The 122,368-nt window shown below is 54.3% G+C and overlaps 2 protein-coding genes across 17 annotated transcripts; both read left to right on the forward strand.

Annotated features, from left to right (window-relative positions):
* The first annotated feature begins 4,733 nt into the window (after nucleotides 1-4,733).
* ANK1 (ankyrin 1) lies at nucleotides 4,734-101,643 on the forward strand. 16 transcript variants are annotated; one of them, XM_060136517.1, is made up of 44 exons: nucleotides 4,803-5,257; nucleotides 10,904-11,005; nucleotides 30,567-30,665; nucleotides 34,579-34,677; nucleotides 35,222-35,320; nucleotides 36,320-36,505; nucleotides 37,538-37,636; nucleotides 38,015-38,113; nucleotides 38,389-38,487; nucleotides 40,703-40,900; nucleotides 42,304-42,402; nucleotides 42,831-42,929; nucleotides 43,434-43,532; nucleotides 44,946-45,143; nucleotides 45,686-45,784; nucleotides 46,723-46,821; nucleotides 50,667-50,864; nucleotides 53,256-53,354; nucleotides 55,152-55,250; nucleotides 55,470-55,568; nucleotides 56,555-56,647; nucleotides 57,117-57,189; nucleotides 57,937-57,960; nucleotides 58,813-58,909; nucleotides 60,115-60,193; nucleotides 61,554-61,651; nucleotides 61,732-61,956; nucleotides 62,916-63,070; nucleotides 63,382-63,593; nucleotides 64,090-64,294; nucleotides 64,582-64,678; nucleotides 64,889-65,120; nucleotides 66,772-66,897; nucleotides 67,024-67,143; nucleotides 68,165-68,243; nucleotides 68,505-68,579; nucleotides 70,286-70,417; nucleotides 71,698-71,844; nucleotides 85,254-85,812; nucleotides 88,764-89,022; nucleotides 93,175-93,258; nucleotides 94,204-94,344; nucleotides 94,575-94,712; nucleotides 100,586-101,643. In XM_060136517.1, exons 1-43 carry the CDS (start codon nucleotides 5,219-5,221, stop codon nucleotides 94,674-94,676), a joined length of 5,721 nt encoding a protein of 1,906 aa, XP_059992500.1. In that variant the 5' UTR covers nucleotides 4,803-5,218; the 3' UTR covers nucleotides 94,677-94,712; nucleotides 100,586-101,643. The 16 variants fall into 16 exon arrangements, 14 of the variants coding, with proteins under 14 accessions (XP_059992509.1, XP_059992510.1, XP_059992505.1 ...); XM_060136519.1 differs by having other exon boundaries at nucleotides 4,908-5,257; nucleotides 94,204-94,269; XR_009538277.1 differs by lacking the exons at nucleotides 94,575-94,712; nucleotides 100,586-101,643 and having other exon boundaries at nucleotides 4,735-5,257; nucleotides 85,254-85,650; nucleotides 85,740-85,812; nucleotides 94,204-94,269.
* A 3,886-nt stretch (nucleotides 101,644-105,529) lies between these two features.
* NKX6-3 (NK6 homeobox 3) lies at nucleotides 105,530-109,627 on the forward strand. Its single transcript, XM_060136579.1, has 3 exons — nucleotides 105,530-105,911; nucleotides 107,714-107,883; nucleotides 109,406-109,627. The coding sequence occupies exons 1-3, from the start codon at nucleotides 105,530-105,532 to the stop codon at nucleotides 109,625-109,627; spliced, it is 774 nt and encodes a 257-aa protein (XP_059992562.1).
* The last annotated feature ends 12,741 nt before the right edge of the window (nucleotides 109,628-122,368 follow it).

The raw sequence follows: 122,368 nt of genomic DNA on the forward strand, positions 1-122,368 counted from the left end.
TGTCACTGATGAGGAAGCCCATGCTCAGAAAAGTTACTTCCCTTTATCAGAAGTTACACAGCTCGACTGTTGGCGGCCCGCTAATTGTGAGTATTTTAAGGATGCCCGGAAAAGCAAATGATGACGTTGCAATTCAGTGAGGCCCAAGTCTGACTTGACTGCAGAGGATTAAAATGAGAGAAGCAGGAGGCCCTCTGCCCTCCAGTGACCTGCAGGGGGAGAGACGTGGTCACTGCTCGGGGCTCATGAGGTGCCAGGTGGCCCGTCTCTGGAATCCCGGGTCTGCCCTGAATCTCAGCTTTGACGTCGCTATAGAGAGGAGCCAGCCTGGGTGCAGGCTGGCTGCCGCCTGAAGCTCTGTTCCCCCAAAGCATCCTGGGGTTCATCTGAGAGCCCCGCACACCTGGGATCCTTTGCTTCAGGCTTTTGAGCAAGAAGCATCATCCTCCCAGTTTCTGGAAGAGCCAGAGATTCACGGGGGAGTTCGTGGCAGGGGGGCCCCGGAGCCGTGCCAGGCTCCCACTCCATCCGGGGGTTCTGCATGCTGCATCCCTTTCTTCTCCCCACACTGTCTCCTCCTGATGTAGCTGATATAGCCTGGAGGAAAGAACTCCACGGCCATAGCCTCCAGCACCTCATTACGCTTGTCTGTGAGGAACTGCAGAGACAGCTGGTAAAATATTTAGCACGATGGAAAAAAACTGCACACGCCATGAACCTGGAAGATAGAACAAGGGGTCCTTACCAAGCACCCCTGGTCTTTTCCTTTAGCCCATCAATTCCTTTCTGGTCCTTTGCCTTGGTTGTTTGCTTTGGTTTCAGTGATTCTCACAGGCAATCTCCCGGGTACACTAAATACCTGTAATAAAAGCGCAGCCCTAAGGTACGAAAAAAATTAGGAAACAGGCAAGGAGCAGTTGTCGAAGGGTATGGGAGTGATGGAGGGTTGAGGAGGGACAGTCAATTAATGGTAAAAAAAAAAAGTAAGGGCTTATCTTTCTGAATCCCTAGAGCCCAAAGAAACCCTTCCAAGTCATCTAGTTTATCCTGCGCTTCTCTACACCATATCAAATGATGAGTTACGTTTCTCTGCTACCCCGAAGATCCCCAGCAAAGATTCAGCTCTTTCTGAATAATGAGCTCTGTTAAGTCACATCCCTTACCACTGGAAAAAATTCTTTCTTTCTGATCTAAACCTTCTCCACATCAATTTAACCCCATGATTTACAGTTTCCTTATGACCTGAGGAAATGTTCATACAGCAGTCAGCACCACTGCCCAGGTCTGTGCTAGTCACATAGGGGAGCAGGTGGGAAAAGTGAAGCAGAGGGACTGGGAATACAGGACACGTGAACCAAGCTGCCTCTACCTGTAGGAAGCTTATAATTGAATCATGGTGGTTATGGCACCTGGAAAGGGGTACCATAGAAGTAGTCCCAATCTGAGACCCAGACTCTAGTGCTGGAGGGGTTTACATCTTAAGGGCTATCTCCTTGAGCCTTCTCTTCTTTAATGTCGATCATCCCAGGTCCTTTAACCTCAGGCCTTATTGGGTAACGTGCCTGAAGTTGTTTCCTTCTTCTCCTCTTGGGCTTTGTCCGACTCTGCGTATCTAAGTTGCAAAACCTCAACCCTACTGAGGTCACAACCAGAGTCAAGAATTCTTGGCAGTCCTTGCGGAGCAACTGAGCCCTTGCACCACAACTAGTGAGCCTGCACTCTAGAGCCTGCGAGCCACAACTACTGAGCCCACGTGTCACAACTACTGAAGCACGCTTGCCTAGAGCTCGTGCTCCGCAACAAGAGAAACCACTGCAATGAGAAGCCCGCGCACCACAACGAAGAGTAGCCCCCACTCGCCGCAACTAGAGAAAACCCGCGGGCAGCAACCAAGACCCAGCACGGCCAAAAAAAAACAAACAGAATTTTGGGCAGTCCTGAGTACTCAAGTCCTCTGATAATACCTCAGTCCCTCTCCCATTCTCTCAACAGTACCATGGGCTGTATTCAGCTTCTGGTCCACTATGACTAGTTCATCCTTTTTCTTTGTGATTTTATATAACCCATAGCAATTATGGTATAAAGAACCCGGGGCTTAGGAGTTATACTACCTGGGTATCAGAATTGGGCTGGGAATTTTTGCTATTTAACTTTGAACATTTCACTTTACGTGTAAGATCTCAGTTCATCTCACCTTTAAAATAGATGTGCTGTCTAGAAAGAATCCTCAAAATTCAGTAATCAGAAAACAAACAACCCAATTTAAAAATCGGCAAAAGATTTGAACAGATACATCACCAAAGAAGTCATGTGAATGGCAAGTCGGCCCCTGAAAAGATGTTCAGCCTCATTAGTTATGAGGCAATGCAAATCAAAACCACAATGAAATACTCCTACACATCTATTAGAATGTCTAAACTAAGGCTAACTGTACCAAGTGCTGGTAAGGGTAGGGACCAACGGGAGGGGCTACAAAGGGGCAGAAGGAAACTTTTGGAGGTGATTTTGGAGGTACATTGTCTTGATTGTAGAGATGGTTTTATATATATATATATGTATATATATATATATATAAACTTACTAAATGGTACATTTTAAATATGCAGTTTACAGTGTGTTGGTTACACTTCAACACGGCTGTTAAAAATGGTCTATTTTTCAGTCCATCGTGTGAGTCAATTGAATTGGTGCTTTTGAAACTGTTATATTGTTCATATTGTTCATCTGCCATTTGAGTAGGGCATTTCTCTCTCTCTAAATATTAATGTTGGAACAGTGCTTTGGAATCCCTTGAGATACTGCACTGGGCTATGATCAGGGCTGTTCCAGTAACCATAATTTATTAATTGAAGCTCTCTATGTAGAGGCTTTTAGCAAATCTGAGAAGCAGTTTTAAGAAGCACAGAGCAAGAGACCTGGAGGGTGACCCGTGTCTTTAAAATGTGTGCATTTTTGTGCTTGGAGAAGGGGCCGTGGTGACTCCCCCAGCCAGACACCTGCCTTTGGTACAGGGGTGTGGCGTTTTCCACCTTGCAGAGGTTGCCTGTCCTCTGATGGTGTTGAGGGTCTCAGGCCTGGAAAATTCTGATGCCGCTGTCTTCAAATTCCAGTGTTTTCATCCACATGGGAGAGGTTAGTTGCATTATACGCTTCAGATCACTCTTTTTCGGCAACATCCTGTCCTTCTCTCTTGATCTTTATTTATTCCATTTATTTGGGACGTTCCCCTAATTGTCGAATGGATTTGAAGAGCACCTTACTTTTTTTCTTTTACTTGAAGTAGAGATAGTTTATAATATTATACTAGTTTTTAGTTTCAGGTGTACAGCATAGTGATTTAATATTTTTATAGATTATACTCCATTTAAAGTTATCACAAAATATCGGCTATATTCCCTGTGCTGTACATTACATCCTCATATCTTATTTATATTATACCCAGTAGTTTGTACCTCTTAATTCCCTTCCCCTATCTTGCCCTTCCCTCACCCCTCTCCCCACTGGTAAGCACTAGTTTTCTGTATCTGTAAATCTATTTCTGTTCTGTTAATATTCATTTGTTTTACGGTTCCGTTTCCACATATAAGTGAAAAAGCATAGTGTTTGTCCTTCTCTGTCTGACTCAGTTTCACTAAACATAATACCCTCCAGGTCCATTCATGTTGTTGCCAATGGTAAAATTTCATTCTTTTTCATGGCTGAGTAATATTCCATTGTATCTATGTACCACATCTTCTGTATCCATTCCTCTTTTGATGGACACTTAGGTTGCTTCCACGTCTTGGCTATTGTAAATAGTGCTGCTATGAACACTGAGGTGCATGCAAATTGGTGTTTTTGTTTCTTTGGATAAACAGCCAGGAGTGAAATTGCTGGATCATATGGTAGTCCTATTTTTAGTTTTCTGAGGAACCTCCATACTGTTTTCCACAGTGGCTCCACCAATTTACAAGAGCACCTTACCATGGAAAACACTCAGTTTTTTCTAACCTCAGGGTATCCCGCGCGTTGTCCCCTCCTGGCACTGGGCACACTTGGGCTGGGGATCTTGTCAGTGTTGCTAATGGAAGGGCTTTGGGTCAGCTGGCCCCTCTGTTTACTGGTAGTAACCTTGGTCCTGACCTTAACCTCCCTGGGCTCAGCTTCTCCATCCACACAACTACAATAGCATCTTCTACCTCAAGAGGCGCCTGCGACGGTTAAATGAGGTAACGCAATATGTCCTTCACCTAATAGGTACTCAGTGGGTTCATTCTTCCCAAACACACAGCTGTCCGGTGCCCCCCATGCTTCGGGGCAGGAGGGGTGGGAAAAGAGCATTTGGTGTCGTGTCTAAACTGCTATTTGAAGAGAGCATGAAGCTGGGCTCATGATACAGAACATCCAGGTTGGGACAAGCAGTATCGCCAGCGGCTGTGACAATCTCTGTCACTGCTTCTGCTGGCCATTGCTCATCACTCAGCGTAATCCCTGGTGTCACCGCCCCCCCCCAACACACACATGCTCTTGACATCTGTCCCCGAAATGACCACACGAAAAGGTGAGGGTGGTCCCGGAGCAGAATCTGGGACTTCCTCCGGCCTTGGGTGACATTCCCTAAAACAGCGTCAGACTGGGGGGATGAGGGAGACGTAGTAACAGATCCGCGTCTCAGCTTCACTCCGCCTCGCGGCTCCCGGCAGCAGCTGGAAGAGGCTGATGAGCTGGCATCTCAGGACACGCTGCAAGAGCTGGAAACATGCAGATCGGTGATGGGGCATAAATAGCCTCTGCTGAGCTCGTCCTGGCCGTCTCCGCCGGCCCCGGGGCCCACTCACCCGGGCGGTCGGGGAGACAAGAGGCAGGGCGGGAGCGCCATGCAGCGTGGAGCTCCTCACCTCGCCTGGACGTGTGCGCCTCCCGCCTGCCGCCGCAGGACGCGGCCCTCCACGCGCCCGCGCCGCGGGGCTCGGCCGCAGGGGCCTCGTCTCCGGAGATCGCTCCGCGTTACCTTTCGCGTCAGACGCGAGGATGAGGAGGAAATGAAGAGGCCCCACTAGCGGCTGGCGGGCGGGCGCCAGGGTACGCGCGCCGGAGCCCAGCCGAGCCGAGGCGAGCGGCGGGCGCCTGTATTTTTAGCCTGATGCCGCTTAACTTGCGGGCGCTCCGCGCGCAGCCGAGCAGATAACGGGGGAGGGGAGCCGGCCGCGGCCTCGGATTTCCGCGCCGGCGCCGGACGATGGCAGCGCGACCGCGCAGGTCGGGTCCAGACGCCGCGGTGAGTGCCAGGCCGGCCCGCGCCGGGCGGGGTCCCTGCCGCCGCGCCCCCTGCCGCGGGCTCGTCGGGCGCCGGCCACCAACTTTCCCGGCGCGGGCGCGGGCGAGGACGCGCGCCAGCCGCCCTACTGTTGCCTCACGTCCGCGGGCGCCGAGGCTTCTAGCGGGATCCAGAGGAAAATTCCTCTGGCCTGGAGGCCGCCGCCGCGGAGGGGCTGGTGCCGGGAGGCGGCCGGACCCGTGGCCGGGCGGCCGGGCGGGCGCGCGGAGGTGCCTGGAGGACAGTCCCGCGGGGCTGACTCTGCGGTGCGGGGCGACCGGCCGCCCCTCGCGGGGACCAACTCGGACCTGCGGGGATGCCCCGGCCTTGGCCTTGGCCGGAGAAGGGCCGCCTCGGGCGCCCGCGGCACGCCTGAGCCCTAGACCTTAGAAACACGAGCGCCCAGAGGTCCAGAGTCAGCGGGAAATGAATGGGGGTGAGAGGGAGCCGGGGGACCCCCCGGCGAGCTGTGCACTGTCCCCATTTTATTAATGGAATTGAGGTCTGGGAACTTGTGCGAGGCACAGCATCAAGTGGCGGAGCGGGGCTTCACGCCAGGCCTGTCCAACGTCAGGGTCCACTGTGGCTTTTCTCACATCCTGCATCACCCAGCCTCCCAGCATGAGGCTGGAAGAGCGCAGGAACGGACGGGGTTTTCCCCAAGGCCTTGTACTTGTGCGGAGAGGTCATAAGAGGACCTGGGACTCTGGCTTACACATCTCGTTTCCTCAGTGACACCTTTAATAGCACAACTTTCTGGAAAGAAAAATGAAAGAAACCTAATGAAAGCGCACACTGGGGCCCAGGGTTCACTTCTGTTTCTCTGTCGTCAGTAGCCTAATGCAGGGGCCGCACAGGTGTGTGCGGGCGGGCACTGCCTGTTCTTTCTTGGAGGCCCGACCTGGGCTCCAAGGAGCACCCGGGCGCTGAGTATGAAGACACTCTCAGATGTGAAGGGCACCTCCCATATACAGGCCAAACGCCGCCTGCTGTACTTGGTCTTCCGGATGTGCTGCAGCCCCTCAGGAAAAGGTCCAGAACCTCTACTGGGAGTTCTGACAGTGACTCTGCCTTTTGCCCAAGCAAGACCCTTTGGGAAGGAGATACTGTCTTATCACTGTTTACAGAAATTAATGAGAGCTCAGTTTCCATTCATCTTTTGAGATGAGATTTTGCACTGGGAGACCTTGAAAAAGTCAGTCGTGATTTGTTCTGGGAAAACTGAGGCCATCTCAAGCCCCAGAGAAGGCGTGAGGAGGCCCTGGGTTCTCCCACCTGGTCTAAACCTAGACTCCACCTGGCTCCGGTGTTTCGGCAGCCTCCCCTGCCCCTGGGTGCAGACTTGCTGACATTGAGCTCCCTGCTTCCGGCGCTCCCTCCCCGGACACTGGAGTCCCCTCTGCTACTTATCTATTGCTATATTCGTATCTGCCCCCCTCAGGAAGTGCAAGTTTAATAATAGTCGGGCGTCTCAGGTAACCAAGGGTTCACCTCCCTTTTCTGACGAGCAGCCCCGATGAGAACTTGAGTCCCAAGAGGAATTCCATTCCCTTCCTTTCCCCTCTGCTTCCTTCCTCCTGAAGCGAGGGCTGAAGTGGGCACAGCCTCTGAGTGCTGAGAGGCGGAAGGCTCTCTCCAGCCAGAGCTGAACTGGAGTGGAATCTCTGGGCACTAGAACATGGCTAGTGAGGAAGCACTACTTAGATTCCTGCCCAGCCAGGATTCGCTGTGTGACCTCGGACAAGATGCTTAACGTCTCTGTGACCCATTTACCTCATCTGTGAAGAGGAGACAATGAAAGTACCTGCCTCTGGGGATTATTGGGAGGAGCCAGTGAAGTCGTTGGTGCAGAGGGCTTAACACACAGGAAGGGCTTTATAAAGGTGACTTGTTTCATTGTGAAAAGAAGTTCGGGGACATCACGTGGGTTAATCTGTAGGGATGTGGGCCGGGTATGCAATGAGATGTGTGTGACCCCTCCTCCCCTCAGTGCCGGCAGTTTCCTCAAGGGTAAAATTAGGTTAAAATAAAGCTCAAGATGAGGAAGGGGCAAAGGCGCAAGTGGGCAGCCTTGGTGTGGGTGCTCAGAGGGGTGACAGCTCTCGGTGGTGGTACAGGGTTCAGGGCCATCGTGGACTGATTTTTCTGGACGCAACGAGCGGCTTTCTTTAGCTCCTCTGGTCTCTCCGCACAGAGAGGCCTCTCTGAGGCTGCCCTGCAGGGACGGGGCGCTCAGGGAGGGCCGGGGACTCTGCTCCAATTTATCCTAGCGCTGAGCTAGTCTGGTTCGTATTTTGTCATTATTGTTGTTTTTCTGGTTGGTATGTACTCAGGTAAATATTCTGAATGGAGCATATTGGATTCTTTTGACTCTCTTTCTGCCCTACTGGGTTACAGGCTGTTCCTAGACGCACCAGGAAACGGCACCTAGGACAGGTCATTAAGTTGCAGGAAACTGAGTTAGAGATTCAGCAGAACAAGATGGCAAGAGTGGGTCTCATATTCCAAAGAGGGCCATTTGCCCTGCAGCTGAAGTATTCTCTGGCACCCAGGAGGTGCCCACTGCATGCCTGTGGAATAGATCACTTTCTAACTCTATCACTTTGCTTGTCAAGTCACGAGGGCAGAGACCTATATTCAGGATTTTTACTCTCTCTCTTTGCCCTAGCAGGATTCTGGACTTGAAACAGGACCTCAGGAAATAAGTTGTAGAATTAAAACTGGGGGGTACACAGTGGAATGACACCGTTATTACCTATAATCCACCTGTAAGATACCCTGAGGATCCTACCTGGGTCCTGACGACTCTATGCCCAGAGAAGACTGAAAAGAAAATGAAAAAGCCTTAGCAATTGAACTTCACCTCTAACTATCTAGGTGACCTTAGCCGGTCACTTTATTTTTACCATCAGTTTTATCATCAGGGAACGGAAGGCCTGGGACTGGATGATTCCTTCCTAGAGGCCTGTCTTGGCCTCAACGCAGCAGGTCAGGGTCAGAGCCGGGACCTGCCAGGGACCCTTTCTCTGCCATAGATTCACAGTTTAATTGGGAAAGGCATGGGGGCCCTCCCAGCCCCTACACCTGTCATGGGTTTCCGGTCACCCTCAGGTTTGAAATCGCTGAGAATGCACCTCGGGGTCAAGGGCAGTAGGCAGGTTTTGGCTTGATTCAGGGAGTCCTGGGCTGAATCCCTGAGTGTTAACTAACACAGAACTTGGGCATGTTATTAACCTCTCCAGACCTCAGTTTTGGCACCTCTAAAATGGACATAATAATTATACCTGCCTCACAGGTTGTGATCAGGATTGAAAGATAGAATTGATTGATATTAGTATTATAATTTCATGGTTCAATTAGACACACAACAGAAACTATTGAGCCTTCTTCACCTCATCCAGATTGGGCTTCCCCAGCCCTCCGTGTATCTGCTTGTCTGTCTGTCATAAATATTCTCCTTTGCTTCCTAGATTCAATGCTTTGAATAGTGACAGTGTCCTTAGTTGGTGTTACCTCTATTTGTATCCACCATGCTTAGGTTTTCATCCCACATCCTATGATTGTGGTTTGGACAAGTGGGAGATGTGTCTCTCTCTAATACTCTCATTTTGGGGAAATAATGTACTATATTTTTTTCCAGACAGCTGAGTCCAGACAGGCTTTCTGAACCAGCAGGCACAGACAGACATTTTCAGAGGGACTGAACCTTAGCCTGATTTTTCTGGGAATCCAGCTCATGAGGAACCAACAGATTAATCCTCGCCTGAGGTGGCAGGGACGGGGGCACGGGGCAGCCCTCCGGTGTGAAGATCTGTAAGGCTGGAGAATCTTTCCTGCCCTGGATTAACTGTTTAATTGGTGAAGGTGTGCAGGCCTGCTTTGGTTTCATTGTAGGACGCTGAGATTGTCGGCTGTAGACTTTGAATCTAACATGTTTAGGGACCGTCATCCCTGTGACTGCTCTAACAGAGTACCACAAACCTGGTGGCTTAAAACGGGAGAAGTATCTTCTCTCACAGTCCGGAGGGCAGAGGTCTGAATCAGGGTGTTAGCAGAGCCACGCTCCCTCCGGAGGCTCCAGGGCAGACTGCTCTTGACCGCTTCTAGCTTCTAGCTTCTGCTGCTTGCCAGCTTCCTTGGCTCGTGGCCGCTTCACTCTGACCTCTCGTGTGTGTGCGTGTGTGTGTGTGTGTGTGTGTGTGTGACTGTGTTCTTCTGTCTTTTGTAAGGACACTTATCACTGGATTTAGGGCCAACCTAGGTAATCTAGGACAATCTCATCTCAAGACCCATAACATAATTACATCTGCGAAGACGCTTTTTGCAAGTAAGGTCACATTCAGAGGCTCCAGGGGTTAGGGTGCAGGCGTATCTTGGGGGGCCACGGTTCAGCCCACTACAGCACGTTCTTGGAGGAGGGGAGCGTGGAAGCAGACAGAGCACCCCTGGGTGGATCTTCTGGAGGAACGGCATAAGCCCCCCAACCTCCCCCCACTTCACACGTGGCTTGTCACCTGACAGTTCTCACCTGTTAAACTCACCCAGAGTGCACACCGTGTGCGAGCACCGTGCTCTGCGCTTGTGCTGATGTAATAATTATAGTCATGTATAATATTTCCTTTCAGCTTCACAGCCAGGCCTTGTCCCCCTCCCTCCCTGGCTTACAGATAAGAATACAGGAGCAGAGGTACCTGCAGACTGTAGGGCCCCCCTAGACGCAGGGGAGCTGCTCGGAGCCCCTGCAGTTGTCTTCCATTCCCCCAGCTCTCATTCATCTCTAATACAAACCAATGTCCTGGGCAGGGTCTGGATGTGCCTGTAGGTGTCTGAGCCTCAGCATACAGACCCCAAGTGCTTTACTGTCATTCAGGAAAACTGGAGAGGGGCACCTGCCGGCTCAGGTGGCAGAGCCAGACCGCCTGCTGTGCCTCTTCCCTGCTGTGTGAACCTGCACAAGTCACTTGGGCTCTCTGGGCCTCCGTTCCCTCATCTGTAAAATAGGGACGGCAATAGTACTTACCTCTTGGGGATATTTTAAATGACGAAATGCATCTGTGTGTGTGTGTGTTGATACGTATTATATGTCAAGTGCCGATAATGGTTCTGGGCACGTAGTAAGGGCTACGCGCTGTTTACTTAAAAACAAAACCACAGAATAGCACCGAAGAGCTTGCGTGTGGTTCCTGTGGTCCCTCCAGCTGTGACTCAGTGGGTGGGGCCGGGCAGTGAGCTTTGGGCTCCTCAGGAGGAGGGCGGAGCCCGTGGAGGCATGGAGGCAGTGAGACGCCAGGCCTGCTGAGCGGTCACTGGTGGAATGGGAACCCTCTCGAAGGCCGGCCCCTCCCGGGTCCTAGCCAAGATCGCTTGCTCATAAAAACACCAACAGGAAGGGAGGCTGAGCTCTAAAGGCTGCCCCGCACGTGGGCGGAGAGCAGTCTGTCCAGGGGCTCCAGGCCCGTACGCGCCTGGGGACCATGGTGGGCACCTGAACAGGAGGGTGTGCTGGCTGCCGCCGTGACCTTGGCCCTTTTTCACAGCTCTGGGCTTGAATGGATCGTGAGATCTTTGTCACACAGACCCACTCACAGCTTCTCTTTCTCCTCACAGGCCGATGCTGCTACCAGCTTTCTGAGGGCAGCAAGATCAGGTAACTTGGACAAAGCTTTGGATCACCTGCGGAATGGGGTAGACATTAACACCTGTAATCAGGTAAGTGAGATGCAGGGTGCAGGCAGGCATGTAGTCTCTGAAGAGCGACTCTTGCCTGGTGCCCTTTCCTGAAGGCTTGAATCTGCCTCTGTTCACCTTTTCCCAGTGGCCTCAAACATCCCTCGGGGCTCCCGCCCGCTGAAGGCCCTAACCTTCAGCAGTGCGGGAGTTTGTGGCCCTGCAGCGGCCCAGGGCCCCATAGAGAAGCGCTGGTGCCTGAACAGTGTGGGCTGCACCCGGCTCCATCCCCTGCGGCCTCTCCCCTTAGAAGTCTCCGGCTGGTCCCTGCTCAGTCTTAAAATTTGTGGCCTTTGAAAGTGGGCTGGAGGAAGGGCCTTTGAAGGATGCTGTGTCAGTGGTGACATTCATCTCCTTTGTCCACCAGCGGGCTTTGTGGGTGTGCTGCTGGGCTGAGAAGGAAACAGTGCTGAGGACTTGCTCTGTCCTATGCTGACAGAGACTGAGAACTAGTGCGGCTGAAAGGGCTTCTCTGGATGTTTCTGGTGCTGAGTGACAGGGCTTGGTTTGGAGAGGGGGAGGGGACTGAAAGTGTGCGGGATGGATCGGAAGACAGAGAGTCAGGTTTGGGGCCAGAAATCTAGGCACTGACTGAATAGAGAGCATCTTACTCCCAAGGAGGAGGACAGGGGTGTGGCGAGGGCCCTGGATGGATGACTTTTGTTGTGTTTGTTTGTTTCTGCCAGTTGTTCACGTACACAGCTGATTCCGTTTCTGATTGAGAAGAAAGTTACCAATTGTGACTTCTTAAAAAATCATCTTAACCATTAAAAAAATTGTTCTTAATTGTGGTGAAAAGCACATAACATGGAATCGACCATCTTAAGCGTTTGTAAGTGTACAGTTCAGTGGCCTTAAGTACGTCCATGGATGTCACCACACTCCATCCCCAGGGCTCTTTTCATCTCATAAAACTGAGACTCTGCACCCATTAAACAGCAGCTCGCCCTTCCCTCCTCTCCAGCCCCTGGAGACCACCAACCTCCTGTCTGCCTCTAGGAATCTGATTGCTCCAGGTACCTCACGCATAACAGTGGACTCATGCAGTGTATGTCTTTTGTAACTGGCTTATTTCACGGAGCACGGTGTCCTCAGGGTCCATCCGTGTTGTGCTGGACTGGATGACTTTTACAAGCCAGCAGGGGAAATACCAGGAATGCAGCTTAAGTTTTCCGCTGGCGGCGTGCCTCTGGCCCCGGCCCCTCAGCCTCACTTTCCTGGCCCTCATCCTACTTAAGGTGTACAATACCCTGTGCCAAGACTCCTTTTGGATCCAGTTGGTCTTCTGTGGTCTAAATCCACAGCTGGAAGATCAGAGAGGATGGGGCGGGGGTGGTGGTGTGATGGGGAACAAGTAGGTGTGTGATACGAAGGAGCAGCCATGGCCGTGAACTTCAGAGGGGAGACAGGCGTGTGGACAGACTTGGGGGTGCAAACTAGATGGGGAGAAGCAAAGCCCCCTTCTGTCATCCCTCCACCCAAATATCCCAGCCTGCGCGCGTCCACAGGCCTGAGGACATTCGAGGTGATTCTAAGTAAACGTACAGCCCTAAAGGTCGCCTTTGGAGAGGTTGACACTCTGGACCCGTTGCTTTCATGGGGAGAGACAGTAGGAGCGAAGTCTGGGGGCCACGGGAGAGTCCTGAGGTCAGAGGGCTCAGGAGAGGGGCTGTGTGAGTTGTCCTTGCGGTGTCGCCAACCACCCCCCAGCCCCGTGGGGACACCCGCGGATGCATCTCTGGGCGGCAGGGATGCGAGTTCTGGCTTCCTTTGTTCAGGCCCAGAAACCCAGCTGAGTGTCCGCAGTGCACCCACTTGAGACGCACCAGCCCCTCAGAGGCCTTCCAAGGGTTAAGACGCCAGCTCTCAAAGGAGCCACTTAGCAGAAGTGGGGGCAACCGCATGTCCCTAAGCGCTGAGCCAGAGCTGATTTTCCGTGTGAAATTGGAAGATTCTGATGACACCGGGAGGGGCTCGGTCCTGATCGGGCTGCTGGTGGTGAGGCCCCGGCGTGTGGGTGGCCTGTCCCTCTGCCGTTGCTCCTCTAAGGCACCTCCTCGGTTCATCTCAGGCTCCACGAGCATGAGGCAATATTTGCACTTCATGGACACGCTTTACGATGGGCTTAGCGCCAGAGGAAACTGCTAACTGCTGCAGGCGAGGAAATGATGTGGGGGGCGGGTGTGCGAAAGGAGGGCTCCCGTGGTGCACAGCCCCTCCTACTGGTTTAGCCCCGCGGCTCCTTCACGCCCTCCGCCAGATCTGGGCCCCGCTGCTCTTTGTCTTGTGCTGCCGCAGGGGCAGAGCTGCAGACCCGCCCAGGAGTGCCAGCGTCGCTGGAACCTCCTTCTGTTGTTGACGGTGATTCGGCTTTTGCTCTGAGTGGAGTGTGTTGGGCGGGGGAGGGGGGAGAGGACTGAACGGTGGGGCGCAGCGGGGCCAGAACTTGAACCTCGGTGAACCTCAGCACACCATCCAGGCAACGCCCTTGCCCTGTGATGCGCACAGACCCGTCCTCCTTATGGGATGAGAGCTGCTTCTTTTTAAAGCGGGCGTTCACTGTTTTGAGAAGATAAAAACAGGCTCTTGTCCTGGGGTCGTGGCTCGAGAATTTGCTTTTGCTTGACTCTTTGGAGCCAGCGGGCCATGATAGCAGTAATATGGCAAATGCTGATGCTTATATAAGCAACACGCTTTCAAAGAGTGTGTCTCGTGGAAAGAATGGGAGTTGTTTGCCATCCTCAGAAATAATAACGCTAAGCAGTGTGAAAAGAGGCTTATTTAAGAGACATCTGAATATTCAGGGCAGCTTTCTTATTGCATAGATTATGTCTACTGATTTTGATCACCATGATTATAGTTATAGAAAAGAACAAGTCCACACGCAAGGACACATGTCTACATGTGCCTACGCCAGTATCTTTCCATGAATACCCGCGTCTTTCATTGATCCAAGCATTTTTCCGCCTTCAGACCCGGGTAGCCAGTGTCTCCCTGGATACCTCCTCACGTGTAGAGCTGGGCTTTAGGAAATTAGTGGTTAAAAGAAGAAAAAAGCCATCATCCTCATCGTCTCTGAACTATAGTCTACTGGCTGTGAGAGCCGTTAAATCAAATAATCACGCAAATGGGTCTGCAGACCAAACTATGTTAGGAGCCATGAGGAAAGGCAGGGGGTGTTAGGAGAATGTGTAAGAAAGATGTGGGGAAAAAAAAAAAAAAAAGAAAGATGTGGGGTAGGGCTGGAGGTCAGAGAAGACTCCTAGAACAGGAGATACTGAGCTGAGGGGTGAGATGGGGTTAATGAGGGAGGGGAGGGAAGAACATTCCAGAGGCAGAGAAAAGCCTGGAGAGTTTAGTGGCAGCCAGAACGGCTGCAGGCGGAGAGAACAGGGACCCGATGAGGCCGGAGAGGTGACCTCAGGGCTGTGCTGGACCCGAGAGGCAGGGGCAATGGTCAACAGCGGCCAACAACTGGGTCAGCGTGCCCCAGGGCCCGAGCCCTGTGTGTGTGCATCACGAGTGTGGGCACGTGTGCGCCACCGTTTCCTGCCGAGCCCCACGTTGACCCTCTCGTTGCCGAGTGAGGAGAAGGGTCTTGGGGAGGGACAAGAACGGCAGGAGTGGGGGACTGACCGAGAAGGATGGAGGGATTTCAGCCTTTGCACGCCGGCACAGCTGCATCCGTGTGTCCTGGTAGAGCATCTGGTTAAGGATTCTGCTCTTTATCCTAAGAGCCGAGGGGAGCGACCACAGATTCAAGCACAGGAGTGACAAGGCCGCAGGTGGCCACTGTGAGCACGACAGGTGGAAGGGCCCACAGGTGGATACAAGGAAGCCAGTTATAACAGCGGTCCCCAACCTTTTTGGCACCAGGGACCGGTTTTGTGGAAGACAGTTTTTCCACGGATGGCGGTTCAGGTGGTAATGCGAGCGACAGGGAGCGTCTGTGCAGCCCAGTTCCTAATAGGCCGTGAACCAGTAGTGCTCCGCGCCCGGGGGTGGGGGACCCCTGGGTTATAAGATGACAGCAGTAGTGCAGGAGAGACACGTCGGGGGCCTGGGTCAGGGTCGTGGCCATGGGGATGGGTGAGTTGGAAGGGGCTGGGAGAGGGGAAGGAGGCTTCCAGGGACCCTGCTGAAGGGTGTCTGGCTTGTGCGGGCCGTGGAGGCTGGCACTGCTCACGGACAGCAGAAGCGGGAGCAGCCTCGGTGTGTGCAGGGCTGGGCGGGCATCCTCTTAGGGAGTCTTTGAGGAATCCAGTGAAATATGCAGTAAGCAATTGCTGTATTTGAGCCTGGGACTCAGATAAGAGGTCCAACCCAGAGAGATATTTGGAAGCCACTCAGCACTCATGGAAGCGGGCGTCGGCGCATGGGAACAGGGCCGAGAGGTGTGTTGAATCTAATCCCCCAGTGTCGTCGTGGGGCTCATTTCACACGTATTTATTAAACACCTTGTTTGTGCCAGGTATCAGGCACTGAGCAAGATAGACAAAAGAGACAAAGTCTGTGCCCTTGTGACATTTATCGCTGGTGAAGGAGACAGAGAGTTAGCAAGAAAAGGAACATACATAACATCAGCTAATGAGACATCCCATGAAGGAGGGAGGGAAAGGGGCCTCATCTAGAGGGTAGTTAAGGCAGGCCTCTCTAAGGGGATGATTTAAAAAGAAGTAAGGGAGAACCATGTGCTTTCTGGAGGTGAGTGTTCCTGGAGGAGGGGATGAGCTAAGGTCCTGGGGCAGGGGTGAGCTTGGTTTGTTTGGGGAAGAACAAGAACAGTGTGGCTGCAGTGGAAGGATGGAAGGGAGGCATGGTAGGCGGGGAGGTGGGAGAAATTGCCGGCGCGGAATCTTGAAGGGCTTTCGGGCCTCGGTGAGGATTTGGATTTTGCTTCAAGGGTGATGGGACGCCTCTGGAAGGTACTCCATCTAACTTAGGTATTTAAGAGATCGCCCTGGCTGCTGTGTGGAGAATCGACTTGGGGCACAGGGACAGAAGCGGGGAGACTTGGGGGGGAAGCTGAGGCAGGGGACCAGGCAGAATCCCGAGGGGGCTCTGAATAAGGGGGGAGAAGGTTGGGAGCGAAGCCCAGGGACTTGCCCCCGCCAGGCTCACAGGGTTGTCACCCTGGCTGTGGTGGTCTCAGCACACACGGCACAGGGCATCTGGGGGCCAGGGGCCCTGACTCAGCCTGGGACCGTGTCATTCTCGCACATGGCGGTGGGCTGGTTGGGTCATGTCTCAGCTCAAAAGCCATTGTGAAGACACAGTTGTCCCCAGGGCCTGAAGCAATGTCCACTGTCGTCACCCCGATCCCCTCACAGCTCAGCCGTGTCCGACCGTAGAGCATAGCAAAGTCGTCTTATCTGTCGTAGTAGATGCTAAGCGACCTGGTGGCGAAGCCCATGGCTGCCTCTGCCCCTCAACACCCAGCACACGACGTGTCATATGGTCGATACTGGCTTGAATAAATGGCTCCGTAATTAGACACATACTAACAGCAGCCTCGTGTGTCCAATTTCCAGAATTATTGCTAGATTACTTACATCAAATTAAAATATTTTATTATGGCGGCCATAGCAAGAAAAAAACATACTTTCTGGGATGCACTCATCGACCTTACGTGCTTAGCAGTTAGCCCAATAAAAAGAGAACGAGAGGCCCGCAAGTCAAGAGCCTCTGTTCTCCCGAATTCCTAGAATTGCCCGGTCTACATGGGGCTCCACTGGGAACGGCCAGCTCTAACTCCAGGGGCGAAAAGCCTCACTACTTTAGGTTTCTGCTGTTCTTATGACGCTCACAAACCCTGGCTCATTGGCCTTCCTGATAGGAATAAAGGAAATTTCACTCCTACAGGAGAAGCCTTGTCTGCAGTGCTGGCATAAGGCAAAGAGTTAGAAGAAAGGTTTTCTGGAGCATCCCAGGCAGCCTCCATCCCCTTAGCCTGTCTTATTCTTCTCCATGGTACTTACTGTTGCCTGACTTGCTATGCGTCTGTGTCTTACTGTCTGTCTTCCCTGCTACAGTGGAGGCACCTCGAAGGGAGAGGACTTTGCTTTATTCAGCACTCCTTGTCAGGATTCTGCCTTGCACGTAGTAGGTGCTCATAAAATCAGTCAGTAGCTCTCCAGTCTGCTGTAACCACTAATGATGAAGCCTTATTTATTTGACGCTTAGCCCATGTAGGAACTCCATCTAAGCACTGCCACTTTTTCTTTTTGAGTTTAAAAAATTTATTTATTTATTTATTTATAAGTTTTTATTGAAATATAGTTGATTTACAATGTTGTGTTTGTTTCAGGTGTACAGCAAAGTGATTTAGTTATACATATATATATTCTTTTTTTACACTCTCTCCCATGATAGTTTATTATAAGATATTGAGTATAGTTCCCTGTGCTATACAGTAGGTCCTTGGTGGTTAGCTCTTTTGTATACAGTAGTGTGTATATTTTAATCCCAAACTCCTAATTTATCCCTCCCTCCCTTCTGCTTTGGTAACCATAAGTTTGTCTTCTATATCTGTGAGCCTATTTCTATTTTGTAAGTGAGTTCATTTGTATCTTTTTTTTTTTTTTTTTAGATTCCACATATAAGTGATATCATATGGTATTTGTCTTTCTCTGTCTGGCTTACTTCACTTAGTATGAGAATCTCTAGGTCCATCCACGTCGTCGTAAGCAGTGCCACTTCTAAGAGCAGCGTGAAATAGTCCCTCTTAGGATAATGACTCTCCTGCATGATGGTACTTCTGGCACCAGCCACACTCATCAAATGCGTGGCAGTGTTTGCTGCCGTATCCAGAAGCTCGACCATCTGAGCAATCACAAAAACATAAACAATTTCCGACACAGCCCACGAGAGCATGAGAAACCATGCTAGTTCCACTGATGTTCCCTAAATTTCCACATGTGCCTTCCACATGCACCCAGCATTGCTGGGTACTTGTTTATCTTGAAGGTGAAGGGTTTTCAGCATTTCAAATAAATGGTGCACCTGAACAAGAGCTACAGAATAATCTCTTCTACAGCAGCCAAATGCCAAGTCTTTTGATCAGGATTTGTGATAATTGCTACCTTTCCAAATTATAGTCTTAGAACTTAGAGGAGATCTTGACATTCAACTCTGTGTCACTTTATAGCTCAGAGAGCTGAGGTCTAGAGGTTACTTCTGAATATCTTCTGAGCTTTATAACTTTGGATTTGGAGAGATGGGCTGGCAAAGACCCCCTGAAGTTTCTCTGCTCATTCAGGTACTCAACAAACATGTATCTTTACATTTTTCTTTTAATTCATTTTTTTCCTTTTTCAGAATGCGTTTTATTTTATTGAAGTGGAGTTGGTTTACAATGTTCTGTTAATTTCTGCCGTCCAGCCAAGTGACTCAGTTATGCACATATATATATTCTTTTTCAGATTCGTTTCCATTCTGGTTCATCACAGGATATTGAGTATAGTTCCCTGTGCTACACAGCAGGACCTTGTTGCTTACCCGTTCTCTATACCATAGTCTATAAACATGTATTGAGCACTTAGAACACCCCCAGGACCTTGGGAAACACTAAATTCAACCATGCCCTGCTCTCAAAGAACTTGGAGGCCAGTGAAGAAGTCCAGCTTGTAAATAGAAGGTTACAAATCCAGCGCCATCCAGAATGAGGCTGTCCTCATTCACTTATTCATTCACTCAACACATTTCTTGAGCTGCTCTACTAAGCCACGTGCGAGCCACTCACAGTGAGTGCTCCGCTATCACTTCTAGTCTGGGGGTGGTGGCTGCGGTGAGTCAGAGAAAGCCCTGGAAGGAAGAGTGGGAGTTTGCCAGGGAAATTGGGAACGGGGAACTGCAGCGGGAAGGAGCAGACTGTGCAGAGGCAGGGGTGGCCAAGGGCACAGGCAGCGGGGAGGTCGGTGAGCTTGGGGTACATGAAATGTAAGAGGGGAGGATGGGGCGATCAGGCTAAGCAGGGTGCATCTGGATCAGGGCCAGTATGGAGGCTGTTAGTCTTCTCTGGCATCATCTTTTTTTTTTTTTCGGCCGCACTGCTCAGCACGCGGGATCTTCGTTCCCCGACCAGGGATCGAACCCAGGCCCCCCTGCAGTGGAAGTGCGGAGTCTTAACCACTGGACCACCAGGGAAGTCCCCTCTGGCATCATCTTTTGCTTAGGAACTGCTGACAGGCGTAGAGATCATGTTCAACTACATTGTTCCCTAATTCTACCTGCACCCCCCAACTCACACAGAAAGCCTCTCGATACGTGGTATACCATACGATCACATGGTAACGTTAAGGCTTCTGGAAATGTGCTGTTTGTCGCAGCTCTGGAATAGTGAAGAAGCAAGGGGAAGGGTGTGTGATTGCAGCCCTCCCATGTGGGAGAGTGGTGGTCCGGGGTGTGCAGGTGTACAAGGGGAACACTAGACGCCCCAGAGCCTGGTTCCAGGGACTCTTCTGGAGCTCCGGTTCCTGCTAGAAAAGGTACTAGTGAAAAAGACAGAACCTGAAAACCTCCTTCCCCTGAATTATTTTAAATAGGTAAATGCCTTCTGCATCGTGGCAGAAATGAGCTGCTTGGTGTTCCTCTTGCTAATTACAGTGGCTAATTTATAGTTGGAAAGGAAGTTGATTGCCTGACATGAATCAGAGTGACCCACGGTGTTTTAAGAATCACAGATTTCAGTTCTCTGGTGTCTCTGCTTTCCCAAGCCCTTCCAGGCATGGCCGCTTTGAAGGCTCACATCACCCCTGTGGAGTGGATAGAGCAGGTGCTTGATAAGTGAGGTCGGTGAAGAGGCAAAGAGTCTTCCTGAGCTGGAGCCAGGGCCTCCCAACCCCCTAGCCTGGCCTCTGTGCACCGAACCCCGCTGACAGGCTGACCGGTTTTGTTTTCATTTCCCTTCCCTCTTGGTGAAGGGAGAGTTAACTGACTGCTTCAGGTGTATAAAAATGTCCACTTGTAGCAACAACGGGGACATCTCTGGGGTCCGAGGGACTAGAAAGGGTGATAGCATCGTCAGGAAGGATCTGGAACATATTACAAGGAAAGCACACCCTCCAAAGTCCACTTTATGGTTTGATTGCTGTGAATTTACGACGTGAAGACTAGATGTGGCATTCTTAGTCTCGAGAGACTAAGAAGAAAGATAGCTCTGTGTGTGTGTCAGGTTGCATGTGTGTGAATTCAGTTCCGTCAACTCTTAGGGAATACACGGTGTGTGCCAGGCCCGTTTTTGTCATTTGTGACAACCATGTCCCTGAGTGTGTTTTGAGATTTTTCATTTAACAGCAAAACGAATGCAGGGTAGTTGTTGAAAAATTCACACTTTACAGAAATACAGAAAGTCAGTCTTCTGTTAGTCTCCCCTTCTGCTCCCAACCCCCCCAAATTACTGTGAACAGTTTGGCAGGAGTCTTGTCTTATGTGTTTCTGCATCTCTATGTGCAAAAACACATATGTTTTTTTTTATTGCAGTAAAATTGCTTTACAATGTTGTTAGTTTCTGCTGTACAGTGAAGCGACTCAGCTATATGTATACCTATATCCCCTCCCTCTTGGACCTCTCTCCCATCCCCCATCCCACCCATCTAGGTCATCACAGAGCACCGAGCTGAGCTGCCTGTGCTATACAGCAGGTTCCGACTAGCTATCTGTTTTACATATGGTAGAGTATTTGTGTCAAACCTCATCTCCCAATTCGTCCCACCCTCCCCTATTTTAGTTGTCTTCTGAGAGTGCGTACACTGATTCTGGAATTATGGAATTAAGAGAAGCAGGCCTGTCATTTTGAAGATTCACAGGCTGAGGCCTGGCAGGTGAAGTGACATGTCTAGACATCGGGAGGACAGTTTAGAGGCCCTCGTCCCGTGTCCGACGTTCTTGCCTCTAAACCCCACTGCCCTGCTTCTGAAGAGCTGGTTCTTTTTATCCTGTTAAAGGAATGCTGAGATCTCGGACGTGGATTCTCTTTCTAGTCCACAGGAGATATTCTTAGCTGCTGAGCTGAATTTTAGAGTCCCGTTAGTCCCGTTGTCTCATTAACCTGAGCTCACACTTTCCTCTGTGTCCCCAAGGGCCTCCAGCCCCTGCGGCCGCTGGGCTGCTGAGTACAAGGAAGCTGCCCAGGTGTGTACGGAGGGGAGAGGGAAGGGGACCGGGTCGAGGCATCTCCTTCCGGAGCTCCCAAAGAGGTGTGGGTTTCTGGTTTTTTTCTTTCTTTTCTTTTTTTCTTAAGATAATGAAAGCACTCAAGTGTTTTTCTCCTTGTGAATACCCAGTAACCTCTAAATCATAAGCGCTGCCTGGGTAAGGAGGTAAACTTCGATTGTAATAGAGCAGAGCAGGGGCACGTGCAGAGCTGGTCCTGCCTTTCCCTCTGACTGTACGCCTTCCTCTCCGTTTCTGAGCTGCCTCTACCTTCCCCGGCCCTGGACCGGAGACAGGATGGCAAAGGAGACGAGGGCTGATTTCCCGCCAGGGTGACAGCAATCGCTTCAGCTCTTTCTGGCTTCCGATGTGTTAGACCCAGGGTCATATATTTTTAGCAGACCTTTCCCACCAAGCGGTCTCCAGGGAGCCACGTGGATAGCTGGGTCAGAAGGAGGCTGCGGTGAGGTGTGTGGGGGCCCTGCCCTGCCCTCCTGTCCGCTGGTTCCCACGTGGGGCTTCGGCTGCTCTCCGGGGTTTCCAGCCTAGAACGGGCTTCTCAACTCCGGTAAAGGTCGCCCCTCGCGGGGCCTGTAAAACAGGAGGGATGTGCGTGCTCAGCCTCTCACTCTGGCTTTGATCCTTACACGCGCGGGAACCACAACGGGCTGCCCATCCTCTCCCACCAGAGCCAGAGCCCAGAGTAACGCAGAGCTCTGCGTCCGCTTCTCTGACAACCTCTTCTACCCCTCCCACATGGCTCCTTCCTACCCCCCACTTTCTTTTTTAAAATTGTAACATTTCAAACCTATAGAAAATTTGCAAGAACTGTACAAAGAATCCCCACATCTCCCTCACCCAGTTTCTCTGTGACCTTTCCTCTCTATTGATCTGTAATATGTACTACAGATGATGGAGTTCCCCGTCACCCCTAAACAGCCGGTGCGCACCACCCAGTAGTCAGGACACAGAGTCTCTCCAAGAAGCCCCTCTGGGATCACTTGTCATGTCTTATCGGCCTCCTTCAACCTGGAATGCTTCCTCAGCCTTGGCCTGTTTCTACTCTTTCTGACCGTCTTCCGTTCTGTAGTTTGCACCTCAGCTGCGTCTGCTGATGTTTCCTGGTGACCAGGCAGAGGCAGGGCATTCCTAGCAGGATCCCATAGAAATCATGCTCCCTTTCCACTCCAAGGATGTTAGCCTTGATCACCTGCTGAAGTTGGTGTCTGCCAAGTTTTTCTACTGTGAAATCATCCATTTTTCCTTCTGTAGTTGATCAGTATTTTCTTGGGGAGGAATATTCCAATATAATGCCAATATCCTGTCCCTCATCAAACTCCCAGCCACCATTCCTGGCACATACACGGATGACCTCTGCCTGCATCACCACCACTATGGTGGTTCCAAGGAGTGATTCTCCATCTCCATCATTTCTTCTACGTTTATTAGCTGGCATTCCACTGAAGGATAAGCTTTCCCTTCTCCCTCATTGATTTGTTTTTATTCATTATTTACTTATAATGAGTCTCTTCAGACTCATGGTTCCTGTTTTATTTGATGGGCTGTAATCTGATACTCTCATGACTTATTTTGATGTTCAGATCTAAACCAGGCCACTGGGAGCCCTTTCAATAAGCGGGCTTCTGTGTTATGTGACGTGTTTGCATCATTCTTGACTTCCTTACTTTCTGGCATAAGTTATCCCAGTGGCATTTTGTACTTGCCCTGTCCCAGCCCTGGATCAGCCACTTTTCCAAGGCCCCTGTTTCCTTTTAGTGGAGGCTGGTATGTAGACACCAAAATCTGATCACTCGGTGTGCCCACTGCTACTGCTAGTCGTGTGTGTACACACATCTGTAACTGTTTCTACATCTGTCTGTGTATGTGTATTTTTAAAAACCCATGAGATCAAGCCAATACTTGTAATCCTGGTCCAAGACCTCAGGGTTCTTCCCAGCCTTTCCTCTTTCCATGTTTTAAATCCCTTCAGACAGTGAGAAATCTGACTTCCACGGATTCGCATCATCCTTAACATGTTTGTTTATTCACTCGATGTGCCAACCTCCCAAGCACTCCAGAGCGGCCCTCCCCTCCCTCTCAGATGCCTCTGCAGGGCACCCCTCCAGTTCACTGTCCTGCTTCCTCAGATGCCAGCATCTTCCAGCTGGGAGGTGAGGGACGGGAACAAGAAGAGAAGGGAAGATGGGAAAACCCCTGTTCCCTTTTGATTTCATTTCTGTTTGGGCTGAAAATTTAATGCAGGCAATTTGAGGAGAGGACCCAAGATTTATATTGTTGTAGCAGTTTCTTTGCCAGCAGCTTCATTCATGCCCTCATGTCGTTGAGCCCAGAGTGACAGTCGCTCCGTCTTTCCTTTCCCGTCACCTTTGTTGCTCATCTTTCCCTCTGTCTTTGGTTTCCATGGTCTCTGCCTTTCCTTCTTCCCTCCCTCTTTCTCTCTTTCTCATCAATTTCAGGATTTGGAGTCGGGATGGCAACCATTTCAGTCCTTTTCTCTCTCCATAGCCCTGTTTAGATTTTTATTTCCTACTCTGTTTCAGGGCTGCAGACCTGGAAATATGTAATGTCAGTGATCGTGCCCCACAGATAGGAACTAATAATAGAGCAAAGCTAGAGGTCACGAATGTACAGGCGGGTTGTTACTCGGGGAATTAAGCTTCTGTAACGTAGAGTATAATACTCATCTTCCCTGGACAGATACAACAAGCTACTAGAGGACTGGATGGGAAAGTAGCGTATAAAATATAAGAACTAGGCGTATGATCCTCTGTGTATACATCCTTGTCCTTTATGGGCGAGACCTTCACTCCTGGCTGACTGCCTGGGTAAAGTGGGTGTGGCCTGAAGGCAAGTTACCTAGAAACCCCTCCCCCACTGCATCTTGTTCCCCTCTGGGGCCCTCGGCTTCTTGGCCTTCTCTGCCGCTGCTGCTCTGGCTTATTCTTCCAGGACTCCACTCCTTTCCTTCCCCATCGAAGCCTCCCCTGCCCAAGGCTCCATAGCCTCTGTTAATAGGGCGGCCAATTAATCTGCTAAGCGCAGCCAATAACAGGGTAGTAGGTGCTTATGAATAAAAAGGCCATGCTTCCCAGCTGCTACAGGAACACACACTGCTTAGCTCAAAGAAAGGGTGTAGGGGCTGGAATCATGAGGTTCAGGGGCTGTGGGGTGGCAGGGGCAGGTGGGCAGGAGGGTCCTCAGGACACAACCTGAGGCTGCTCCAGGGCCACCTGTGTGTGTGTGCGTGAAATCACCGGGTGTGAGAAAAGGAGTGGAATGGGGCGTGTCCACACGAGAACGCCAGCAGCAGCCTCGGAGGTGTTCTTGGAGTTTTCAAAGAGGCAGAGGATCTCCGGACACCAAGGCCTCTCGGTTTGAAATCGTCCTCTGCTCTGGACAGGATGAGAGTTTAATCTCCTGTGACACGTCTACTGGATTTGTACATTGAGAAATCAATTAGTGTAATTGGGGCAATCGGAGACGTGAAACAGAGGGATCATTTACTGAGAACAAATGTCTGGAATTGTCTATTTTGCCAGTGGAATTTCTCACAGTTGGTACAAGAAAATACTCCAAATTAAATCATTCAGGCTGAATGAGACTTTATTTTTCTTCTTCTTCTTCTTAAAAATGTTAAAAGAAACACGGCCTGGCTGAGATCTCCTCCCCTCCCATCAGACAAAGGATCCTCTAGACTGACATTTCACCTGAAAAAAACAGAGCAAAGGCAGATGAGAAACTCCAGGTGTGCATGTTTGGCATGAACATTTTTGCCCCAAAGATCTTAAAATGGTTGTCTGCCGTGTTAAGACCATGTGGGACGAGATCATATGGGACCAGGTGGCCTCAGGGGCTCAGGATAGGGAGTCTCTAGGATGTAAAAAGCTTCGAAGAACATTACTCCCACCCTAACAGAGAGAGAAGAGCTTGGATAATCTACAGAATGACAGTTTTCCCTGAGCCCATCAGAGGGCTGAGGCCACAAGGCAATGGACGTTTAGCTGAATTCCAGAAAGCGCTGAGCCCTCCGGGGAGAGGGCCACCATTTCAGCTTTGGCAGAAGCAGGAGAGAAAAGCAGTTACCGTCCAAGCCGAAGTCGTCACAGACTCCTGCAGGTGTGGCTTGAGTGTGTCTGGAGCCCCAGGCCTCCACCAGGTGCTCCTGAGAAATAGTGGGGTAAACCAGGAGGCCAGAGGACACCCACGGGCAGCACAGGAGAGCAGGTGGTGCCTGTGGCTGTGGGGTTGGGGCATGGCCCCAGACCCTTCCCTTGTGCGAAGCCAAAACAGACCCTCTCCCCTTCAGACCTCAGGCAAAATCCCTTCTCCAGAGGGGGAGTAGTGGCAAACTCCCTCTGCCCCTGGGGAGGGTAGGAAACCTTCCAGCCCCAGGACAGGCAGAGACCCAGTGCTGCTTCAGGAAAGGGGGAGGCACACCCCCTGTACGCCCAGGGAGGGCGGGAAGCCATTTGGGACAAATAACTGCCTTATACCAATAAAAAGCAGAGGTCTGCTGCCACTGGGGGAGGAGCAGGGGAATCTCACTCAGCACCAAGTATAGAGACAAGGCAGGCTTTGCTGCTGCAGAGAAGAGGGGAAAAATGATGAAAAAAAAAATCCCCCCTTTGAGGCCCAGGAGCAAAGCCTGCCTAAGACTGAAGCTGGAGCAGGACAAAAGAGAAGCTCTGCTCCTACCTTGAAACAAGGAAGAGCATAGGACTGCTGGCAGGGGGCAAGAGCGTGGAGAAAGACCCCAACTGAGGCACAGGCAACATAAGGATGGCTGGAAGCTGAGCGGCAATCAGGATCACAGAACAACCCTCTGGCACCTTAGCTCCTACTCTGAGCTCCGGGTGACAGCAGCCTACCTCTGGAATAATCTGAAGGCTGTGTGCACCAGTGGTAACAACAAAACCCAGACGCAGGTCAACTCCTGACTAGATTGACTCAGCCCCCATCCCCAGCCCTGTGCTAACAGCTTCACAGAAGCAGAGGCATGTCCATTTCCAGGCACAAATTATTTCAGTCTCTACTGCTCTTCTATATATAGTGTCTGGCATTCAATTAAAAATTACAATACACACAGTAAGAAAAAAACAACAACAAAGAATTGTCAATAGACAAAGCAATCAACAGAACCAGACGTAGAGATGACCTGGATTTTGGAACTATCAGATGGACTTTGAAATAACTATGCTTAATATGTTAAAGGATCTAGTAGGAAAAGTGGACACTGTTCATGGACAGATAGGGGATTTCAGCAGAGAGATGGCAACTGTAAGAAAGAGCCCAATGAAATGCTAGAAATTTTTAAAAACTTTCATGGCAATGAGGAATTTCTTCAACAGGCTCCAGAGTAGACTGGACACAGCTGAGGAAAGAATCAAAGAACTTGAAGACATGTCAGTAGAAATGATCAAAATTGAAACAAAAAATAGAAAAAGAGTGATGAAAGAAAAACCGAAAAGAGCAGTCAAGGGCTGTGGAACAAAATCAGTTAGTCTAACATGCGCGTAACTGGAGACGCAGAAGCAGGTGTCTTCGGGAAGAAGAATGTGGCAAGCTGGCATTTTCCTGAGAAAAGCGTGTGGTTAAAAAAAATGCCCACAAGTAGCTACTGCTTTGCTCCCTAGCTTCTAATTTAGCTGAAGAAGTTCCTCTAATATCCCTCCACTTCCTTCTTGTTTATCTTCTACACCCAGTTATTTGGGGGAGGAAATATGTGATTTCTCCCCATAATCCCCCTCAGTATTCTGTCTGCCATTCAGCGTGGAGTGGAGTGGCTGTCAGGTTAGTGGGACTAGCTGCAAAGGTGCGAGGAAGATTCAGCGGCCTGCCTTTTACTCTTAGCCAATAACTTAAACTGGATTTGACTCAAACACACCACACGGATCCTGATTTTAAAGAGGTGGTAGATTGCAGTTCGTCTCTGTCCATAGTTTTAGTTAAGAACGAGCAGCTCCCAGAATTTGCACCCCTCCCCCCTTCAGATCTGAGCAATAACAAGTCTGCTTAAAGAAAAAGAAAGTATGAAATGTAGTATTTATCCATGAAACGCTCTTTTGAAATACTGGAAGTGGTCTCCTGCCTAGACTAGTTATGCCTCTAATAAGACAGTTGTACAAGCTCCTTTGGGTACATATGCCCTAAACTTGCTTTCAGGGTTTCAGCAACTTCAGCTGCTGGATGTGGCCATCCATCCATCTGCTGAGGCCAGTTGCTGGCGAAAACTTGCTGCAGTGGGTCTGGATGTTTGTACGGTCCTGGAATCCAGATGCTTCGTGGAAGAAAGAGGAGGGCCCTTGATGAGAAGGGCCAGGAGCATAGTTTCTAAAACCTGAGCTCATGGGTTTAGAATTTAAACTCAGACATGTTTAAACTCACGTTGCCATTGTTAATGGACCTGCACCCCTGGCTGTGTGCAGACTGCCCCGAAAAGCCCTCTGCGAAGCTTTCCTGACCCCTTAACCAAGCAGCTCCTTTCTCCTCTGTGCTACTTTCAGTCTTCTACCTGCATTTTGGGCGTTTTTCACGTGATTTTGCATTTATTATATGCATCTCCTTTCTGTCTTAGACTGAGTTCTTTGAGGGTCAGGGTTTGTGTTTCAGGCATCCCTAGCGTAGGGCCAGGCACAGAACAGCTTCTCAGTAAACGTTTGCTGAAGCGGATTTAGTGCATGCTCGGCGTGAGGTAACCGTAGTTGGGACAAGAGTTTGTCATAGCCATGCCCCTGTGTGATTTTGTTCTGCACTAGATTCCTGGGTCTTCTTGCACACCCGTCATAGCTGCGCCACATGGGCTTCTTCTGTGGCCCTGGTGAGGGAGTTGGATTCAGATCATCACAGTAATGGACTTGGAAGTAACTTAGTGTGACTATGTTGGAAACAAATCAAAGATAAAGTAAGAAAAGTAAAGTCATAAAGAAGAAAGAGATCTTTGAACCAGGATCCGAGGTGGAGGCTGAGTAAAACTATTAGAGACACAGATCTATGGATATTTAGACGGTCCCTTGCCTTCTGCCGGAGTTCAGCTTTGGGAGGGGGGTACGTGACCCAGGGAGGGAAGCAGAGGGGCTTCCTAGGGACCAGGGCAGCGAGTAAAATCCTGGGGACCACCTACAGCGGTCGTGACCAGTCCCACACGGATGGTTATGGTGACGGAGCAGTCCCTCTAAGCTGCCTGGTAATCACAAAGGGAACCTGTGCTTTCATCAGCTGATGGAAAGAAACATACCATTTCCTCGGGTTAAAAAAAAGCCCCAAACTCTTTCTTCCTGGGGCATCCAGGTTGGTTCTATATGTGGCTGTGACCTAGAAAGGCTGTGTGACCTGAACCAATCATTTGACTTCTCTGGGCCTTGGTTTCCTCAGCATTCAGGGATCTCCAATAACCCTTTGGACGCCAGCATCCTCTGGGCAGACTGTGTGTCTAGAATCCCTGTGGATTGAGATCCTGACTCTGGCTCCAAAGAGCAGGGACAGCCACCCCTGGGGTGTTAGCAGCAAACATTAGTGTTTTCCTTGTAGACTGGCCACTTTCCCAGCTTTGAGGCATTCAGGACCAACGACTGCTCCTGGAAAGTGACTGCACCCCCCGGGAGCGCTGAAAGCCCCGCGGTCAGCACACGCACGCTCAAAGCCCCAGCCGAGTCCCCTGCAGTGAGCAGACTGTGACTCCCACAGTGGTATGCCCACCCCGGATTCCCACATGACCACAGGGTGCCTGCGCTCAGCGCCCAGAACCTTCCAGACAAGGCGCTGCTGGGTGTGAAGAGGGGATTGCAGATGGCAGCGCTGGGGAAGGAGGGGCTCCCTCCGGTGCAGACCCTTCCCCGGGGTACAGTCAGGACGCAAAGCTGGAGAGAGTGGCTCCAGGCCCCCCGAGCGGGTCACCTGACAAAGGCTTTTCTGCAAGTTTGTATTTTGCAGAATGATTTGAGGGGAACTGGCTTCAGCCCCGAGCTCCTCCCCTCCCTCAGATTCCTGCAGTCACAGACCTGCTGTCTTGCCTTCAACCACTTTCTCCCTTTCTGTTATCAAAACGGGCTCTGACCTCGCCTTTATCTGATAAACTCATTCACACTGGGGTGTGGATTACTCACACCGCTTTGGACCCTACATTTTCACGGTGTCCAAAGTCTACAAGAGGAAGAAATCTAACGGAGATTTTCAGGCATTGGCAAGAGGAAATATTGCAGCGGGCTCTCCCATCCCCTCCACATACACCCACCCTGGCAAGGCTGGCTGTGCTGACGGGCGAAGATTTGGCCAGCTGTACTCTGTGGGTTTGGGGCGCAGGGCGGGTCCGATCTAAATAGGAAGTAGGTAAAGTTCCCTTCAAGCCTACTCTGGGCTGTTCTCTGACACCCAAGGCACCAGTTATATTTGCCCCGTCCAAGGCCCCCGACGTAAAGAGGGTCTTATACGTGTTCCATTCTCCCATCATGAGGCACCTGTGTCGCGTTACAGCAGTAATCACTCAGTACTTTCCAGTGCTGGTTTTAGCAAAGCAATAGGGCTAATCTGTTAATGGGTTAATGCACTAGAACTCCCAGGCAGAATATTTGTGTTTTAATTGGAGTCTCCTGAAAATGATGCCCTGATACAAAGGGAGAGTGGGAGTTTCAGGACCCCATGGTGGGGCTGCAGAGATATTGGGTGAGCCAGGGACCCCTCCATTCACACCATCAGGAACCAAACCCTCCATCTTGGTGATGAGGGTCTTTCTTATCAGCCAGAGCCCACGGTGGCCCTGGGGCCCGCCCCTGAAAGGGGACGTGGGAGAACAGAGTTGACCAGCAGAGGAGACAGGAAGGAGGAGATGGGAAGAGGGGAGATTGCTGGTGGAGAGGGAGGGGGGTGGAGATCACTGACTGATGAAAATCATTCTCTGTGCGGAGCCGAGATCTACTTCTCCATTGGAACTGAAAGCTAGTTCCATCGTGTAGTCAGTTATTTGTGTTCTGAGTAGCTCTCTTTGAAGGCGGCTTTTGCCAGAAAGTTTCAAGACATCTAAGTGCAAGGGTCAGAAGGGTCTGAAGCAGGAGGGGACCAGTGAGCTTGCGCTGGCTGCTTTCTTTAGAGCCTGGGCGGCTGGAACTTTAACTACCCAGTGAGAGTTCTGCTTTTGTGGACTTGATGGTTGGCCCTGGAAAATGTTTGCTTGGTTTTTTTCCCCTAAAATTTAACTGTCAGACAAGCTTTGGTCACAGGCTGGCTCTGCCCTGCGCCTATGTCGACACCACTTGGGGTCTCCCCTTCGGGCCCCTTGCACGGCCCCTCACGGTCAGGGACCTCGGTCCAGCCGCCTGGACCAGCAGGACGCACGGACCCTCTAACCCCGCCGTCCCTGCCTCTCTGCTCTTCACAGAATGGGCTGAACGGCTTGCATCTCGCCTCTAAAGAAGGCCACGTGAAGATGGTGGTGGAACTTCTGCACAAAGAGATCATCCTGGAAACGACAACCAAGGTACGTCTCTTGGTGGCGGGGGGTGGGGGGTGGGGCGGGAGGTTTCCATCAAAATTCACATATCGTACCAAACCCTAAAGACATAGAAACCAGCCCTTCATGACAGAGACCCAAGCCTGCTTCTGAACTCCTCTCATCCTTCCAGTCACTTCCTAGCCCTGTGAGCCCCTGAAGTCACCTGAAAAACACAGGACCCCATTTCCACAAGGATTCAGGGGGCCTTTATCCTCATCACTCGACTGTAAATCTAAAAATAAAACCCTTTGCCCCATGGCTTCATGCTTTCCCAAGCTAAGAGGTCCACAGGCAGGTGCCTTGGGTCCAAATCCTCGCTGAGATGTTTCATACTCTGTGACCTGAAGCAAGTCACTCAGCCAGTGAGAAGCCTCAGTTTACTCACTTTAAAATGGAGATTATAATATGTAGTTGCAGGATTGGTATGAAAATCAAATGTGGTAGTGAATATATAATGCCTATATAGGAAGAAATCAATAAATATTGGTGACTATGTCGTTCATGAGGGCTGTGGAAGAGCCCACACCCTTCTCATTCATCCTTCTCCAACCTCTCCTTACTGGGTCCCTTGAACAGTGAACAGTGTTCTGTTTACTCCAAGCATTTGTGTGATGTCACACCTCTCACAGCAGGACGGTTCTCCCCAAAGCAGTAGATTATAAACACCAGTGACTTAAGTCCAGAAACTGCAGTCATGAAATTGATGCACCTACATGTTGCAAAATCAGTTTCATTTCTTCTGCATCTTATTTGTTTACTAAGCAACAAGCAGCCAGCATTTAAAAACAAACAAAATGAAACCAAAAGAATCACCTCTGTTTACCGTGTCAAGTACTGTTTCCTCGTCTCCCCTTCCTCTGTTACATCCCATGGTTTTCTTCCTGGGCTGGTCCCTGCAGCCTCTTATTTTCCGTTTGCTGTTTATTCAGCGTGGTCTCACGCACAGCCCCGATCTCAGTTCCACGCAGTTACCACCTCGTGAGCAGAGAACCAGAAGAACAACAGGTAGAGAACAGATATAATTTATTGTTATGAAGTGAACTTCCAAAATATTATGAAGGTAGACTCATCTCTCGAGGGAAAATTCTGTAATTTTCATGTCATTTCCCAAAGGTGAAAAGATCTCACGGATGAAATAGACTGATTTGCTCTTTCTGAACGTGTACAGAGCATTTTTTTTCTAACCCTGTGACAAATACCAATTGTTTCCACCCGGCTTCTTCTGCGGATGAAAGGGACGTGGTTATTTCTCATCCGATGCTGTCAGCTGCCTGGCCGCAAGCATGGTACCATCTGACGGGCTGTGGTGGCCAGAGTGGCTGTCCTCCCCCTGGCATCCCCACAAGAGCTGCAGAAACACTACGCTTCAGCGCGTTTACTCTCTCCGAATTTCCCCCTTGGATCGGTATTCTGCAAGCGAACGCTTGGTGTGTCTCTGTTATTTATGGAAATTGTATAAGCCAACGTGGTTTCTGAGGGCCCAACAGAGGGAGGAAAAAAAGGGTGAAGCTGAAACCGTGGGCAAAGCAAGAGCCACAACAGATTGGGGAATTGTAACGGGTCTCGCAGCAGGAGCGAGATTAAAAAAAGACAAGACTAAAAAGCCAAAACCAATATAGGTTCCTAAACTGTGCTTAGAACATTTAAAAGCGTGAAACAAATGTATTCTTTGCCTCCCCCTGCACCCCCTCCCCAGCCCGGGCACTCACTCAGCACCCACTGCAGCCACCCTCCCTGCCGTGAGCTCTGGGACTCTCTGGAAATGGAGAAATTGGGTCTTTGTGGATCCAAATATAGCTAAGTACTTTTTCCTGCTTCTTTGAGGGCACGTTCCTTCATGCTGCGGGAGGAGCAGGAAAAAACCATCTCCCTGTGACTCCGGACCTGAGGCTGGGGGTCTTCTTGAGCCTTGCGGCGCGTGCATGTGTGTGTGGAGGGGGGCATACGTTCCTCACCAGGGCTGCTCTCAGCCCAGGTTCTGAAGACGTCACGGGCTGAGTCCCACGGCCAGGCCTCCACATCTCTCCCTGGCCAGCTTCCCTCCACGTGGGTTTATACGGGGTGAGTCCTGTCGTCGTGGGATTTCAGGCAGGAAGGATCAGATGGAAGGAAATGTTTGAAATTTCCTTCTCGAGCTGGCCCAGTGCCTGACACACACATGCTCAGCGTGTGGTGAGTGGATGGATGGACACAGCATGCCTCCTTCTAGGTGGGGAGGTGTGGAGGTCTGAGTCCTGATTCCTAGAGAAGGTTCTGGTGCCAGCAGCCCTGCTCCACTTGGTACAGCGAGTGAGTTGGACCCAGGTGCCAAGGTGTCTAAGTGGAGGCTCTTCGGACTTCGAAGGAAAAAAGATCACTTAGCGTCTTTATACTCATTTCTGACACTTATTCTCTGATGGATATTTGAGGAAGAACCCTTCTGCTTATCAAGTGGGACTTAAGGAGAAATCAGAAAGACACATTTGGGAGGTAACGAGAGGACCCTCCTGCTTTAAACAGGCCACACTTTAGAGACAGAAACATGAGCCCTGGGGCACCGGGTGGCCCTGTGATGCTCAGACCCTGTGATGCTCAGACCCCCTGGGGGAGGCACTTGGCTCCCAGTGGCCGGTGGCCCCAGCGCACAGACTAGATTTGAAGTCCCTGTTTGGTGGGTTTCCTGAGATGGATTGGCAAGTGTTCATGTAGTTTAGATAAAAACTATATGCCGTCTGAACTAGAACACGTGAGGTCGTGTGAGATCTGTGCGCCTTAAGTAGCAGAGGGACAGATGGGTCCAGCTGTGGTCCCTGTTTGATGGACGTTGTCAGGTGGGCCTGCCCCGCCTGCCCCTCCCGGAGCAGGGATGCCCGTGGGATCACGTCGGGGAGAGGGACTTGGGAGGGAGGCAGGAAGGAGCCTGGCAGGAGCCTGGCAGGAGCCTGGCAAGGAGGCGCATCCCGGAAACGGAAGCCACCTGCCGGACCTGAGCCCGCCCATCCAGGAAGTGCTGTTAAATGCCCAGGATGGACCTAAACAAGAAACCTCACACGTCCCCGTCACTACCACCACCTTCAGAGCCTGCCTGGTGTCTTAGTCTCTGTTACCAGTTCTCAGCTTCTGAAAAGTTTACCTTAAAACAGCTGTGAATTTCATTTGCTTCTAATGTTTCTTCTCTCCGGCCTTCCTCTCTCTCCGACTTGGTGAACTCTGACTCACTGTATTTTACTTATTCATATTCTTCCTTTGTGTTTTCCTCTGCCAGGTTCTATTCTATTTATTTTCCGCACTTGGTTTTATATTTTTCTTTTCTTCTACGTACATTATATAGTTCCTTTTACTAACCCTCCCCCCAACTCCTTTACCTATTTCTGCCCTTCCCGCTTCTATCTGATGCTTGACTGCCCCTCACCCCGTGCCCGCTTTGGTCCAGCCTTTGGCCGGTGCGTGTTGCTGTAATGGCGCGAGGGAGCTGGGCCCGCGGGATCCGTGGCCTCCTTTTCCCTGGAGCTCGGGGCCTCCACCCCGTCCTGCAGGGTCACAGCCCGGGAGGAGCCGGACGTCCAAGGAGTCAGCTGGCCTGGCAGCCCTTCCGCAGGTGTCCTGGGGGATCCTGACGGCCCGTCGGCCGATGTCGGGACGCCGAGCCCAAGAGCAGCAGATCCGTGCTGAGAAGTTGGCGCTCTTGTTCTGGGGCATTCTTTTTTCAGGAGAACGGGAAGAACTTCCCTCCCTGGGTTTCCAGGGCTGTTCATGATATCTGATGGGTCAGGCACACAAGTGTGTGTGGTCCACCCCTTGGGGCCATAAAGGAAGCCCGCTGCCTCCCCGCAGACGACACCCTTATCCCACACCTGTGACAGCCCTGTACCTGTGATGGGCCCCTGGGAACCTCCTGTCTTCCCTCCCCGTGTTTCAGAAGGGGAACACGGCGCTGCACATCGCCGCCCTGGCGGGTCAGGACCAGGTGGTGCGGGAGCTCGTCAACTATGGCGCCAACGTCAACGCCCAGTCACAGGTGATGCTCAGGGCCCCGGGCGGTGGGGCTGCCCGTACCCTTCACCCGGGTGGACACGCTGTGTGGCCGAGTCCAAGTGTATTCAAATGTCCCCAAGCACCTTCTTGCTTTTTCCTGCTTCACGGTGGACGTTCTAAGCACGATGGGGTGGGTCATTGTGGACCCCGTCTCTGTTCCTTTAGCTGAATAATGTATTTAGTTGTGGCTCATCTGTGCATGGGGGGGACGTGAGGGGGGATGAGGAAAGGAGTGAAATTAGCGGGGGCTGGGTGTGCAGAAGAGGCTGACCATTCTGGGAGGGGCAGGAGCAGACTTCTGGAGAGGATCACCCCCACCTGGTGGCCTTCTGAAGTAACCCCGCTCCGCCACTGCAGAGTGTCCGTGTGTTTTTATAGCTGGAGACACAGGTGGGGATGTTGCCACAAGGACTGGGTGGAAACAGGTTGCAGGGAGAGCTGTCTGCGAGTTTGGAGGATCCTGCATTGGTTTTAGCTTCTGTCACTAACGTGGGTGAATGCCAATGGCTTTTTCTCTTGACCTACAGAAAGGCTTTACACCCCTGTACATGGCAGCACAAGAGAATCACTTGGAGGTGGTTAAGTTTTTGCTGGAAAACGGAGCTAATCAGAATGTAGCCACAGAAGTAAGTACCTTGGGGACGCGGCCTCACGGCTGAATGTCTCTTGGGGGGAGGACACGGTCCCAGGGGAGTGTGTTCCTGGGACATGGCTTGGGATGCATTCTCTGCCATGATCAATGTCCTGGGTGCTGTTGGACCCTGCAAGGGGGCAAGAGACAAAGTTATGGCCGTTGAGGGATGCCCAGACACGTGCCAGAGAAGTGACAGCAGGGGTGAGCCTGTCATTCCCACTGTGACAAACACTGGAGGCCGGGCTGGGGTGGGAGGCGTGCGCGCACGTGTGTGTGTGTGTGTGTGTGTGTGTGTGTGTGCGCCTGCGCGCGCACGTGTGGGTGACAGGTCTGCCTAGGACCTTAATGAGAAAGGCTCTTGCCGGGAACCCACGTACACTCTTGGACAAGTCACTCGACCCTGAGTTTTGTCACTGGTGAAATGATGAAATCGGACTAGATGGAACCAAAGCTTCTCTTGACTCTTAGCATCAGATGACATCTACTTTGCCAGTTCAGGGGGCCCTGTGCCCCTAGCGCACACCGAGGAGATTAATAACAGTAGCTCACAACTGAAACCTCGGTGCCTGGTGTGGTTTCCAGCGTTTGGTAGGCGTTCAATAATACTTGTGAGATGAATGAAGGAATGTTGGTCGGCCGTCAGTTCACGGCACTGTCCTGACACCGGGTGATGGGGTGAGAGGGAGGCAAAGAGACAGGACGGTAAAACTCTCATCAACGCTCCGACTAGGAGCACGTCCTAAAGGAAGAGTTCAACACGTGCCAAAGGGAAATTCCTGGAGGTGCTGTGAGACGGCAAGGCACGAAAGCAGGGCCAGGAGCGGCGTCAGGGAGGAGGTGGCATCTCAGCCGAGCTCGCAGGCTGTGGAGGAGGGAGGTCTTCTCGGGCACAGGGCAAGAGCCCTGAGCTTGAAAGCGCGTGTCCTGCCCTGAGGACCGAGTGGTCAGGACGGTCAGAGCAAACGGTCTCCCTCTCCCCCTCCCCGGTCAGGACGGCTTCACCCCTCTGGCCGTGGCCCTGCAGCAGGGCCACGAGAACGTGGTGGCGCACCTCATCAACTACGGGACGAAGGGGAAGGTGCGCCTGCCGGCCCTGCACATCGCGGCCCGCAACGATGACACGCGGACGGCCGCGGTGCTGCTGCAGAACGACCCCAACCCCGACGTGCTTTCCAAGGTGAGGCGGCCGGCGGGGCCGGGATCATGCCGGGGCCCCGACCCGGGGCCCTCGGGGTCTCCACCGATTCCGGCAGTTACCTGGAACCAGCCAGACCACAGAAGCTCCAGCGTGCACCCCAAGCACCCGCCCCGCTCCGCCCGCCGTTCCACCAGCCAGCTGAGAGCCACAGGGGACACCGCCCTTTAAACCCCCGGGCAATGCTGAAGGACGTGTGCTCGCTGTGGCTCCAGGTCACCCAGAACAGCGTCCGGGCGGGGCAGGAGGGGCCTCTGGCCAGAGGAGGACTTGGCAGTCCACCCCCCACCCAGGTGGTGTTCTAGAAGTTTATTCCAGATCTTTCCCCAGCTCCCCCCCGGTTGGAGGGAGGGAGGGAAGGGTCCCCACATGGAGATGGGACCGGAGAGGGGCCTCCCAGGGGCCTGGACAGCCCGCCATCTGCACACGCTGTCTGATGTTTTCACTACCTGTAAGTTTAGACTTAACGTCTAAACTTAACGTCTCCCTCCCGCTGCGAATGCACTTGCACTGAGTCAGTCACACAGGCCCCTGCCCCATGGTCACGGGGTTCCGCCAGGAAAGCTGCTGCCTGGACTGTTAGGCGTGGTCAGGGGTTAGGAACAGAAGGATGACAAGGGACCCACCGAGGGTCAAAGGACCACCCAGCTGGCCACCCAGGGGCCACCGCACCCCTATGGGGGCTGGAACCGTCCCGAGGATTAAGGTCATGGACCCCATAACACTTCTCACTCATTCATTAAAGCCTCTTCAGAAGTAACCGTTCAGAGGAACGGGCCCTGCCTGCCGGGTGGGAGGTGACCCTGGTCCATGGTTTGTCCATGTGAACCACGGAGACTGGGTGTCCCCAGAGGTAGCACCTCCCTTTTGGATGTAATTGCCGTGGGACATCTGTTGACCCCTTCCTTCTGAATCTGCCTGCTGTGTGAGGTCCTCTGGTCCTGCAGGCTGATTCTGAGGTAGAAATGACAGTATGTGGCTTGTGACGCCTTGTCCCCCTCTGTTGTGTGCCAGACGGGATTCACCCCCCTCCACATCGCAGCTCATTACGAGAACCTCAACGTGGCCCAGCTGCTCCTCAACCGGGGAGCCAGTGTCAACTTCACGCCCCAGGTGAGGCCCTTTGGTGAGGCCGCCCATGCATGCGGGGACTGGGCGTGAAGAGCCCAGTGCCCGCCTCTTGCGGCACCAAGGACATGCCCGCACTGCAGACATGCCTGCGGGTGAAGCAGCCCTGGGTGGGTTTCTAAGAAACTGCAGCCTGTGTTTTTGATTCTCGGGGACCTGGGCTCAGCCAGCTTGCTGTGATGAACCAAGAGGCTGGCGTGTCCTTAGAGGCTTTGAAGTCTATCTTAGGCGAGAAGAGTCCTGACAGTGGGCTCTGATGGCCGCTTGCCTTGGGCTGGGGCAGGGCCACAGGGGAGCAGGGCGCAGAGCAGCTGCCTCCCAGACAAGGACACACGCCCTGACCAGTCCCTTCCTCCCTTCCAGAACGGCATCACGCCGCTGCACATCGCTTCCCGCAGGGGGAACGTGATCATGGTGCGGCTTCTGCTGGACCGCGGGGCCCAGATAGAAACAAGGACCAAGGTGGGTGCCAGCCAGCTGCCCGGCAAGGCCAGGGGAGCGAGTGCTGCCTTCCAGGGCTCCACCCAGGTAGTGGGCTCCCCGTGACCAGCTAGGGAAGGGCGTCCAGCCTCTAGAACAGCCCACAGGGGCAGCTGGAGACCAGACTGCTCCATCGGGCTGGTCCTTAAGGAAGCCTTCTCGTGCCTCTCCGGCTGGAATGATGCCACAGGTGCCTTCTCTCCAGCGACCTCTGATGGGTGCCTCTGGGGCTTTCTCTTTTTGACTGTCTTTTAAAGGATGAATTGACACCTCTCCACTGTGCAGCTCGGAATGGGCACCTGCGAATCTCAGAGATCCTGCTGGACCACGGGGCGCCCATCCAAGCCAAAACCAAGGTGCGAGCTTCCTTTCTGCAAGGAGCATCTCTTAGGCGGGGCTCCAGCTCTGGCCGACCCGGGTCGAATCCCATTTCTGAGAAACAGAGATGCTAATTCTACTAACTCAGCAGTGTGTGTGACGTTGACCCTGATGTCTGTCACACAGGAGGCACTCGGCTCTAATTATTATCTAGATCAAGGTTGGCACCTTTCTCTCTAAAGGGCCAGAGAGTAAATATTTTTAGGCTTTGCAGGCCCTGGTCAATGTCACAACAATTCAAATCTACCACTGTAGTGGGGAAGCAGCCGTGGATAACGTGCAAACTAGCAGCCCTGTTCTAGTAAAACTTTCTTGCCAAGCACAGGCAGCAGGCTGGATTTGTCCCATGGGCTGTCATGTGTCTGTACAGCTCGAGATCAGGCCTCATCTCTTTTACCCTGGCTCCAGAAAAGACAGGAACTAAGCACTCGGGGAGTCTTCAGGGCCTGGGCCGGACTGGATGATGTTGAAAAGAAAACAAAACGGTTCTTCTCGAGGTCCTTTCGGGGCCAGAGCAAAAGCCCAGCCCTCAGTTCTAACATGAGGTCTTGAGTCTTACTGGGGCCGAAGCTGTCAGACTACCTGGTGTTGCCTGCACCGCCTCCAGGCCTACTGCCTCGTTCTTGGGGTGAATTTAGAAGGTGGTCAGAGCAGAGCAAGGCAGAAACCAGACCCACCCATGGCCACTCCCGAGGTTTTCTGTGCGCAGCTCCCTGTCATAAGATTCTACACCATAGGAGCAGTTTATTCCCTGACCGAGGGTTATGTGAGTGTTCAGTGGAGCTCGCTGAAATCTGGGTCATGTTCACGGCCCAGGCTGTCGTGTGTGTGTGTGTGTGTGTGTGTGTGTGTACATTTCCCCTTTTTATAAGGACAGCAGTCATATTGGATTAAGGTCTACACCAGTGACCTCATCTTAACTAACTACATCTGCAATGATCCTGTTTCCAAATGAGGCCACATCACGAGGTCCTGGGCTTTAGGACTTCAACATGTGAATTTGAGGGACACAGTTCAATTCAGTCACTAACGATAGCCGTCATGCCGCTTGATTGTGTTCCTCCCTCGCTGAAAATCCTGCTTTCAGTTGTCTCTTGCTAAAACCTAACGTCCCAGTTTCCTCGCTCAGGGGTTTCATGATGCAGCTCCCGCCTGCCCCTGGAGTCCAGCTCTATGCCCTTGGCCTCCCGCGTGTTTACCTGCATGGAGCTCCCTGGGTCCCAGGGCGGCTGCCTCTGTGGCACTGCACACGCCATTCCCTTCTCGGGGATGCTCTTCCTGTGTCGTCTTCCTGGCAAGGTCCTAGCTCAGGGATCACCTCCCTGGGAAGCCTTCTCTCCCCATGTCCCCCCGACCCCATCATGACTCCACACTCCCCTGCTCCTCTGTGCTTTATCAGGCCTTCCTGATGTCACCACACGGAGTGGCAACAATGTATCTCTTTTCCCATCTTTAACCTACTAGTCTGCCAGCTTCCTTGGCCTGGAATTCTGTCTGTTCTGTTTCCCCAGAGCTTATCCCATACCTGATGTACTTTAATCACTTAATATTTGCTGAATTTATGTCTGAATGAATGAGAGTGAGTCTTCTCTGTCTTTAATTGTTTGAAATAAATTGCTATTTAAGAAACAGTGAGGATCCTTAACAGTTTTTTAAAGTGATGTGCACTTGTCAAGGACAAAGAACGGAGGGTTTTAGATCCAAATTCCATTTTAGCATCATTCATTCATTCAAGACCACACTGATTAAGGACCACTGTGTGTGTTACATGCATGCGTGGAGCGTGTAAGAGATACCAGGCACAGTCACTGATCTTAAGAAGCTTCTAAGGAAGGAGAGAAGATACATACACCTGAAAAGTTAATTATGAAAACAATTCGGCAAGTATATAAGTACGGTCCGAGTGAGGGGTACCGATGAGAAAAGCCCACAGGAATCAAAGGTGGCCAGGGGAGGCCTCGTGGAAGAGGTGGGCCTGGCTAGAGCTGGCCTGGAGGATTTGGCGGGGTGAGAAGAAGGAGGTTTGCAATCAGAGACCAGCAGGAACGCGGAGGCCGGAATGAACCAGGCTCACCCGGGAGCCACATGGAAGCCCTGTGTAGGGAGGAGGTGGGAAGTGAGGTTGGAATCATTGCCTGCCTTGAATTTCCATGTTCATTTCCTTTGCAACTGGTTGTTTTCCCTCTTCACCAGAATGGCTTGTCCCCAATCCACATGGCGGCTCAGGGAGACCACCTTGACTGTGTCCGACTCCTATTGCAATACAATGCAGAGATAGACGACATCACACTGGACCACCTGACCCCGCTCCACGTGGCTGCCCACTGCGGCCACCACAGGGTGGCCAAGGTCCTTTTGGATAAAGGGGCCAAACCAAACTCCAGAGCCCTGGTGAGTAGGAGGCTATCGGAAAAGGTGCCAGAGGGGCTAGGGCCAGAGCTGCATGGCTGAGCCCCCCAGGGAGGTGCCCACTGGTGCCTGGAGCTGCCCTGGAGATTCAGGGCGGGGACAGTGTCGGGGGTGGGGCGCTGAGGCCCACGGGGCGTGGCAGCGCACAGGCGGATGTGACCTTACTCCCTGCCGCATCCCACACATAATGACCGAGCCCGCGTAACAGGCTGAGGTCTGGGTGGGTTTGGGCCCAGGACACCTGACTCACAAGCAGTGTGTGCGGTAGGTATGCGGGATGTCACTCCCGTCCGTGCCCAGAGCTGAGGGTTGGTGATTTCTAGCGACTGCCTGGCTTTTTGACCTGCTTTGGGGGCGAGTGAAATGGGCTCAGCTAAGCATCCTTCCTCTGCAGAGGGGCTCACAGTGGTCATGGTGCTTGAGCAGAGGTGAGTTCAGGCCTAAAGCAAATTCCCTCCTGGGACTGTGGTTCCTTTGGCTCGCCCCAGGCCGGGGGCTCCCGGGAAAGTTGCTGGCGGGGCCGGAGCGGTGCACGGAGCCTGCCCACACCCGCCATCTCCCCTCTGCCCATTCCCAGAGGAGGAGAATTTAGAAGGCCGGACAGCCTCCAGGCCGCCAGGATGGCTCGTTCATTCATTTATTCATTCATTTGTTCAGACAGCTTTCACCGAGCAGGCCCCACTTGCCGGGCACTGTCTGGGGTAGTCGGGGTTTCTCAACCTCAGCACTACTGACATTTGGGGCCAATGTTCTTTGTTGTGGCGAGACTGACCCGTGAATAGATGTTTAGCAGCATCCCTGGCCTCCACCCGCTAGGCGCTGATAGCACTCCTCCCCTCCTTGTGACAATCAAAATCGTCTCTAGACATTGCCAAGTGTCCCGGGGGCGGGGGCTGGGTGGTGAGACAAAATCCCCTCCCCTCACATTGAGAACCACTGCCCTAGGGGTTAAAGCACTGAAAAAACAAGCAGACGGGCAAAACCCAGCGAACAGAAATCCCTGCCCTGGTGGAGTTTACATCCTAGCGTATCACGTTCGAGCAGGGCTGAGGTTCAGAAATCCATTTGACTAGAAACGCACGGCGGTTTCAGGGAACGTGCTGGGCTTCACAGCAGTTCTCTTTATTGTAAATTTCCCCTTAAGGAAACTTTAAACGGCAGGCTCTTTCAGTGCGTCCAAAAATGAGACTAAATTTGGAAAAAGGGTTTACAGACAACATACCCAGGACCTCGCCTGGTGAGAGCCACCCGCCCCTTCCGTGATTCACAGTGATTGACGTTTAGGCTGGGCAGGGGCTCCCTTTCCATCAGCAGGGTGGTCTGGGTGTTCCTTGGGCTTGAGTGCGAGCCCCTGCTTGCCTGTCTCCCTTTGTGTGGGGCTGCAGAATGGCTTTACCCCCTTACACATCGCCTGCAAGAAGAACCATATCCGCGTCATGGAGCTGCTGCTGAAGACGGGGGCCTCCATTGATGCTGTCACTGAGGTAGGAGAAACTCCACAGACGAGTGGACGGTCTCCGCGGGCCTTCTTCCAATAGCCATCTTGAGAGTTGTTCTTTGTGGCTGCGTGTGTGTGTGTGTGTGTGTGTGTGTTGTGTGTGTGTGTGTGTGTGCTAGTCTAGCACTCTCAGGAATACATCAGGGGTCGCTAAGACCGGGAGCTGGTGTCAGATCTCAGGGAGCTGTCCAAGGTCAGCTGCAAAATGTTTTGAGTTGTACATGTGGGTGGAATCACCCTGCAGTGTTTCCCCTCCGGCCATTTTCCTAGAAGCAGACCCATTTCATAGAACTCCCTTTCCTTGGAAGACTCCTCTGGAGCCCCTAGAGGCAGGAAAGCTTAAGCTCCATCTGGCTATGTGTCTGGAGGAGTGGGCAAGTCTCCCCCGTCTCACTCCTGTCTGGTCTGTTCCAGTCTGGCCTGACACCTCTCCACGTGGCCTCCTTCATGGGGCACCTGCCCATCGTGAAGAGCCTGCTGCAGCGGGAAGCATCGCCCAACGTCTCCAATGTGGTGAGTCTGTGGGGAGAGCAGGCCCTTCCTGTGGACGGAGGGCTCAGAGGCGAGCGTTTGCCAGCGATCCCAAGCTCTCCTCTCGAGGACAGAGGTAGAATTCTCAGAATAGCAGGCGCTTCGGACTTGGGGAGATGACTGTACGTACTGACGCTTTCTCAGTTAAATGTGTCACCCATGTGTAAGTCTTGGGAGTTTTATTTTGGACGATCATTTGGGAATTTCTGTGAGTGGTATCTGGGAATGCATGTATGTTTTTAAACATTCCTTAGCTCTGGGGTTTACCTTTAAGTGTATCTCACACACACACACACGCACACACACACACACACACACACCCCAGGCATCAGCAGACTAAAGGCTGAAGTTGCTTTTTGCTGGGGCATCTCCACCTCTTGGAGGAATGTCCACCGAGCTACTCCAGGCTGGCACTGCGGAGCCCTGTGTGTGCCCTTTTGCAAACCCAGCAGGTGTTAACACTTCCATAATTTTGTTATTTTACAGAAAGTGGAGACCCCGCTACACATGGCAGCCAGAGCAGGACACACAGAAGTGGCCAAATATTTGCTCCAGAACAAAGCCAAAGTCAATGCCAAGGCCAAGGTGGGTTCTGGAGGTGGGAGGGATCCCAGATGGAAGCAGTTCAAGCGCAGGAGGAGCAATCCTCCCTGATCGGAGACCAGGCTGCAGGGCTCGTGGCGCCGAGATTCCTTGTCACACCTGCTGGGTTGCAGCACACTCTCCGGTTCTGCTTTGCAAGGGTTCTGAGAAGCCCAGAGATGTGTTGGCATCAACAAAAGGCCAAGAAACAGTACTGCGGTGGGGTGGGGGGGGCGGGCTGAAAGGTTGCGTGATGGTTACAGTCACAGTATCAGAAGAGAAGCAACTTTTTGAAGAAAGCGTTGCCGGTGAAAATCAAGATGCCCTCGCGATGTAAAAGGCATCTCTGAGGTACTGAGTGAGCAAAGGGTAAGAAGAGCTGCCGAGTTTGCAGTCTGACTTTGGCCAGGATCAGGCTTTCCTACCGCACAGACCACAGAGCCTCTGTTTAGTGTCAGGACTGTGGTTTGGGTTTGAGCCACGTGAGGGAGGCCCCTAGCTGGGCCCAGTAACACAGAGACCCTGCCCACTGACCCCCTCAGCTTCCAGAGGAAACTGGAAGGGGGGGGGCAGGAGCTGGGATGAAAAGTCATCTTTCCCCAGGTCTGACCCTCCCATTGCCCCTGGCGTAGAGAAAACCAGAGTAGCCTTCAGACAGAAAGACAAGTGGACTCTTAGACAGGACTCGGGAGACAGTACAGTTCACCTTGTTTGATTGCCCTTCACTTTAGTGTGGGCAGATAAAGTGTTTTTTGCAATAAAGTGTTTTTTGCAGATAAAGTGTTTTTTACAATTTGAAGTTTTGTGGCAACCCCGTGTTGTCAGGTGGATAGCATTTTTCTAGCAGTAAAGTATTTTTTAATTAAGGTAAGTGTATTTTTTAGACATAATCCTATTGCACACATAATGGAGTGTAATAGCGTGTAAATAACTTTCATATGCACGGGGAAACCAAAAAAATTCATGTGATTCGCTTTACTCTGTTACCCAATTTATTGCAGTGGTCTGGAACTGAGCCCACAATGTCTCCGAGGTCTGCCCGTAAGAGCAACCACAATGTATAGTTTGTGCCAAACGTGGTGTGAAACATCTTATACATGCCGTCTGCTTGATCCTAACCATAGCCCTATGAGGTCAATACCATTATTCCCATTTTACAGATGGGAAGGCTGAGCCTTTGGGCAATTAAGTAGGAATAACAACTAACTTGAAAGATTGTTATAAGAATTAAATAATATAGAACATATTGGTTCCCATAACTCAGAGATTTGAACCTCAGCTCTTCCTCTTACTAGCTGTGTAGCCTTGAGAAAGTCACTTAACCTCTCTGGGCCTCACCTGCCTTCTTTATAAAATGAAGAGTTGGGTTAGGTAACCTTAGTGTTCCCTGTTCTTTGTTTTTGCTTTGGGTTCCAGGATGACCAGACCCCACTTCACTGTGCAGCTCGCATTGGCCACACAAACATGGTGAAGCTCCTGCTAGAAAATGACGCCAACCCCAACCTGGCCACCACTGCCGGGCACACCCCCCTGCACATCGCGGCCCGAGAGGGCCACGTGGAAACGGCCCTGGCCCTTCTGGAGAAGGAGGCGTCCCAGGCGTGCATGACCAAGGTACAACATTCCTCCTCCCGTTCTCCAGAGCGGCAGGCTGGTCCCAGCTGGTCCTGGGGCAGGGGAGGGCGTTCCCATCTGGTCCTCTGTATTGCCTTGACTGTGCTGAGGGCTGCTGGGAGGAATGGACCCACAGGACTGGCCGCCACCTGTGAGCTGTGTGTGTCCCGTCCTTCCCCAGGAAGGTGAACTGTAGTTTCTCATCCAGCCACCAGCCTTCGTCTGTTTATCATGGAATGGCTCAGGATCTGCTCTGGCCAGACCAGACAGGCTCTGGGATGCGAGAAGGCTGGCGGCCCAGGCCCTGCCCGCAACTAGCTGGCTGTCAAATAACAGCACCAGTGGTTTTGACTCCGTCACGAGAGGGGCAGGTGGCAGCCCCCGGGGCTCTGGGAGTCTCAGCGGGATCACACCTTCTGCGCCCTTTATTCTACTGGCGTCTCCACGCCAGTCGGGGTGGGACACCTCCTTTGCCGCGGGCCCTTTCTCCAGGGAGGATGGCGGGCCTCCCCATGGTTCCGACGGCCTGTGTTTCTCCTCAGAAAGGATTTACCCCTCTCCACGTGGCGGCCAAGTACGGGAAGGTGCGTGTGGCACAGCTGCTGCTGGAGCATGACGCGCACCCAGACGCCGCCGGGAAGGTGAGCTTGACCTTCCCTCCTGCCAGGGTGGACCCGGGGCAGAGGGGCAGCTGCACCTGGGTGGTCATCTCTGCCTGAGCCCACTGTGTCCCCCTTGCGCATGGGCTGCCGTCCAGGAAGAATGGCCTCTGGGGAGACATCTTTCTGACAGAGGCCTTGCCCTTCTACAAAGACCCGGTGGCCCCTCTGAGCGAGGATGCTGCACTGCCCCATCAGCCCCTAGGACCCCCAGGAATGGAGGTGACCCCCAGGACTGAGGCGGTGACCCCAGGACTGAGGCGGTGACCCCAGGACTGAGGAGGTGACCCCCAGGACTGAGGCAGTGACCCCAGGAATGAGGCGGTGACCCCAGGACTGAGGCGGTGACCCCAGGAATGAGGCGGTGACCCCAGGACTGAGGAGGTGGCCCCCAGGACTGAGGAGGTGACCCCCCCAGGAATGAGGCAGTGACCCCAGGACTGAGGAGGTGACCCCCCAGGAATGAGGAGGTGGCCCCGGGACTGAGGAGGTGACCCCAGGAATGAGGCGGTGACCCCAGGACTGAGGCGGTGACCCCAGGAATGAGGCGGTGACCCCAGGACTGAGGAGGTGGCCCCCAGGACTGAGGAGGTGACCCCCCCAGGAATGAGGCAGTGACCCCAGGACTGAGGCGGTGACCCCAGGAATGAGGCGGTGACCCCAGGACTGAGGCGGTGACCCCAGGAATGAGGCGGTGACCCCAGGACTGAGGAGGTGACCCCAGGAATGCGGAGGTGGCCCAGGTCCAGCTGGTGTGTTCTTTAGTGACTTCAGCTCCAGACTGGCTCTGAAATGGTGTCAAGCAGATTTCCCGTGTAACAGAAGTGACACGGATCCCCACGGGGCGCTGCCTGGAGCCACAGGCATGGCCAGTGGGATGTCCCCTGAGCGAAGGCTGTCCCCTGTCCATGTCCCCGCAGAATGGCCTGACGCCCCTGCATGTCGCCGTGCACCACAACCACCTGGACATTGTTAAACTGCTGCTGCCCCGGGGCAGCTCCCCGCACAGCCTGGCCTGGGTAAGCCTCCTGCTCCACCCCGCCCCCACCCCGCCCCCACCCGGGACAGCAGGCGGCCGCCACCCCTCAGGGAGGGCTGTGCAGAAGCAGCCCGATTGCCTGCAGTGCGATGGCTGCTGACTGGGAACCGGAGCGGGCCGGGAAGTGGGGAGCACTTCTCAGCCACAGGTCACCTCGCAGATGTGGAGCTCGTTTTACACAACTAATGTGTACCCCAACCTGGTGTCAGAGGTCAGCATGTACAGCGTGCTCGTGGATTCCGGGACCAGGGCCACACCTGGAGAATATTCAGGGCTGGGGGTGAACTCACCAGAACCTTGGAGCGAGGAACCTGTCTTGAATGCGGAGTCTCCCCCCAAATCTGTTTCTCTCTGGAGTTCCGGCTCTGAGATGGTGCCGTTTCTGTACACACGTTACACGTTGAGGTGTGGCCGGCGTGCACCCTCACACCAGCCCCTGAGATGCTCAGAGCCATGGGTGGTGCATCGCCCCTGAGGGACCCGGAGTGTAGAGAGTGGATGGGGCTTATGTAAGAGTGGACTGAGAAGGCGCTGTACGAGGTACAGGGATAAAGCTGGGCGCGAGGATCATTTTGGGGGGACAGGCCGTCTCCTGTGGGGTGAGAAGGTGTGCAGGGTCTGTGAGGGGAGGGGGGCCGAGGGGGCTGGTGGCCACGCAGATGAGGGGCGAGGAGAGGGGGCAGGGCTCGGCTGCAAAGGACATCGCGGTCCCTGAGCGCGCCACAGTGCTCAGCCCTGTGGCAGGAGGGAGCCATGGGTGGGTCAGGGTGTGATTCCAGCCGACACCTGCTGACTTCCGTGGGGACGCAGGGCAAGGCAGGGCGGGGCTTCGGTTCCCCTCTCAGAACGGCTGCTCATCTGGATTCTACAGCCTCCCTTTCCTGCAGACACAGCATCTCCCAGACACCCCTTCTCCCTGGGCTCCGGTCCCGCGCTGTTGTAGCAGAGCCCACATCACTGTGTAGACAGCGTGCAGCCCTGCTGGGACATGACTTACTCCTGCTTCTAAAAATAAAACGCTGGACTCGCACCGCTCCTTATATAAAAGACATCAGAACCAGGCTCATGGTATTTAAAGGGAGCTTTATCCAAGCACAAACCCTGCACAGATGGGTTTTGTTTCCATGGCAAAAAATAGTTTCCAAAGCAGTCTGGCAATTTTGTAGAATCTCACATGCAAGTCTCTCTGCACCCAAACCAAACCCACCCCTTTCTAATTTTGATGCTAATGTTGTTTTACTGTTTGGGCAGAGCTCTCTCCAGTGTGCGCATTCCTTTGGACGAGCGCATTTCCTTGGGGAAGAGGAGCCTTTTGCTGGCTTACACCGTTCCTGAATCTTCCCCCCACCACCACCCCGGCTCTCCTGCCTCCCTGCCCCTCGTCCTTGTCACCTATAGAAGGTCATTCATTCCCTGTAGTCCCAGCTTGGAGAAAGCTCACAGGGGTTGGTCCCTGATCTGAGACTGACGGTTGTTCTTGTATCTTGGTTTTAACTGCGGGTCACCTGGCAGCCTGACCTGGACAGGATGCCGTTCTTCCAGTGCGGACATCCTCCATTGCCCAAGTGGCCTGGACTCCTGATAATGCTAACGTGAATAAGTACTCAAGTTCCTGTCCTTTGTTCAGTAAAAAAGGCCCTAATAATCCTTGCTTCCATGCAGGGAATGGAAGGCAGGCTGCAGTCAGCACCCTAGGTGAGCAGCGGCCTCACCCCATTTCATCCTGACTTGGGAGCTTGTTACGAATGCAGAATCTGGGGCCCCCCCGTCAGAATCTGCACTTTACCAAGATCCCAAGTGATTTCACACACATTCAAGTTTGAGAAGCACAGCTCCAGCTAAAAGACCTGGGCTCTGGAGTCGGAAGATTCTCTGACACTCAGAGAGAAGGATCTCCATTTGGGGATGACTCCAAATCTCAGGCCTGATCCACTGAACCACACCGCTTTTCTTTGCTCCCTTTTGATACAGTACAAAACTCATTTTGTTTAATTAATTTTATTACAGTCAAAATGCCGATCTTGTCAGGGGAACACAACCTACAAAGAATTTAATGTTTTCTCATAACATAATCAAATTTAAAAGGAGGAACAGTAGGATGAATCATCTTACATAATTACTCAGAGAGAATGATTTTTATTATTCAATTTATTCTTTGGGTAGATGACAACTTTCCTTTCCCCAAAATCTACTTTGCAGACAGACGGGTCTCACCGTGTCCCCCAGTGCTTTAAACTGGGATTTTACTGTATTGGTCGGCCCCTTTTTTTCTGTTTCTTTTCCCTGATCAGTGGATCCTGGCAGAATCAGAAATGTTGGTTTCCACAATAAGGCAGTGGCTGGCAAAGGAGATTCAGTTCTGTGGGATGGCCAGAAGGATGCTGGCCGTGGCAGGAGACCATATGCCTTATGCCATCTGCTCTGGGACTGGGTGGGCATATGCTTGGAAGCTCCTGGGTCCGGCACAGGGGTCCTCAGGCCTGGCATCCCCCTTAGCCCTGAATGCTTTGTGGCCGACAACATCAGCCTTACCCATATGCTTGTTGGAAATGCAGAGTCCAGGGCCTCCCTATACCGTCTGAGTCAGAATCTGCATTTTACGGAGATTCCAAGTGGAATCTTGCTCCAGTTGAAAGAACCTGGAATCTGGAGTCACAAGACCAGACTTGGGTTCTCTGTTGTTTCACTTACTATGTGACACTAGAAAAGGCGTTTAACCTCTCCGAGAACTGGCTTCTTTATCCAGAAAGCAGGGTAGTAATAAAAATGCCTGTCTTACTTGCTGTACGTGGGTTGCAGTGAAGCTCAAAAAGGATAATGTAGGTGGAAGTGGTTTCCAACAGTGATAATCAAAGTAGGCTGCCTGCAGTGGGGTATGGAGTTTGCTCCCAGGCACTGCTTCCTTCATTGAGAAAGTCTTCCTCCCAAGACAAAGGGGAAAGGAAAGCCAGCTGAATAGAGAGTGCACAGTGACGTAGCTGATTTACTGTGGGACCGATCTCCTCATCTCATAACGGACTTAACAGATTTGTGAACCAGGGCACTGCAAAACCATACAAAGGTTTTATTAATTTTATATCTCAATTTTGGAAAGCACCTTCACATATATTATCATATTTGATCCATTCAACAACTTTAAGAACAAGGTAGATGTTACTGTCCTCTTACAATGGCTTAAAAAATACGAAAGGAAGTCTAGTTGACCATCTTGCCCCTAGTCACATGGCCGGTTAAAGTGGACCAAGGACTGACTCCACAGCCCCAGGTCCCTTGCTGGGGACATGTACTCTTAACGCCACCTGCCTGAAGCCACCAGGCCCAGGGGGAGCTTTTGGCCCAACATCACGAGGAGAGAAGGGCTCTGTTCCTTTTCCTCTATGAACTGGCTTTGGGGGGCATGTTTCTCACTGTAGGAAAGAGGGCATGGAAGCCTTTCATTTACTTGTGTGCCTAGCTTGCTGGGTGTTCTATAGGCCTGCTGCCTGGTTGAATCCTAGCATCTGTTTGGGACAGAGCACCTTGTGCACAGAAGATAGATGGAGAGAACGGGTAGGGCATTTGCTGGCTCTGGGAACCAGAGAAGAACCACAGAACCACAGAAGATAGATGGAGAGAATGGGTAGGGCATTTGCTGGCTCTGGGAGCCTCTCCAAACCAAATGGACTCGGTTGGTTGGTTTGTTTACTGAAATGGCCCTCCCAGGTGACACCAGCCCGGAACCAGGCCTCCTGGCCCCTCCTCAGAGGATCTAAAACATAAGGCATGTGCTAAGCTTGTCAACTCAGCACTCCTGTAACCAGGCTCCGGTGGCCCCTTCTATTTCAGAACGGCTACACCCCTCTGCACATCGCTGCCAAGCAGAACCAGATGGAGGTGGCCCGCAACCTGCTGCAGTACGGGGGCTCGGCGAACGCAGAGTCCATGCAAGGCGTGACACCCCTCCACCTGGCGGCCCAGGAGGGTCACGCGGACATGGTGGCTCTCCTGCTCTCCAAACAGGCCAACGGCAACCTGGGCAACAAGGTAAACACGCGTCTGCAAATATCCCTACAGACTCAATCACATTGGGGGGTCAGCTGACGACACACTGCATCTCAGGATCAAGCACCTGCTGTGTGCCCCGGTTCTGAATCAGGTGATGCGCACGTACACGTGCACGCGCGTGTGTGTGTGTGTGTGTGTGTGTGCGTGTTCTTCGTTGCAGTGTGTGGGCTTCTCTCTAGTTGTGGCGCATGGGCTCAGTAGTTGCAGCTCGCGGGCTTTAGTTGCCCCGTGACATGTGGGATCTTAGATCCCCGACCAGGGATCAAACCTGCGTCCCCTGCACTGGAAGGTGGATTCCTAACCACTGGACCACCAGGGAAGTCCCCCTGTGTAGGTTTTATCTCAGTTTTGTAAATGAATAAACAAGTTCAGAAAGGTTGCTTATTCCAAGATTGCAGGACCCCAAGCCTACCTGATGCCAAAGCTTTGGCTGGTCCTTTCTAAAGAGGTTGACTCAAGAATCTACAAAAAGATCACTACTGAAATCCATTGCATGCTTTCCCAAGTATAGGCCAGTGTCTACATTCAGGAATGTACTAAGTAAGCTGGGACTAAATATTCTTTTTCTGTGAGGAAGATATTGTTTTCAGTGCCAACCTGCCCCTTCAATGGAGTCTCAGTCCAGGGACTGTTGACGTGTGAGCAGGAAACCCTCTATGTGGTGTACCTGGCACGTGGGAGGATGGGCGTGGGAGCCGTTTCCCAGGGGACACCCTCATGGTTTTCATCAGCTTCTCAAAAGAACGCATGACCCAAGAAAGACTGAGTCACTTCTTTTGTTAAACACCAATTTTATTGAAATATAATTCACGTACCATAAAATTCGCTCTTTTGAACTGTACTATTCGGTGGGTTTTTTGGTATATTTGCAGAATTGGACAAACACCACCACTGTCTAACTGTAGAACTTTTCCATCACCCCCAAAGGAAGCCTCAGACCCATTAGCAGCCACGTCCCATTTCCCTCAAACCCCCGTCCCCTGGCAACTAATCTCCTCTCTGTCACTATGAATTTGCCTGTTCTGGACATTTCGTGCAAGTGGAATCATACGATATGAAGAGTCACTTCTTTAGATGACAGATGAACATAATACAGTTTCAGAAAGGCAAGCGTTTTGAGGGTAACTTAAGATTTCTTAAAAGCATGTGGATCCATTGGCTCTATCGGGACGGCTTTGGACAGGTGACCCCAGGAGGGAACTGTTAGGGCAGGACCATTGTGTTGGACAGGACTCTTGGTTTCTTGCTGGTACCATTTAAATGAGCCAGGAGGAGAGGGGGGTGCCCTGCCCTGAGACATCCCCACTCATCCACATCCACACTCACCAGTCAGGTTACCGCGTTATCCCAAGGATCAGGCAGGGCACCCGGACGCTTTTGACCGACCCAGGACCTGTTCTTATGTGGGCAGCCCCACCTGCCTGCGCAGGCTTCAGCTAGGCAGGCGCACCACTGGGCCTCCCATCAGCCTGGGGGAAGCGCAGACGGCAGGGGAGGGCGAGTGGAGTCTCTGGAGAGGGGGCAGGCCCTGCCCACTGGCTCCGATGACAGAGGAGCTGCAGCCCTGTTTGCCCCATGGTTAGGAAGGCGTGTCGAGCGGGCTCCGGGGGAGGGAAGCCTTTCCTGGCATTTTTGCGTGAATGCGCACGTGTCAGTCAAGGTCGCTGGAGCGTCACCATCCTCTTGAGAAAGCTGTGATGAAAACTCCAGGAATCTGGGGGTTTCGGTCCCAGCAGGATCCTCCACCCTGTTTACTGGCTGGGATGTGCTGATCACAGGCTGCATTTAAATGTCCCGTCGTGGTTTACAATGCATTTTCGTCTGTTTTCTCAAGTGAGCCTTCCTTTGCCCTTGAGATTCGTCAGTTATAATCCCGATTTTCTCGATAAGCAAACCAAGGCTTTGAAGCTCATCTCGAGTCATGGAAATAGGAAATGTTACCACTGGAAAGGGTCATAAAGTTCATCTAGTTCAGAATTCAGCAAACTACGGCCTGGGGTCCAAATCCAGCTCACCACTTGTTTGTACAAATAAAGTTTTATTGGAAGCCAGTCATGCCCATTCATTTACGTGTTGGCATAGCTGCTTTCTCACTATAACTGGCGGAGCTGGGTAGTTGCAAGAGAGACACAAGCCTAAAATATTGACCATCTGGCCCTTAACAGAAACTGTTGCTGACCTCTGATTCAGTCTAACCACCTCATATTTTAGTTAAGGATGGGGGGGGGCGGGGCTAGAAGAGCTTGTCTAAGGTCAAACAACTGGTTGGAGCGTGCAAAGCCAAGTTCGACTCCCAAACCTCAGTGCTCTTTCAGTGTCGCCTGGAATTCTTTCCTGGCTCCAAGCTGATGAACTGCTTTTCCTTTCCAGAGTGGACTCACTCCCCTTCATCTGGTCGCACAAGAAGGTCACGTTCCAGTGGCAGACGTGCTGATCAAACATGGTGTCACGGTGGACGCCGCCACCCGGGTAAGGCCAGCAGCCAGCACTCTGTCCACAGGGACTCCCCTTTCCCCCTGCACCCACAGGCCTACCCACTCTGGCCTCCATCACTGGTCCATCTGAGGATATTGGATACCCCGAGGACCCAGTGGCCCATTCCTGTCTGCCACTTCCTAGGGGCGGTAGTGGAGTTTGAGGACCCCAGGCCAATGGGCTCGCTTTCCAGTGGGGAGTCTAAAAAGTTGGCTAGACCTTTGATCCTCTGTAGTGAAAGGACGTTTAATCATGATTCCAAGCCCTGTCTTACATGAGCAAGGTATCAACATGTCAGGATGCACTGGAAAATTCCGCCCCTTCTACTCCGGCATTTGGCTAAAAGCAGGTCAGCATTCTTTGAGCCTCTGTGTGTGCAGGGAGCTCTGGGGGTGGGGGTTGGGTGGAGGATGACCCAGTGCCCAGCACACAGTGCAATGAGCCTCAAGGCATCTGCAGATGACATAAGAGTCAGGAAGGGACAGCCGGTGTGATATGCGGTGCAAGGGGGCTTCTCGTGAACCCACGGAGCACAGAGGGAGGAGAGGGTGTTTCCATTTGGTGGAAGGAAGAGGCTTCCTGGAAGAAGTGACATTTTGTTCTTTTTCACCAAAAGGCAACTGTATTCAAAGGAAGGGACAAAGTGACGCCCCTGTAGCCCCAGCCCCTTCCAGCGTTCCTCCGGCACATCGGGCAACAGTGTGACATTGAAGCCTCCCTGAGAAAAATCCAGAGACATATTTTATCCCCAGCTGCCTATAGCTTCAAAAGGAACCTGCTTTAAACCAAAGAATGTTCTGGATCTTTGAGGCTTCTTTTGTGGGCCTGGTTTCGTCTTTTGGGGTCCTGTCCTGAGAGATCTTATGTTGTGGGTTAGCACTTGGGGGTCCCAAAGCCATCCCATCACTCCAGATCCAGCCTGCAGGGTCTGGGTCCAGATCACCTCTGGGACCGGGCTCCCCAGGGACACTGAGGAGCCCAGAGAGCCTTGGCTTGTTGGCGTTTGGAGGGAGCATTAAAATATTCAGCAGAATGGCTTTCTTGACAATTACCTCCTCTGCAGACAAAACTCAAATGAACAAATGCCCAAAGCCACCGATTTCTAGCCATGGCCAGTTCCTATAAATTCCATTATGGTACAACTCTGTAACCTAGACAGCCTTCTGGGGAGTTTTTCAGTGGGATTTCAGCTTTCTAGTGGAAATAAGTGTGCAAGGCAGGTCTTGTCTGGGTCGGCAGTGATCTCTGCACTGCTGTCTGTGCTCATCTGAGTCTGCTGCTCTCCCAGGGTCTGCTGGCGGTTCCCTCCTTCTGGGGTTGACCCCTTTTGGCTTCTGTAACACGGGCCTCTCCTGGCTTTCCTCCCTCCTCTTTGCTGCTCCCTCCCCATCCTCTTTTCTGACCTCCCTGTAAGTACTGCCTCAGTCCATGGGCCCCACTTTTTCTCTCCACACTTATCCTGGGGGATGTCTCTCACCTCCAAGACTTTCAACTCCCCTCAGGTGCCTCCTTGCCTTGCCCTCTTCCCTGGGCTCAGTGTCGGTTTCCAGTCACCTACTTAACCTCTCCACTTGGGTCTCTCCTAGTCATCTCACACTGCACTTGACTGACACCGAGCCCTGTCCCTCCCAGGCCCGTGGTGCCCCACTGCTGACCTTGCAAAGGGCCTCCTCGTCCATCCTCTCTTTCAGTCACCACTGTCGTGAGACTTTCATTCCCATCCAGCTCAGAACGGCTCGTGGTGTCCCCCGAAGCCTTGCTGGTCACCCTGTCTCCTCTCTTGCTTTCCAGATGGGTTACACTCCACTCCACGTGGCGAGCCATTATGGGAATATCAGGCTGGTGAAGTTCCTGCTACAGCACCAGGCGGACGTCAATGCCAAGACTAAGGTACTGGGTTGCCTGAGAGCAGTGCCAAGTTCAGATGCAGCCAGGGTCACTCCGGGCGCACTTGGGGCCCCACCACAACTTTCAGCTTTGACGCTGGAGGAGGAAATGGGGAAAACGCCTTTCTACGTTGCACACAGAAGACGCACACGCTGTGTGGCAGGTGGGCAGTGCTTTCTCTCGTAGCTAGCTCACCCTGCCAAATGTCTGCCTGCTTTACAGCTCGGATACAGTCCCCTGCACCAGGCAGCTCAACAAGGCCATACAGACATCGTGACACTGCTTCTCAAAAATGGTGCTTCCCCAAACGAGGTCAGCTCGGTAAGTACCCGCCCGGTTCCTGATTTCAGAGACCTGCTCTCACGGGCGGCCCCATGCGCTATCCCTTCACCAGGGAAACTCGGGTCATCCTCCTGTGTGTCTGGGGCCTGGACGGGCTCCCCAGGGCGTGGGCTGTTGGGATTAGTTCCTCCTTCTGGAAGACAGAAGGTTATCCTGGTAGCACTGTTTCCCCACCCCCCTTTTTATGTTTTTTAAAATATTGTCAAAACCCTTTCTGAAATCTGTGGGAGTGAACAAAGCCAAATGTCTTGAGTGGTGTGTGAGGTTTGGGGGCCTCGGTGTCTTCAGCCACGTCCGTGGTCACTGTTCAGGGTGAACTTCCTGCCCTGGATAACGCGACTGTCAGCTTTACTAGGTTGTCGCCGCGGCCGCTTCCAGCTCAGCAAGCGTGCAGGCCTTTGTGGGTGCGGTTGCTGAAACCGTGTAACTGTGGATGGGGCTGAATCGGAGCGGGGCACCCCCTGGGACCAGAGAACTTAGAAGAAAAGAAAGCCTCAGTATCCGTTTAGTGTCGCTTAGCTCTGCCTTTTAAAACCAGAGTAGAAATAGGCCCCTCCCCTGTTTCTGGTGACTCGTGATTTCTGATTGGCCTGAGAAGAGTTCACTGAAGTATGTGGATTACTCTAACTATTTGAATGCTCAGTAACTGACACCCAAAGAACCGGCCTTGGGAGCCATGGGCAGTACTGCCCGGTGCCCTCCTATTCCTACAACTGCATCTGGTGCCCCCCTGACCCTGACCTTCCCTCTGGCTCTCCTCTTGACCACCCTTGACTTTGGTGGTAAGATCTCCCCTGCTCCCATTCAAGGCTGGCGCACTGTGGCCTCCTCTCGCCCTGCAGCGTCGTTGTGGGTGTCGGCGACACACATCTGGGCCCACGCGTGTGCAGGGGTCTTGCTCTGGGTATGAACGACTGGGGCGTGAGCTCGGTCTGACCTCGCCCTCCCTCCGCTGTTCTCCCCAGAATGGAACCACACCTCTGGCCATAGCCAAGCGCTTGGGCTACATTTCTGTAACAGACGTGCTCAAGGTTGTCACCGATGAAACCAGTGTCGCGGTACGTCTGCTCCTCCCCTGCACCCCTACCCCGGACACACACAGCCTGGCCGCAGGGCGCCCCTTGGGGTACCCCGGGAAAGGGAGCCTAGGTGTCCTAGGATTCCCGCGGGAAGCTCAGAGCCAAAAGAACTGGGGACGGGGCGCGGGGGGCGGGGCTCCTCCTTCATCAGGCGGGTCTTTACTGCCACCTAGCGGCCGGAGGAGTAGGGGCCGCCACCAGACCGGAGCGGGTAGCCCTGGATGGGACTGGGGGCAGGTACCAGGCGCCGGGAAGCTGGGGTTCCGTTCATCCCTCTGCGGTTCCTGCCAGACCCCAGAGACCCTCTTAGCTGTCATTTTCTTCATTTGGGACAAACATCCTTTGCCGTCTCCTTCCTGTCTCCACACTCATAACCAGGTAACTGCTGAATGGGTGAAAGGGCCCACTGCTGTGTTTGGGTTGAAGTCTTTGCTTTTTCTCCTTTTAGTTGGTCAGCGACAAGCACCGGATGAGCTTCCCCGAGACGGTGGATGAGATCCTGGACGTCTCTGAAGATGAAGGTACAGGCTGGGATCAACACCGCGTCCGGGTCAAGTCAGGCTGAAAGGGGTGCTCGGGGCTCTGAACACTCCGGTGGGGGGGGGGCCCTGCTGTCGCCCCGGGGCACCTCACAGCATGCCCACCTCTGCCGACCTAGTAAGAGCTGGACAGAACCACGCTCTAAAGATGCTGTCCGTTATCCAAAAGACCCCTTTAATGTGATTTTAGAAGAAGGAAATCTACATCGCAGGGATTAAAATATAAAATCCCACAAAGTTTCACAAATACATGTGTGTCTGCCTATATCATACAAGGACTGTGATTCAACTCAGTCAACTCTCAGAGCTGTAAGGAGCTGTCATAAAATTCCACTTGGTGTGTTCCTTGTGCTTTGAACAAAGCTTGTTTCATTTAAAATCTGGAAGAATCGCTTTTCATAAGCTGCTCTTCTAACCACCCGCTGGGTCGACAGTCAGTCACGAAATGACTATAGTTTCAACTTCTGTGGCCACGGGTACTTGTGGCATTTTTCCTGCCCCAGGCAAGCCTGTCTTCCCACTGAACTTGGAAGAGAAAGATCGTGATAAAAAAGGGTGGGGCTGGATCAGATTTCTCTCTGGCCCCTTGCATATCAGTAACCCAGGGGTCATGTAGTTTTGTCAGCTAGGCGATGAAAGCTCTCCTGTATCCCCTTTGATGATATGCCTCTTAATTTAACTGACTTCAATCCTATCCATCCTTAAACTTGGCTCTTCTTTGCTTTCCAGGAACTGCTCATATAACTATAATGGGTATGAAACACTTTCTGTTCCCTGTGGTCCATTCTCACAAGTGCATTTCACTCTAAGCAATCCAAGATCTCACTAATCCATCCCTGGTTTTCATAACAATCAGAGCTTGACTAAAACAGGAAATTTCCATCCGTAAGATCCGTGCCCTGGCGGGCGGCTCCAACCTGTCCATGTCTGTGTCTGTGCCCATGCCACTGTGTCTGTGATCATAACTGCATGAGCTGCTGTGATTCCATCCTGTCGGCTCCAGATCACAACGCCAGGACACACACTGCTGAGGGGCAGTAAAGGACCCTGCAAGGTCCAGGGCTCCAACTCCAGTTCAAGGAGGCGAGAGAAACAAAGAGGCAGTCTGGTTTGCAGACAGACTTTGAACGTCCTGGTGATGCGCTTAGGAAATAATGAGGGTTCAGCCGCCATGGTTATTAAAGTTCCTAGAGCCTCTCAAAATGGATGGGTTTGGTTCCACAGTTGTTTATTCTTCTGTTGCGTGTGGTGTGGAAAAGAACAGAAGCACCTCTTTCTTTGGTGTCAGTGCACACGCCACAAGGGCTGTTTTGAAGTGGAACTTGTCAGGCAGAAAAAGTTCTTTTTTTTGATGGGACTGTTTTCTTCTCCAAAGCCTGGTGCAGACTAAGATATCAGGGGCTGGCTGCCCTGCTCCAGGTACCAGGGCTGGAGGAACAGGGTCAGGGCTGGTTGAAGACGTTGCTATGGTCCTCCTGGAGCATCTGAGACCTTCCCCCACTCCTCGGGGTGAGCGTTGAGAAGAGCAGCAGATTCCCTCTTTTCTTTAGAAAAAGAAAGAGGGAATCTCCGTCCTGTCACTCACTTAAACTTGTGCGGTTTCAGGGGAAGAACTTGTTGGCTTCAAGGCTGAGAAGCAGGATACCAGGGATATAGATGAAGAGAAAGAGCTGCTGGATTTTGTGCCGAAGCTGGACCAAGTGTAAGTAATGCTCACGCCGAGGCAGGTCAAGGTCCACCCCGGGGACTGAGTAGGAAGATTCCAGAGCTGGAAGGTTCCAGGAAGGCCGAGCCCGGACGGAGCGCTGGTCCAGCACCTTAGGATAAGCTAGCCCTGCACCAGGGGTGCCAGGCAGGCGCAGAGGTCTCTCCTACCGCAAGCCACCCTCTCAGGGGTCCCTGCCCCCCACTGTTCCTTCTCTCCTCGCTCAGTCTCCATACCCCTCCCCCTCTCACACACTCAGCTTCTCACCAGAAAAAATCCGCCAAGGGAGATTGCCATTAGAAACCATTGCCAAAAAAGGGCGGGGGGGGGGAGTGTCATTATGGGATTATATGAAATCATGTGTGTGAAACTTTTGAAAATTGCAAAGCACTACAGAATTTTTAAAAGCTTTCATTCAATTAAAAGAATTTAAATAATAAAAAAAAGAAAGGAACTTCTGCCAAGCTGGCCTCAGGGGCTGGCCACGTCCCTCCATTGGCCTGTCCATTAGGGAAGACCCACGGAGGGTTTGTGTCTGCCTGTGTTTCTCACTCCTCCCTGAGATGCTGTGAGCTATTGCGACGTGGGTGCACCGCCACACCCGGGGACTTTGTGAATGAATCGAAAAGTGACAACTTTCTAGAAACACTGAGCCCTCGGTATTTTCTGAAAAGACAGGCGTGTGCCAGCTTGGTCCCGGGGCTCACACAGAATAGGCGGTGGGCCGGGGAGAAGGAAAGCCATGGCCAGTACTTCTGAGCTGCGCTTAGAGAGAAACTTGAGGCTCGGACCCTGACCACGGACAACCTACAGATATATTGGTAGAACCAAAACACACACCCAGTGGACAGATCGTGACGCAGAATAAGATGTAATGGCCAGAGCGAGGGTTCCCTCACCTAGGGGTCGAAGGCTGCAGAACAGGGGTGGTGCATGCAGGAAGACTTCCTGGAGGAGGCAGGTCCTTCACTCAGCCAGGACAGTCAGGCTCTGGGGACAGGCATGGGGGCAGAGGGAGGAGGCTGGTCAGTGTGTGAAGGCCAGGATGTTCCACATGTGCCAGTGGGATTCAGGTGGTGGCGAGCGGTCGGATCGGATAGGTGATCCTGGGGGTACAGAAGTGTTTCACTAAGGCCTTCCGTGGAAGAGGGGGGCTACTCATAAGGATCATCCCTTGATGTCCCAACGTTCTCGGCACACAGGGTGGAATCCCCAGCCATCCCTCGGATTCCTTGCGTCACACCTGAGACAGTGGTGATCAGATCTGAAGAGCCAGAGCAGGTAAGAAGCATCCTTTCTCTTACTTCCCCTTGGCAGGGAGCAGGTCCCCTGGACAGTGATTGTTTTGAGACGACCTGCAGGACAATAGGAGCTCATAGCTGAGAGCTGGCAGCGTTTACCAAGCCCCGCAGGTCCCAGATTCCACGTGTTCTTGGTAGCACTTGTGCTGTCAGTGCTCTTATCCTAGCTGTTGATGATCTGGGTCTCCGAGAGCCGAAGGGCGTGTGGGACACCCTCACGCTGGTCTCAGTGGGGCTGAGAACTGACTCCAGAAGTTTTGGCTCCAAAGCCCATGTTCTCGGGGCCACAGCCCCTGAGCACACGCCTTATGCACCTGTTGGGGCCAAGGGTCCCGGCGCCAGAGAGGGAGCCTGAGGCTGCATTTGCACTCTGTGAAGCTGCGGGCGGCTCTGGAACTCTGAGCTTTTTTTCTTTCACGTCCATAAAAAAAGGGGACAGTTTCTGCCTCACCTTCCTCAAGGGATTACCGGGAGCTTAAAATACCAATACAGATGGAAAGAGGACGTCAAGGAGAGCTGTTCCCGGCGTGGGCTGTTACTCATTACAATACCCTATTTTGTGGCTTCCCTGGATGCCACCTGAATTTGTCTCCAAGATCGGTGGGATGGTTTAAAACAATGTAATTCCTCTTGGTTTAATTTTAGGCCATTTGGCACTTTGTCACCTGGGCAAAGGGGTTTTCTAGGGTAAAAAGAAAGCAGTGTGGTATTTGAAGGTTGGGACTGGCCACCCTGAGGCCCGATCACCGAGCCGGGCTTGTCCGTTTTCCAGCTGAGGCTGGTCTCTTCCCCTGCCACTGAAGGCACGCGCATCCCCTCGACCCGAAAGTGGAGCCAGAGGGAGGCGGCTGTGACGCCGTCCAATCCGCCGTTCCACCCTCGGGCACATCATAGTGGTGTGACGTTGGTGTCACGCCCCGGGTGACATTTGGGAGACCCGGTCAAACGTGGCCCCGGGGCTGCAGTGGCACGTTCCCCGGGGGCCGCCGAAGACGACAGTGAGAAGGTCCGAGCGGACCCGGGTCTTGCTGTTCCCTGGCCAACCGTGCCCCGAGTCCTTGCCTAAGTCATGAACCCGAGGCATGAACCTGGGTCTCCTGGCGTCCCGCTGTGCCCCGTCTGGGGTGGGAGGATGTGGGAGGAGACGGTCCAGCTGGGGAGGGGCTCAGAGTGCAGGGAGGGTGACTACCGCAGGGCCCAGCTGTGTGGTGGGAGCCCTTCCAGATCAGCGCCTCCTACGCTGGGCCCCTTGGTTCACGGCTGAGCCTCCCCGACCTTGGCCGAGACCATCAGCCGTGGCCCGGGGGTGACAGGACAGCTGGCCTTTGTCCCCTCTGCAGGCGTCTAAGGAGTATGATGAAGACTCGCTGATCCCCAGCAGCCCGGCCACAGAGACCTCAGACAACATCAGCCCGGTGGCCAGCCCTGTGCACACAGGGTGAGTGGCCTGGGAGGGCTGGCAGCTCTGGCCCTGCTCGCCCACCCAGGAGAAGCCAACACGGACCCGCTGTGCCCTAGGTTCCTGGTGAGCTTCATGGTGGACGCCCGCGGGGGCTCCATGCGGGGCAGCAGGTACAATGGCCTGAGGGTGGTGGTCCCGCCCCGGACGTGCGCAGCACCCACTCGCATCACCTGCCGCCTGGTGAAGCCCCAGAAGCTGCCCACGCCGCCCCCGCTGGCCGAGGAGGAGGGCCTGGCCAGCAGGGTCATCGCCCTGGGCCCCACGGGAGTCCAGTTCCTGAGGTGAGAGGTCACTCCCATGCCCCCGACCTGTCCCTGCTGCGCTGCGACCACACAGCCCCAGCCCAGCCCGGGCAGAGGGGAGGCGAGCCTGCAGCCCGCACCCGTGTTCTCTGTGTCCTGACCGGTCAGAGCCAGGGGTCCATGTGTTCCTTCCACGGCCTGTTCTAGGTACACGTAGGAGTCTGTTCCCCAGGGGGAGCTTAACGCCCTCAGCGCCTGTGTGACACTAGCGGGGGGATGAAGATGGCCACTTTCGGGGCCCCCAGGGTTTGATTATTTAAGCTCTGAAACGGTCTTCCTAGAAGGCGGCCCTGCAGCATGGCCCCCAAGGACAGGACTGATGGTTTCAGAGGCTCCCTCCTCACCTTTCCCGCAGCAGAAGGGCTTCTCCTTGGAGCTCTGCATCCCTCAGGCGCCACGGGCTCTGTGTTGGAACGGGTCTTGCCCAGGAGGCCCTGCCCTCCCATCTCCACCCACGGCCTGTCCCCGCTGCCAAGCTTTCATCCACCGATTGTAAAGCAGCTGTGAAACGCTTTCACGTTGACTTCCCCTTCACATGTAGTCCTCAAAGCCGTCCTCCCAAGGAAATGTCCTTTCACACACTGACACGGGAGGAAGCTGAGGCTCAGAGGGGTTGGGTCGCCCGTCTAGGACGTCAGGCGGGCCCTCGGGCTCAGGTCCAGGGGCAGCTTTATTCTGCTGAGCCTCGGCCGTGTGGCCATGGCAGGAGAGCCCCCTGTGAACTGAGGTTGGGGCCTGGTGGGTAGCTAGAGGGTCCGGGGGTGGGGGTTCTCTGGGACCTGAGGCGGGTCTGTCCGACTGTGAGGACCAGGCTGCAGACGGGACAGCCTCTTTCCAGGCAGGACCCGGCTACTCTTCCCTACTGAGCCCATGGCTGCCGCCCACACGGCACGCACACCTGCGTCCGGGCCCCTCTCCACTGTCCCCTGTCCCCCTAGCCCTGTCATCGTGGAGGTCCCCCACTTCGCCTCCCAAGGCCGTGGGGACCGCGAGCTCGTGGTGCTGCGGAGTGAAAACGGCTCCGTGTGGAAGGAACACAAGAACCGCTACGGAGAAAGCTACCTGGATCAGATCCTCAACGGGATGGACGAAGGTGCGCGAGCCCCAGGGATCCGGAGCACGGCCCTCCTCCTGGAGGACGGGGTTTGGGGTTGCACTTTGGGGTGGGCTGTCGGGGTCTCCCGGAGTGTGGGACCCCCTGAGAGGCTAGACGTGGCCCAGCTCCGGCGCCCGGGCCCCTGCAGCCTGGTGTCCTGTGCAGGACCCCCTGGGCCAGGACCTTTCTCCTTCCAGGTGGCCCAGCCTCCTGCCCCTGCCGGGGCCTGGGGAGGGGGCGCCAGAGTGGGGATCAGGGGCCCTGGGAAGCCACCATGGTGATGGGCGGGCACGGGCCTGTGGTTGCAGAGCTGGGGAGCCTGGAGGAGCTGGAGAAGAAGAGGGTCTGCCGCATCGTTACCACCGACTTCCCCTTGTACTTCGTGATTATGTCAAGGCTCTACCAGGACTACGACACCATCGGCCCCGAGGGGGGCTCCCTGAAAAGCACGCTCGTCCCCCTGGTGCAGGCCACCTTCCCAGAAAATGCTGTCACCAAGAAAGTGAAGCTGGCCCTGCAGGTGACACAGCCTCTCCTTACCTGCTGGGGCCCCATCACCTGGACCGGGTTCAGGGATGGAAGGCGTCAGGGCGCTCAGAGATGACCCTCCTCCCCAGGACATCTCCACCCGTTGGTCTAGGGCCTGAAAAGTCCCATTAGAGCCCTGACCTTGAAGCTCAGAAGAAAGTTGGGTGGGTGAGATAGGGCAGACGCCCTGGTAACTTGCAGAAAACCCCAGATAACGTGTTAAACCACAGGCTTAGCGTGAGGGGAAGCCACTTGGCTTCCTGGAGAGGTGCCTGAAGCAGAGCAAGGCCCCCGGGAGTGGGGAGCAGCAAGGAGATGGGGACGGGGGCTCAGAGAGGAGAGCCGGGCTGGCCGTCAGCAGGAGCGGGACCCGCCCCCCGCCCCCCGCCCCGGGAGCCTTCGCACCTGCCTGGACAGCCGCTCTCTTCCTCCGTCCATGAGCCCCTCTGCTGCTCCGGGGCTGAGTGTGCCCCCTCGGCACTTCACAGGCCCAGCCCGTACCCGATGAGCTGGTCACCAAACTCCTGGGCAACCAGGCCACGTTCAGCCCCATTGTCACCGTGGAGCCGAGGCGCCGCAAGTTCCACCGCCCCATCGGGCTTCGCGTCCCACTGCCGCCCTCCTGGACGGATAACCCTCGGGACAGCGGGGAGGGAGACACCACCAGCCTGCGGCTGCTCTGCAGCGTCATTGGTGAGCGGTGCCCCCGCCCCGCCCCGCCTTCTGGGCAGCAGCTCCTTCCACGACACCTGGGGAGACGGGAGGACACAGAGCTAGGGAGTGATGGGTTCCGCGGAGAGACGAGCAGCTGCGTCCGTGTAGAGCTGCCTTGTCCCCGAAGAGCCCTCTGACCCCGGAGGAGGGCTGCTGCGAGGGGAGGGGCGGAGGGGTAGGTGTGCTCTCAGGGCCACGGCCGGGTGTGCACGTCCCGCGTTGGCTTCTGGAGACGGTCCCCCAAGCCCTTTCTACTGCTGTCACAGGAGGGACAGACCAGGCCCAGTGGGAAGACATCACGGGGACCACCAAGCTCATGTACGCCAACGAGTGCGCCACCTTCACCACCAACGTCTCTGCCAGGTGACACCCCGCCTGCCCGGCGCCATGGGTCCCCGGGCCCCGCGTGAGGGGGCAGCGCTGTCCCCATGGGTGGCCATGCTTAGGCCGTCACCTGCCCACCCCCCCACCGGGGCTGTCAGAGAGGCCACCGCCCGGCTTACAGGCTATTAGATGGGGGAGACGCTCCCCCTCAGGTACTTAGGGACAGGCTCACGGCTGCCCTCTTTTCAGGTTCTGGCTGTCGGACTGCCCTCGGACGGCTGAAGCTGTGAACTTCGCCACCCTGCTGTACAAGGAGCTCACCGCGGTGCCCTACATGGCCAAGTTTGTCATTTTCGCCAAGATGAACGACCCCAGAGAAGGGCGACTGCGCTGCTACTGCATGACGACGGATGACAGGGTGGACAAGACGCTGGAGCAGCACGAGAACTTCGTGGAGGTGGCCCGGAGCAGAGACATAGAGGTAGGGCCTGGCCCCCCTGGGCTCCTGTCTCGTGGCCCGGAGCAGGGACACAGAGGTAGGGGCCTGGCCCCCCTGGGCTCCCGCCTTGTGGCCCGGAGCAGGGACACAGAGGTAGGGGCCTGGCCCCCCTGGGCTCCCGCCTTGTGGCCCGGAGCAGGGACACAGAGGTAGGGGCCTGGCCCCCCTGGGCTCCTGTCTCGTGGACCGGAGCAGGGACACAGAGGTAGGGCCTGGCCCCCCTGGGCTCCCGCCTTGTGGCCCGGAGCAGGGACACAGAGGTAGGGGCCTGGCCCCCCTGGGCTCCCGTCTCGTGGCTCGGAGCAGGGACACAGAGGTAGGGGCCTGGCCCCCCTGGGCTCCTGCCTCGTGGCCCGGAGCAGGGACACAGAGGTAGGGGCCTGGGCCCCCTGGGCTCCCGCCTCGCGGGCAGCCGGCGCCTTTGGGACCCAGGGCTATCAGGAGGGCGGCCTCTGCAGAGGGGCTCCTGAGCCATGTCCCTTTAAGAAGCTTCCCCAGAGCCAAGGGACACCATGTGGGTCAAGGAGAGAGCAGGCTGTCAGCCCAGTGATTTGTGGTGCTAGGAGCTGACATTTATTAAAGTTCTTACACCCCAGGTACTTTTAAAAGTGCTTGAGTGGGACTTCCCTGGCCATCCCCTGGTTAAGACTCCGCACTTCCACTGCAGGGGTCACGGGTTCAATCCCTGGTCAGGGAACTAAGATCCCGCGTGCCGCACCGTGTGGCCCCAAAGCAAAAAGTGCTTGAGTGGCGTCATCTCCCCTGATTCTCATAACTGTGTGTCCTTTTGCTATCCCCCGTTTACAGATGAGGAAACCGAGACTGAGGGAGGTTAAGCAACTTGCCCAAGGTCACACAGCTAAGTAAATGGCAGAGAAAGGATTTGTCCCAGGAGTCTGACCACAGAGCCCACTTTCCCTGCCACGCCAGGGGTTTTGCAGCACCCAGATGAGGAAGCAGGGGAGGGGCTGGGCAGATGGGGGAGCAGTAAAGAACGGGGACTAGGTTTGAACCTGTTACCCATCCCAGGGTCCTCACTCAGGTTAAGATGTGTGACAAAGCAGGACCTTTCTGAAGATCTGGCCTCAGAGGCTGTGCTGAGCCTTCTGGGGGCTCGGAGGGCCCGGAAGAAGGACCACAGGGCTGGGACCTGCCTCTAATGCTGTTTTGGGCACTAACCAGTCTCCTTGGGCCTCAGTTTCCTCCACTGTCAAATGGGTTCACGATAACGTCTCAGTTGAAAGCATTATATACACAGTAGGGATCATTATATCATGGGTGAGATTAAACCACAACGTGGTCCTCCTGGCACTCGTATAAAGTAAACATGGTTGGATGGTGTTAAAAGAGATCAATGTGTTTCGGAAGCCATATTGTGATTTCCTAGTGGAATTCTAGAGTATTCTGACAGCAACGCTGACCAACCATGCAGGGACACATGAAGAGTCCTGCTTACTATAAACTCCTCTGAAGGAAGGAAGCATCCACCATAACCTTTCCGAAACAGCCAGTGGGGCCTCCCAGAGCACGGCCCCTGGGGGGTCGTGGGGAAGCAGAGACGGGAGCGGACAGGCGGGCCCGGGCATCTGGGCATTGCTCCTGACCAGCTGCGTTTGCTTTCCCTTTCCTGCAGGTTTTGGAAGGAATGCCCCTCTTCGCAGAGCTCTCCGGGAACCTGGTGCCCATCAAGAAGGCCGCGCAGCAGCGGAGTTTCCTCTTCCAGTCTTTCCGGGAGAGCCGGTTGGCCATTCCTGTCAAGGTGCGGCCTCCTCTCGCCCACCCCTCGCCCGGGTCTAGAAGTCCGGGAGGTGGAGAGCTCTGAGCCAGCTGGGCTGGTGGCCAGTGGGGCGGCCCCTGACTCTCCCTTTTGTGTGACCGAGTCTAGGTGAGGGACAGCAGTCGAGATCCAGCAGGGTCCTTGTCATTCCTGCGCAAGGCGATGAAGTACGAGGACACGCAGCACATCCTCTGCCACCTAAACATCACCATGCCACCCTGCACCAAGGTGAGAGCCCTGCCGGGACTGTCAGCCGAACCGGTGGAGAAAGGCCCTGAGCTCTCCCCCGACACGGGCTGTGGCCCAGCCCTTCCCGCAAAGCTCGGGAACAAACGTCAGGGTGTGAGGGCGACGCGCGTGTTCACACCGAGGCCCCGAGCTCCCCAGGACGCCCCTTCCAGGACGTTGGAAGGCGAGGCCTGACAGCCGGGTGGCCGGTGGCTCAAGGCGTCCCAGCCACGTCAGGGCTCTTTTGGAGCCTCTTTTTCCTCTACTTACTTGTCTTGCCCAGGCCCTCAGAGAAGGGAAGCTTGGTGTCTCAGCCCTGCGCTCGCCCAGGGCTCTGAGCTCAGTAGAGGTGTGGGCACCAAGCGTCACTGGTGCCTGGGAGCAGCTGAGTCTCCGCTGCGCTGGAGGGAGGGTCTCTCTTGCTGGTGTCGTCCTGTCATTTTCATCATCAGCCTTTCATGCCGAACTAGACAAACAAGGTCACATCCAGATATCTGAGGCTCGTTTTCTCCTTTCTGTCTGAGGACTAGGGAGAACCGACTTCCCTTTCACAGGCGGGTTTCCCACAGCCTTGAACAAGCATCCCGGTGCTTTGCCACAGCGTGCGAAGGCTTGGGCATCAAAAACCAGTCTTTTGAGCAGAAAGGAATCCAAAAAGAAAAACTTTTTTAAAAATTCAAACTCCAGCTCCACCCACTTACTGGCTGAGTTACCTTGGGCGGGTTAGTCTGCCCTCTGGGTCTCAGTTTCCTCCTCCCCGGTGAGATGGGAGGAATGATGGTACCTACCTCATAGGGAGTTGTGTCCATCAAGCAGGGCCTGGCACGTGATGAGGGCCGTGTGAGCTTATCCTTAATGATAATAATAATAAAGTACGTTAAGACTCCCTCTCGCCCCCCCTCTGCCCACACTTCTACCCTGTGTGTCGAGGCTCCAGGCAGTGCAGCTGCCCATCGCCTGCCAGGCCAGGCGTCCTCCCCGCCTGCACCCACAGCGCTCTTTCCTGGTCTCTCTCTGGCAGGGCAGTGGAGCCGATGACCGGAGGAGGACCCTGACGCCACTGGCCCTGAGATACAGCATCCTCAGCGAGTCCACATTGGGTACCAACCTCTCTGTGACTCTCTGTGCTCACTCCCTTCCCGGGGGCGGTGAGGGAGGCAGCGTCCCCTCACCCCGACGGGAGCTCCGAGCTGACACCATTGGCTCAGCCCTTGGCTGGGGTCTCCACTGACCCTCGCAGGCCCAGCCAGCAATCGGGTGGACATGGAGCGGGCCCCGAGCCCCTCTGAGGTCCCTCGCCCACGCCTGTCGGCTCTGTGTCCCGCCAAGGCTACTAAATGGAACGCGATGCTTCCCCCCAGGTGTCCTCAGCGGCGCAGACCGGGCTGACATGAAGATGGCTATTATATCAGAGCACCTGGGCCTCAGCTGGGCCGGTGAGTGGGGCAATTGGGGCAGAAGAGCACTTTGCCTGTCTACACCTACCTCTGCACCTCCTCTCCGCTAAAGGGCAGCTGGTGAAGGCGTTTCTAAACCTCTTCCCTCCACCGGTGTGCCCCTGATCTGGGATTGTCGCCATGGTTTACCAATAGAGGGGGGCTCCCTCCCTCCCCCACTTCTCTCTGGTTTTCCTTTTTAGAAACTCAACTGCAGACGTTACAGGAGAACTTAGCATGGATCCAGGCTGCCCATTTTACAGATGGGGAGGCTGAGACCTAGCTAACTGGGGGGACTTCAGTTGTGCAGTGAGTTAGTGACAGAGCCCTGCAAAGCCAGCAAACCGAGAACACACACAAGCAAACAAGAAACGCGCGTCCCGCCTGCCTGCCACCGCCCCGGCCCCGTACATGCGCGTCCCGCCTGCCTGCCACCGCCCCGGCCCCGCACACGCCGCCGGCCCCACAGGCTGGCGTGGCTGAGGGAAGGGAGGGAAGAAGATCAAGTCAGGACGTTTTTCATTTGTCATCTCTGGCCGTGGCTGAAGTCATACACGAGCCCCGTCCACCATGAGGGGAGACCTGACGCAACTGAGGCGGTGACAGCTCAGGCTGCGTCCTACTCAGTCGCAGGCCCTGTGACTTAATCCCCACTTTCCTGTGAGATTTTGGATGAACAGGCCCCCTTCACTCAGCCACCTGCAGAGAGGGCTTCAGACAAGCTCGGAAACCTTAGCAGTAACTTCCTGGAAGGCGGCGTGGCGGAGCTCACAGTAGAAGTTGAGACTGCTCCTCCTTTAAGCCCGAGAAGCACATCTGCTGCTGCTTCTTGGTTTTGTGTGTGTTTGTGTGTGTGGCTTGTATGTGGTGTGTGTGAGAGATGTGGTATGTGTGGTGTGTATGTGTGTGGCTTGTGTGTTGTGTGTGGGTGTGCATATGTGATGCATGTGGTGTGTGTGTGTATGTGTGGTGTGTGTGTGGTGTGTGTGAGTGTGTGTATGTGTGGTGTGTGTGTGGTGTGCGTGAGTGTGTGTGGTGTGTGTGTGGTGTGTGTGAGTGTGTGTATGTGTGTGTGTGTGTGTGGGTGTGTGGAGGGGGTACATGCATATGCTGATTCTCACCATCAGTTTCCCCTCTGGTCTTCCTCATCCTTGAAATGAGACTCCGATGCTGTTCTCTCATCTAAAGCATCTGAGAGAAATAATAAAAATCACGGGAGGGGAAGAGCTAGCATTCTGTATTACCTTGCATTTAGATGGGAAATTGTATTTTCATTTTAAATGTGAATAACGCCTTTCCGGGAAGAAACGTAAACACAGTAATGCATTTCCATTATAACTGCTTCTCCCGGGAAAGGCAGTGGCATGCAGCGCAGACCACAGCACCGAGGGAGTCAGTGGGTCCGTCCCTCTCCCGCTGTGGCCCCAGCCTGTCCTGTGACCTTGGATAAGTGGCTCAGTCTCATTCATTCAATACCTATTTACTCTCCTGGGCACATGCCTCCTCCTGGCTCGTTCCCGGGGGATACAACAGTGTAAGTGTCAGCATTTCACCAGGTATTCCTTGGGAAGAAGGAATACCGAATCCAGAGGGAGACTGCTCTTTATGTCCTGGTCCCTGCCGGGCGCCCCACTCCACGCGCGGGCTCGGGGGCCGGGGCTGGGCTCTGGCTGGGCTCACACCCGGTCTTGGTTCTTTGTGCGCAGAGCTGGCCCGTGAGCTGCAGTTCAGCGTGGATGACATCAACAGGATCCGCGTGGAGAACCCCAACTCCTTGCTGGAGCAGAGCGTGGCCTTGTTGAACCTCTGGGTCATCCGTGAAGGCCAAGATGCAAAGAGTCAGTACCGATGGGCTGGGGAGCCTTCTCTCCCCAAAGCCTGTGCCAGGACCTCTTCTCACCAAGTAGTTCTCCCTCCAAATTCCCTGGGTGGTGTTGGCCTTTGGAACCAGTCTCTTCTGCACACTCTGTCTCACACATACATACACGCACAGTCACGCACACATGCACCCCTCAGGATCCCTGGTCTTCTGGGCAAGGCTGCCGGGAGGGGATTTTGGAGAATCTTGGCCGTGATCTCTTCCCATCCTCAGAATGAGTTCACAGCGCACCAGGACCCCTAGAAGACAGACAGCATCTGTGTAGGGTGTGTGCCTTCCGGTTGAATTTCTCAAACAAATGAGGATTGTCCCCTCGGGACAGAGCCCAGTGAGGAGTCACCCCTCGGATGGAGTTCTTCTTCCAGGATTTTCTCCAACGGGGGAGGGAAGATTTGTCTCACTCTTTTCAGCCCCTCCTCCACCCCATTCCCGCATACAAAGCGCTAAGAGGAAATTGAGTGTTTACGTTTGCATGGCAAATCAGCTGGCAAGGACCAAGGATTTCCAGAAGACAGAATCCAATCATTCTCACTTATCTTCTTGTAGTATTCCTCTTAGGTTACAAAAAAACACTTCCCATGCCTTGAAATTCGCCGCTGTTAGGGTCTGGAAAAGATCGGTTAAAGGATAACAAAACACAGGTCTACCTCACTTTACGGCGCTTCGCAGATACTGTGTTTTTTTCCCAATCAAATTCAGCAGGTCTGTTCCAACAGCATTTGCTCACTTCGTGTCTGTCACATTTGGGTAATTCTCTCAGTATTTCAAAACTTCTCATTATGATTGCGTTTGTTACGCTGATCTGTTATCAGTGATCCTTATGTGACTATTAAGACTCACTGAAGGCTCAGAGGACAGTTAGCGTTTTTTAGCCATAAAATATTTTAAAGGTATGGTAGATGCCTTGTCTTTCTAGACAGAATGCTACTGCACACTTAATAGACTAGAGTGTAGTGTAAGCATAACTTTTATATGCACTGGGAAAACAACAACATTCGTGTTCTCGCTTTACCGCGATTTTGGCTTTATTGCGTGGGCCGGACGGGAACCGCAGTGTCCCCAGATCTGCCGTCTTCTCCAAAGAGGTAGTTTGCTTTGACTTCGACAAAAGCGGGGGCCTGCAATCCCCCTCCTCGCAGTCTTCCCCCCACCCCACCAGAGTTCAGAGCCGGGCGTCCCGCGCGCCCTGCGATGGGTAGCGGTCCCCCCAGCGCCCTCCTTCCTCCCCTCTGCCCGCAGTGGAGAACCTGTACGCGGCCCTGCGGCACATCGACCGCGGCGAGATCGTGAACATGCTGGAGGGCTCGGGCAGGCAGGGCCGCAACCTGAAGCCCGACCGCCGGCCCACGGACCGGGACTACTCGTCGTCCCCCTCCCAGATGAATGGTGAGTGTCTCCTGGACGAAGGGGCCGAGCCGCCGCCTCCTGACCCTCCCTGGAACCTTCTCTCCCGGTGACCGGAGGTCAGTCTCTCTCTGGACGGGCGGTGGTGAACGCAGAGGTGGTGGGGGGCGCCCGGGGCCCGGGCAGGACGGGAGGAGCCGAGGCCCCGCTCAACGCCCCGCGTGCCGCACGCCCCCCAGCTCTGCGCATGCGCGCACCCATCGACCCAGTCGGTGGGGAGACGCAAGGGCGCTAGGTTCTGGCGCAGGTCCCATGGGGACCAGCCAGGGGGCATCCTGAAGCCCTATTGCCGCCCCTTCTCTGAGACTAAGCGGGATCTTTTCTTCAGTCCGGTCTCTGCTTTTCTCTCCCTTTTTTCTCGCCCCATCTCTTTCCCCTGACTCGTTTTGATGTGGTTTGTTATGCCAAGAAGCCCCCATGTGACCGGGCCCCGGGGGGTCCTGACCTTTGCCCCCAGCACCCACCCCTGCGGCCTTTGAGGACACCTTCCTTTTAGCAGGGGAAGCGGCCAAGTGAGGAGCAGGGCCGGGACCCCCACTGCCCCTCCATCTCTGTCGCTGACCAGGGGTGCAGAAGCAGGGCGGAGGCCCTACCCTGCAGTGGGAGCCGGGAGGCTGGCTTCTATCCCCTTTGCGCCTGACTCCACTGCTGAGTCATCAGCCTCTTCTCTAAAATCAGCAAGTTGGATTAGAGACCTGAGGCTCCTCACAGGCCTTGAAAAGCAATATGGTTCTGTGAACCGGCTTCCATGAGGCCGGCACATGCCCCATCCCGCAGCTGCGTCGCTGTCCTCCCCCAACTCCTAGGTCACCAGCCTTCCCGGCCACGCGCACGTGCGCGTGCTGTGTGGGCCCCTGTGGCGGGGGTCTTGTGAGTGGAAGGTGGGGACAGGTGCCCTGTCCAGGGGGATGCTGTGCCCCTGACACTGGTGACTCTCCCACATCCTGTGTCTCCTGAAACATGCCATCCAGGGCCCCTGGGCACAGGGCTCATCTGTTGACTGCGTGCTGTGGCCTTTCTCTTCTGCCTCTGACCTCACCTGGCCTGCAAGTCCGCTCTCTCCCCCACTGCCTGTCTCCACTGTCTCACCTGGGCCAGGTGTTCAGGGGCCCTCAGCCTCCACTGATGCATGTCACCAAGGGCCCCCGCCCTGATGCTGGGGCGCCCTCGCTGCCTGCTGGGACCTGTGTGCTCTCAGGGCTGTTCCCATGGAGGAGGCTTGCCCCTCAGACCCAGCGTTGAGGGCTCCCAGGCTGGCCCTCTCCCCGCTCTTGGGGGACTAGGCGGACACAGCAGGGACTGCTAAGTGACCAACTCCCTTTCACTAGGAGCGAGGGAAGGGGGCTGATTGCTGCAAACTGGGAGAAGTCAAGTGACAGAACACTTCTCCCTTTTTTACATGATAACCGGTGACTTGGTTGGGTTTCTTAACATCCCCAGAGCTGTTTCAATCAAGTCAACTCAAGTTTTGGGGGTTTTGTCCCCCAGTTCTACGGACACCAGGCCCATAAAATTACATGAGTATAAACAAGGCAGTTACAACAATCAAAAATCTGTCAAGAGGATAGAGCCCATGTCAAGTGTTCTTATCACAATAAAAAAACTGTTCAAAAGGGCAGTTACGGACCCAGGCGTTTATGAATGTCTCCGCTGGCCTCAGGATTCCAGTTGGGCCTGGAGACTCTCATCTAACGCCTGAGCAGAGTCCGACCCCCCGTGGGCCTAGGTCCTGTGCTCCGTGACTGTGGAAAGGCTGTGCAGTTGGTCAGCTCACTTGGCAAATATTTTCTGAACACCTGCCACATGCCAGGGGCTGTTCTAAGCGGGGCAGATAAGTCAGTTCTCAAACAGACAAAAAGAAAGAAAGAAAGAAAGAAAAGTCCCAAACTCTGCCTTCATGGAGCTTACCTTTTGTGTAGAGAGGCAAACAAAAATATAATATGTTAAGTGAATCGTATAATGCACTAGCAAGTAGATGCTGGGAAAAAACAGACTCAAGCAAGGGGGATCAGAGTCCTGGGCTTGGGGAAGTAAATAGTGGGGTGGGAGTGGGTAGCATCTGAACAAAGGCTGGAGGGAGAGGAGGGAGAGAGCACCATACAAGCGTCCCGGGCAGTGGCCCTGAGTGGGCGTGCCTGGTGCATCCGCAGAACAGTGAGGGGCCAGAGGGGAGGAAGAAAGGGCAGGGGCAGCAGGAGGGCGGCTCTTCCAGGCCTTCCTGAGGACACTGGTTTTGCTGGGAGAGTGATGGAGAGCCGCTGGAGGTTTGGAGCAGAGGGGTCACAAGGTCTAACAAGTTTACAAGGGATCCTCCCCTGCTTTGGTTGCAGACGTCACACTCTGAATGCTTCTGTGCTTCCTGGCTGCTCTGTCGCCTGTCAGCCCTTCTGAACCCCCTCGTCCAGCAGGTGTCCCGGCAAACGCAGGCCGTGTGCCCTGTGTGCACGCTCCCCCAGGCCGGAGCAGACGCTCAGAAGCAGACGCCCGCTTGGTCCATCCTGCCTTTCTGGGCACCAGAGCTGGCTTCTGTGTATTTTTCCTGCCTTCTTTGCAGTCCCAGGAAGACCATCCCACATGTGGGTGCCCTTCTGGCCCGGAGAGAAGGAGCAGGAGGGATCAGAGGTGGAAGGACAGGGGGACAGCAGCCTCCTGCGCTTCCTCTGGCTTTCTGTCCTGGGCCGGCCCAGGCCTCTGCGCCGATGGCCACGGCGGCACCTTGCCTCCTCTGTGCTTTACCTCGTTCTCTGCTCGTCTCAGCCTCCCTGTGGGCACTCGAGGCAGTGACTGGTTGCTCTGTGGTGTCAGGAAGATAGGAACCTGAGGTCTCTTGTCCTTCCTTCCTGGCTCTTCTTGCTGTGTTTGCCTGGACTGGCCAGAGCAGAAGGGGCTTTAAGTCAAAAAGCAAGTTTGCTTCTCTTGCACAGGAGGGAACTACCCCAGGCCCTTGGAATAAACATGAAAAAAAATTGCCCGTGGAGCGAAAAAAAAGCATGTTCCTAAAAATAAAACAGATTTCTCATGTAAAAGGAAAAAATGGACATCTCACATCCTGTTTGGTCAACTCCATTTGGTGTGATGAGTTGGACACAATGTCTACTTAGAAATACAGTATGTCTCATTTCTACGGACTCTTAGTGAACACAGCTAGTGAAGTGCGGCTCCTGCCTGAGTTAGGGTTGTCTGTCCACCCTTGTCTGGTTTGCTGCTGACATCAAACTAGTGGGGGCAGCGTTAGGCCTAGGTTAACAGAGACCCAGTGTGACAGCCCAGATGAGGGGAGGCTGGGGGGCGGGCCACTGCTGGACGGCTCTGCTCCAAAGCTGTGTGTTTGGTTGCCTGTTACCTGATTTCCCCAAAAGGCAACCCCAGAGAGGAGAGCTCTAGACTGAGGGATGGGCTGGTGACCCAGGTATGGCAGGGCCACGTGAGACTGCCAGAGAGACAGGCACTTCTGGAGCTCAACCCAGGGGACTCAGCAAACCTTCCTGTGCTGTGGTCCACCCCAGACCGTGTGAGACGGCCCTCGCTGAGCATGGCCCCTATGAGCAGTAATCCCCACTCCACTGAGTATGGACACCTACAGCCCCAGATCCACGCTTCGGGGGTGAGAGTGGGGTCAGCGGGGTCTTCTGGAGACTGAGAGGGAGCAGGGGGCGTAGCCCCTAAACACTGCGACCAGGGGAGGGCCTCCAGGACAAAACACAAGGCAGAAAGAAGTCCTGGGGGAGGGTTGCACAAGTTCCCTTCATGGACACATTTTTGCTTGGGTGAAATTCCATTCACATGAACCCCAGGAAGTTTCAAGGTGGAAAAGTCACCAAGAATGAGCCTCGGGTGTTCTGTGACCAGCAGAGTTACCCTCTCCCAGCCTTTATGAAGTCTTACTGAGATTCCCAGGAGTGAACATGTTTATCCGGCCGTATCTGAGGGACTGTCTGTGATGCATCCACTTCTGGCCAAGATGAGGCAACAGGGACTGAATATACGCTCCTGCTTGAAAGCAAAAAATGGACAAATTATATGAAACAACGGTTTTCGAGACATTGGACATCAGGCAGCAAAGGACAGTGATCTATGAGACATGGAAAATAAATGAGGTGAACCCTACAGTTGCCTAGATCACTGCCTTGAAAGAGTTTCTAAGTCATGGCAGAAGGAAGAGAAATCCAAGAAGACTCCCTGGTTCAGGAGAAGTCGCTGGGAGTCCAAGGAGACCAGGGCAGCTAGAGTTCCCTAGAGAGACAGCTGCACACAGAGAGAGCTCTGGAGACCTCCAGAAGGTTCCCCGCAAGTTTTGGTTGAATATTCATCATCTGTTCCCAATAGGCAGACTGATCGTTCACAGACACTGCATAGGGAGCACAGAATGGTCCTGTCTCGGAAATGGAGAGTGATTAGCCCTAGGTTGGTCAATGCTCCTACCTAATAAACCTTGAAAGCAAAACTCAAAAGGATCAAACTGTTTCCAAGGAACTCAACTACATAACAGAGCAAAGTTCAAGAATTGTTATAGGGATACAAAAATACCCAGCACCCAACTAGATAAAAGTCACAACATCCAATTAAAGATTACCAGACATACATACAAAGAGGCAGGGAAACACAACCCATAATAAGGAGAAAAGTCAATCAACTGAAACTGACGCAGATATTAGAATTAGCAGACAAGAATGGTAAAGCAGTTAATAACTATTTCAGATGTTTAAAAAGTGAAGTAGAGACTTGGAAGATTTTTTTTTTTTGACTGTGTTGGGTCTTCATTGCTGCGCATGGGCTTTCTCTAGTTGCAGCGAGCGGGGGCTACTCTTCGTTGCGGTGCGCAGGCTTCTCATTGTGGTGGCTTCTCTTGTTGTGGAGCACGGGGTCTAGGCTCGCGGGCTTCAGTAGTTGTGACACATGGGCTCAGTAGTTGTGGCTCACGGGCTCTAGAGCGCAGGCTCTGTAGTTGTGGCGCATGGGCTTAGTTGCTCCGTGGCATGTGGGATCTTCCCAGACCAGGGCTCGAACCCATGTCCCCTGCATTGGCAGGCGGATTCTTAACCACTGTGCCACCAGGGAAGCCCTGGAAGATATTTTTTAAAGACCCAAACCAATCTCCTAGAGATGAAACTATAAGGTATAGGATGAATGAAGTACACTGAATGGGATTAGACATTACAGAAGAAGGGAACTTGGCAACATAGCAATAGAAACTCCAAAATGAAACACAGGAAGAAAAAAAAAAAGCATCAGTGAGCTGTGGGGAAATCAAGTGACCTAATATTTGTGAAATTAGAGTTTCCAGCAGAGAAGGGGGCTGAAAATGTATTTGAAGAATTAATGGCCCAGAATTTTACAATTTGACAAAAACCGTAAATACACATATCCAAGAAGTTCAGTTAACTGCATGAAACATGGAAGCTACTATGCCAAGGCACATTTTAAACAAATTGGTCAGAACCTGTGACAGAGAAAGGTTAAAAGTAGCCAGAGGAAAAAAGCAAGACCTGTTATATACAAGGGGATAAAGATAAGGATTACATAAGATTTCTCATAGGAACAATGGATGTAAGACAGTGGAACAATATCTTTAAAGTAGAACACATCTTGAAAGAAACACATCTCTAAAGTAATGTAGACTTCTATATCCAGCAAAAATAACTTCCAAAAACGAAGGCAAATACAGACTTTTCCATACGCACAAAACCTGATAATTCATCACCAGGAGGTGACTGCTACAAGAAAAGTTTAAAAACAAAATCCTTGAGGCCGAAGAGAAACGACAGCAACAGAAATACAGCTCTACGCGAAGGAATGAACTGCCAAAATGCTAACCATAAGAACAAATACATAATTTTCTTGTTATTTAAATCTCTTTAAAAGATAACTGTTTAAACAAAAATAACAATGTTGGGTTTCTAGCATGTGTAAAAGTAAAATATATTACAACAATGGTACAAAAGTCAAAAAATTTGAGAGAGAAATATGGAAGTATATTATTGTAAGGTTCTTATACTATATGCCAAGCGTTATGTGACATCACTTAAAAGTAGACTGTGATAGTTTAAGGATGTATACTAAAAGTCCTAAAGTAACTACTAAAATCATCAAAGAATTATAGCTAATAAGCAATCAAAATAGATAAAGTGGAAAATTTCAATTAATCCAAAAGAGGAAAAAGAGAACAGATGGGACGAAAGTAGAAATTAGCAAATGAGAGGTTTAAACCTAACCATATTAATAATCTCATTAAATGTAAATGACCTAAGTAACCCACATTAAAAGGCAGAGATAGGGACTTCCCTGGTGGCACAGTGGTTAAGAATCCTGCCAATGCAGGGGACACGGGTTCGATCTGTGGTCTGGGAAGATCCCACATGCCACGGAGCAACTGAGCCCGTGAACCACAACTACTGAGCCCACGTGCCACAACTACTGAAGCCCGTGCACCTAGAGCCCACGCTCCGCAGCAAGAGAAGCCACCGCGATGAGAAGCCCGCGCAAAGCAACAAAGAGTAGCCCCCACTCACTGCAACTAGAGAAAGCCTGAGCACAGCAACGAAGACTCAAATGCAGCCAAAATTAATTAATTAATTAAAGAAAAAAAGGCAGAGATAGACTGGATATAAAGGTAAATTTCAAATATATACTGCCTATAAGTAATGCCTTTCAAATATAAAAACACAAATTCCTTAAAAGTAAAAAGATGAGTAGATATAAACTGTGCTAACACTAATCAAAAGAAAACTGAAGCGGCTATATTAATATCAGACAAGTAGATTTCAGAACAAATAATATTACCAGGGATAAAGACAATAATTTCATAATAATAAGTAGTTCATCTAGAGGGCATCACAATCTTTAAATGTTTATGTACCAGTAATATAGCTATAAATACATGAAACAAAAACAGAAAAGCACAATGAGAAATAGACAAAACCACAGCTACAGTGGGAGATTTCAATACTCCATCTTGATAATTGATAGAGCAAGTAGAAAAATGAGTAACCATATAGAAGATTTGACAACACTGTCCTTCGTCTTGACCTAATTGACATTAGGAATTGGAAAATGTAGAACATTCCACCCAATAACAACAGAATACACATTCTTTTCAATTGCCCCTAGAACAAACCAATATAGACCATGTTATAGACTATAAAGTAAGTCTCAATAAATATAAAAGAATTCAAGTCATTCAAAGTATGTTCTCTGACCACAGTGAAATTAAATTACAAGTCAATAACTGAAAGCTACATGAGAAATCTCAAACATATGGAAACTAAATCATACACTTCTAAATAACCCATGGGTCAAAGAAGAGAGCAAAAGGGAAATTAGTATTTTGAATCAAGATATGAAAATGTATGGTATGCCAGTAAAGCAGTATTAGGGAGAAATTCATAGCACTAAATGTCCACATTAAAAAAGAGAAAAGTTCTCAAGTCAGTGACCTCCGCTTTATAATATCTTAAGATATTTGAAAAAGAAGAGCAAATTAAACCCAAAGTAAACAGAAGGGAGATAATAAAGATCAGAGCGGAAATCAATGAAGTTGAAAACAGAAAACACTAGGGAAAATCCATAAAACCAAAGGCTGGTTCTTTGAAATGATCAATAAATTGATAAGCATCCAGCCAGACTGAGAGAGGCAACATCACTAAAGACTGAAGAAAACTATAATTCGAAGAGATACATGCACCCCAATGTTCACTGCAGCACTATTCACAATAGCCAGGACATGGAAGCAACCTAAGTGTCCATCGACAGACGAATGGATAAGGAAGATGTGGTACATATATACAATGGAATATTACTCAGCCATAAAAAATGAAATAATGCCATTTGCAGCAACATGGATGGACCTAGAGATTATCATACAAAGTGAAGTGAGTCAGAAAGAGAAAGACAGGGGGCTTCTTTGGCACATTGGTTAAGAATCCACCTGCCAATGCAGAGGACACGCGTTCGAGCCCTGGTCCGGGAAGATCCCACACGCCGTGGAGCAACGAAGCCCATGCACCACAACTACTGAGCCTGTGCTCTAGAGCCCGTGAGCCACAACTACTGAGCCTGCACGCCACAACTACTGAAGCCCACGCACCTAGAGCCCGTGCTCTGCAACAAGAGAAGCCACTGCAATGAGAAGCCCGCGCACGGCAACGGAGAGTAGCCCCCGCTCACCGCAACTAGAGAAAGCCCGCACGCAGCAACGAAGACCCAATGCAGCCAATAAATAAATAAATAAATTTATTTATTTAAAAAAAGAGAAAGACAAATACCATATGATACAACTTATATGTGGAATCTAATATGACACAAATGAACGTATCTATGAAACAGAAACAGATTCACAGACATAGAGAACAGACTTGTGGTTGCCAAGGGGGAGGGAGGGTGGGGGAAGGGTGGATGGGAGGCTGGGATTAGTAGATGCAAACTATTATGTATAGAATGGATAAACAACAAGGTCCTACTGTATAGCACAGGGAACTATATTCAATATCCTGTGATAAACCATGATAGAAAAAAACTATGAAAAAGAATGTATATTTATGTATAACTGAATCGCTTTGCTGTACAGTAGAAATTAACACAACATTGTAAATCAACTATACTTCAATAAAATAAATTTAAAAAAAACCAATATTCCCACCAAGAAAACTCCAAGCCTAGAGGACTTAAGTGGTGAATGCTACCAGACATTTAAGGAAGAAATAACTTGTTAAGAAAATTGTAAAGGACATAATGCTTCCCAACTCATTCTATGAGGCCAGCATTACATTTTTGGTGAAAAAAAAGAAAGCCATTACAGGAAAACTACAGACCAATATCCTTCATGAACATTCATGCAAAAATCTCTAAACTAAATTTTAGCAAATCAAATCCAACACTATATAAAAGTGCATCATGACCAAGTGGGGTTTATCCAAGGAATGCAAAATGGTTGAATATTCTAAAATAAATCAGTATCTGGTTCTGCATGTAAGGAGCTTGGATGTCACCACTCCATGCTAACAACAAGCAAAAAGCTACACGGTTTGAAAAATCAGTAACTCTTCTAGGGTCTGTAAGAGAAGTGAGGACTTAGGGCAAATCGCTGTCCCCCAAATTGGAGAGTCTGATAGCAGAGCCCTAAAAGGGCACCTACAAAAAACCTGAAGCTAGCATTACACTTAATGGTGAAAGACCGAGTGCTTTCCCTCTAAGTGCAGTAACAAGCCAATGATGTCTGCTCCCCTGGCTTCTGTTCAACCTTGTCCTAAAGGTGCTGCCGGTACAATAAGGCAAGTAAGAGAAATAAAAGGCAGCCAGATTGGAGAGGAAGAAGTAAACTGTCTTTGTTCACAGACAGCATGATATATATAAAAATCCAATGGAATCTAAAAAATGAGTTTGGTAAGGTTGCAGGATACAATTTCAGTATATTAAAAAAATCAATTGAATTCTATATACTAGGAACGAGCAAGTGGAAATTGAAATTGAAAAAAGAATACCCTTTAAGATAGCACTGAAAAAAATTGAAACACTTGGAGCTGAATCTGATAAAAGATGTGAAAGACACACATTGAAAACTACAAAACGTTGCCCAGAGAAATTTTAAAAGACCTAAATAAATGTAGAGATACACCGGTGTTCATGGGTCAGAAGACTCGATACTTTGTCAGTTCTCCCTGAAACAATCTATATATTTGATGCAACCCCAGCCAAAATCCCAGTAGGCTTTTCTGTGGAAAGTGACAAAGTGTTTCTAAAATTCATATGGAAAAAACCTAGAACATCCAAAACAGCTTTGAAAAAGAACAAAGTTGGAGGACTTACACTGACTTCAAAATTTATTACAAAGCTACAGTGATCAATACGGTGTGGTATTGCCATAAAGGCAGATAAGTCAATGGAACACAATAGAATCCAAAAATAATAAAACCACACATATAGGAAAAACTGATCTTCAGCAAAGGTGCAAAGGCAATTCAGTGGATAATCTTTACAATATGTGTGCTGGAACACTTGGATATTCATATGCAGAAATGAACTGGGATTCACACCTTACATCACATACAAAAATTACCACAAAATGGATCATAGATTAAATGTAAAACCTGTGACTATAAAAATTCTTGGTTAAACATAAGAGAAAACCTTAGAGATCTTGGATAAGGCAAATATTTCTTAGGTGCAACACCAGAAGTACAATCCATAAAAGAACAAATGGATAAGTTGGACTTCATCAAAATTTAAAACTTCTGCACTTTAAAATGCACTGTTTAAAAAAATGAAGAAGAAAAAGAAGCTACTGATTGGGAGAAAGTATTGGCTAATAATCATCTGATATAGGACTTGTATCCACAATACATAAAGAACTCTCAAAACTCAATAATAAGAAAACAACCCAAGTTTTAGAGTGAGCAAAAGACTTGAACTTAACCCAGAAGATAGACAAATAGCAAATAAGAACACAAAAAGATGCTCAGCATCATTAGTCATCAGAGAAATACAAATTAAAACTATAAGTAGATACGCTACACATCTATAAGAAGAGCTAGAACAAAAAACGAAAAAAACGAAAAACATACCAAGTGTTGAGGATGTGGAGGAACTGGGAGCCCATGCACTGCTCGTGGGGATGTAAATGGGACAATCACTTTGGAAAAACTTTGGTTGTTTCTTAAAAAGTTAAACATATACCTACAGTGTGATCTAGACATTCAGCAATAACAATGGATGAATTATCAATACATGCAACAACATGGATGAAATTAGGCTGAGTGAAAAAAAAACAGACAAAAAAGATTCCACACTGTATAGTTCCATTTATATACAATTCTGGCAAATGCAGCTCCTGTATAGTGACAGAATGCAGATTAGTGGTTACCTGGGAGTCGGGTGGCAGAATGAAGGAGTACAAAGGATCCTGAGGAAACCTCTCAGGGATGATGAATGGCCCTTCTCTTCACGGTGGTGATGGTTTCATGGGTGTTTCCCTGTATCAGAAATGATCAGATTATCTACTTTAAATATGTGGATTTATTGTATGCCAACTATACCTCCTTGAAGCTATCTTTAAAATATATTAATGGCAAAATCTAGTGAAAGGACCACTCTCACTGTGTTCCTTAAGCAAGTTGCTCAATCTCTAGTTTCCTAATCTATAAAGTAGGAATAATGTTGTTGTGACAATTAAAAATAACATGTTGGATATATTTCATATGAAAGAGAGCTCAATTAGTAATGGTAATAATAGAATAATGCTTTCAAGAAGAAAAAAAATTATGTGATTCTTAAATGCTCTGCTCGCAGATATCTGGAGAGATTTCTGTAGAGGGTTGGAAGGCCATTCGCCCTGGTTTCCCAGTTAGGTCACAGTTTCACGTGCAGTGACTTGGTGTTACTGTCGTGGGAAGATCTGACCCACCCATTTCCCCCCCCCACCCTCCTCTCTTTGTCCCTCCTAGTTTGGCCAGAGCTGGAGGGGTCCCTTGGTCCCTGTCACTGCACAGCCCTGCCCCCAGCCAGCCCCCCCGCCATGGTCTGTTTCTCGTTCTCCTAATTTTGGAATCTGGAACCACGTAGACTTGTAGAGATCAGTCAGGAGGAAAACTCTCCGGAAAGATTACAAGGCAGAATGAATGTCAAGCACGTGGCCTGGTTGCCGGCACCTTGAACACCTGTAATCGTTGGCAATTTCGGTTTCACTGCATATGGGCTAGGTCATCGGTTCTGGCTCCTGTGTCCCCCTCACATCTGAAAGCTCTGCAGTGGGACAGCATAGACAGGTTCCCTGTTCTTGGAGTTGACAGTCATGCGAACCAGGACAGGCTCAAAGATGGGGGAATCCAAGGTGAGCTGGAGTCGTTGGGAAAACGTTGTGAAAGAAAGAGGACAAAGAGAACCTGTCGTGTGTGTGTGTGTGTGTGTGTGTGTGTGTGTGTCTGTGTGTCTGTGTGTGTGTGTGTGTGTCTGTGTGTGTTTATAATCCCCAGCCCTTTAGCATGTATGGTGCCTGGCGTGGAAGCAGACCTCATTTCATATTTTCTGGTTGAAGAAGTGAGTGAAGGAGGACAGCTGAGTTCTATCAGAAGCAGAGAAGCTGGAGGACAGGAGCTGAGGCTCAGCTGGGAGTGACGAGGGCCCGTCTGGCCAGGAGAGAGGTTAAGCCAGATGCAGAGGTGGGGAGCGGTGAGGGTTGAATGGCAGGATGAAGATTGCAGACACTGGGTTAGGGGCCTCTCGGGACGTGGCAGGAAGGTCCCTGGAGACCCTGCAGGGGCAGCCCCACCCATGCCCAGGGTCCCCTTCGGCTCTGCTGGATCTTCAGAGGTTGTGAGCACACACCTGCTCCCGGGTCCCCAGACAGGCTGGGCCAAGTGGAGAATCTTGCCTTCTAGGCCCCCCTCAGACTGGCACCTGCTCCGAAGGGGAGGCAGAGGCCCTCTTCCCCTGCTGCAGGGACCGCCCCCCTCCCCAAGCTGGAGGAGAGCAGAGGCCCCACCCAAGGGAACCCCGTCCAGGACACGCACACTGATCCCACACTTAAACCTGCTGCCCCCTCAGCATCCTGGTCTGCACACCAGACCCAACCGGGAGACTATCACCGACTCGTGTCCGAGCCCGTCCCCAGGGAACAGGCTTGGGAACAGGCTTTGCTGACCACAGGGCTGCACGGTAGGGGCCTGGGCCCGCCGGCTCCCTTCCCCTGGGTCACAGCTGACCTGGCGGGATCGGCAGGCAGAGTTCTGAGGAAACAGCATTGTGCCCGGGACCTCGTGCGCCCTGAGGACACGCCCTCGTGCCACTTTGGCTCATTCACAGTTCTGGGAACACATACACTGCCTGCGGCTAAGCGACTTCATCCCAAACCGAGCGGTTTCCCGTTTGACCGCCGCACCGAGGTCTGTGGATACTCGGTGTGCTCGCCAGCCCCGCCAGGGCTCGGTCAGCGACCCTGGCTCTGGGGCTGCCCCCTCCCTTGGAGGTGCATTCCTAACAGAGCCCCCAAGGGCTGTGCCCAAGGGACGCTGGTGCAAAGAGACAGCAGCCCTGCCTTCCGCGCGGCCACTGAGCAGTGGGGCTTTCACCTGATTGCGGACGGCTCGAGCTCCAGCCTCTGGATCAAGACGTCCTGATCCCCGCTCTGGACTGGAAGAGAAAGCATTCCAACCTCTTCTCTTTGCGTCCAGCAAAGGAGCCCCCTCCCCGCCCTCACCCCTGGCTGCCCCCTCTTCCTCAGCCCCCAGAGCCTTGTTCTCTTGCCCGGGTGCCCGGGCAGAAGCCACAAGGCTTGGGGAGGCCCGCACCGCCGGAATGCGCATGCGCCTCAGTGGCCGTGCCTGTGCGCGCGTGACCGGCACGTGAGCGCGCGTGATGGAAGGTCACAGCTGGAGCATGTCGCCCTCTGTCTGCCCATCCAGGTTACTCCTCGCTGCAGGACGAGCTGCTGTCCCCCGCCTCCCTGCACTACGCGCTCCCCTCTCCGCTGCGCGCAGACCAGTACTGGAACGAGGTGGCCGTCCTAGACGCCATCCCCTTGGCGGGCACGGAGCATGACGCCATGCTGGAGATGTCTGACATGCAGGTGTGGTCCGCGGGCCTCACGCCCTCGTTGGTCACTGCTGAGGACTCCTCTCTGGAGTGCAGCAAGGCCGAGGACTCGGACGCCACCGGCCACGAGTGGAAGCTGGAGGGGGCGCTCTCCGAGGGACCCCAGGGCCCCATGCTGGGCTCTCTGGACCTCGTGGAGGACGACACAGTGGATTCAGATGCCACAAATGGCCTTATCGATTTGCTTGACCAGGAGGAAGGTCAGAGGTCAGAAGAGAAGCTGCCAGGTCATGAGAGGCAGGAGGACTCGACAGGTGCAGGGCAGGGCTCAGGGAATGAAGTGTCTCTTGTTTCAGGCCAGCAGAGGGTACAAGCCCACATCACAGAATCCCACACCGTGAGTCGGGTGATGGACTCCAGCCAGGACAGGTAAGGGCTGGGCCGCCGTGCGGGATGCCTTTCACCGTCCTGGGCTTCTGGCAGCGAGTACGGAGGGAACTCGGGCGCCGCTGTCCCCCGATGCTGTGTTCTAAACACACTGGCGCAAATAAGTTCAGTAAGGCGCCAGCTCGCCTCTGAAGCCGCCCAGCCCGCGCTCAGGCCTCTGTCTTGTGAGAGTGGAGCTGTGTCTGCAAAGGCCAGTCCCTCCCCCAGAACCACCCCCCACCCCACCCCCCTCGCCAGCCCCATCTTTTGGCCAGCAGGAGAGAGGCTGAGGGTGTTGGGAGAAGGGAGAGCATCCCTGGGAGAGAGATTGTAAGGCTGGGAGAAGCCACGTCCCTGAAGTACAGCTGAGCTGGGTGCTCTGGGCCCCCGTCGCTGTTGTGTGTTGATTGCTGAAATCAAACCGTATTTGGAAACCTAGAAGCACCAGGGCCCAGGGAAGCTATGTGTGCTGTCACACAGCCTGCGTGTGACACAGCTGATAAGGCTGCCCTTTCTACTTACACCCTTTTGAAGGAGTGAGGCCAGCGGGCTTATCAGGGGCAGGACAGAGCTTCAGCTGTTGAAGATGGTTATTCTCCTGGGTAGCTCCTTACCACCCTTCCTGCGATGAGAAGGCCTGTGATGACAGGTCCAGCAGCAGGATGCCCGTTGGCAGTGCAGGCAGATGGCCTGATGCCCCTCTGAGACACAGAGTCCCCAGGCCACGTGCATGCAGTGGACATCCGCCACACTCCAGCACTGGGCTGAGAGCAGAGTGGGGCTTGGAGCGAGAGAGACAGACAGTGACAGGTATCGCCTTGGCCTCCGGGGCTGGCACAGGAAGGGAGGGGCCAAGGCCCTTTCCTCTGTGTCGCTTTGCTGCCTGAATTTTCCTAAAGCAAGGAGATAGTTCCTGTGCTCCCAGAAGGCTGTGGCCACCCAGGGAGCTCAGATCCAGCCAGGCCGTGGGAAATCTATTCTCCTTTCCTCTTCCCACCCGCATCCTCCTCCCAGAAGCCCGGGCAGACGGCCCTTCCCCAGGCTCCACTCGGTGTGGCCCGCATCCCCCAGCAGGAGGGAAAACGAAGTTGCTTAGGAGACAAGACAGCAAGGATTCATTTAGTGTCCCAAACGAATCCTTCGACGCTTCGGGAAAATCGGGCACACTGAGCCGTGAGGATTCAAGTGAAATCCCACCTTCCAACCGCTGGCGATGGCCGTTCACTCAGCAAGCACTGATTGGATGTTCCCATGTGCCGCCCACTGCACCCCTGTGACAGCAGGGTCCCTAGACAGGGACCAGAGGCCTGGGGGCCGGGCCTCAGAACGTTACAGGATGGCTCTGTGACCTGGGTCAGCTCTCCCATGGGGACAGATGAATTTCATTCACTCACTCAACAGTGTGTATTGAATGCCTACTGTGCGCCAGGCCCCTGTGTGAAGTGCCTCGGAGCACGGCTGTGGCATTGAGCAAAGCAGATAGTCTCTACGCGCAAGACGTTTATGTTCTAGTGGGGAGACTGACGATATAAACAGATAAAGTAAATGGAATTAAAAGTAATTAAAAGAGAGATGCTAATTAATGCTAAGTGCTAAACAGAAGAATAAAGCAGGGAAGGGGGTGGTTGAAATCATGGACGGGGCGGGCAGGGACACCTGAGAGTGACTCGCGGGAAAGACATAAAGGAATTCAGGTGATGAACGACGTGAACGCCTGAGCGGAGCCAGCAGAAGGCCCAGCCAGGGCAGAGGCCTCGGAGCAGCGTGCGGCCCGCACAGTCGAGGGGCAGCGAGAAGGTGCCTGTGCCTAGAGCAGGGTGATCACGGGAGGTGAGGTCAGGGAAGTGATGGGGCCGGACATGTCAGGCCTCGGGGTCCTGGAGAGACTGGCATTTCCTGGGTGGGATGGAGAACCATTGGAGGGTTTTGAGCAGAGGAGCGAGGTGATCTGGCCACGGCCGGCCACAGCCAAGGGTAGAGGCAGGAAGATGAGCTGGAAGCAGGAGTCGATGGTGACGTGGACCGAGATGGTGGCTGTTTGGTGGCCAGGAGTGGTCGTGTTCAGGGTGTGTTTTTGAAAGTTGAACCAAAAGGGTTTCCTGGCAAATAAGATATAGAGTGTGAGAGAAAGAAGGACGTCCAAGACGACACGGGTGTCCTTGGCCTGACACCTGGAGGGACGAGGTTGCCATCTACTGCAGTGGGAGGATGGCTGGAACATGTCCGGGGAGAAGACCCTAAGTGTGAACTTGGCTGGGCTGCCCATGCGATGCCCATCAGAAACCCCAAGGACAGACGTCGAGGAGGCAGTTGGACACGCACACCTGCAGTTCAAGGAAGAGATGCTGGGGACCCACATCTGGGGTTAAGGCCACGGGTTGAATGAGCTTGTGGAGCACGGGGGTGTAGACAGAGAAGAACTGAGTCTGGGGCCTTCCAGGGTCAGAAGCCAGGGAAATTAGGAGGATCCCGCAAAGGGTGCTGAGAAGGAACGGCCAGAGAGGGCGGGAAAACAGGCACATGTGTCCCGGAGGCCGTGGAAGAGCCTGCGTCAAGGGGGAGGGGTGATCATTTTGCCAGCTGAGCCCAGGCGTGAGGACCGTGCGGTGGGAGTGACCTGAGGGGCTGGAGGGTGGTGGGCGGGATGACGGGTGTGGGGACCCCGATGACGGGACCGTGAGCCACGTGCCTCGGGAGCCCAGAGCGTGGAGCCATCCATTCACAGGGTGGGGCCCAGCGCCACCGGTGTCCGTGGCCCTCTCCACCCGGACAGCAAGGATGGCTCACACGGGCCTCTCTGGACAGGGCAGTCGCTGTGCGATAGCTCATGCTCTCCCGACCTCCAGTGGGCGGTACAGGATCCGTCCTGGATGGGCCAGGGCTCTGGAGGGGGAGGGTCTCTGAGAGCGGAGACTGGGGGTGACTGGTGTCCTCGGTCTCTTCCTGGGCCCCAGACTGCAGGACTGGGATGCGGAAGGCTCCATCGTCTCCTATCTGCAAGAGGCCACACAAGGCTCCTGGGGGGAGGAGGCCCTGCAAGGCCCACACTCGTTCCAGAGAACCGTCAGCAGGTCTTGGGAGCACGAAGAGGTCCTGGGCTCTGCACCGGAGCGCGCGCACACGGAGCAGCCCGAGGCCGGCAGGGACCGGAGACCACAGGGCCCCAGCGAGTGGATGCAGGAGGCTGTCAGCACCTTCTCCCACCACGTACAGGTGAGAGCCCGCGGGGAGCCGCCACTGATTCTCCAGCCAGAGGGCCAGGCCTGGGGCAGCTGCTCACCTGCTCAGGCCCCTAGCCGGGCGTGTTTTCCGGCTTTAAAAATCGTGGCAGTGGCTTATCTTTTTCTCTTTCCACGTGTCTGCCTCCTTGATCCCTGAGAGGGAGGGGAGAGGCTCACCTTGATGAGACTTCCAGGCACCTCCCCTCCACTGCCCTCCAGATGCCCAGGGTCACAGGGTCAGAGGTTGGCTTTGCAGGGCCGTTGCCAAAGCCGTAGTTTTTTGTTTTTTGGTTTTTTTTCTGCGGTACGCGGGCCTCTCACTGTTGTGGCCTCTCCCGTTGTGGAGCACAGGCTCCGGACGCACAGGCTCAGCGGCCATGGCTCACGGGCCCAGCCGCTCTGCGGCATGTGGGACCTTCCCGGACCGGGGCACGAACCCGCGTCCCCTGCATCGGCAGGCGGACTCTCAACCACTGCGCCACCAGGGAAGCCCCAAAGCCCTAGTTTTGTTTGCTTTCTTTTTCCGTCGTGGTTTAGGAAGAAGGGCTTAGCACCAGAGACCTGGAGGCCAGGCTAACTCGGGTCCCACCGTGTCTGTAGGGACGAGGACCAGCCACTGTCCCGCCCCAGATTCCCTTGTGTAAACGAGGTAGAGAAAGGATTGTCGCCAGGGTTCACTGGGGACTCCTTGCCCGTGTGGGTGGGCTCCCTGGGTGGAACAGGCTGGGACCGAGGGCGCAATCCCGGCACAGGCTCCAGCTGCCTGCACCCTCCGCCCTCCTGGCCTCCCTTCAGTCCTCCCTACTTATTTATTTTATTTATTTGCTTTTATCTTCACTCCCCATTCCCATAGACATCATTTTAATGTGGTTTTGGAAACAGTTTTATTATGAAAGATTGCAAATAGATACCAAACCAGACAGAACAGTCTGTCACCTTTGCGCGCACCCAGTGCCCAGGCGCTGCCACTGCCTGCTGGCGGCCCCCTGGTTTCATTGCCCCACCCCCACCCCCGAGGGGTCCCCCCACGTTATCTTGACGTTAATCCCAGACATCTTACGAACGTGTCTTTTTAATTCGTGCGTTTTTATAAAGTTCGCGTCGCTGCTCTGTGCACGTGTGGCTTTAACGCGTACGTAACAATGTGCTCCGCCCTCCCTGGCTTCTTCTCTTCGGTCAGCATCGGTTCCTCACCCTCCCTCCCCTCCACTGCCCTCTCCTCCCCTCCCCTCGCTCCTGTCCAAGCCCCAGCCTCGAAGGCACCTCTGAGGACCCCAGGACCAGGCGGGCTCCACGATGACCTGGGCTGCTGGCTGCCACGCGCTGCCAGGAATTAAACAGGGTGGTACTTAGAAGGCGTCCCTGCCGAGTCCGCGCCACCGACGGCTGGGCGGCTGCACCCATTTTTTAACCCCAGGCCACCCCGTGCGTTCTTGGCCGAGGGGCTGTTCCACGGGACCCTCTGCTGCCTCTCCCGGTAGTGAGCGCTTGTCCCATAGCACAGATGGCCCCGCTCCGGGTCTGTGCCCCCGCCCCCCACCCGGAGTCCTGGGGAAGGAGCGTCTCTGCGGTTGACTTTGGTGAGGGGAGGCCTGGAGAGGAAGCAGGACCACCCCAGGGGACCGCGAGAGAAACCCTCTAGGTCATTTGGCCCAACTGCCTCATTTACAAATGGGGAAACTGAGGCCCAGGAGAGTCTGGGACCTCCTGACCCCCAGTCCCAGTGAGCCAGCACCTCCCTGCCTAGGGCGGATGGGAGGGTAGGTGAGCTGTTTCCGTCATCTGCCAGGGCTTCAGGGGATGATAATGAGCCCTGTTTAAGGTGACGGTTTGCAGAGCACCTGTTTGCTAGGATTTCCAGTGAGTCTCAAAAAACACGGGGTCGGGGAGTGGGGTATAACTGGGGGCCTGAACCTGCAAGGCAGCCAGTCCCTCTCTGCGGCCCCGGTGGGCAGCATCTGACCTTGAACTCCTAGGCTGGGCTCAGACCCAGGGCTCTCGTGCCCCCTTGCACGTGTGGCTTCTGTGTCCCAGGTGCTCTCTTGTGGCGATGAGGCAGGATTGTGCCGGGGTCGGAGCTGGAAATCTGACCCTCGTTTCCTTACTCTTGCACGTAGCAAGTTATCAACCTCTCTGTGCCTCCGTTTCCTTTGTGTGAGGTGGGAAAATCAGAGACGTGATGGGGGGTGCTGCAGGCGTAACCGTTAGTGTGTGAAACGCACACAGAGCCCCTCCTGGGCAGCGGGCTGCGTGGGGTGTTTGCTGTCACCACCCCTAGCGGTGGGCTCACAAACCGTGCGACCCCCCGGCACTCCCAGAACGGGAGGAGAGCTCCTGAACCCGCCCCTGTTTGACCGCCGGGGAAACCGAGGCCCAGAGAAGGCGCCACGCTTCCCTGAGCCCCTCAGCGGAAAGCCGCAGGGTCAGTGTGCCGGGTCCAGTTCCCGGTTCTTTCTGCCACGCCGGCTGCAGGCCAGAGAGGAACGGCCTGATCCCAAGAGGGGAATTCCTTTCAGCCTCAGCTGCTGGGCTGCATTAGGGAGTCAGCTCTGCAAAGCTGAGTTTAATGCGCATGGTTCCTGCCCTGGTGTTGACAGCCCAGCCTGGGAAGAGCCTTTAAGGACAGGCCTTAAATAGACACACCAGTGACACGCTTGCATTTGGGGTTGCTGTGCCGCATAAGCGGGGACCGAGGCCAGAGGGGCTGATGGAGTTGCACGGGCTCCCAGGCCCCTCCCTGGACGCCTGCACTCCCAGAGCTGGGCCTGAGCAAATCACTCACCAGGGGCTATTTTTGAAACAAACCCTGCACCCTCCAGGGTGTTAGCCGGCCCCATCCCATGAGCGAGCGGGGTGACATCGTTCTGATCATGGCAGTAGCAGCCCAGGGACACACACAAGTAGCCACGTTCTGGAGGCATCTTATTTTCCCAAGTCCGAATGGGACAGTTTTCCTGGGCAGAGCTGCCTCTAGCTGTCACAGGGCCACCGGCTCTCAGGGCTGGTGTCGCACACGGTGACTTTAACACGCGCCTCCAGCGCCCAGGACATGCACACCTGCCTGCTTCCTTCTAGCCCTGCCGGACAGCCCGGCAGCTGGCTTGGGAGCTAAAATTACTGGAGCCTGACGTCACCCGGGCCGAGGGCAGAGCTGGGCTCTCAGCAGGAGGGCACTCTGGCGGCAGTTCCACTAGGGGCCCTGCAGCCTCCCTCGCGGGGAGAAAATGGAGGGTGTCCCAGGGGGCCTCCAGAGTCCCAGAGGAGAATGAGAGGCTGGCCCCCCGCCTGGTGGCCCCCTGGCTGCGCAGGCCCCGGAGGGCCAGACTGGTGAGGAGGTGACGATGTGGACCTTCATCACCCAGCTGCTGGTCACCCTGGTGCTGCTGGGCTTCTTTCTGGTCAGCTGCCAGAACGTGATGCACATCGTCCGGGGCTCCCTGTGCTTTGTGCTGAAGCACATCCACCAGGAGCTGGACAAGGAGCTGGGGGAGAGCGAGGGCCTGAGCGACGACGAGGAGACCATCTCCACCAGGGTGGTCCGGCGCCGGGTCCTCCTGAAGGTAACCCAGGCGGGGGCAGCGCCGGGATGTGCGGGACGCTGGTGAGGACGCCTGCTGGAAGAGGCCGGGCGGGCCTCGGGTGGAACGTGCAGGGCCGCAGCTGGGCGGCACTCCCTGCCCTGCCCACCCCCGACTCCCCGGCGCGGCAGAGGAAGCTCGGCTCCGGGACTTAGGAAGCCGGCCCCCTCCTGCTTCTGTCCCCAGCCAGCCCAGTGAGGCAGCAAGTCACCCTCTGGGCAAAGGCGCCTGGGGCAGGGGGTTCTTTCCTGTCAAGTGCCGTTGGAGTAGAAATCGGGGGCCTCCCTCCGTCTCCGTAAATCCCGCGTAATCGCCCCTGTTGTGCCCACCCCCGCTGCCGGGGCAGCGCTCCTGGGAGCCCAGGGCTGCCTCCTGTCCTGGGCCCAGGACCCCCCGGGGTGCCCCTCGCGCAGAGCCCGGTTTGGCGGCCGAGTTGCAGTTTCCTGCGAGGATGGGGACTTGCGGGACTGTCGCTACTGCTGGGCCACTTCCCTTCTTCACCCTCTGCCCTTATTCCCAAACTCCCGCTTATCAATCTCGAGTTTTCTCCCTTTCTCTAATTCCAGGGGGATGAGCTTCAGAATATTCCAGGGGAGCAGGTGACAGAGGAGCATTTCACGGATGAGCAGGGCAACGTCGTCACCAAGAAGGTGGGTGCAGAGTCCCCCTGAGCTGGGCAGAGGCAGGCGGGCTAGAAGCTTACAAAGGCGGTGGACTCAGCCCCAGCTTCTTGCTGCTGCCCTAGCAGAGGGGTAGGCACCTGCCGCAGTCCAGATGTGACATTCCTTACAGCCACCTTGCCTGATTCAGCCTGAATTCAGCTCCTCCGACTGGGTTCCAGAATGGCCGGGCCCCGTGGAACCCCCCAAACCTAGTCCTGTGATGCCTGGCCCTGAAAACAGCTGTATGACAGCAGTACGGGGGTCCCTGTGGGCCTCCTGAGATAAAAGGACGTGGGAATGCATGGGGTTGGCAGTAGGTTTACACCAGGAGACGTGATTCTGCCTAACGGGTGCTGGGCACGGTGCTAGGTGTGGGCAGAAGGCAGACCTGTGTTGCTCCGGGGCTCATGCTAGGTCAGAGCAGGACCCCGTCTTCCCTCCTGCACGGGGAGCTTCATGCTCGTGTGTGTTCTCACCTCCCACTGCTTGCACGCGGTAGGTGCAGAGCAGACTGTCGTTGGAATATCTGGATGCGTGAATAGGGAACAGGTGGATCCCAGGGACAGGAACGCCCTGCCCTTCGGGGGCTCCCAGTCCTAAGGGGAAGACGGAGGGCGTAAACTTCCAGCACACCAGGAGGCAGGATGGACCGCCCTGGGCTAGAGATAGAAGTCAGGGGGGGCGGTGGTGAGACCCCGATCATCCATGAGCCTCAGTAAGAACCCCCCGCAAATTCCAGCCCCTCTGAGGCTGCCCAGTGCGAATTCCCCACCCGATGGGGGGTGAGAGGCTGTCCCCGATCTTGACCGCTCAGGGAAGGGCACCTGGGGACAAAGGCTGCTTCTAACCCCCCAGCTCATTCCGGGACCTGCTCTTTTCGAGCTCTGTCTGGCCGGCTTCCCCAGCCCCTTCTGCCCTCCCTCTCTTCTGCAGATCATTCGCAAAGTTGTTCTCCACGTCGATCCATCCGGAGCCGATGGCACCCAGGAGCCCGAGGAGGTGATTTCTGGGGGGCCCCTGGAGGACCCTAGTGAGATGGAGGCCGGTGTTGATTACTTGATGAGTCACGCCAAGGTACTGCCCGAGCTGCAGCCTCCCAGGCCCTCGCTCTTCCGAGGGGCCGGCCCGTGACTCCTGCTGCCCTCTGCGCCAGCCCCCTTGGGGCTCACCTCTCACCTCTCTGCTCCCCCTCGAGCCTCCTGCCCCTGGTGGCACTGTTCCCACCACCTCCGTAGGGCGCCTGTGTTCTCTTGCCGTCTCTGTGTGTGATCTGTCCTGCCTTGTGTCTGCAATGCTGTCTCCAGGTGGAGCTGAGAGGGTACAGTAGCCTGCAGCCGGACCTGATAGAGGGCAGGAAGGGGGCTCAGATAGTGAAGCGGGCCAGCCTCAAAAGGGGGAAACAGTGATCTCGAGCCCCTCCCTGTGGAATGGCCTCTTTGGAGGTAATGCCGTCGTTCTCCATCTTCTCTGCATGGCCTGGTCCCCCGCGACGCCCCGCTGAGAGGCTGCGGACTTGCGCGCCCCTACCCCGCTCCCCCTGGAACTCCCTCCCCTCCCAGCCCCTCCCGCTGCCCAGCATGACGCAGGAGGACCAGGCACCGCTGTGGGCTCCAAGCACAGACTCCCACCTGCTAACGGTGCCTCTGAGCTCCATTGCCTCCGAGAGAAAACAGCAGCCCCTGCTGACCTGTTCCTCGGCAAGCGCAAAAATACAGATTTGAAAAAGTGCTTCCGTGAGTGCGAAGCACTCGGTACATCTCAGTAGGAACGTTACCCTGGAAGCCCAGCAAGGGGGTCTGGAGGAGGAGGGGCGGGGCCCTGGAGGGTGCAGCGGGGTCTGCTAGGCTGTGCTGTTTCAGCGCACGTGGCCAGGAAGAGCTGGACAGGGAGAGGCCTGGAACCCAGCTGTGCCTTGAACCTTGAACCCAAGGCTCCCGTCCTCCTTGGTATTTCCTGAAGCATGTTGCGCCCTTGCTTTCTAGGAAGAGGCAAAGTTAACAGGAGGCTGTGGGAGCACTGCCGGCTGGGGAGCGGGGCCGTGATGTGCAGTGAGGGAGGGAGGGAGGCCGAGAAGACGCGGCGAAGGCTCTCCAGCGGGCTGAGCAGTGCTGGGGGCTTCGGGGCCAGCTCGGACCTCCGTCCTCCCTGAGGGGTCCTGTACTGAGCTGCCCCGAGGCCCTTCGCTGTGCCCAGCTCGGGCCAGCTCAGTACCGGGCGCGTCGGGGTGGGAGTCGGCCGGAAGCAGGAAGCACGTGGCGCCAGCTCCCGCTGGCACCGGGTTATTGTCACCTACACCCCCAGGGCCCGGCTCTGGGCCCGCGGCCAGCAGCCTCCCCTTCCGCATTCGGCAAAAAGCAGGGCCGCCGCCTCCCGAGCCCCCAGAAGTGCTGACTCCGGGCTTCCCTCAGCACTTGGGCAAAAGAAAAAGGTCTGGCCTATCCAGTTATAGGATAAAATTAGACCTGACTTCTCAGCAGCTTAAGGAGGTCACAGTGTTAACCCCCGCACTGCCAGGGGTCCGCCGGGCTGCTGGTTTAGGACGTCAGCTGTGATCAGTCCTGGAAATAGTCCAAAGGTGCAAGTAATTCGAAAAACCAGAGAGTGGAAGGAAAAGTACACCCTTGGGCCTTATGTTCCTTGGGGCAGAGACTGAAGCTTTCAATCCCAGCTTCTGTTTGGCTCAGGTTTTGCTGGTGTTCCTGAACAGGAGAGAGGCAGCCCAGAAGCCAGGCGAGGGGAAGGGAGGAACCCAGACATTTTTCAAAAGATGTTTCTGTAGGTGATCTGCAAAGTGGCTGAACCCCCCACCCCAGGGGATGTGGCTTCAGACCACCGGGCGTGGGTGTTAGGGGACGCGGAGCAGAGCAGCCAGGCTGTAGCACAGGGCCGGGGCCTCTGCCAGGAAGAGGCCAGGGGAGCGTGCAGTGGGGACCGTGGTGCGGAAGCCAGCGTGCGGGAGGGACAGCCCAGGGGACAGCCTGCCGTGCTCTACCCTCTGAACAAGACAAAGACCGCTGAGGGCTCTCTGGTCCTCCAGACGCACCGCCTGCCACTCGCAGGCATGCATGGCTCCCAGCATTGATGGATTCCAAATGACTGCAAACTTGCAAATTCGCCTAATAGCTACAGTTTATTGTACCCCCAAACGTAGCGCTCCCAGCACTTCCCTCCCGTGGCCTTTCAGGGACGCGCGCACAGTGGTGAAGCACTAAATGCCCTGCGTGCCTGTTCCCAGCTGAGGTCAAACAAGGAGGCCTTCTCTCTGTCCCCGTTTCAGCTCACACTCTGAACAATTGCCCTTTTTGCGGTCTATTCAGTGTCACGGTTTTTTTTTTTGCATTTTTATGCTGTTTGTTGGTGATTTCGCTGTTTGAAATGGCCCTGCTGTCTTGTGTTCCTAAGAGCAGCAGGGCCATGATGGGCCGTGCGTGGGAAGTCGTGTTTAGGGGAGCCTCGTTCAGGCACGAGTTATAGCTCTGTCGGACGTGAGTGCAGTGTTCATAAAGCAACAGTATACAGTTGACCCTTGAACAACTCGGGGGTTGGGGCGCCAACCCCCAGGCAGTTGAAAATCCCAGCACCCCTCTCTCTGCCTCAAAAGTAAAGGAACTGATGAAAGACTCACCCCCAGGGCGGGAAGCTGAAACAGCGCGGCTAGAATCCTGGGCTCAAACTCTAGTTCTTTTATTTCTATGTGTTGTGATCTGTAATCCAATACAAACTTGTCCCCACACTTAGTTCATTTAAAGATCTGTAAAATGAAAATGCAGATACTGTATTTATTGGGAAAAAACAATGCAGAAGGGGACCCGTGCAATTCAAACCCACATTGTTCAAGGGTCAATTGTACATGAAATACGTTGTCTTTAAAGAGAGACACACAAGGTTGTGTGTTCATTGGTTGACAAAACCGTTGTGACCAGAGGCTGGCAGGAACCCTGCACTGTACTGTCCTCGGCAGCGGTGGTCCCAGTATTGGCTAATTCAGGGCTCCTGGCGACTTGAGAGAACATGCCTCCTGCGAACAAGGGGTATTGACTGTTTCAGAGAGAGTAAAAGTGGGTTGGGGCCCAGGGTCCAGGCCTGGCTCCTCCAGTTCCCAGGTTACCTTACATGTTGTTTCACTCCCTAAGCTTCCCTCTCCTCGAGGGAGGATGAAATGAGTCCCTCTGTGTGTCACACTGGTGTAAAAAGGCTTAAAAATAACCAGGGTAACTGTGAGGATGGCTGAGAGGGGTAAGAACAGTGTGTTCTGGCGCTCAGCCAGTTGCAGGTCTTCCTTGTAGCGTGACCCGGGGCGGGTCAGCTGACCTCTCCCAAGCCTCAGGCGCCCCAGCTGTGAAATGGCAGTAACGCCGATATTCCCTTTGTACGGCGATCGATGATGGGTTTCTCTTCGTGAGAGGACTTTCTGAATTGTCAAGTCCTAATCCACCAATTCTCAAAGTGCCTTCCGCATCCCAGTCGCCCGAGAGTCTGGTTAGGATGCAGACTCCTGGCCCCTGACCCGCACCTACTGCATGACAGGTCTGGAGCTCGGGATTTGGCCGTAAGCTCGAGTGATTCTGATGCCGATTGAAGAATGGGTTACTAGGACCAATTCTGGTTTTCCTTCCCAAACCTCCCAGAGGTGCCGTGGCACAGCTGTAGAATTTACACCTGAAGGGTGAGCAGAGATGAGTGATGGTGACAGTGTTCAAAGCCGTGGAACGCCCCAAAGGGCCGAACACCCCAATCCTAGGCGCCTGTTCTGATTCCCCTGCAATCACGCCCAACCTCGGGAAGGATTTTGCAGGAGGCCCGGCGTGGGCGTGAGGGGTGCTTTCTGGTTGTACTTAAGCAGTTAGAAAATAGCTGTGGAGTCAAGCCTGATGGGGTGCAGCAGACAGTAGCAGCTGTGCCCAAGTACGTGGGTCCAAGAACCAGGGTGTCGGCGCTACCAGAGGACAGCGGAGAGCAGGCAGCCTGTGCCCTCGGGTTAGAGGCACCTGGCCGGGCGCTGGTGCTACCACCCATGCGACGGCTGTTGTTGTTGTTTTGTTTCCCTTTTTAAGAGACACTTTCCATTTAGGCACTGTGGTTGCAAGACCTGTGTTGGCTCTGACTGACTAGAGTGTTTTAGTAAATTTGAAAATTCGCCTATTAGTAATCTCAACAGGAGGGGGCAAGGAGGCCAGGGGTCGTGTTTTACTTTGCTCTTTTAAGTGACAGCCCACCCTCACTCGCCAGCCCCGGCAGGTGTATCAGGGTCTGGGGCTGCAGGAGAGAGGAGAGAGGCGAGAGCCGCAGACACTGGCGGGGGAGGGGCAGGTGGCACAGCACAGAGAGATGACACGAGGAAAAAAGCCCGACCGGCACGGCCACTCGAAGTGGCCAGAGGCTATTTTCTAAGCGTTTATAGGGTGAGACCGGGTCCGGGGGCACCCAGGGCGGTGGCAGAGTACTGGACGCAGCTGCAGATTGCGGCTCTATTAGAGACTAATAGAGACGCACTGTATTCCCACCCCTGCTGCTGCCGGGGGGCTCCCGCCAGGGCCGTCCCTGCTCCTCCTGGAGCCTCAGCTCACCCAGAGATGGGAAGAACGGTTACGCTAGAATGATCTCTCAGCCTTGAACTTTCTCCTCTGCTCTGTGTCCGGGCAGAAGAGTGGGAGGGAGATGGTAGCCTGTCTTCCCCAGGCTCAAGCTTTCATAACATCTCCTATGTGGCGTGCTTAGCGCTGGGGCAGGCGCTGTGGGACTGGTAGGAAGGGTAAGGGCTTTGCTCTTGCCCTCAGAGTGTTTATACTCTAGCCGGGGAAGTAAGCAGACAAGAGAGAGGACAGACAGGACAGGGCATTTCTGGAGCCCAAGCACGGCGGCATCCAGTACCGCTCAGTATCCTGAGCGCTTCCTAGGTCGTTAGCTCTCCAGCATCACGACAATCAAACGAGGTACGTCCTGCTCCTGCCCTCGTCTTATGGCAGAGGAAACTGAGGCCCAGAGAGTGTAAGTAACTTGACCGAGGCCACACAGCAGGAACTTGGCAGAGACAGGATATGAACGCCGGCAGACCGGCTTCAGAGTTCATACTCTTCACTACACTCTGAGGTTACTCTGCACGCAAGGCAGCAGCAGGAGAGGACAGAGAAGGGGAGGCTGAAGGCTTCAGGAAGGCCTTGTGGAGGAGACGTCTGAAGGGTGGTGGGCAGAACCTCAGCAGAGTGGAGACTGGATGGTGTCCTTGACAGGGGAGCCGAGGACAAAGGCGGCCGTGCGGGCTTTGGACTTGGAGGAGGGGCTTGGCTGGCAGTGACGGGACGATCCCCTCCCGGGCAACCGCTCGCTCAAGCCACGGCAGTAGAAGGCCTGGCCTTTTGCTCTGGGGAGGAGCTTAGCCCCACCCTCCATCCCTGGGGAACCACTCAGGGTTGAGTTCCCCTTGATCACCTCCAGCCTCCTCCCCAGCCCTGGCACTTGTAGCACCCACGACGAGCTCCCTGTCCGGGGACACAGCTGTGCCTCAAGTGACTTCCCACCCCACCCAGGAGATTGTCAGCTCCTCTTAACGTTAAGTCCCTGCAGACAGAGCCCTGGGTGGCTGGGCTTGGAGATGGGGTTGTCCCCCCATCTCCCCCAGGCTGGAAGAGCAGGCCCCACGGGGTGGCAGGAGCCCCGTGGCGCTGTGATTTCCAGGCTGCAGCGTTGAACTTCACTCTGGCAAAGCTGCTGTCTTCCGGCCTAACATACGTAGTCCCCTGGGGAGAAGCCATCTGGTTTTCAAAGATCTCTTTGCCCCAGTAGAGGTTGTCCATCCAAAGGGCACGGGGAGAGGAGCCCGAGGCCCCGAGAGTAAGGGTTGTGGGCCAGAGCCGAAGAGGCCATGTCTGCTCCGTCCCGGGCCCCCAGGTTGGCACACAGGAGACACAATGCACGTTGGCTGAACCAAACCGAGCAAGCCAGGGTGCTGCCACCGCCTAGCCTGGCCCTTGCTGGGCTCGAGCACACGGCCCCTCTCCTAGGTGCTGGGTACACGGGGACATCTCCCCAGGTGACCGCGCGGGCACAGAGCACCCCACAGGAGGGTCTCCCGGGGAGCTCATCGATGGGCACGGAGCTAGTGGCAGCCTCTGCGTCGGGCAGTGCGATAAGGATGGCTGGTGTTTCAGGAAGGTCCGGGCCAAGCTCAGTGCCTTTCAGCTCCTGCCTGGCTTGGGGAGGCTGCTTTTCCTGACTCACCCCTGCCTGAGCCGCCAGCACAAAACTCTGCATAGTGGGTTTTGGCTGGGAGTTGCGCCTCTAGATTCTAAGTGACTCCTCTCTGTGTGTCCCTCAGGATCACACCTCGACACCCAACCCTTGAACTCCACACACTCTGCCACGCACCCGAGAGCTGGACCGAGGCCCCGGAAGCCGCGCACACGTCCCTGGAGGCTTACGGCATGACCTCTGTAAGGGACGTCCTTTAGTCACCTGTTCGCATGAACGACCGACTGTAGACGCATGACCTACAGTCCTCTATCCTGCCTCTGGCGACGGTGGATCTCTTTCAGGAGTCTGGACGGAAGCAGCAAGAGGGGGGAGAGAGAGAGGGGGACGTAAAACAAGCGCAGGAGAGCACGGAACGCAACAGCAAACAAGGGCTCTTTTGTGGCTGGGATGAGATATTTTTTTAAATCATTTCAATTTCGACTTGTTACAGGGTACTTTTTTTTCAACCTCATCTGTAAGAAATCCATGTGAGCTTCCTGGAAAGGAAAAAAAAAAAGAAAACTAGACATGAAATCAGTTCCACACCTTAATCCCTTACCCTCATCCACCAGCCTTCCCCACACCTCCACGCTCCACGTGTGACCAGCCCTGCCGCTGCCCCGTGGACCGAACCTTCCAGAACTCTCTACATGGCATCAGGACACACACACGCATACACACACACACACACACACACCCCCCTCTCCCCTCTGCTCAGTATACACACAGATTTTACTGTGACATCCGAAGTTGTATAGACTCTCCTGTGGATAAACTGGAAATTTTTTATGTTGTCGCTCTCTCTCTCTCTGCCAGTTTCAGTATTAATCATCTTCCAATGGAAAATCATTACCTTCAGAGTGCATTCGGGGTTCCTCGTGTTAGGGACTTAAGACTCTGAGGCGAGGACCCCCAGGCTTAGCTGTAGGGCTCCGAGGGAGCCAGTGCCCATCCGAAAGGGTCTTCACTCCCAGCTGGGGGAAGGCCGGTGGCTGTCCCAGGATTGCACCAGCATGTTCAATAGAGAAGAGGTTTTCTATATCTTCAAGCACTTATATCATAGTCCGTGTTCAAAGTGTCAACTGTACAGTAATCAGCCTTGTGTATATGAAAAACAATAAATACTATGCAAACCAATAGAAACACTTTAGCAGTATGTACAAAGCACTAACAGCTCAGCTCCTGAGGACTTCTCCAGGCTGTGGGAGGAGTACAGCCTGTCTCTCAGTGAAAGAGGAAGGAAGGGAGTAGGCCTAGGGAATGCACCTGCCCGTTCTCAGGTCAGCCGCCGCCCCGAGGTCTCCCAGAGCGAACTTGGTGCTGTAAGTCTAGGCAGCCGCGGGATGCGGGGCCTGGGCTGGGCAGCCTCAGTGCCCCCATCTGACCAACACCCCACCCTGAACCCCCTGGAGAGGCAGCGCAGGGGGAGAAACGGCTGACCACCAGGAGGCCCCAGCCTGGAAGGAGACCTTCCTGGGCCAGGGCCCCGTCAGGGCAGGACGGAGACGGCGGCTGGCTGTTCCTCGCCTCGGTGCCATCGGGGAAGAGCCTTAAGTTACACCAGAGCCCCCGGCAGAGGGAGGCCCGAATCAGCACAACGCGCCTGCCCCGCGCGGCACCCTCCGGGCCAGGAGGGAGACTGCAGGCTCTTCTCGTCCGCCCGAGGGCCACTGTGTGTGGATGTCCGGTCACCTTCCTCCCTGCCTCTCTGCCGAGATGTCCTCAGAACACATCCGAACCTTCCAAGTAGCACAGAAGCTCCCTCGATGTCAGAGCCCCCCAACCCCCGAGGCCCCGGCTGGCCCCGGCGCACAAGTGTTCTGGTGGGTCCGGGCGGGGCTGGCCGGGCTCCCCGAGGGGCGGGCGGGGAGTGGGAGCTTGAGCTCGCGCGTCGGTCCGCGAGCTCCAGACCCAACCCCCGCGGGGGCCGCGCGCAGAGCATCCCCCGCGGGGGCCGTGCGCAGAGCATCCCCGCCGGCCGGTCCCTCCGCCCCGCCGCGGCCGGCCGGACTCAGTGAAGGCCGAGGAAGACAGGCGCAGGGCCGCCTCCCGCCGCGATCTGCCGCCGCCGACCCAGTAGCTCCTGTAGAGCCGCGGCCCCGGCCCCGGTTGCGCTTTGGCTCGTCGCTCTGTCTGGCTTGGCTGCTTGGCCCGCCGGCCCCCGGGCCTCGGCGGCATGCTGCGTTCGCTGCTAGTAGGAGCTGTAGGGGAGAGGTTTGGGGTCGCCACATAATGCCTAGAGAATGCTGCAGTCTGCACCTTAGACGCCGTTTAGAAGTTTTGGAATCACCTTGATTTTTTAAATTGTTATGAAAATGATTCTTTTCTTGACTCCCACACGCTCTGTTCTTGGGAGGGACTTCCCACCGCACACCCCACCCCACTCTGATGTATAGACCATTCTCCCTACACCAGCTGAACAAATGTCAAAATTAATAAAGGACTCGACTCATGGCACAGGCCTCCATCTCTCCTTCCCGGCGCATCTTTGGGGAGTGTGGAGAGGGGGCGCTGGGGGAGTCTGGGGGTGATCAGTCTGCAGGGAGGCGCCCACCTTCTCTGGAAACCTGGACAGCCCCTTAATCAGGACCACCCACTCTAGGAGAGGCACTCCCCACCCCGCAGATGGTAGAGCAGATTTCTGTCCCACCTGAGGACCATGTGATGGGGCAAGTCCAAGCTGTTGGGAGGGGGGCGCGCCACAAGTACCAGGGTACGTGGCTGAGCCCACAGTGGGCATACACTAAGGGGGATCCTCCCCCACAGTGCTCCCTGTGAAGGCATCTGGCCACTGCAGGCAAAGCCATTCAGAGTTCAAGAACTTCCAAGAAAATCGCCCTGTTCCCAACTAGCTCCTAACACTTCATGCAAGGCTGGTCACCAAGCTGGCCTCAGTTTCCTCATCTGTCAAATGGGGGAAGGGATTAAGCGATTGCAAAAGTGTCTTCAGTTTGTCATCCTGGGAGTCCTGAACACAAATGCCTTTGTCAAGCTTGGCGATAAATAAGAATAAAATTATTTACTGCAGGTTTTCCTCCTCACGAGTTCCCATCATTGGTGGGGGGTCGGGGGGTGGCCAAGCACAGTCACAGGGTCCTAGGAGCACTCCCCGCCCTCACTCTGATTGTGAAGCTTCTCAGCATCAGAAAAGACATCCAGGCCAAGGGACCAGCCATGGCTGTGCACTGGCCTCGCCCAGAGGGTTTTGTAAAGCACAGGTTCAGGATCACAAATGCCTAGGTGATTCCTGCAGCAACACTGGGAACTGGAGCTGTTTCCCAAATGGTTGTGATGGGCAGTTTCGGAGCACAGCCAATTCAGACCGATAAGAAATTTTCTCGTTTTTAATCCAAACTTCCAGAAAAGCAAGGTCCACAGCCTTGTTGGGGTCTTTCTTGTGTTAACCTACGTCACCTATGCTACAGGGTCATGGCCAGTTCCAGCCCGAGCAGATAACAGCAGCATGGGGAGAGCCGGTTCTCTGTGAGAGGGGAGCCTCCCCTCAGCCTGGGCCGTTGGCCTCCTGCAGGAAACCCGGGAGCAGGCTTGTCTCCACCTGCCAGAGGGTGACCGTGGGCTGGTCAGAAGCGGCTTTGGGACTGCCAGGCAGAGGAGGGACAGAAGTCCATCTGTCAGGCAGCCGCTGTTTCTCCTGTCATTTTGCATGTCCAGACCAGCGACGTGCTGATTGCCTTTTTTAAAAAAACTGCAGGAAAGCATGCTGCTCCATGCAGAAATGACCCAAGTTATTTACTGCATTTTCCCTGTTGGTAAAACAGGAGAGAGACCCCAGTAGAGCCTTGTATGTTGTAAAAATTCATTAGGAAAAGAAAGTCATGTGGGTGCTCGGCGATTCAACCTAGTCTCATCCGTCAAATATTTACTGAACACCAACCTAGAGCCCGGCACAGGCGCCGCCACTGAATCAGCGGCCATCTCAGCCATCAGAGGTTTCCATCCCAGGTGCCCAGCCAGGCAGAACATGACAGAGGCACAAATGAGTCCTCAGAGGAGGAGAAAGGGAGGACAGAGGGATCAGGGAAGGCTGCCCAGAGGCAGAGGCAGAGCCAGGAAACACCCACAGCCAGCACTCCCAGAGATGCCCCGCTCCCACCCCCTGCCCCAGGCTGCCGGGCAGGTTCCCACCCCCAGGCTCTCAGGCCCCAAAGTCCAGCCTCCCCACTTACCCGGCCCAGCACGGAGGAGGGAAGCGAAGCATCGTGTCCAGACTGCACACTCCCCCAGAGGCTTGGGCATGTGCACAGAAAGGGGCCTGGACACCTCAGAACAGCATCCCCTGAGCCCGCAGGGGGGGCCCCCCGGAGCGCTTTTTCCTAGATGCTTACTTGGGGGACCAGGAGCTAGTGGACCCTCTGAGAATGAACATAGGTTCCAGAGCACTCTCTCTTTTCTTTCTCCCCCTCTCTCTCCCCACACCCCCCCCCATCTCTCTCTTTCTCTCTCTCTCTCTCTCTCTTTCTCTCTCTCTCTGGCGCGTGCGCGTGCGCGCACACACACACACACACACACACACACACACACACACACGCTGGCTGATTTTACAGTCAATCTTTCAAAGTGCAATTTGTCTAGGAAAAGCCAATGTGAGGCCCGTGAGGTTTCCACCAATGGCGACGCGGCTGGAGCAGCTCAGCCAGTCTCGGGTCTGTATTCTAATGGGCCCCATCTTTATCAGGGAAATGTTGCTTCTCTGAACTTGAAACTTCTCATGGAGGATCCCTAGACTCTGAGGCAGAGAAGGGGCCTGAGCTGAGGCGGGGGGAGCCACCTCTCCCCAGGCCGGGCAGGGACAGAGGGCTCGCACCTGCCCTGGGAGCACCTGACTTCCCGCGGCTGCCGTGGTCGCGGCCCCGGGCAAGGGCTGGGCTGGATGCCTGGGTGGGAGGGCGGCCTGGGGCTCGGGCAGCTTTGACCCTCCGGAGCTGCCATGGGATTCTGGGCCGGAGCTCGGGGGCTCTAGGGGTCTGGATTTGGGCTTCCCACCTCCCCTTGGCCCTTTGGCGGGGCCATGGAGTCCAACCTGCAGGGCCCGTTCCTGCTGAACAACGCGCCGCTGGCTCAGTTCTCGGAGGTGAAGGCCCCTGTGTGCCCGTACTCTGTGCAGAACTCCTTCTACAAGCTCAGCCCCCAGGGGCTGGGCCCCCAGCTGCCTGCCGGGACCCCGCACGGGATCACGGACATCCTCAGCAGGCCCGTGGCCGCGCCGAACAGCAGCCTCCTCTCCAGCTACCCCCACGTGGCCGGCTTCGGTGGGCTCGGCTCCCAGGGGGTCTACTACGGTCCCCAGGTGGGGAATTTCTCCAAGGCGGGGAACGAGTACCCCACCCGGACCCGGAACTGCTGGGCGGACACGGGCCAGGACTGGCGAGGTGGGCGGCCGTGCGGCAACAGTGAGTACGGGGAGGGGGGGTGACGGGGGACGGGAACGGATGCTCACAGGAGTCCTCGGCCTCCATCCGACAGCCTGGGGCAGACCCCAGGGTCCGGCCCTCCACCTGGTGCAGCACAGGCTTCTCCCCTCCCCCTCCCACTCCGGCTTCTCTCGGATGGGCATCTTGACCCCCGCCCTCACTCCTCACCAGCTGCCCTCCTGGGGAAGCCGGGGTCCCAGGAGACCACACGGCTCACCCCCACCCTGTGTACGGTCCTGCTCACCTTCCGTCTCCCGCCCAGAGCCCGTGTCACCACTTCGTCCAAGCAGGCAAATGCCGTCCCCAGCGAGAATCTGCCACTGCATCACCTTCCCAGAGCCCCCCGCGTGCGCCGGCAGCACTCAGGGACACAGAATGTACCCTGAGCCCATCTCGGTCCCGCTGCCATCAAGGGGGCCTGCTTCCCTCCTCGGGGTTTATGTCAACAACAGCACCCGTACCACCCAGCCTCCGCAAGCAGCTGCTGAGTCCAGCCCCCCTGGGCCCTCGCTGTCGGGGGGCCTCACCCACCCATCCCCAAACCATGGTCTTCAGAGAGTTGGTCCGGGGCCCCCAGGATGCCAGTCAGACCTGGAGGAGGTGGCAGGTCGTGCACAGGCAGGGGGCGCCACCGGGAGGCGGGGGAGTGACAGTGGCTGCAGGAGCCACCCCTGGGCCCGGATCAGGCAGGGGCAGAGGGGCCTCCACTTCCGTCCCACCTGGGGGCTCCTCCACTGGCACAGGGGCCTGGGGCGGCCCAGGGGAGCCCAAAGCAACCTGCCTTCCGCCCACTATGCTGCTCGGGACCCTCACACCCCTCGTCAGCCTGAAACACGGCGAGTCCCACAGGGGGCCGAGACCTCATCTCTTGGACGCTATTCTATAACCTGGTTTGTGGGTGCTTTAGGCCTTGAGCTGTCCCTGCCTCTCACTTCCATGTCCCCCTACCCACACGCACCCCGTTTCCACACCCCTGCTCTTCAACCCCGCATGCACGTATACACACAGGGAAGTATCTGAGTCAGTGGCTGGATTAACACAAGGCGGGGGGACTGAGGGTGACAGCCTCTCAGGAGGCCTCATCTCCTTTCTGTGCCTCAGCTTCCTCACCTGTAAAGTGAGGACATGGGGTGTGAGGGTCGGCTGCACTGCACAAGGCCCTGCACGTGGGCATTCTGCTTCCCCTGGTCCCTATCCGCCCCCCCGCCCCCCACGCCGAGCTCCCGAGAGGCTGCCCTGGCCGGGCAGGGGTCAGTTCTTGAGGCTCCGTGTCCGGACTCTCCATGGGGTTGAAGCCACATGACTCCCAGGCCTGGTGGCAGGGGAGAGCAGTAACTTGGAACTTAGGGTTCTAGCTTCCCAAAAACCTGGAAAAGGGGATCTCAAGAGCAAGGAAGTGGGGAACTCCCAGGCCCCTGGGGCCCTGACGGTGTGTGGAAGGTGCTAAGTCCGTTTCTCGGTGACCTGAAGGAACATCCCTGAGACCCAGAGGAAACTCCTACCGCCCCTCGGGCTGGGCTGCATCACTGCGTAGTGAGGGCATTGCACAAGGAGACCCAGTTCCAAGCATCCTCTGGCCCTAATCAGCTGAAACCTGGGGCAGGCGCCCTCGGGGTCCCCGCCCACCCAGACATGGCGGAGGTGTGCTGCTTGGGTGAGAGGTGCCACCGCGCCCCTGCAACCTCAGCGGCTTCTCCGTACGGGCGCTCACCCTGTGGGAGAGGCAGGACAGGGCTGGCACCCCCAACCCCGCGAACCGCACACTTCCTTCCTCCCACCAGCCCCGGACCCCCTGAGCGACAGCATTCACAAGAAGAAGCACACCCGGCCCACCTTCACGGGGCACCAGATCTTTGCCCTGGAGAAGACCTTCGAGCAGACCAAGTACTTGGCGGGTCCCGAGAGGGCGCGGCTGGCATACTCGCTGGGGATGACCGAGTCGCAGGTCAAGGTGAGTGTGAGAGGGACAAGAAGGTGTCTGCCTGGCAGCGAGGAGCCCCACTCTCCTGGCAACCGCAGCTCAGTGGGAGGCCGTCCTGGTGTTTGGGCACCGCCTGGCCACCTAACCCTGGAGACGGTAATAATGACCCTAACGCCAAATGGCTGTCATCTCCTGAGACCTGTTCTGAGAGCCTTATGTGTAGCAGCCCAGTTAAACCTCACAGCAACCTGGCGGTGGGCCTTATTACCCATCTTACAGGTGAAGAAACAATCTCAGCTGAGCCTCTTGCCCCAGGTCACCGGCTGGTAAGTGAGTACCCTGGATTAGAGGGCTCTAACCTCATGCCTTCCCCTCCTCCGCACGTCGAGGCTAGAAGTTTCAAGAGCTGATGGCAGCCTCTGGGCCGGATCAGAGCTGGCTTCAGGCTTGTTCCGTTAGCCAGGCAAACAAGCCCACCTTGGTTCACCAAACTCGAAAGTGAAGATAACTGCCCCCCACGCCTGCCCATGAAGTCTGAGCCTCTTTGCTCAGCTCGGGGCAAGGCTGCCTCTCACACTGCACACCTCGGGCCTGAGCTCGATGGGTAAGGCAGCTTCTGTCCCCTCAGGCTCCCGGGGGGGACCCCTGGCAACCCTGAGGCTCACTGTTCCCTGAGGGGCTCTGGCGGGGGGCACCAAAGAAGCAAGCTCTGGGCTATGCTGTAACTGCCCGGCACTGTGACAAGGCGACGGGCTTGAGGGGAGAAGGAAGCACAGGGGCAGCCGGGGACCCTGGCCTGGGCTCCCTCAGGGCGCTGCATCTCCAGCCGGCCAACCCCCAGGCAGCTCCCTCCAGCCAACATTAACTCCCAAGGAGAGGAAGCGCCGAGTCTAAGAGGAAGGCCTTTCCGTACCACTCCGCTTCTTTGGGTCCTTTCTGCACGCTTCTGTCTCCAGTAATGAGCACGTGTTATTTTTATATTTGGGGGGCAATGATTCATGAAGCTCAGTGAAGGTCTGTGAGGTTAAAAGCACGTCAGCCCCTTCCACCCAAGTACTCAGATGGCAAAGGAGAGGCAGATTCACCGCAGGGAGGCTTGGAGCTAAGACGAAAGGGCTGCTGCACTCACATTTATTTTTATTTTATTGCCCCCCTCAGAAAAAAAAAGTAGTGTGACTATGACAGCCTAGTCCATTGCTGAACCATTTATTTTACGATCAAGATGAGGCTGGGGGGGGGGGGGGGCTTCCCTGGTGGCGCAGTGGTTGAGAGTCCACCTGCCGATGCAGGCGACGCGGGTTCGTGCCCCGGTCCGGGAGGATCCCGCATGCCGCAGAGCGGCTGGGCCCGTGAGCCATGGCCGCTGAGCCTGCGCGTCCGGAGCCTGTGCTCCGCAACGGGAGAGGCCACAGCAGTGAGAGGCCCGCGTACCGCACACACACACAAAAAGATGAGGCTAGGGGGATACTTGCCACCGAGTGGAGCCGCCCTCCCCAAAGGGGCCCTGTGCACGCTGCATGCCAGCGTGTCCTCAGGGCCCTTCTCCTCCCAGGTGTGGTTCCAGAACCGGAGGACCAAGTGGCGGAAGAAGAGTGCCCTGGAACCCTCGTCCTCCACGCCCCGGGCCTCGGGAGGGGACCGCGCGGCCTCGCAGAATGACGACGACGAGTACAACAAGCCGCTGGACCCCGACTCAGACGACGAGAAGATCCGGCTGCTGCTCCGCAAGCACCGCGCCGCCTTCTCGGTGCTCAGCCTGGGCGCGCACAGCTGACCCCGCCGGCCTCCGCGTCCCCGCGGTTCCCAAAAGGCTAACGGGGGCTGCGGGGGGGGGGGAGTGGGGAGGGGGGAGGATGGAGGGGGAGAAGCAGGAGACGGAGGGGAAGGGGGGGGAGGGGGCCAGTCTCCTAAGGGAGGAGGGGGCAAAGAGGGAGACGTGAACTTGTCCTGAGACCGGGCACACCTTCCGCCGTCCTGCACCTCTGTGGGCCCAGGCCTGGCCCTGCCAGCTCTGCAGATTCTAAGTACACAGGTAGCTGAAAAGCGATCAGGCTCTGCGGCCAGGACACTGGCTGTGGGGTCCCAGACACGCCACCGTGGCAGTTGTGGGGGCGGGGGAGCCTTCCCCCAGGGAAACCGTTGGCTCCGGCAAGGGTCTGTCTCCCTGTGGGCTGACTGCAGAAGAAGAGCTGGCATGTCCAGGGACCCTCCTCGGACCCTGGCACAGGAAGGATCCCACTTGAGGGGCCAGAGCCCAAAACCTAATCCAGGCGGGAGGAAACCCACCCCAGGGAGGGGAAATGGGTCCCAGCAAAGAAGGAATACCCCTGACACCCAACTCAAGGATCGTGCCCTTGGGAGGAGCTGTCCTCCTGTGATCCCTTCTCCACTCTGCCCTCAGAGGGGACCCCCCAACCCAGGACGGGAAGAGATTAGAAGCGCCCACTGGGGTAAGAGGCAGAGAGAAGGTGGGAAACGCCGGCACCCATGTTGCACCCCAAAGCCTCCCACCTGGGCTCCCCTCGGTGCCTGCCAGTGCACAGACAGGACCCCCAGAGAGAAGGGAGCATCCCGCCGGGGAGGGACTCGGGGCAGGGAGGGACCTCAGAACCCCCTGTTCCTCCGATGGGGCACCCCCGCAGGAGAGGAGAGGACCTGGCGGGAGGCGCTCGCGTGGAACCCACAACCCTCCCTTCCCAGGAAGACCCAGCAGCCTGGCCTTGGAGCTGGTGCTGCGGAGGGCGCTGCCCAGCAGGCGGGAAGGACGGGGGCTGCAGCAGGCGGGGTGGGTGAGGCCCTAGAGGAATGCAGCACAAAAGGCACCAAGCAGTCGCCCATCTTCACTGGCTTTTAACAAATAAAGGGTAAAAATAAAAGTCCCAGAAACCTCCCCATGGCTCATGTGTTTCCGAAAGACTGTCTGTGGGGTCCCAGGCGAGCCAGCTGCCGGGGGGCCCCTCCAGAGGGCAGCGTCTCTGCCCCCAGGGGACAGGGCTCTGGGAATCAGGAGACCTGCAGGCGTGGGTAAGTCTCGGTGGTATGCGCCAGGCAGCGCCATAGTACAGAAGCCCGAGAGGCGTTCAGCAGGGTCCTTGACCTGTAGGAGCTCATGGCCTCATGGGGGAAATTATCTGTGGGGAATTCGGTACTGTAAGGAAAAGATCCCGGGGCAGAGAATAGCAGCAATGACAACGACTGAACACCTACTAACTCTTCCCACGTGGAAGGCCCGACGATGTCACGTGACCCCACCGGAAACCCGGGAGGAGGGCTTGTCCCTCTTGCATGGATGAGAAAACACAGGCCCAGAAGGTACCTACACCAAGTTCCAGAAGTGGGATGAGGCCACCTGAGCTGACGACCAGGCCCTCACGTCTACCGCGAGGGGCGGCGCCTTTTACAGGCCTCTCCTGTAAAACCAGAGGCTGGGATGAGATGTGCTTTCAGGACCTTCCAGCTGTAACCGTCTATGCCAGCTCCAGGAGGCCTCCAAGCTGTGAGAAGCCTGCCCCCTTTGCTGTCCCAGCAAGTCCTTCTGTGGTCCCTTGGGCCCCAAAGGGTGGGAGAATGGGCCGGTGCAGTCGGCCTGGAGCGGGAAGGAGGGTGGGAGGGAGACCGCAGCTCGGGGCCTCTTGGAAACAGCAGCACCAAGGCTTCATCATAACCCTGCTGGACCCGGAGGATGGAGGGCCATAGCAAGAAGATATAGGATGCTTCTGAGCTGTGATCCTCATTCCACAATGAGGCCCACACTCGGTCTCTCTCCACGTAAGGTGGGAAGGAAATAAGGACGCACCTGCCCTGTGTGCTCCTGGCCACAAGCTGACATGGGGGTCCTGAGCTGCAGCAGGCCGGACGGCCACCTGGGAGGACCCAAGGACCCTCCGGGTACAGCCACAGAGACGAAAAACTCTGTGAGCCAGACGGAGCCCAGGATTTCCTGAGCACGTTGAGGAGAGTCTGCTGGCCAGAGGAGGCTTTCAACATAATGCAGGTGCAAAGTCATGAGGCAGGCGTGGGGAGAAGCCAGGGACAAGAAAACTGGGCTAGTATGCCTTCTTCGTAAGTGTATTACAATCCTAACACTCTATTATAGCTATAATTCTTGCATGTCTGATTCACATTGTCTGGGGTCAGTATTATATCAAGTGAAGGGAAAATTTTTTCTGCCGAGGAAACATTTGCTGAGCTAAACAAAACTTCCTCCAATGTCCAAGTTCTGGGACACCTGCCACTGGAACCTCTGAGTCAAGGCCTCCAGCCTTCCTGGAGTCCCCCTACCTCACCCCTGCTCCCAAGTATGGGGTCAAGCGAGGAAGAGGCACTGCTCAGGCCTCATCTAGGGACCAGATTCCCAGTTTGAAGGAGGAGAAGAGCCACAGGTGAATGGCCCAGATGCCCGAGGGTAATTTGGATAAATTTTGCCCTCTGTGGATGCGTGCACACTCGTGTGTGTGTGTGTGTGTGTGTGTGTGTGTAGCTGGGAGGAACTCAGGACTATTTCACTTCATCCATCATAAAGAAATCATAAGTCATAGCGCCCCCCTTCTCCTTCTCCATTCCTGGTCACAAAGGGCCTTCTTGTATACGCTGAGTTAAAGAAAACTACACAACTTTAAGAATATTCATGCGTCTGGCAACTTCCCTCTGACCACAGGAGAAACTTTTCTCCTGTGGGATGAATAAAGAGAAAGACGCTCAGCCCTAGGCTCCTGAGAGCGACCGAGTCCTGCCCTGCCAGCAGCCCAGGAGGCTCCCAAGGCAGGCAAGATTCTGCCCTGTCCACAGCCCTCCCGCTTGAGGCTTCCAGTGTAGGAAAGACCTGACGTGTCCCGAGCAGGGCGGGGCTGAAGCTAGGGATGATACTGTCTTAGCAGGTTCCGAATGGCCATATCCCAATGGCAACAATCAAAGAAAAGAATGGGGACTGAAATCTCACTGCTGGCAATCCCTCCTCCTTCTCAGCCACCCCCAGGATTTGAGCCCAGATACCAGCCAGCCCGAGTCTTTGCCTGAGCATGGCAGAGGGGACTGGGTTCAGTTAGAGCTGGGCTCGAACACTGGCGCCACCACTCTCTGTGTCACTGGGCGAGTGACTTAACCTCTGAGCCTCAGTTTACTCATCTGTAAGATGGGAGTAATTATACATACCTCACACGGTCTCTGTAAGATCAGAACTCACGAGCATGCATGGCATATACAGACACCCAACAGTATCTGCTATGTTATTTCAAGAGGGCTGTGGAGGCCGACAGGCCCGAGTCTGGGTCCCCATGTCACCAAGTAGTCGCTGGGTCACCGTGACCAAGTTAGGTAACCTCTTGAAATCCAGTCTCCTCATCTGTAAAGTGAAGCTGATATGGTTATCAGCAAGACCCAGCAGAAGATGCACTGAAATCACCTGCAAGGTGTAAAAGGGGGCGGGCATTCCCATAGCGGCGTGCTCACACCCTCTCCTTCCTTCTGCCAGGAAGCGGCAGAGCCAGTCCTAAGCGGGTCTTCTTCACAGTGGGACAGGCAGGTTCAAAGTCACAGCTACCCATTCCTATAAGTACTCAAGCCCCAGCAGGTCAGCTGCTATCGGGAGGTTATGGAAGGCCTCGCGTGTGACCAGATTCATTTACCTGCCAAAAGCCTGAGGTTCTGGACTCTGGGGCACGGAGTCAAGTCAGATGCTGAGGGCTGGATTCAGTTTGCAGACGTGTTTGTTTGGGGGGCAGAACAGTGCATTTACAGAAACTTTAGCTGGTCTGTAGGCCGAGCAAGCCTGGTGCCGTGAGTGACCCTCACGATTTCCTGGCACATCCCCGGCCTGGTCCCCACAGGGTCCATCCCCGGCCTGGTCCCTGAAGGCATGTGGGTCTATACGTCCCGCTCTGAAGCCTCGATACCCTAAGACATGGTCCATGGACGAGCAGCAGCAGCCTCCCCTGGGCACTTGTTAGAAATGCAGACTCTCAGGTCCCATCTCAACCCTCCCGAATCCGAATCTGCGTTTGTAGCCAGATCCCCAGGTGGTCTGTAGGTGCGAGAAGATGGACGGCGGGCATGACCGTGTGAGTGTGTATGGACGACCCTCCTTTTCTCAGAGCACAGAGCCTGGCCCAAATTAGGTGCTCAACAAAAAACTGTTAGATACATAGAGATGCACTGACCTAAGTTGGGCTTTCTATCCCATCACCAAATGCCCACGGGGACCTGTGCTTCTGCAATCCCCCTTTCTCCTTTGTCAGCCACTGCTAAGAGTTGCCGCCCTGCGTCTCGGCTCTGGGCCTCTCTGAGCCTCGTCCCGCACCTGAGGTGGCCCTGGCCTTGCCTGGGAGGGCTGCGTGTGCCTTGTAGCAGCTGCTTTCTTGTCCCCAGAATGATCTCTCCTTTTGCTCACAGTCAGGTTCCAGCTGTGTTTTACGTGGTTTCAAATGCTATGAATCTACGTACCCAAGGTCAAAACTCCTTGTCTTTCCATTCTAAGGCCAGGGCTGTGTCAGCTGCCAGGTGTATGAGGACCTGCAAGTTACAGAGGACACAAGCGGACTAGATGAGGGCCCCTCATCCAAGGCTCCCTGATCAAGGGCACTGCAGTGCACGGTTACAGTGAACACCGTTCTTCTCGGTATGGTTTCTGATGCTTTATAACTGATGGCCAGTATCCCTGGGTGGAGCGGACACGCCACAGCCGGAGAAAATATTCATTTAGGCAGTCTCCTAAGCTCGCCTGACGCTAGGCCTTGTCAGACATACAGCTACCCAGGGCCTTTCCGGGATATTCTGGGCGGGTGTGGCCCTGGAATATGCCTGGTTAACAAGTGCCCCAGGACTTGGCAGTGGACAGATTTGGCAAATGGTGATCTTAGAAGCCCAACTTGACTTCAGTTCACGTTGGCTCTCCCTGAGTTGTTCTGTGACCCACGCTGAATTCTACAACTTTTCCTTCCTGCCCAGGAGACAAAGACCCACATAGTCAGGGAAGGCAGCAGGGGTGCAAGAAAAGGTGCAAAGGGTCTGGGTCTTCTTCCTCAGGAAGGACAGAGAGATGGCAGGACCCTTCTGGTTTCCTGCTGCCACTGGCATCAGTCCTGTGCCTGTGATACTATGGAAAGGTCTGATACACTCAAACCTCCAAGGGCTCCTGGGAGAGACCCTGCCCTAACTAAGGAATTTGCTAACCCGCTGCCTCTATGTTCTGGAAGAGAAAGCAGCGTTGGCCTTGCAGTTCCAGCGCTGCTTTAGCCGGGACACCACATGCCACGGTGAAAACAGCCAGGGCAGAGGGCTCTGCAGCCCAGCTGCGGGAAAACTGTAGAGTACTGTGCACTGCCCAGTAAACGGCAGCTTCCCCTCTGCGAGGAGGAAAAGGGCACAGCGCGCTTCTGGGGTTTGGGCTCGCCGGGTGTGGACCCCTGCGGCCTCTGATAAGGCCACCCTGGAGAACAACCTACCTGCCATTTTTTTGATTGATCTTGTGTGGGCAGGCCGACCCACCCCCATCTCCGGGCACGGATGATTGACACCACTCTAAGCCAATCAGTGAATGCCACCTCCCTGGTCACGTGACGGATTGGTCCAGGGATGGGCCCGCGGCTCAGTCCCGACCAATGAGCAAAGGACCAGGTTGCTCTGGGGAGTGCCCGCTTCCCTCTCTACCTGGAGCGCCAAGTGGCCTGGCCATTGGCCTGCCCGGGAAGGGGCCAGCCTGGTGGAAAGAGGATCTGAGAGCGGGACTGAACTGGTGACAGTGTTTCAGCCAAGCCTAGACTTTTCAGGAGACAAGACACACCCTTTTGTCTTCAGTCTGGTTGAGCTGGGTTTCTATAATTTACAGCTCAAAGAACACTATTGGAGTAAAAAAATGTTTCTTTTACCCCTGTTGTTTGCTTATAGGCTGGCCCTGCCAGGGAGCCTGTAGGGACATGGGGACAGATGGCCAAAGGGGAGCTGCCCTGGGTTCGGGTTTCCCAGCCTGCCTTCCTTGACAGCTGTCCCTGCACTTCCTCTCTTTACTCCCCAGCTCTCCTCTCTCAGCTCTGGCCCCCGGTAATGGACCATCCTTCGTGACAGGAAGGGACTGGGTTAAACCTCCCATCCCCAGCTTTTATTCTTCCAAGCCGTGATCAGATTCCTGATGAGAAAAGCGCCTAGCCCTGGTGGGGAGCCACACTTATGTTGCGGCCGGTGTGTGGCGGCATGTCTGCCGGCTCAGGCTGCCTGGGAGGAGATGGGCGGTCTGTCCGCCCCACCCCCAAGGCTGAGGAAATCCTCCAGAGACCCTAAGAGTCCAGGATTTGGAGTAGCAGCCGCCTCCCACCCCCTGCCGTGCCACCCCCTGCCGTGCCACCCCCTGCAGCCTCCTCTATCATCTGTCTTGTGCTGCTCTGCTGAGAAGAGTCGAGCTGCAGGCCCCTTCTTGCCATGTTTGAGCTGTGCCGAGTCTACGAGTAACAGAACAGAAGCTGCTCAGATCCAGTCTTGTTACCAGTCACTTGCAGGCCCAGGAGCCTTCTGCCCTAAGGGCTCAGAGCATCCTCGGTGGTCCTGATGCTTCTCTCCCAGAAGCCCCACCTTAGATGCCCTGACCTGGCCCCTCCAATACTCTGTCACTCTTCAGAGCAATGAACCAGAGGCTGACCCGACCTTTGACGACAGCTTTGGGGGCAGGTGGGGCGAGGACCCAGTTTGCACAGGTGGGAAGAGAGCTTCAGAGGACGGGGGGGGGGGGGCAGGCTGGGCGGGCTAACCTCCAGCAGAACCCCCTGGGGCAGGACACATTCTTTTTTTTTTTTTAAATGTTTTGATATGTGGAAATTTTTTTTTTTTACTTTTATTTATTTTTTGGCTGCATTGGGTCTTCGTTGCTGCACACGAGCTTTCTCTAGTTGTGGCGAGCGGGGGCTACTCTTCGTTGTGGTGCACGGGCTTCTCATTGCGGTGGCTTCTCTTGTTGCAAAGCACGGGCTGTAGGTGCGTGGGTTTCAGTAGTTGTGGCACATGGGCTCACTAGTTGCGGCACACGGGCTCTAGAGCGCAGGCTCAGTAGTTGTGGCGCGCGGGTTTAGCTGCTCCGCGGCATGTGGGATCTTCCCAGACCAGGGATTGAACCCGTGTCCCCTGCGTTAGCAGGCGGATTCTTAACCACTGCGTCACCAGGGAAGTCCCCAGGACACATTCTTAAACCAACAGTTGTCTCGTCCTACTCGTTCCAGGGGGAAGGCGGTGATGTTGGCAGTGGTGGAGAGGCTGGTTGCCCCCCACATAGAGCAGCTTGCCGGCCTCTTTCCCACAGCCAACCCAGAAGGCTCTCATTCAGGGCCCTTCATTAGGCCTCTCTTAGTGGGCAAACACACATCATTAATCTTGGTAAAGTGAGTGAAAGCACATTCACCTGTCCAAGCAGGAGAATTAATGTTGTGTCAATAGGAAATTCGTGTTTACCTCTGGCCTTTATGTCTTCCCTTTGCTATGAACACCCCAGGGTGGGGTGCGGGACCGCCCAGATGTGGGACTGTAGTTAGAAGAGAAAAACAAAACCTCACAGCCCAGGTGCTGGCCGCAGACAAGGGGGTGGTAACAGCAGTGCATCGGGGCAGAGCCTCTCTCCCTGCACCGTGGGCCTAGGGACACATGCTCCCTACCCCGCGGGGACACAGTGGCTGAGAGACAACTTTTTCTTTTTCTTCCCAGCACACAAGGCTATGATCTCTCACACCAGCACGGGCTGAATGGGGCCACTGTTTACTGAGCACCTACTAAGTGCCTGGCACTGTGTGTGGTGACTGACCCATATTTCCCAAGAATCCTCCAAAGCAGGTATGCTGCCTTTTTCTCAGATAAAGAAGATACGGCAAGCTGTACAGCAGAAATTAGCACAACATTGTAAATCAACTATACTTCAACTAAATAAATAAATAAATTTTTAAAAAGGGAGGTACTGCAGTGCAGAAAAATGCAATAGGTTAGCCTCGAGGCCACACACGGAGAGCAGGTGGGTTTGAACCCAGGTCCGACTCCAAAGCCAGCATTTCCCCAGTAAGCCTCACACAGGCACTTTCACTGCAGGCGGGATCAGGTACAACGCGCGTGAGGGTAAGTGTAAAGACGGGAAGACTCCAGAAGGCCCTTCTGGGTCGTTCTCCACCGCCCTGCCCCGGGAATGGCTCACTGAGGGAGGGGCAGGGAGCAGCCGGGCTGGGCCACTGACTTGAGTGTGAGGGTGTGTGTGTGCCTGTGTGCCCCAGGAAAAGAACCCAAACCGACCGATAAGATCCCTCCTTTCCAGAGCAAAGCACCAATTAAACACAGGGCAGATGTGAGCAAATAAAGCTGTGGCGTCCAGAGGGAAAATCAATATGAGATTATATGCCCGAGCCCGATCATATACCAATTAATAAGCACGGGTGCGGCCGGGTGCCGGGGGAGATAAGTCTCCCAGCCACAGGCGGGCGCTGCCTGTACCTGCCCCCGGCTCAGATGGGGCTGCAGGCCCTGGTTCCAGAGGGGGCCCCAGACTGAACAGTGAAGGGTCGGGGAAGGAAGCGGAGAAGAAGAGAAAGAGAGCTTCCCTCAGTCAGCTGGGAGTAGAAGGAAGAGGGTGTGATGGGTGAGAGATGCTTGCGAGGGTGGTACCCACTGGAAGGGGACAAGCAACTCAGACCACGCAGACAGGCTGCTTGATACTTCATTTGCCACAGAAGACATAAGGTGCTTGCTTTTGGAGAGTGAGTGGCAAAAAATGGCAAAAATGGGAAAACCGGAAAACAAATTTCTACCCCCAAGAAATGATTTTGGAAGCCCCTGGTTTATTCGGTGCACGTTTTATTTAATTTAGAAAGTACAAAAGAATCTAAAACAGCATGAATATATGTATGTGTATAACCGAATGGCTTTGCTGTACACCTGGAACTCACACAACCTTGTAAATCAACTAGACGCCAATAGAATCTAAATTTAAAATAAATGAATTTTTAAAAAAAGAAAGTACAGCCAAGCAGTTAATCAGGTGATAAAAGACAAGTGGCAAAGGTTTGCCGCACAGGACCGGGTGACCAGCGGGGTGGGGCTGTCCAGAACATTCCATGGACGGACTTCAGGCTCGCTGCGGCTGCCAGGGACAAGGCGGCGTGACACGCAGCCACCTGCCCCAGAGTTTACCAAGTATAGCAGCGCCGCTGCCGCAGAGAGGTGGCTTTGGCGTCAGCGGGACAAGTTAAAAGTGCTGGGCAAAGGGACCCTGGCTGCGGGCCTGGCGCCCAGCCAGTCGCAAGGGCAGTTACAGATGGCGGAGTCCTTGGGGTCCAGACATGGGGTCCAGAGCGAGCACCGCATCCCCGAAAATTACCAACCCTCCTGGGGAAAGGAGATCCAATGTTGTTCTGGAAGCAGAGAACAAAAGTGGAAGGAAAGATGCAAATCAGTGATGAAACAGGCACCTGCTTCCGTCCTTCCTACCGGAAGCTCCCTGCACCCCGAATACTCCCGGACTCGAGCCCCAGAGGCGGAGGCCCCTCGAGAGTGGGAGTTCTGCGGCCCAAGGGCTGCTGCGTGCCAAAGAAAAACGAAATTTGCTAGCCGAATATTTTTTAGACATTTTGCAAGATGCACGGCCTCCCTGACAATTTTTAATGTACTAACTGCCTGGTCCAGTGAGCTGATTAATTGGTGCTGGAGCGATCAATAAAAACCAGAAAATTAAAACAATTTTAAAGTGATTAAGTAGTTTAACACCTGTCTCCCGTCACGTCAGCACAGGAAGAAAAATAAAGCAGGTGTCGAAGGGGCTCCTGAAGCAAGAGAAAACAGCGCCTGCCTCGGAGAAATGACAGATCACGGCTGGGGGATCAATCGGAGGGCTCGCAACCCTTCCCGAGCCTGGGTTGCAGCCACCCAACCAGGCGCCGCAAGAGCTGGGCGCCCTCGGCCCCCCTGCAGAGCCGCTCCTCAGCTCGGGAGGGTCGGTGTCTGTCCAGACCCCCAAAACAGGGCGGGAGGGGGCGGGGGGGGGGAGCAGAACCTCTTGCCCCAGGGTTCCGGATGGCATCTGATGCGAAGGTACCAGCTCACCTCCCGACCCCAGTCCCCGCCCCTCGGCGCTGAGTCTGCAGTACGCGGAGCGTTATGTGCAGTGAAGTGCAGTTTGCGGACCCTGGGGTCACAGCTCTCCGGGATCACCGGGTCTTCCATTCTAGAAGCTTCAGGCCTCCACTCTTACTCTCTAGGGAAACAGAGCTTCCCACCGTCCACCGTTCCCCGCCGCCTCCTGCCTGGCTGTGCCTACAGGAGCGGCAGGTGCCTGCCTGGCGCTGGCCAGATGCCCCTCTAACTCCTTGCGCCGACCTCACTCGCCCCCGACCGCCGCCGTCAGCTGGAACAGAAGCCGGACAGCAGGAGTCACTTCTCTCCCAAGTTAATGTACTTGACTCAGAATCCCCGGAAGGAAACTCACAGAGCGCAAGAAACCCTAAGATGAGTCTTCTCCAGCTGCCCCACTGAAGTCCTAACGCAGAGTTGAATGAGCAAGGACAGGGGAGGGAAGTCGGGGAGAATTAACAAAGGCTAGAAGTGGAGCCCAGGTGAAGCATGGGCCACGTCTCCAGTTTCACCTTGAAAGTGGACTTGAACTGTGCACGTGTAAAGTGCAGAATATACTTACTGTTACTCACGTTCTAGACAGCTGTCCTGTGGCTTTCCGGCCTGGGCTTACCTCTACGCCCCGCTAGGGGTGGGTGGGACCAACCCCTAGGGACAGGACCCAAAGCTCCTCCAGGGAGAGGCTGGGCATCTCGGGCAACCCCTCAGAATGGGGCAGAACGGGCCATGCTCCAGGACAGCCGTGTCACCACTCACCTGCCCTGCGCACCCGAATCCTGCCCACCTTCAGGGTCCCCGATGCCGCAGCTGTCACCCCCAAGACCAGGACAGAAAAGGACCTCAAGCAACAAGAGAAACCTTGCAGCAGGTTTAAAACATTAAAATTTTAAGACATCTTAAAATGTGATTTAAACGTTTTATAATAGGTTTACAAACATTCAAGCCCTCAGCTGAACTTCTTACTAGCCACCCTCGCTTCAGCGGCCCCTTCCCGTTAACACCTGTCACGCTGGTTATGAATGGAAAAGAGGGTGCAGCAGTGGCCTGGATCAGGGCAGGGTTGGGGACGGCCATCAGTTCTAATAAGAGCATTTCCCGGGTCTCATACTGCCCTCCGGGCTGGGAGTTCTGGTTCTGTACCCAGTGGTTGGGCCTCTCTGTACACAAGTCTGTTTGGGGCCATATCAGTCTCAGTGAAAACGTGCCGAACCCTTTACAGCAAATTAAACCCTTTACAGTGAATTTTATGCCAATGACAATCTCACCAAAAAAAGACTCCAATCTTCAGCTCTTTAGCCCACTTTCTAAGATAATCCGTATAGCCAGATCTCCACCTAACACATGAACCACCTCTTGGCATTTCCTGCCACAAGATGTGACTTTGGTGATTTGACCAGGGAGGAAGCTAAGAGGTCCCACCGTCCAACTTTTCTCATGGATCCCAAACGTCTGTCCGTCCAGGGTGACTACTCCAGGGTGCACGGCGGGTCGCCTGCAGCACGAGGGTCTGTGCTGCCCAGGTGGCAATCGCAGGGGCCCAGCCCCGGCACCTCGCCCCTCTCAGAAGCAAACAGCAAGTTCTTGACTCGGCGCCCCCGGCCTGCAGCTGCTGCCTGCAGAGTGAGCCTCAAGGCTGCTGGAGATAAAGTTTCCCTGGGCCCAAGTTCCAAACTCGGCTGTTTTGTTTCTGTTAAAACGCAATTGTTTTTCTCTGGAGTGCCGTGACCGCTCGGCGTCAGGAAGATGTATGAAAACCTCCACTTCAATTCAGCATCCTTTTTCTCCCAGACAAACATGGTCGGATTTTAATAAATCAAAGAGCCACACTGTTTAATAAAAATTTATTGACTTACAAGTGATTATTTATCAAAAGACCATTAATAGCAGGTACCGGAATGATGTGGTACTGGGTGGTGCTGGGAGACTAATAGGAAATCAATGCCGCTGGCCGGCTGGAATGCATATAAGAAGCCCACCCCCTCGACAGCCAGCGCAATTTCACCCGCAAAACACACCTGACGCTACCCCCGCTGCGATGAAAAGTTCCCCCTTTTTATTTATCGTTTACAAATGAAATGATCAATACTTTTAATCTAGAGCAAAATTTATTAACTTTCCCATCGGAGAGAGACATATTGACTGGGGGAGAGGAGGGTTAGCGCAGCGCAAGACGGATGGCGGGATGGCGGTCTCTGGGCCCGTCCAGAGGCAGTGTGCGTGCAGCTGCCCTCCTTGCCCGGGCGACGGGCCACTCAGGGCAAGTGCAACCAGAGAAATCAAGTCTGGCCGCCCGGGATGCAAAGCAGGTGGATGGGACATGCCACGCCATGGACTCTGGTCATCAGGGACCGCTGGAAGCGCCATCCCCCAGACCACTGAGGTCAACTCCAGGAAGGAAACGCCAGGGTTTATAGACCCGGAAGACTTCCACAGG

The sequence above is a fragment of the Lagenorhynchus albirostris genome, chromosome 21 (genome assembly GCF_949774975.1).
Source record: "Lagenorhynchus albirostris chromosome 21, mLagAlb1.1, whole genome shotgun sequence".
Lineage (NCBI taxonomy): Eukaryota > Metazoa > Chordata > Mammalia > Artiodactyla > Delphinidae > Lagenorhynchus > Lagenorhynchus albirostris.

Coding starts and splice junctions, on each gene's coding strand:
- ANK1 (XM_060136517.1), top strand. CDS start 5,219: ATGGCAGCGCGACCGCGCAGGTCGGGTCCAGACGCCGCG. Junction 37,637..38,014: donor GTGTCAACTTCACGCCCCAG/GTGAGGCCCTTT, acceptor CCTCCCTTCCAG/AACGGCATCACGCCGCTGCA. Junction 64,295..64,581: donor GCTGCTCTGCAGCGTCATTG/GTGAGCGGTGCC, acceptor CTGCTGTCACAG/GAGGGACAGACCAGGCCCAG.
- NKX6-3 (XM_060136579.1), top strand. CDS start 105,530: ATGGAGTCCAACCTGCAGGGCCCGTTCCTGCTGAACAACGCGCCGCTG. Junction 105,912..107,713: donor TGGGCGGCCGTGCGGCAACA/GTGAGTACGGGG, acceptor TCCTCCCACCAG/CCCCGGACCCCCTGAGCGAC. Junction 107,884..109,405: donor TGACCGAGTCGCAGGTCAAG/GTGAGTGTGAGA, acceptor TTCTCCTCCCAG/GTGTGGTTCCAGAACCGGAG.